The sequence below is a fragment of the Pholcus phalangioides genome, unplaced genomic scaffold (genome assembly GCF_987345545.1).
Source record: "Pholcus phalangioides strain wild (caught in Gottingen) unplaced genomic scaffold, Ppha-v1.0 ptg000010l_1, whole genome shotgun sequence".
Lineage (NCBI taxonomy): Eukaryota > Metazoa > Arthropoda > Arachnida > Araneae > Pholcidae > Pholcus > Pholcus phalangioides.
In genome coordinates, this window is record NW_028301603.1 from 14,621,542 (window position 1) to 14,765,720 (window position 144,179).

General features: G+C 37.8%; 4 protein-coding genes and 1 non-coding gene across 5 annotated transcripts; 2 read left to right on the forward strand and 3 right to left on the reverse strand.

The window, feature by feature from the left end:
* Window positions 1-3,489: 3,489 nt before the first annotated feature.
* TRNAM-CAU (transfer RNA methionine (anticodon CAU)) lies at window positions 3,490-3,577 on the forward strand. Its single transcript is given in 2 exon segments — window positions 3,490-3,526; window positions 3,542-3,577. It is a non-coding gene; the product is annotated as a tRNA-Met (tRNA).
* A 5,094-nt stretch (window positions 3,578-8,671) lies between these two features.
* LOC149080967 (uncharacterized) lies at window positions 8,672-18,539 on the reverse strand. Its single transcript, XM_089237690.1, has 4 exons — window positions 18,357-18,539; window positions 14,770-14,814; window positions 10,975-11,039; window positions 8,672-8,887 (listed from the first exon to the last, which is right to left on the reverse strand). The coding sequence occupies exons 2-4, from the start codon at window positions 14,804-14,806 to the stop codon at window positions 8,729-8,731; spliced, it is 261 nt and encodes an 86-aa protein (XP_089093816.1). The 5' UTR covers window positions 14,807-14,814; window positions 18,357-18,539; the 3' UTR covers window positions 8,672-8,728.
* LOC149080968 (putative methylmalonate-semialdehyde/malonate-semialdehyde dehydrogenase [acylating], mitochondrial) lies at window positions 18,487-20,889 on the forward strand. Its single transcript, XM_089237689.1, has one exon. The coding sequence runs from the start codon at window positions 19,190-19,192 to the stop codon at window positions 20,756-20,758; it is 1,569 nt and encodes a 522-aa protein (XP_089093815.1). The 5' UTR covers window positions 18,487-19,189; the 3' UTR covers window positions 20,759-20,889.
* Window positions 20,890-25,617: 4,728 nt separating this feature from the next.
* Window positions 25,618-63,888, reverse strand: LOC149080969 (uncharacterized). Its single transcript, XM_089237692.1, has 17 exons — window positions 63,753-63,888; window positions 49,339-49,435; window positions 48,860-48,972; window positions 47,058-47,253; window positions 46,641-46,737; window positions 45,261-45,507; window positions 44,903-44,975; window positions 43,725-43,885; window positions 42,590-42,803; window positions 42,346-42,462; window positions 40,319-40,482; window positions 37,966-38,067; window positions 36,705-36,775; window positions 34,442-34,482; window positions 33,397-33,493; window positions 32,863-32,962; window positions 25,618-30,886 (listed from the first exon to the last, which is right to left on the reverse strand). The coding sequence occupies exons 2-17, from the start codon at window positions 49,418-49,420 to the stop codon at window positions 30,815-30,817; spliced, it is 1,947 nt and encodes a 648-aa protein (XP_089093818.1). The 5' UTR covers window positions 49,421-49,435; window positions 63,753-63,888; the 3' UTR covers window positions 25,618-30,814.
* A 5,915-nt stretch (window positions 63,889-69,803) lies between these two features.
* Window positions 69,804-118,837, reverse strand: ptc (protein patched). The gene is made up of 26 exons (XM_089237693.1): window positions 118,271-118,837; window positions 114,884-115,076; window positions 93,770-93,959; window positions 92,639-92,708; window positions 92,365-92,462; window positions 88,635-88,758; window positions 86,192-86,284; window positions 85,948-86,069; window positions 85,676-85,823; window positions 84,170-84,310; window positions 83,751-83,909; window positions 81,508-81,603; window positions 80,795-81,048; window positions 80,469-80,680; window positions 80,100-80,290; window positions 79,025-79,337; window positions 78,745-78,890; window positions 78,201-78,653; window positions 77,884-78,021; window positions 77,591-77,733; window positions 76,063-76,162; window positions 75,167-75,448; window positions 74,662-74,868; window positions 71,877-72,054; window positions 70,203-70,322; window positions 69,804-70,047 (listed from the first exon to the last, which is right to left on the reverse strand). Exons 1-25 carry the CDS (start codon window positions 118,436-118,438, stop codon window positions 70,204-70,206), a joined length of 4,338 nt encoding a protein of 1,445 aa, XP_089093819.1. The 5' UTR covers window positions 118,439-118,837; the 3' UTR covers window positions 69,804-70,047; window position 70,203.
* Window positions 118,838-144,179: the final 25,342 nt, after the last annotated feature.

Here is a 144,179-nt window from a genome sequence, read left to right on the forward strand (position 1 = left end):
GCAAATGAATTTCTAAACACCAAAATGACGATAGGTTCTTTGTTTTGGACGTCTCCTTATGCCCTGAAGAAATAACTGAACTTGCTATTCAGTTCAATTTGTGGGCTGTGCTCATAGGGAACAGTACTGAAGGAAAATTTCTGCTGTCGTCTGCTTTATTCTAGGTTCTTTGTTTTGGACGTTTCCTTATGCCCCGAAAAACGAACTGAACTTGCCATTCAGTTCAGTTTCTGGGCTTCACTCGTAGGGAACAGTACTGAATGAAAATTTCTGCTTTTCGATCCTAATATTGTTATCACCGCTTGAGTCGTCTTTAATTTCTAACCTAGATGGCAGCACCTCCACTATGAATCAAACTGTGGAAATACTAGTTCAGGCAGCACGAGCTGGAGATAAAAATAGGGCACCCCCCCCCCACAGGGTTATTCAATCAGCGCCTTCACAAGGAAAGAGTGGACTCCGAAAAATTAGAAATACGTTTGAATTTTTTCGAGAATTTTCTACGCAGGGTCCTAAGACGGTCCTGTGGTCGACACAGGCTTTTTTTTTACATGTTAACCGATGGGATTTTGCCCCACTAGCCTTTCTTTTTGCCCCACCAGTGAAGGTAACCACTGGTGGGCCAAAGCTTCTTTCTTGTTTTCCTGAGGCCACTTAAGTGCTCTGGAACTGTGCCACTCATCACTCAAGTGATCCGTAATTATATGCCGCGGATTACTTATATAATCTGAGAATGTACCGCGGATAACTTGAGTGATGTAGAACGCACTGGGGGCCACTTAAGTGCTCTAAAACTACGTCACATGTCACTCAAGGGATCGGCACATTTACAGATCGCTTAAGTGTTCTGGAACTATGTCCCGGGTCATTTAAGTGATCTGACAATGTGCCACGGGATGCTTAAATGTTCTGGAATTGTACCACGGGACGCTTAAGTGATCTGTAAATGTGCCGCTTAGTTAATTTTTTTTTTACTAAATTAGGTTTGAGGAGGGCAGGCCGTATCAGATAAACCCTAGGACCATATTTGGTCCGCGGGCCAAGGGTCTTTGTGCGATTTATCATTATATTGGCTTAGAGGGTGGGTCGCCTTCAAATAAAAATCGTCGGGGGGGGCAGTAGTGCTTATGCCGCCGTTCCCCCCCCCCCCCCCCCGTATGCGTCTCTGATCCCAACAATATACGTTAGGATTAGGATTCAGAGGGGCAGAGCTGAGATGACGAAATTTTGCCGACCGGGGGGGGGGGTCAGAGTTTTCCTGACTTTTGCTGACAGGGGGGAGGGGTCAAAAATGGCTAAAAATTTGCTTACGGCAAACTTGAACGGCCCCTAAGATAAAATTTGGGATGATTATAACCGGGAATTTCATGTTGAGAATTTATTATTTGCAAATGCGGACTTTTGTGTGAAATTATTTTTCGTTCAGTTTTTTTTTATTGAATATATTGTTGTGTTCTTTCACTTGAATTGCTCAACCTTCGGGCCGTCAAAGTGCCATTACGAATGATATGCAGGTCCGTACGTCCGCCTATGCTGATTCCAACCCCATACCATCCAACCAGCTCGTCTGTATTGTGACCTTTCACGAACGAATGCGGATTATTTCGAGTGCCCCTGTCCTTCCATACCAGAACACGTCGGGTGTCACACTCCAGACTGAATCGGGACTCGTCTGTAAACAGCACTTGGCTCCAATCATGTTGCCAATCTCGATGTTCAGCAGCCCATCTTCTTCGGGCCGCACGGTGTCATGGGGTCAACGGAATGCCGACCATTGGCCTACGTGCATAGAGCCCTCCCTCATGAAGCCGATTACGTACTGTTTGGCTGGACACCCTTCGTCCTATTGCCAAGAGCAACCGTCTTTGCAGCTGCGTAGCATTCTCTTTTCTGTTTCGACGGGCTGTTAACCGTACATACCGGTCATCAGTTGCTGTAGTGGCGCGTCGCCGACCTTGCCCTGGTCGACGTCTAACATTTCCCGTTTCTTGGAATCGATTCCACAGCCTTGCAACAACACTTCTGGCGACTCCAACAGCGTCCGCGACACTACGTTGTGTTTGCCCGGATTCCAGTCTGCCTATGGAACACGCCATGCCATGGATTCCGGGAAATCACGTTGTTGAGACATCCTCAAGTCACCTTGTCTCAAAAAAAAATACTGCGCAATCGAATTTCACAGTTACGGCAGTAAAACAGACGTTTCTGCAACATCCCGATTTCTGCCCTTATCTCCTTTTTCTGGTTTTTGACGTCATGAACTTTGATTTGCATATGAAGTTTTCTTCTTCCGTTTCCTGCTAGGCTTTAAATTATGGATGATTCATTTTATGTTACTTATCGGTATATTTTGTTAAAACCATGTGCTCCCCTAATTGTTTTGAGCAGTGTATATGGATTGAGATGTAATTGGATAATATAAGACAATACGGAGACATTAATTTTCATTTTCGTGCTTGAGAAGATATAAATAAAAAAGCTGAAATTAATGTTATTGCATGGGGGATATCCACCTCAAAAGTGGGTCTGGCTCATTATTTTATACAGCAGAATCCCGTTATAACGAACTCCAAGAGACCGGAGAAATCACTCCGTAATAACGAAATTTCGTTATAAAGAAATTCCAGTTTTATACATTGTTCTTATGTTAACTTATCTTGGGGATTAGAAAAGTGTCCGTTAAAACGAGATTTTTGTTATAATAACGTTTTAATTTATAAACAAATTTAATAATTTGGTATTAATAACGTTTATACGATATTCTACTGCATTTAATTTTCTGGGCTTCGTATCTCTAAGCAAACTCAATATTTCGAAAATCAAAAATTCAATTCAAGTTTTAAAATTATTGATGTTGTGGAAAACCCAACAAAATTTCGGCATTTCTTATGACGTTCTATTCGAAAAGCCTGATTCCAAATACAGTCGCTTCCCGTTTCAACGAATACCGCTATAGAGGAAATCTCGTTAGCACGAAAACTTTGAAACCCTCAGATAAGTTTACATAGGAACAATGTACCGTGTAATAATGGAATTCGTTTTTACGAAATTTCGTTATAACGAAGTGATTTCTCCGGTCTCTTGGAGTTCGTTGTAATGGTTCATATAACGGGATTCGACTGTATACCTTGTTTTTTTCGTCGCCAAGTTTTCTACTATGCCAAAACAGCTACATGTCGCCAACGCTGTCATTCATCACTAGCACATTTTTTAAGGTTGTTGAGTGTAGAAAATAAAAAATTGAAAGCACATGGAAATGTCCCGGGAAAAAACACGGGTCATATGGTCACTCGAATAAAACCAGTTTGAAAAAAAATTATTTTTCTTTTGTGAGAAAATAATTTCGAAAAAATACCATGAATTATAAAAATAATTTGATATAATCCAATTATAAATTTTTAGTTAATTATTGGTTGTAATCACCGTCAAAAATTCTTTGAAGAGAAACGTTAACGTATTTATATAGTTAAGTACACTCAGTAGCAGCATGCCTCAGTAGCGCAGTAGGCAGCGCGTCAGTCTCATAATCGCTCATTGAGCAATCTGAAGGTCGTGAGTTCGATCCTCACCTGGGGCAGTGAAATTTTTTTTTTTTTTCCCCTGATAAACTTGGGTCACTCTGTACCTAGGCCTACTCAGTATGGTTTCAGTACCGGTTTAAAGCACGGGCCGGCCCGGGGGCTCAAGACGAGGACGAGAGGGTGGGGCCCTCACCAAAATGTCGAGAATTCGCCAGGTAGAGCTTCAAGGAAAAGCATGGGCGGAGATACGAGGGGGGGGGGTTCGACTGATCTAATGTATATATATATATATGAATTGACATCATCATCATCATCGTGCCGCCCCCCCCCCCCCAGCAATAATGACCGCGCACCCCCAGAATTCCAAGTCTATCACCGCCTATGAGGAAAAGCTATTTGGTCCGGGAGCCAATGATGCTCTAAAAATGGCCCTGCTTAAAATCTGTGGCTCCAGGTCGAAGCGATGTTCCGGGGGGGGGGGGGGGGCATTTACATTATTGCATTCTGCTTAAATTACCTGTAAGCATGTGAAGTTATCTGTGAATGTGCCGCGGGTCACTTGAGTGGTCTGGCAATGTGTTGCGGGTAAGAATGTGCCACGAGTCACTTAAGTGGTCTGGCAACCGGGGCCCCCGAGCAAAAAAGGGCCTCACAAAAAATGTGCACTGATATTGCATAATTTTTTCCTTTTTAAGGGGGGCCATCCCTCAAGATAATTTCTGCTCCGGGGCTCCAAGAAGGTACGCTACGGCCCTGTCTGGAAGTGTGCAATGGTTCACTCAGGGCTTCCGAGATGGGTCATTCAGATCAACTAACAGCTAGAGCTCTTGAGCTATGGGGCATGCAGGGCCGTAACCAGGATAGGGCAAACGGGGCACTGCCCCCGGGCCCGAGCCGAATAAGGGCCCAAAAAAATCATACTTGTTTTGTATAATAATAACCCTTTCAAGAGGGGCCCCGAAAAGGCAAATACGGTGGCCTTGGGGGCATGACTCAAACTCGGAAAGAGTCAGAAATTCTTAAACTGCGGGCAGAGCCGTCTTAAAACCATCATGGGTCGCCGGGCCAGGGGGTTTTTCTGTGGCCAAACCTGATAAATTCTATAAAATTTCAACCGGATCCCATTCTTGTGGGGGTCACGTACCAAACTTGATTCGCATGGACTTCGTAAAAAATCACTTGCAGCCAGGAATTCGTCAGCTATGGGTCACGTTTCAAACTGGATTCGCAGGGGCTTCCTAGACACACACACACGCGGGTCGTACAAATCTACTTATAGCCAGGGACTCTTGAGCTATGGGTCCCGTCTCAATCTAGATTAACGGGCCCTTCTCAGGGCTTGAGTTGTACAAACTCACAAAAATACAGTTAAGCAATCCCATGGGTCGCGAAGATGATGTTATTGTTGATTTTAGGTCGCTGCTGAAAAAAGCTAAGGTTACCCCTCCCGACTCAAGTGCTCTGGGAATGTGCCGTGGATCACTGAGGTGAATTAAGAATGTGCCGCGGGTCACAAGGAATCTGGTTATTAACCTCAAACTTAATTAAATTTTGTAAAAATGAATTATGCAGCAGTTTGAGGCCACGGACCACATCAGATGGCCATATTTGACCCATGGGCGGAGATACGGGGTGCGGGCGGGTGTGGGGGGAGTCGACTGATCTAATGTATAAATGTATATATGAATTGACATCATCATCATCATCGAGCCCCCCCCCCCAGCAATAATGACTGTGCCCCCCTCCAGACTTCCAAGTCTATCTCCGCCTATAATTTGACCCGCAGGTCATGGGTTGAATTATATATGTTCTAAGGCAACGGGGTGGGGGGGGGTGTGCTCAACCGTTTGGGGACTGAGGGCCAGTTCGGGTAGTGGGCAAATATCAGTTTTTGGGCCCTTGAGGTAGAGGGAGCGTGTGGGGGCTATGCCTATGATGCAAGAGGCAGCTGATTTTAGGGCCCTCTAAACTGTATGCACGTGCCCGTTTACCCAGGCTGGAAACAGGCCCTGTGTATATTCATAAGTGGGCCTCCGACCCTTCACAAACTTTATTAGAGCCTCCCGTGTATAACGATGCTGTGTATATAAGCACCTATAAACAAAAACTTTGATCTTCAATTGTTTTGGGAAGGGATGAGGGAACATGTGCTTCACATCCCCCCCTTCCCCCTGTTTATGGTGCTGCTACCTATGTCTCCAGTCGTTTCCCAAAATGGAAAGCCCCCCCCCCCCCTTTCGGGCAATGGAAAGTTTTGGAGGTAGCAGAGCAATGCGTATTTAGTATGTTAGTGTGTATCCACCCATAGGATCCTATATTGGGTGGGCTTGATTTTGGGGTGGGGCGATGGAACAATAAGTTTGGGAAACTAGACAGGACTGACAGGGCTCCAGCCCTGGGACAATTCTCATAATTTTTTTTTTTTTGTTTTTTCACGCTATAAATTAACTACAGATGGAGCCCCGTGAAAAGTCTGGCCTGGAGGCAAACCAAAGGTCTCAGGATATGGGGCCATATATTCATATGAATAGGCCCTGGGTCCAAGCAATAAGCATGGGCGGGGGCGTTGCCCGCTCCCTTACCCAGCGTATATTGTTTATATTGTTAAAAAACAGAAAAATATATCAGAATAGTCTGAAAGACCCCCTCCCCGGGCTATCCACCAAACCCAATAGGCCATTTTCCTTATTGGGTTTGGTGGATAGCCCGGGGAGGGGGGCGCCGCCTCTTGCCCATGCAGAGGTTAACAGATAAAGAGCCCCTAAAAACAGCACAGGGGCTCTCCTCGAAAGATTATCCCAGAAAATTCTCATCCAGTTATTCTGGCGCAGTATCCAGTACTGAATGCATAGTACAGATGGCAGCACCAATCACAATAAAAAAATATATATGTATGTAGCTACTAGCGTAGGGTTACGATGAAAACAGGTCGCCTGCGCGCGCTCTTAGTGATGTCATTTTCACCAACTTACACAACAGATGGCGTTACTTTTGTCAAAAAAAAAAACCACCACTACAATAATTTTTTCCAACTCAACTAAAACGGGGGGGGGGGGCATAATTAAAAAAAAATCAATTTTAAAGTAGCCTACAGGCGAAATAAAATTGTGAAATTTTGTGGGACGACTTCATGAAGTGACGGGAATTTTTTTTAAAGGTGGAAAAAAAATTAATTGCACGCAAGATAACCAGAGGGAGTTTTATTCAGAAATGAGACATTTAGGCAAACGTTTACAATTTCAGTAACTGTTAAGGAGCCGTTCAAGTATTTTTCGTCAACGTCTCTCTCAGCAATTTTTTACGACATTTTGACCGACATCCCCCCCGTCAGCGAAATTTCGTCATCTGCCCCACTACCTCCTATCACATATTGGTGGGATCAGAGACACTACACTAGGAGGGGAACATAGGGATCCTTCCCCAAATGATCAAAAAATCTTTTTAAATGCAAAAAATACATTTTTTAAATCAAAATTGCGAAAGAAAATACCATTACACTATTATAATCAATTTCTGTTAATTTCAATGCTATCCGAAGGCTAAGAACTCAATTTCTTTTTAAGAAATTTGTCGTGACCCACCCTCTAAGCCAGTGATTCCAACGTGGGCGTTAACGCCCGCCTGGGGGGGCCCCGGTAGAAACTACGGTCATAATATAGGATCCTACGGGGTAGATTGCGATGGGACAAAAAGGATGGGAAACTATGCTCTAAGCCATGGCCCAGCGTTATCTGATGTGGCCTGCCCCCTCAAACCTAATTTTGTAAAAATGAACTAAACGACACATTTACAGATCGTTTTGGTGGCACAATTCCACAATATTTAGGGGGCCCGTGGCACATTTTCAGATCACACAAGTAGGCCTGCGGCATTCACAGATCGTTTAAGAAATCCCTTGAGTGACACATTGCACAGAAGTTTTCACTTGTTCTGCCATATATTCTAAATTTACTCGTATTTTAGAGTACTCGTATGGTACCAGGTAACACCACCCTACACACAAAGCTTATGACATCAATGAAGGCAGCCATTTCTCCTTTTGCCATTGAATGCATTGCAAAAAAAGATATCGCATGTGTCGGTTTGCTGTATGGCAATAGGTGAAATGGTGATTTCTTGCAGTCTTATTTTTTTTGCACACATACCTTGACTGACCCGCAACACATTTAGAAATCTGAGTGACAGTTCGCACAGTTTTAGAGCACTTAAGCGACCCCCCAGTGCGGCTCTGCATCACTCAAGTTACACCCGGCACATTCCCAGATTACTCAAGTATATATATAATCCACGGCATAATTACGGATAATTTGAATGATGCGTGATACAGTTCGAGTGTACTTAAGCGGCCCAAACACATTTCTACATCACTTGAAGGAACCACGAAACATTTAGAGATCATGCAATTTCTTAAGTATGTTACTTATTGAAAGTGTTATAATTTTAAATTAATTCAAATTTAGTTTTGAATAATTCGAAGTTGTAATTAATTTTAACTTTCAATTAATTTTTTCAAAATTTTAATATTTTATGCATGCTTGGCATCTGTGGTTAGTAGGTTGAGTCTCACTGATCGAAACCTTCACTGTAAAAAAAAATCGCCATTTCACCTATTGCCATATAGCAGACCGATACATCCAATGGCAATAGGAGAAATGGCCGCCTTCATTGATGCCACAAGCTTCGTGTGGAGGGTGGTGTTGCCTGGGTCCGCACCTATACCATACGAGTACTCTAATATTTAGAATATATGGCAGAACAAGTGAAAACTTCTGTGCTGGTTCCGATGTTTGTTTTCGATGAATTATTTGCTAAAACAAGACAACTTGACATCCACAGTTCAGTTCGCAGGCTTTGCCACTAGGGAACTGAGCTGAATGAAAAATTCCAACTGTGGTGGGACACTTTGTAGATAAGGCATCCAACAGTATGGCGGGAGTCATGATTGACAAAAAAAAAAGTAATGTCACGGCCCAAGAGTGAAAATTTTTTCTATTTACTGGGGGGAGAAACTTATGTTATTTGGAATTGATAGCGAAGAACCCAAACTCAATAAACATGAACACAAAAAAACTGCACCTATGTTCAAACGTTCATCTTTCATACAAGGACTGTCAGCATATTAAGATTTTAACACACTGAAGGAAAAAAGGTTTAAAAATTTCACAAATACACTTTATTACTTCTTATGAAACATGAACGTCACAAAATCACTTCTTTGGTGACGGAGCTGCGACTACCCCAGTCTCTTGACTTGCTGCAGCAGCAGCTGCCGCTGCTGCTGCTCTTGCCTGTGCCTCTTTTTGCCGTCTTATCTTCAAGTTACACTTGCGAGAGTACCGCAGATTCCTCAGGTACTTCGGATCAACCTGAAACAAAATTCACATATTAAAACTAAAAGAATAACGAGCATATATTTTCCATTTTTTAAATTCTGTCACAATTTTTTTGTCCATGTTCAAGGGCCAGATTATAACTTGAGAGCCGCCTGGGACAGTTGCCTTCTCTAGCCAAGGCCCTGGCTTTAATTGATGCCGAGGCACACAAATGGATCTAATAGCAAATTAATGTTAATATTGCTGGTTCACCCAATTCCATTGCTTGTATGTATTAACGCTTACACCAGGGTTTAAGCTAGATAAAAAAATTCCTTTTGCAAAAAAGCGAAAATGGGGAGAAAAGCTTTAGCAAAATGCTACAATGCTAATGTAATAATTAATGGTTGGATGTCACATGTGCAAATATTGCGGTAGTATTGGGAGTGTACATCAGCTTGACGATTTTTTCCCTTCAAAAGGAAAGAAACGGAAAACAGTCATGGGTGAATATTCTTGAAGTAGGTTTTAAACCCACTTTTCTATTTCCCATGTGAACAGAGCTATAGAGACTATTTTTTCTTTTGTTTTGTCGAGCCTTGGCTCATGTTATCAGCATAGGTAAATAGATATAGCGGAAGCCTAAATTAAACAATTTATTTTGTAGGAGTTGACATTTAACTTCTGTAATCCATAGAAATGGAAGATTTGTTCACTGAAAATTTTTGGAGCTAAGCAGGGTTGGCACAGCACTGGGGGAAGAGGCACTACAACAGAGTTTAACTGCACAAACACATGATAAAATTAACTACATGCTTAATGCTCAGCTGCTTCTTGGAACAGCGACACAGAATGGTTAATTTTTAGGCAGAAGATACACATAGAGCCGGACATTAATTTTGTGTACAGCAGAAGACAGGCAGTGATGTCATGCCCCTTGCCAGATCTCGTAAAGAGATGCGACAACAGATGTTTATTCGATGTGTCTTAATTAAATCTGCCGTATGCCACCAGCTTGCCATACAACAAACGTAGCTTTTGAAAGCACAGTGAAGCATCTATATATTGACACTCTGCTGAAAGAAAAAATATTAATGTGAAAGGATTATATTGCGAGGCTGTAGTTTTTTTAGTGTAATTACAAGAGTTGGAAAAATATGTTACTGAGGTATTTATCATTGTATCACATATCGGTGTAGCTAGATTTCACAGTTTAGCATCTACATTGTAATTAATAGGATGCAACTTTGCTTTTATTTTATCAAGCCGGCACCCACGAGAAGTGCTTCGCCAACCCGCACATCATGACCCCTAAATATAAGTAAATTAAAAACTAATCAATTGTCATGAAAGCTCGCTGTGGGGAGACCCTCAGAGAAAGACTGGATGCTTAACATTAATATTAGCTTCCATTACAGGTGAAAAACAAAGAAAAATAAATCTGTAATCATCCGAAAAATCACAGATGTAAGCAAGAGAGAGGGAAAAAGTGTAATTTGAACCATCAACCTTTGTGTAATGCTAGTTCTACACAATACCAACAGGGATAACACGGGATGCTAGCTGGAGTACTAATTTAATTTATAAATCCGAACATCCACTTGTCATTACTGCGCTACCAGAATGGACACAAAGTGACATCACTCCTTGTTATGCCGTACACTGAATAAAAATGTCTGGCTCCATATAAGTATCCACAGAGTAATTTTTATCAGCAAGAGTCTGTAAAGACTTTTATGTCTAGGGTCCTATTTTTATGAAAAGGATTATTAATTTTGTGAGAAATAATTTGTGTGGGAAGCGAAATAATCTAGTTTATCACAAAAGAAATGAAATGCCAAATTTGTGATTTCATTAATATATAATTGTGCAAGGTCCATTTTTCAGATCCAGAATTTTGTGAAGAGCCCGGAAAACGAATTTAAATTTTGGCAGGACAGACCTCGCCCCCCCCCCTCCGGGATTAGTAAAACATTGAATGTTAGGAATTGCAGAGATTTTAAAAATTATTTTAAGACAATAATTCACTCTTCAAATCAAATTGGCTTCTTTTTTTGTGCTGATGTAGGCATCCCATAAAATAATGCTCCAATATGATGTCAAAAATACACAACGGGAAAATTTCTGGAAATAGAACTTACTCCTCTCATAGACTCCTGGCGATGCTTGCGAGGCCTCTTGATACCATTTCGGTGATCCTTCCTATCTAAAGAGGGAAGAAAAAATACCCGATTAGAAACGTATGCACATGAAAAAATAATAAAAATGACCCCAAATTGGGACATATAGTCCTATTAGATATGTCTTCTTATCGATTCAACGATTACGCTACCGAACAGCCAGCATCGGTTCCACCCTCTCGTAGAGATGTAAAGTGAGAATATTCTTGGAGAACGAGAATATTCTCCTGGATGTAAAAATTGGAGAATAAATTGAGAATATTCCTTTTTTCTTTTAAATAATTTAAATTTTTTTACTAATTTTGTTTATATTGTGAAATATAAATCAGTTTTCATTGTCTAAACAATTTTTGGTATAATCACTCTCAACGACAGCTTTTAATTCGAGAATATTCCCCAGGTCATGAGGTTTTAAAAGTTCGGTTATAAAGATTTTAGAAACCATTAGATTAAAACCTTAAAAAATTATTTTAAAACTGGATAAATTTTCAGAAATATGTTTAATACAAAAGAAATCAAACCAAAAGGTGATTGATAAAGGAAGCTATTCTTATACAATCACCTTCATTGTAAGATACAGAACTGTTATTTTCTTCAATGCACATACACTTAAATTTCTTTAAAAGTTGTTCAATTCAGCCCTGTTGGTCAAATTTTCTTGCTTTCAAACTTTAATACTGTGGTCTACAAACTTCAATATTCCCATCTTCTTGACGGGAAGAAAGACAGGGACAGAGAATATTCTCTGTCCCAGTCTCTCTTAGAATATTCTCTCAAAGGACTATCATAAATTACTAGAGAATAATCTTTTCAAAAATAATAATTCTCAAGTTATTTATAAAGATTATTATAATACATGTTATTATATATATTCTTGATAATACTCTCTGGAAAGATTTCGGTAACTGAAGAATATTCTCTGGAAGGACTATTGTTAATAACTTCAAAATAATTCTTATTATTTTCTATAAGAATATTCCCAGTAATTTATAATAGTAGTCCTACCAGAGAAATATTCTCCTCCGAGAAATCTCTCCTATTCCTGTCTCTTCTCGAGAATATTCTCCAAAAGATTATTCTTGAGAATTTTACATCTCTAACCTCTCGAACATTTATCCTGTCAAAACAAAATATTTCTTCATAATTTCAGGGGTGGGAAGTGACAAAGTCCACTTCGGAGCAGTAAAATACAGGATTCAGCTACCCCAGATATTTATAAATTGGAGGAGCGAAATTAACTTACAGGAATATTTTCGTTAAGCCCCATCCCTTTCCAAAATACAACTGCACTCCCTTTTGTTATCTAACATCTTTTCATCGGCTTGTTTTTTGTTTTTGGGGTTTCAGACTTTTGACCACAGCCAGAAAAAAGAGCGGCTGTTGTAAAAATTTTCACACCAGCCTATTTAAGACGACACACTTAGGGCGACTTACCAAGGGCACTATTTGCCATTTAGTACATCAGCAGTTTAAATGGGCTAAAAATTTTCTATAAGTTTTCAATTTTTTATACTTATATATATATATATATATATATTTTTTTTTTAATAAAAATATATTTTATTATACTGTTTTGAAATTGTTGCAAAATGGGAGAGAATTTCGGAATAATTAACATTATGTTTGGAGATTTAACATGTTATTTGGTGGCACTGGCGATTTAACACTTGTTATTTGACAAAGTTTCTAAATTAGCATTCATAATTTGGTGGAGTTGCTCTTTTACACCCGGAAGAAACTTTTTTTTTCACGAAACATCTGGATTTCTGGATTTGACGCAATGATGATAGACCATAGTAATTTCTGCTGCTTGAAGTGGAGACTTTTTTACTCTTTTTGTTAACGTGACTTGCATTTGCAGTTTAAAGCGAAGACCATTCCAACTATCTTCAGCTGCATGATCACAGATATTATCAGGGTTTTGTGATGAAAAGCCGATGAGGGGTCTGATAATTTAAATAAGGGGGCCGCAGTAATCCTAATCCAATTTTTGGGGGCAAAGTCAAGCATGGGAAACATGCCAGGAAAATTCGCAAATCTATTCTGAAAAAAATTCTACTTTCTCTCTAATATTGCAAACTTTTCTGGACTTCCAGCAACTCTTTCAATGCAAGACCAGATAGATTATCAGTTTGATGTTTGTTCAAACGTAAAAAATATCTCTGTAGTGCTCACAAAGTGTGAAAAGCACACATGGTTAGCCCACGAATTTTTTTCCCAACACTACTTTACAGTGTAGTCAAACTGCTTTCCAACGGAGACCACTATTTTTTCAAGGTCACGAGATAACACGACTACAGAAGATGGGAGGTGGTAGTGCTGAAAAGTACAGAGGAATAAAACTCTTCTAGGAAAGAATCATTTCGCAACAAGCAGAAACAAAAAAATTTTGCCTCTTTTACCCAACTTCTGGGCGTACAGGGACAAAATTTGCTATTTACTTTGCTATTTTACGTAGAAAAATACACTATTGGAACAGGATGGCGCAGAGTTCCCACCCCTGCAGATTGACACAATAACAATTTACATTACCCATATGACACCAATTTGAGAGAAACTAACGAGCAATGGACTTTCCCCTAGAGTAAACTGTTTGGGAACCTCCACCCAGTTTTTGATTTTTTACAATCACTAAATCTAAGAGAAAGAATTTTTCAGAAGCCCAGGAATGAAAATTGGGAAAGTTTTAGAGGCTGATAGGAATTCTCCCCCCCCCCAAAAAAAAACTATGAATTTTGCCCTGTTACTTCAGGGAAAATAACTAGGAATTATAATGGAACTGCAAAAGAAATAGTGAAAATTCGAAACGAAAAAAATCAGCCATAATCACTTGTAACTGGCCGAAAAAAAGTGTCATTGCACCAGCCCACCCACACACACCACCAGTAAGTAAATTAACTATCATTAACGAGGCTGGACAAACCCCAGGCACCAGGTCTACTAAGAAATTGATAATATGGCACCTAAAATAATCTATGTGCGGTTACTAAATGGAAATATGAGGATAACAATTTTTTTTTTTAATTTCACGGCTGCAACTTTGGAAAATTATAATTAGGGAGATTTTTACGTGGATCCAAATTCTGTACAAGACTAAAAGGGATTTTCGAAACACAACATAGGGATTTCTCATATATAAAAGTAAAATTATGTGGATGTTTCCCCCTGCCAATTAAGCAAGCTATCACTGATAAACGCTAAGTCACCAATCATCGCCGACCAGTAACGGATAGTAGGCAATTTTGCTTGGTTTATTTTTGGCTGAAAATAGACTCAAATCACCTTTCATAATTTTTTTTCGACTGTAAATGACTTTACTTTGTCTTTCACAAACTTGAAGGTTGTAAATGGCAACTTTACTTGCCACTGACCATTTTTGACTGTAACAACTTATAGATGGCTGTAACAACCATATGACCATTTAATCGGCAGTTAAGCAGCAACATTACTCGTCTTGATAACGTTTTTAGAGATATCCTGTAATTTAATAAATGAATAAGGTCAGCCTAGGTATTTCTATTTGCCCTCTTCATGGTTGAATTGGCCATTTAACGCAGTTGTTTTGGACTTCAAATTTTTCGACGCACCAATTTGGCATAGGTTATCTCCCATTAGGCTACAACTTTTTCCATCTGACTAGCCAAATTGCTACAATTGATAAAAAGGCAGGGGGAACCCTGCGGAGATTTATACAGGCATCCAATGCTATTAAAAGGACGCTAACAAAGTGTTTTCAAAGACATAGAAAAGACTTACTCTGGTTGTGATTAGTGTGATTCTTTGACTTGGCCATGCTCAGATCTGCAAAATAAAAAGGTTTAAATTGTTTCAGTGTCAATATTATTAACACAAAATATGGCATTAAAAAGATATCCATTCAAAAACAGCAAAATAGGACTCTCATTAACTTGATAATGCATCAAATACTTATGTCTATTCACAGACAAGAGTTTAACTATAATCACAGGTCAAAGTATTAGAGGTGGGCATGGATTGGTTTAAATCCCAGATTTAACCAATCCGTATCGATTTCTAATCCTTTAACCTGTGATTGCAGCTAAACACTGTCAGTGAACAAGACAGAAGTATATAAAATTAGGAAGGTATATTAAGCCCATCTCACAAACGAGATGGTATGTTTGTAATATAATGTGTACCACATTACAAAACACCAACAGGAATTGAATTTTTGTGTACTCTGGCAATATATCAAGCACTATAGCAAACCGATATCCTCTCAGGTGTGGATATCTCCACAGGATGATCACCCCTCCTAAGAATTAAATATAGGCCAACTAGCTATAATACCTGGCGCTGTTCGGGTTTTCTTCAATTACTGGAAAGATTGAAAAAAAAATGACAAACCTTTATAATAAAGTATTATGCATAATACTGGCAGCATTTAAAGAACTGACAAACCATTGCTAGGGAACCAGAGTAAGTATTCCGAGAGTGATGGTTGAGGTCCAGAAACCATTCTTGCTCAGCAGTTTGCTGCCTATTTCAGAACAGATGCAGTATGGTCAGCCACAACTCTGGTAACTGTTTCCTGATGATAAGTCGCCACAACTGTCATAACAGGGATATAGGTTGCCATATTTTTCAACATTTTTCCAGTTTTTCGCTGGGTGATACCAGGTGATGCTAGCTTTGCCCAACAGGATTTTTTGTTTGTTCACCGCATTTTTTAAAAAAAATTCAAAACAGCTGTTGTTCCATTTCCAACCCGTCACTTGGATTATCATTCCTTCCCTCTCCTGTAGCTCGCATCATTTCGATCATTATCTACTGGTCATGTTGTATCATACTGTTTTATTATTTCATTATATGTATTATACTCATCCATTGTTATGCCTTCTGTCTTATCGATTCATTATTTAAAATGAACCCAGAGAATTTTTCATGCCCGGAATTCCTTATGCTCCGATCCATTTGTAATTAAAAGAAGGGTCCGAGTTTTTTTAATACATAGAATATTTATTTATTCAACCACTGTTTTATTGACAGAACCCAGAGAAACTTTCATGCCCGGAATTCCTTATGCCCCAATCCGTTTATTTAAAAAAATGGTCAGGGTTTTATTTATTTATACTGATATTTTTGCTATTATTATACTTGGTGGTTTCTATTATCATGTTTTGCACGCTGATGTTTTTTTTCCGGCATATGTAGTGTCTGAAAGCCTGGGAACAATGGATCTAGACTTGTATAGAGAACATACAGAATATACACACAGAAAACCAATTTTATATACAGTCAAATCCTGTTTTAACGCAAATACCATTACAGCGAAATTCTCGTTTTAAAGAACACTTTTCTAATCCTCCAGATAAGTTTACATAGCAACAATGTAAAAACCTGGAATTCTTCTATAACGAAATTTTGGTACAACAAAGCGATTTCTTCTGTCTCTTGGAGTTCATTATAACGGGATTCTACTGTATATAGATTTATCTGTCCGTAAAATACTGAAGGATCCTATAAACCTATATAATAACTCGCTTCTCCAACACATCGGCTTCCTTTGTAGCTGAATGTCTGCCCTCCCCTGGTCACCCAAACCTGAATATATCTGCCTTCGATCCATTGGCAGCTGAAGATGTCTGCTTTCACTCTAATCCCAACTGAAGATATCTACTTCCGCACCATTTAAGCCAAGATTTCCTAGAAACAGGTTTTCTGTGTCGCGCGCACAGTGATCCTCCCAATGCGACACACCGTCCACTCACCAACAAAAATAGCAGTATGACTGTTTTCCTATAGAGCATAATACGGCTTAAGACAGCAACTTACGTCTGGCGTGATTGGCCAGCTGCTTCTGGAGGAGTCAAATATGTTGTGTGCAGCCTTTCGTCGATCTTCCCTTCAATTTTTTTCTCTTTCCCTTTAACCAGTCAACTGTCCAATTAATTTCTCCGAGCGTTACCCGCAGTGCCCACTTTTTTAAAAATGTGCACGCTTCCCCCCCCCCTTTTTTCCTTTCCTTGGAAGTTTGAAATATTAAAATATTTTTTTTTATAGCATGTTTTTTATAGCTCGAATGTGTCGAGACATAATATGACACCCTAAAAGTGGGGAGGGGCGGTCATAATGTCCTGTGACTAAAAGAAATGATGTTGATGGATTTATGTGGAACCATAGTAGTTGAACCTTTGCTAAAACATATATGAGTAATAAAACAGATGCATCTTCACAAGGCAGTTGGAAATTGGAACAAAAACGATGGGGATACAGCTTTGCAAAGCATGACAAAGATAATAGAAATAATAATGTCAGACCTTGAAATATAATTGTCAACTCCATCTAGTGATGAGATAATAAAGTAGAAGGATGGCAGCACATGTACGACAAATTATTTCGTCATACCTATGTGAAAAAGACAAAAAAGTCTGTGTGTCTGCAAATGCCGTCATAGGCAACACCTATACAGCACCTGTTCCCAACACCATTACATATATCAGCGACGGCAAATGCTGTCTTAACCACTTGACTGGTGAAAAAGGCCGAAAAAAGGTCTGCGCGTCGGCAAATGCTGTTGTAGGCACCAACATTACGTATGGCAGCGGGCTGATGCGGCAAGCTTGGAAAACAATTGCATAGCGTGATTATGCAACAAGTTTCTGCAGACGCGAAATGATCCAGTTCAGTTCAGGTGGCACCGAAAGCCTATTCCTAGGAAAACCCAGCTTAACAGCCACAGATTTTACCACTGCTCCATTCACAACTAAAGGTACCTGCCTCCTTCGGCTTCATTCGACAGCTGAAGATGTCTCTCTTCACTCAGGCGGGGATCCAGATGGGAACCCATGGGAATGACCACCCCTCTCAATAGCCGAATATGGGCAAATTTATCTATTCCCGTAGAACACACGACGATCCAACTAACCTACACAATATATCACCCCTCCCGACACATCGCTATGGATTAACGCCTGTATCCAGTGACGTCTTAACGCATGGGCCTGGGGGGCCTCTAAAAATTAGAAGAGTTTTAAGAATTTGCCAGGTACGGCCTCAGAAAAAACACTTGGCCCGTGCTGCTCTTAAGACGGCCCTGCCTGCATCCTCCCTTATTCGAACTGGACACATCAACCTCGAAATTTCGTACAAAAAAAAAAAAGGCGCAACAACAACGATAAACAAGGAAATGTGGGGGAAAACTTAGCCAGTAAAATTAATTTTTAATATAAACTAATAATAAACCACGTCATTGTGCAACGCAAGCATCGCACCATTAACGAAATTGACTGGGAAAGGGTAAAAGAAAGATCGCTTTTAAAACAATCTTAGAATAAACTTGCTTGCATTTGTGGACTGAAAAACAATCAAAACAGTTAACTTACATTAACGACGCCAACACTTTTCACGAAAATATGCTTTTAGCACTAGTTCCGCCACGAGGTCTTTACAGATGGAGACCGAAGTGTTCTCGATGGGTTTTAGCCTTTGTAACGACTCAGCTTCCGCAGTGGTTAGGCGTTAAATAAACAGAGTGGGCTGATCGTCCATCTTTGAACCAAAAAACTCCGAGTTTTCCTAGGAAAAGGTTTTCTACGATGCGTGCTGAGTGAAATCGCTGATTGTTAAAAACATGAAATTCACGTTTTTTAACCAATCAGCGTTTTTACACTGCACACGGAGCAGGTTTCCTGTGTCGCGCGCAACGTGATTCACCCAGCGTGACACGCCGTCCACTCACCAATAAGAAAATCAGTACGACTGTTTTCCTACAGAGGGTAATACGGCTCACGACGGTGCTTTACGTCGGGCGTGATTGGCGGAGTGCTCCTGGAGGAGTCAAATGCGTCGTGCGCCGCGCGTTTTGCCGATGTCTTTTCACTCTCGTATGTTTTCTTTCCCTTCCCTTCAAATCGGAGCATGCAGACGACAGAGTAGCTGATGCTAAGGCCATATACTATAATATAGCTGCCCTGATCTGATGCGCCACGCTAGGAAAACACAAACGCGTAGCGTGATTATGTAGCACGTTTCGGCCGGAGCGAAATGGTTTAATTTGGTTCACGAGGTGCAGAAAACATATTCCTAGGAAAACCCGGCTTTATGGACGTTCAATTTATTCAATTTTCAAATTACGTTTCACAATTTTGGCAACGACATATCGATGATGATCTGATCTTTGTTTATTTACATCTCGTCAGCTATCGGCGATAAAAATATGGCGAAAATACTGTTATCCCTGCCCGGGCGTGGCGGGTCGAGACTATTCAGGTTCTACTCCTCATCGTCTGCACCGACTACGAAACTATACATCAATGGCAATTTCGTCGAGTCTCAGACGAGTGAATGGATCGATGTCAAAAATCCGGCCACCAACCAGGTTGTTACGAGGGTGCCGAAATCTACGAAATCCGAGATGGAAGCCGCCGTTGCTTCGGCCAAAGAAGCTTTCAAGTCTTGGTCCAACACATCGATACTGACCCGCCAGCAATGCATGTTCAATTACCAACAACTCATCAAGGATAACATGAAACTGTTGGCGGATAACATAACGCTGGAGCAGGGCAAGACCACCCTGGACGCCGAGGGAGACGTCCACCGGGGACTGCAGGTCGTCGAACACGCTTGTAGCATAACGTCGCTCCAATTAGGTGAGACATTATCCTCGGTCAGCAAAGACATGGATGTCATCTCGTATAAACTCCCCATAGGAGTTTGTGCCGGAGTGGCGCCGTTCAACTTCCCAGCGATGATACCTCTATGGATGTACCCTCTAGCTCTGGTATGTGGCAACACGTTTGTCTTGAAACCCTCTGAGAGAAACCCAGGTGCTGCAATGATATTGGTTGATTTGCTCAAGAAATCTGGTGTCCCAGATGGCGTTGTTAATGTTATCCACGGTGCTCACGAAGCTGTGACTTTCATATGCGATAACCCGGACATAGCTGCTATATCCTTTGTCGGGTCGGACACAGCTGGGAAATACATATATGAGAGGGGATCTAAAAACGGGAAGAGAGTCCAATGCAATATGGGTGCGAAGAACCATGGTGTGATCATGGCGGACGCTAACAAAGAGCAAACTCTCAATCAGCTGGTCGGCGCAGCTTTTGGTGCCGCTGGTCAGCGGTGCATGGCACTTTCTACAGCTGTGTTTGTGGGTGAAGCAAGAAATTGGCTTCCTGATCTTATTGACAGAGCCAAGAGCTTGAAAGTTAATGCGGGTCACATTCCGGGTACAGATTTGGGTCCGGTGATATCACCCCAAGCGAAACAGCGTATCTGTGGTTTGGTCGAAAGTGGTGTCAAGGAAGGAGCGAAACTCATTCTGGATGGAAGATCTATAGTGGTACCTGGGTATGAGAATGGAAATTTTGTTGGTCCTACTATATTAACAGATGTTAAGCCACACATGAGATGCTACAGGGAAGAAATTTTTGGGCCAGTTCTCATAACACTGACTGTTGATACTATTGATGATGCAATTCAGCTTATCAATTCGAACCCGTATGGGAACGGTACTGCTGTTTTCACCACTAATGGAGCAACTGCAAGGAAATTCACTCAAGAGATAGATGTCGGGCAGGTCGGCGTGAATGTTCCTATACCTGTGCCGCTGCCAATGTTTTCTTTCACTGGGTCCAGGGGTTCGTTTTTGGGTGATGCCAACTTCTATGGAAAAGCTGGAGTTAAATTTTACCAACAGACTAAAACTGTGATTCAGTTATGGAGAGAACTTGATTCGACGTCGACGAAAGCAGCAACTAGCATGCCCGTCATGAAATAATTTGAGATTTTTTTTTGCAGCGAGAAAAAAAGTTAATTTGAAAATTTATAATTTTGAATAATTACCATTTTATTAATTAATATATGAATAATGTTATCATTCCAAAAAGTAAAGTCTTCCGATACTTTTCATTTTTCAGACACTAATTTTGTTCTGAAGTGTTTGCGAGTTCTAGTACTTCTCTATTATAGTGGCCTTGGTGTGTTTTGATCTTAATTAATTAAACACACAGATTCCTTCCTTTCTCACTAAGGCTGCTGTAACAGAGAAGTACTTGTTTTTTATTTGTTTACTTTCGTTTTGAAGTTGTCCCAAAATACCTTTGAAGAATCCTGTGGTCTTGACAATTATTATAAAACAACATCCTACCATTAAAAAAGTAAAGGACTTGAATTAGTTATGGGAGGTTAATAGTAAGGAGGTACTGGTATGACTGCCAATTGGCAATGAAAAAACAACCAAGCTTTGTAGGAGTGTACTGCGACAAAAGAGTCACTGTTTAAATCACAAGCACAAATACCAGGCTAACGTGAAAAGCAGTGATTGCATGACCCAGTAACTAATCAATACCATGTAGAACTTCTACATTGTACCGCTTAGCTGAGAGTGGCAGCTACAAGCTCCTGTGTAGAGCTTGTATGCTGCAGTACTTAGCTGAAATTGGCGCCATCAGGCTACAGTATCCAACTGAAAAACCACTTATTTATACTATGCCAGTAACCTACTAATTAGGGGCAAGCGGGACCTTGAATCCTGCAAACTACACAGCTGATCAATAAGATCAGATACATCCTGCTTTCATCTTTTAGATTTGAGGCATTTCAAAGGGATGGATGCATCTAGTGTTTATTTTTTATAAATCAAATTTTTATGCAACGACGATCATAATCACATCAAAATTTTGTAAATTAAAGATAAGTAATGATCGATAAATCTTGCAAGTTCACATTTGATATGATCTTGAATCTGCTTTTCCGGGTTATAATAATGATTTTAACAAAATACTGATTTTCCAACCACATTCCTTGGTATTGATTTATGGAGACCCTACAGTGATGGTTCTTCATTGAACTGGATTAGCTGAAAGCGGCACCTACAGGCTACCGTGGCTGCACTGCTTAGCTAAGCAGCTACAGTATCGAACTGGTCAACCACTTATTTATACTACGCCAATGGGTGATTCAGGCCATGAGCCCAACAATTGAACCTATATCTTAATAATTAGACAGCTGTATCACTAGATTCACCTCCACGAATTAAATAACATTTCCATGGATTTATACAGTTGCAGAAAGTGCCAACTGATGGGAGAGGGACTATTTTCCATATCAAAATGTTATTGGCTTGCACTTGAAAAATGTCTAGAACTGGCAGTGGGTTAGGACAAGGGGAGATCCTCAGTAATTGAAAAGTATTGACAAAATGTTGGATCAAATCTGAATTGAAAAAGCATTTGTGTTTATATCTTTATTTAATGAGCGTTCAAAAATAATCATAGTAAATAATGAAACTCTTACATAGCTATCAAGGGACCAGACAAAGGTATCATTATAAGGGATTTATATCATTGTAGATAAAATTTATTAATACTATCAAGGGGACCAAAGTGGTAGAATAATAGATTTGGCCATCTTTTTCTCACATTCAGGGGAGGGGACCAGACCAACACCTCCTAGAGATAGAAGACCTCTGCACTCTGCTGGTGACGTCAAGTAAGTAGTCCATTTTCCCTCAGAATATTCAGGGGAAAAAAATTCCCTGCTCGTGCTAGTGTCATCGTTGCGAGGAAAGGAATCGCCAATTCTGAGCCCGATCATTTCTTATGTCCCACATCCAATCACTATGCAGTATTTGTGAGCCAATCAGGAAGATTCTATGAAAAAACAAGCTTGCTAGGTAGTCTGAATGACGTTTATGGCAAACAGTGCAGAGGCCTTCTATTTCTAGGAGGTGTTGACCAGACCCCCTCGCTATGGGGGTGACTCTATCCAGCCAAAATTTGGGTCCATTTTCCAGACTCTTCACAAAATACAAATTAATGTTAACATGAGTTGGGCACTTAATTTCTTTTGTTGTAAATTAAATTGTTTCGCTTTTCACAAAATTAATGAACATTTCCACAAAAATAAGACCCTACAAAAAATTTTTGAACAGACCCCTGACTATGGAAAATGCACATATACCAATATCGTTACATGGGTGATTTTAATTTCAAAAAGAAAATTCTGTACTGTTCTTGCAAAAGAAGGGACTTGGCAAAATTTTTTTAATTAATATTAGCTGTAATCATTAACAGGGGGTCTGTTCAGATGTTTTGCATGCGTGATTCTCTATTTTTATGAAAATGATCATTAAGTTTGTGAAAAAAATATGTGAAACAATCTAGTTAATTCTACTGATTCATCTATACATATATGCATTAGAACAGTCGACTTCACCTTTGATGCTGGGGTATGCACCCCATATCTCCACCCATGACATATACTTATGATTTATAATCTTACTAGCTGTACTTCACTCGCATGAATTTGGTAATCTGAAAATTACTCGTCAATGATCCCCCCCCCCCCATACAACATGTGAAATTATGCTTCCCTTGCAGACTGAATTTTCAGAAATCCTGTCAGTCTATATTACAAATTATAATATTAACCAAATTCAAATTCAATATTTAGTTTCAGCTTAGCGCCATAACCCCCCCCCCTCCCCCCCAGGTTGCAATTCGAAAAGTCCCTTTTTAGTGAGCCTTCACATCATAAAATAAAACGACTGGCTAAATTTCATATTTATAGCTTCAGAGATGATCCCTCCATATAACCTTTGAACCCCCTTAGTAAAAAATAAAAAAAAAAACAATTTTTTTTAGCTAGTCTTTAGGTCACAAAATAAAACTACTGATCAAATTTCATAAATATATCTTCAGTGGTTTTGGCTCGGGGTGATTTCTCTACGTTATGTTTGAACCCCCTTAGGGTCGAATTTCAAAAACCCTTTCTTAGTAGGTCTTTACTTCATAAAATCAAACTACTGACCAAATATCATATCCATAACTTCAGCAGTTTTGGCTTGGCGATGATGAATCTGTGAGTCAGAACATGTCATTATATATAGATTGAAAGAAATCTTTGGATAGGAAACTAGATTCATCCAATTTTTAATATCTTAGTAAAATATTCTCAGTGTGTGCTCCGCAAAAATGAAAAATCCATTGCAGCCCTTGGCTGAATATGTTTCCTCGGAAAATTGGGATTTTAAATATAACAAAAGTTGCCAATTTATTTATTTAATATTGTTGGCCCTGGGTCCTAAACAAGAGGATGGGATTGAAAATGACAAAGATATTGTTTGATATTGGACAAAAAACTAGTGATAGTGGGGGATTCGACAATAGAGCTTGGGAGTGTTCCATCCACCAATGGTATGAGGAAAGAAGCTGTACTTAAAGCAGCCAGTGGAAGCAAAAATAGGTTTTATTTTAAGGGAATGGTCGAGTCTTCTGGTGATGTAGGATGGTTTGGCTAAGGTGCCAGAAGTATCTAAGTTGAATTGACCAAGGAAAATTTTATATAACAATGTCAATCGAGAAATGAGATGAAGAGTAGAGAGAGGGAGATGAAGTTTGTTTTTAAGTTTGGACATGGAAACGAAAGATGGCAGGCAGTCGTGAGCAAATCGGGTGGATTTATTTTGGATTGATTCAAGTTTGTCTATATTACTGGAGGTGAAGGAGTCTCAGATTTCTGCAGTGTAAAAAAGAACAGGGGAGATATAAGTTTGGTTACAGAGAAGTCTGATATCGCAAGTGGAGTGTTTAAGGTTGCGGCGGAGGAAGAAAAGTTTGTTAAGACACTTCTGGTAAACACAGTCAACATGTTTGTTCCAATGTAGGTTGGTTGAGATTATGACACCGAGGTATTTGATTTGAGAAACTTGGGAAATTACAATTACTGCTGAAATTGTAGAAAAATTTCTAACAGCAAGAATTGTAGCTGTACTGCTAATCAGTAAACAGAGGATTAAAATGAATTCTGTGTGAAAAAAACTGACAAATATGCGAGGAAAAAAAATCATTTATAGTCATAATTATGACAATTATATTCATAATTGTTGTGACATTTTTTGTTGGTAAAATAATTTTAAACATTGATTTCAGTGAAGAACAAATATTCAGAGCTGCTTCGTCGAAAAAAAGGAAGCAGGTGGACAAAATGACAGGAAAATTGTGATATGGTCACCCTATGCCAGTGATTCTCAACCTTTTCAAGCCCACAGTCTGGTTTCATTCATTTTTGTGAGTCGAAGGCCCGGTCAAACACACAATCAAAGGAAAATGAAACTGCTAATCACTCGCGGCCCGGTATGAATGATATCAGGACCCAGCGGTTGAGAAACACTGCCCTATGCAACCCAAAAATTTCCCTTTAATTTGACGTGTTTTCCTCTTCAGCTGGGAAATATTTCTTCACATGACAAACTACAGATTTTTCAAGTCTGGGAACCACCACCTAAATGTAAAATGGTTGGACTGGCAAACAGGTTCTATCTTGATGAGGTTAAATAGTCAAGTTTTCAAAAGATATCATTATCGGCATGTTTGCAAAGGTGGATTTCAGCCACCCTTTCCCCAAACCTTGTCACACTGTAAACAGGGCTGTAACTAGGATTTTTGCCACCCGGGGCAAAAATCACGTTGCTGCTGCCCCCCCCCCCACAACTGTAAAATTTAATAATTCTATAACGGCGTTCTTTGTTCCCACCTAATGCCTCCCCCCCCCCTAAATTTTGACGCTCTAGTTACAGCCCTGCTGTAAATACACCTCTGCCTGTTCATTAATAGATTCTACGGAAAAAAAGACAACTTTAAAGATTTTCACTTTTTATTCAAAATGTAAGAAGACATCAAATACTGTTTCCAACCAGCTGCATATAAGGTACACAGTGCTGCCTCGCAAATTCAACACTCAAATTCCTTGAGACTTCGCATGCATGAACGAGCAAGATATAGACCCATTATTTAAAAAAAATAATAAAATTCTGTTCTGTAAAATTCCACATCAGTTCAGCAACCAATCAGTGTTGAATTAAGTGGCACTACTGTATTGCTCCGTTACCAAACAGAATACACACATCTATATACAACAAGGATAAAAAAATCACAAAAAAACACTCTTCAAAAATCGGCAGAAAATATGCACCGGGTTATCTGAGTTATGGCCAGGGCTTGACAAATTGGGGAACAAAATTTAAATGCCATTCAAATTTCTTAGGCGCTAAGCATATTCTTTCAGAGGAAAACGGTACACGTTGTCATAAATCCTGAAAAACTTTTGTGTTGTCCTCAAACTTCAATAAATTAAGTGCTGAACAAAAATAATTGGTGGCAATATTATTTTCTTATTTGTAAATATATAATTTCAAATCGCGCCCGAGATTTGTCAAGCCCTGTTCACGACCATGACAAAACACACACATTACGAAAATTCTGGAGACACAATCGAGTGCAAACATCTGATGTTTTGACTATTTTTCACATAAACTGCAACATGACAATTATTCCAAGGAAACAAATTCTAAATTCTCGACAAAGTCTGTTTTTAGTTATCGATTCGCAAAACTCATGATGGCAATCATCATGAAATAGTATAATGACAATACTCTGCAGAGCCATCTTAATGCATGGGCAAACCCAGGAAGGGGGTGGGGGATACCAGGTGCATAGGAACCCCCTTCCCTATGATAGAATAGATATGATTTTTACACTATGTAAATTGGTAGGCTAGATCTTCCAGGTCAAAGAGGACAGTAGTAAGATGCTCGCCTACCACCGTGAAGGATACAGCCAGGTCAACAGGTTAATCCCAAGGATTGGCAAAGAAAAGTTCTTTACCCATCGAACCTGCAGCGACCAAAATTAATCAGTAGTAAATCGCTGTATGGTGATGTGACCAGAGTTGATGTTTCAAGACCAATACATATTCACTGAATACACAAACATCTTTGACCACAGAAGCCTCTAGTAAATGCTTCGTTAGGTCTTGCGCAGGAGGCCCACAATGTTGTTAAGACAGCCCTGTGTGACAGGTATTTTTTGCAAACAATAGATGACACAAGAAAAAGGAACAAAGCTATAAAGTGATTTTAATACTGTGCTCATATTTTATGCACAACCTAATGAAATGGGTTGTAAATGACGTAGTGGCAACACAGTTGAGAAAGCCCCAAAGCATCACACAAATGCAAAAAAAAATAAATGAGATCCGTTAAGCAGAGGCAAATCGATAGTGGGCTATAAAAATTTTGCTTCTCATTCCAATAATTTTTTTGACCACTCATTCCTCAGATTTGGCTATAGCCCACTAAGCTTCCTTGTAAATATGCCACTGCACACATCCACAGATGATCATCCTCGCAGATCGGAAACAGATGACGATGAACAGAACACGTTCATAATATTCTCCTGGAGAAATTGGAAAAAGTTTTTTGCATTATGGTGCCTCGATGGTTGTCAACTGATCAAAAGCGAATACAAAAGAAAATTTGTCTATATTAGCTCATAACCATGAAGAATTTCTGCGTTGAGTTTTGGCAGTGGGTGCACCAGAGTCAAAGGGGAACATGGATGCACCAGAGTCAAAGCAATGGATGGAGGGTGGTGAAATGGCACCAAACAAGCAAAGTCTGTTTTATCTCCTGGAAAAGTGATAACCAGATTTTCTTGGGATTCTCAAGACAGTCTATACATAGACTACTTCCAGAAAGGTCAGAGAATAATTGGAGAATATTATGCATTACTTCTGGGAAATTTGAAGGAACTGCTGTAGAGGAAATGAGGAATGCTGTAGGATTGACACACAAAAAAGCCTTAGTTCAATAAGCCAATGCACCATTGCCTCCACTCATAGTTCGAAAAATAGATGCCAGCACTATAATAAGCATTACACAGTTACACTCCACGTTAGGTTCACAACACGTACATTCCAACATGTACCAATTCGTTAGAAGTTCCACAGAGGAATATGGACGAGGTGCATCCATGGTTTAGTAGATACATCATCACACTTCGATATCTCACTGACACGTGGGTTTGTCTGGTCTTCAAAGGTGAAATAATCACCATCGTAATGGTCGAATTGGACTTTTCACCAATCTCTCAACACACCAAATCCTACGGATTAACGCAACTTCTTCCTGCTGCAATATTGAAAGTTTTACTTGATGGACAAAAATTGTTCATCAAATGAAGAGGCCGCCTTACTTTTCAAATGATCCTTGTAAGACTGTGGATTCACACTATCACTACAACCAATGGAAATTACTCCGCTGATGGCATTTAACGGAAATGTTGACGAAATGTATAGTTTCCCGTCCACATTTGGAAAAATAATTAAAGATTTTATTTGTAATTTTGATAAACCTTCCATACCACCCATGTTGCCACTACTTTACTTACAAACTTAATATTATTTAAATAAAAGTAAAAATGGATTTTGCAGGTTACGAGTCAGAAATCTAGGAATAAAATCGATGTTATTCAAAAAAAGCTGCTTACATTACCCCACACACCTTTTGGAATATAGATAACTTCCGATTATTAAAATGTACATATATAAAAAATCTAACCGTATAAAACATAACTAAACAAGGATACTCGAGCAGCCACCAAAAAAAAAAAGAAAATTTCATAAAAATAATAACAGCCAAAAACCGGCTAGATATTGCAAAATTATGTAAAAGTTATTCGGGAATGTATGTATATATAAGTCCGCCATTTGTATAAAACATAGATATTACACTGGAATCATATTTACAGATGAAATTCATAAAAAAAATTGAGGCTAAAACCTAATACGCTAAAAAAAACGACTAATATAATGAGATTCTCATTCCATTTAACATGGCACACTACCAAACCGAACTCATCGCTTCTCAGAATTTTGTTTTTCATGTATAAATATACAAGTTAAAAGACATCATAGAAACCTACTTAGATAAAACTAACGATACATGAATCGAGATACTCTGAATGGGTAGAAGACAAAAGGAGGGGGGGGAAGAAAAATTATGAATGTTATTAACTTCCAGTTTTCAGCAAGTGTAATGTACGAAGGATAGGAAAGAAAACGTTTCATTGAAAAAATCAGCTTTACAAAATATCTGGGCTTGTCATTACTAAAATTAGAGTCTTTCAAGGAGGAGAGATATCTCGTCAATACCAGTGAGAGGTTTAAGCTGCATTTGTACTGCATTGTAAGGTTAACAGAAAAAAAATAGACTAATATTACGCAGGATGTTTTGTAATTAAACCGACCTAACACTGCTCAGAGTGATCTGTCACTCTATCTAAACAACCGGAATGGCACGAAACTTAGTAGCTGAGACCACTGAAAAAGATGGAAAAGAAGATTCTGCGAAAAAGCATTGTAGTTCTAAACATCGCTGATGGTGGGGGATGTGGTGATGTTGGACAAAATTGCAAGGAAGCCTCACACTTTATTCAGCACTTTCAACTCCCAGGTGAGGGCATCAACCACTTAAAATAAGACCACACTTTGCATCCTCACTTAACATCCCCAGCCGCTGCTAGCACTAGCAATAATCCTCCGGTGTGCTGTCAACAATTGCAGATGAGCATCTGTAATTGTCTGTTACGACACAAGTTTTGGTCCTCTGCAAGTCTCGGAACTGTAAGACAGTCTGTTTGTGAAATTGTTAGAACGGCCTTCAAGTAAGGTCATGCCATTTCCAAACTGAAGAAGAGTGGCCACTAGTGAAGATAAAATAATTTTATAAGTAACATGCTGTAGTAACGTAAGATTCATGTTGAGCTGAGCTGGTCTGTAGAATGTCTTTTGAATCATTACCCATGTCTTTAGAGCCTACATTACTGTCAATGTTGTTGCCTAAGTAAGCGTGAGTTAACATTTTGAATTCTTACTGCTCGAAAATCCTCGGCCATATAGACCATAATTAATTTCCCAAACTTTTTATTTCATTGCCACCCTTTTTCAAACAAATTTTCTTCTCATCGCCTCGACTCAAGACAACCCATAGGATCCTATGTTATACCCATTGCTTCTACCACCTTCCCTTTGCCTCCAGGGGGTGATATCGCCCATACTGGGAAACACGGACTTAGACCAAAAGCAGCATCACATTTTCTCATGTCTACGATATCTGAACTACAATTTTTTTCACTGAACCCTTCTTCCCATGTCATCATTAGTTTCCCCCCCCCCCCACCATCTTACCTAGTTTTGGATCATTCCAGTTATCAGATTGAGCTACAAATGACTTAGAGTAGTGTCAGTTTAATTATGAACACCCTGTATACAACTAATAGCCATAACCAGCAATTAATTGAAAGATTATAATAATTCTGTATTTCAGAAAAACCAAACCCTAATTTTCTGGGGGGGGGGGAGGTGTTGGAAGTTTTGTCTGTGTAGTCAATTATAAATAAATGATGGTTGTGTCCAGCTCCTGGTATTTTCTCAAGAGACTTCGTTCACATTACTTTCATGAAGAGCAAAATTACCATTTTGATAACATTGGGAGAAACTCCATAACATTTGCCTATGACACTTCTAAAACCGTATCTACAGCCTAGCTATGCATAAAAATTTGTCAAAAAAATTGTAAACCTATAAATTTGCAGTATTTCGCTCAGAAATAGATTTATATAAGAGTTTAAAATATGATAGCGTTGTCATAAAAAAATTTTTGCCAGTCTTCGGCAGCATAGATTCGAAAAAATATATGAAGGTTCATTAATTCATAGATTGCATACCCTGCGTTTCGTCAACACACAAGAACTGAAAATTTTGATTTAAAAACTAAAACATAATCAGATGTTCATGTCTTTGGAAGAAAGTACATCAGATCAAAATCTTACCAAAAATTTGTGTCCATTACACGATCAATTCACAAGAAATCATCAAACCAATTTACAAATATACCGAAACTAATGTCTTGGTTGAATCAATTCACAAGTTGTTTTATGCAGGATATTTTTGAAGAAACTGATCCCATGGTGGTGGTACTCACTGTTTTAATGCTTTAGTCATCTTCGGCATTGGGATCAAATTTCTCATACTTTCCGTCTGCAAGTTCGGCCAAATTAACATGATCCTTTATGAAAACAGAGCCATATGAATATTTTAGAATCAGAGCAGTGTTGCACATAAAAATGTTTTACTATTAAGTGACAGAGTTAAGTAAAATAAGTAAAATAAAAATTCAGTTAATAGAATTTATGCGCTTGAAAAGTGCTACCACCTGTATTTCCATGAAACCGAATCTAGATTTTCTTTTTTCTGAGGCATGCCATTTCATCAAGTCATGTCACATTCATTTTTAACTCATTGATGTTAAGTGATGAGATCTGTGAGGTATACTCCTCTAAATGTTAGCTATTCAGAGCAGGTTAACTTGTCTTTCCTATTCTTGCCTCTGACACTACCACATCTTCCATAAATATACTGTACCCCCCCCCCCCCTCCACACTTTTCCCTGACTGGGTCATCTTTGGGCAATCAGTTTTCAACCAGTTTTAATACAGTAAAAATATAAAAAAGGGTGTACATAATTAAAGTTCCCTTGTTCTGAGCAGTGCCAGCTTAACACATGGGAGGCTTCAGGAAAACAAGATCTGACCAAAATTTAATGCTTTAGTCATCAAATTGGTAAAAAAACGTGTGAACTGGTGGGCATTTCTAACCAGGCAGAGGCCTCAGAAAAATCATGTTGCCCAAAATACATGATGCTCTTAATACAGTCACCCGCTTCAAGAATAGCCTGGACTATTGACATCCGCGTAACATCTGTGCGTAATAATACTTTTAAATAATGCCACAAGAACATTAGGAGGGCCTCAAACTTATAAGGAATGGGTCCTGGCCTAAATTTGTGCTTCCCTTGCTGAACAAGTATGTAGTTTCAGACTTGCTTAGCCCTACTTTCTTTATCTCTGGGCACATCAGTATATGGTCCAGGGATGAGCTTGTTACATATTTTGTATAACACTTGGCATAAATCATGTAGAATAGTAAAAGACACCTTGTTCCTGACACTGTTAAGTACATATGTGTCCCAATCTTAATGCATGAGTCCACCTGGAGGCCCTCAAGTGCATGGGAGGCATCATGGTAAATAGATTTGATACTAAGATTTTCAAGAGGGAGTAAATATGTGAATATGTAGGCAGGTACTTTCAGCTAGGTAGGAAACTTAACTAAAAAAGTACTATTAAGGCGGTTTGGTCCAGGTCTGTATGCAGCCATGAATACTCATTAAAAAAAAAGGCTACAAAACTTTGGGAATGTCTCAATGAAAAGAGGGGAAAGAAATTGAGAGCAACACCCATGCCACTCAGGCACTACATTCACCACTGGAGGATGCTTGCTATGCAAATTATAGTGTATAAGCTAACTTGATGACATGTGACCAAAATTTTTACATGGAAGGGTTTCTAAACATTTTCCAGCAAAACAATTGTATTGTCATTTCATTACTAAAGAGTATGACATTGAGTTTACAAGAACATGCTTTGGTGGCAAAACTATTTCACGAACATGAAGATTTTTGGCCTTCAAAGGGGCTTCGAAAATTTTCTCCTATACCTTGATTGAAGCGTTTCTAAAGTTTAATAATTTTCTAAAGGCTGTAGACTGCTCAGAATTAAATATATATTTATGTACACTATATAATCTATCACATAGAAAGAATAAACTTGTTTTACACATTCAACTAGCATTAAATTCTGATGACGTAATTGAACTCACTGACAAATGAAACACCCGACAAAGTAAACCAAATTTACTCACTAATCTTTAGCCCTTTCTTTTTTTTTTTTTTCTTTTTTTTTTTTTTGCACTTATTATTATATATGAATTCGAGTTAAGATTAAACAAATACACATAAATAAGGTTATTCCAAGTCTGCAAGTCACCACTCATACATGCATATTTTAACAGCCATTTAAAAATACAGAGATCTATGATGCACATAGCCTACATATTTCATAAAGCTCAAAGTTCGTAATTCATTCATACGTACAAATTTAAACAATATTCAGATCTATGACACATACATTTAAAAAAATTTACCTGAGAATTAGGTACCATATTCTGTAACATAGTTGACAATTCGACAAACGATGGCCTCTCGTCAGGATCTACTTCCCAACACTGTAGCATGATCTGGAACCTAAGATGGGAATTTTTATAAAAATTAGAATTTTTTTATAATAATCTAGGTCATGGGTACATAGAATGCGGCCAGTGAAACAATTTCAAACATATCATTGTTTTATCATATGGTAGGAGTTGTGATTTAAATGTAATATATGTAATAAATAGAATTATCTAATGCATTATTGATTTTGATGTGATTGATAATTATGTAAATGTACCTCAGCACCAAATAAACATGTTCTAATTAATTTTTTTTCGATGTCTTTCAGTATTTGGCAAGATAAGAATAATTTAGCTTTTATGTATTCGGCAAATAAAGCCTGAAAAATGAAAAGTTCCCCTGCCTATGGTTTATGAAATGAAATTGGATAAAGAAAATAGCCAAACAAAATGGAAGCAATTTAATTTAATTTTTCACTAACAATGAGGGAATAAATTTTTACTTACAAATCATCAGAAACTCCTTTGGGTCTAGGAAGACGCATTCCCTGCATGATTCTTGGTGAAAGATCTTTGACAGGCACATGAATGTACGGTGAGCCGCCTAGTGGAAAGATAATGTATACAGTCAATTATGGGGAAGTGAATTAATGGGGAAACTGTAGAACTAACGAAAAAAGTATACAAAAGTGCAATAGACTTTCAAAATTTGATGAGGTGAAGGGGTGACTGAATTAAAAAAAAAATCCACGAAATACCCGGAACCTTCTGAGCAACTTTTCTGAAGATTCATTTACATAGGCTCACTCATCCTGATCCCTGTGGTTTTGATTTGCTGTGCTCCCCTACAATCCTTCTTTTTTTCTTTTTCTTCTCTCTCCCCCTCCCCATGCACAACCCGGTTCCAACCGCAGCCTTAATTATGCAAAATCAACGAAAAGCATCATAAGTTCCTTTGTTGAATCATCATCGGCAGAGCCTCCCAAGTTTGGTTTTTCTACTGCATGTTGCTTGACTTGTGATGAAATATTTCATGACAGCCATATACATGGATGGGAAATACCAGCAAACTACTCAAGGACAAAGCATAGGGTTTGCATCTAGTTGATCTTTTAAGCATCCCATATAGAGACTACACTAAAATGCTGTGAGAGGATTTTCTGCAGTAGTCATGTGTTTATTTGTAGAAGTTTCTCAGAGAAAGAAATGTTTTTACAAAAAGCATAAGTAGTAATAAGAGTCATATGACTCTGACTGAGTGGGTTTCAGATTCACAAAACTTTTGAATGCCATTTGGTACATCAAGAGGATATTTTATCGACCAGGACCACTATGCCTTCTTGAGATAAGGGACAATGCATCTAAAAAAGAACAGCTGCCCTAGTTTATAACTGATGCGAGAAAAAAAACTGATAACAATATTTATCAAAATACTTATTTACTTAATTTTTATATGAAGTTATAGACAACTTATCACGCCTTTCTTTTATTAATCAACAGGTGATGCTTAAAAATGCACACATTTATAATGGCATCAATGAAATATGCTTACCTAAGGTAAAAACCTCATATAACAACACTCCAAAAGACCAACTGAAATATTAAAAAAAAGAAAAAAATTATAATAAAAATGTTAGACTAATGTAATTTTTTACATGCAGTTGGACTGACATAATGAAGTCAAAAGGATCCGTGAAAATTAATTTATTTCCTTGCGCTAGCCAGAATGAAAAAAATTGTGGTAAACCAAATTTACTCACTAATCTTTAGCCCGTTGTTTTTTTTTTCACTTATTATTATATGTGAATTTGAGTTAAGATTAAACAAATATACATAAATAAGGTTATTTCAAGTCTGTAAGTCACCACTCATACATGCATATTTTAACAGCCATTTAAAAATTGTGGGAACCCAAGCTTTTGAGTGTTGGAGTCTGGTCCATTCCTAGCATGTCAGGAAAAGCAAGGTTCAATAATGATCACAAAATACATACAGATACAAAGACAGATATCAATTTATGTTGAGCACCAAATAAATAGGCAAATCAGTAGTTAGAGAATTATGAAATGATAGTTTTTCAAGGTAGCAAACATTATGACTTTGCTTATTGCCTTAATTTAATTACGTTCAACTCAATACAAAATATGCAGATACTGTATTCTGCTTGTTTTCCTGCATGTTCATCGATTGAAGAAATAAGCTGTTAACTTTTGCATGTATTAGAACATCGTGTTTCGCTGTGCAATACTTTAGTTTTTCACTCTGCTCATTCCAATTTTACACTCTTCAATTATTACAAAAGTAATTGATAAAATAGTAATATAGTAATAGTAAAATAGTAATTAATAACAATCTACATATGTGTTTCCATTTAACTCATCTAATCTACACAAATGAATATGCTATGTATTAGACACATTTAATAAATCAAGATTTGTAGTAAAAATTGGATCAACGGAAAAATAAAGCAAACATAAAGCTAGAAATATTTGAAGGTAGTTTGTAAAACAGAAAGAATTCTAAAATGCAGTGAACAGACAAGATTCCAATCATCCCAAATTCATTTGTTTCTCAAGATTTTTTATATTTAAGAATTATCCAGAGTCTGTGACCAAAATTTTCTGGCATACCTGCTAATACGGTATATCTGTACCAGGTGGAAAAAAGACATACTAAGCCAAAATTTAATGTAATTTGCACTTGTGGTTTGCACTGCTATAATGAGTATGTCCAAACAAATGAAAATTGAAAACAGTTATAAAATACTTAAAAATGAAGGAATGAAAAGTTAAATGAAAATTAAAAGTTAAAATGAAATCTTACAAAACTGAAAATGTGTGTTTGGTATACTTTTTTTTTTTATGTTAAACTCATAACCAAAAAATTGTGGTCAAAATAACTCAAAAGTGTGCGTAACCTGCATAAATAAATTTCATGCTGGTATTAATGAATTTGGTTAATTTTTTCTTCTGACTGTCCTCAAGCAGATGATGAATGAACTGATTTTGTTAAGCATTGATCTTTTATCCTCTGAAAAGCATGGGATGATTAACTGATAACTTTTTTTAATGAAACATGTAGGATTCTGCTGATGGGCAACACATTCTTTGCTTTCTATAGAAACTTTAGTAGCAAAGCCAGAGAATTCTAATTATCCCTTGCAAGTATGACAATTTTCATCTTATGAGGATCATTTTCTTAGATTAAAATTATGATAGCGTTGTCAGTGTGTTACCAAAATAATGTTCATTGGTGAGCTCTGGGCAGTTAGATTTTATCATTTCATCTACATCTTATACATTATACTAATATTCAGTTTTTAATCTTATTTTCAGAATTAATTTCCAGGTATTGAAAAATTTCTCACATTAATTTTAAAAAATTGTGATATAGCAAAATAAAGAGAGGATCACCTGCAATAGCTTCAAGTTGTTTTGAATAGCTTAGTCATTCATTTAGTTTAAGTATTCGCAGACATGATTACAGCATGACAACTAACATCCAGATCTAATGAGTAGTAAAAATGTGATAAAGGTATTTTGATAGTCAGATTCTACCAAAATAACTTTGTCTATTCTTTGTTGAGAGAAGACTTAATATGTAGTGATAAAAATTTATGGCCACCTAAATCAATGAAAAATTTAAATTTATTTGTTACTCAACTATTGTAAAAAGAACAGTTATTTTGGACATTCTCTTATCAAGTGGGCCTTTTTTCCCCCTTCAAACAATTTTTATAAAAACAGAACAAGCACATTTTTCATCAAAGACTATTTTCAAATTTCAATTAAAACGTCTAAATATACAGAACTCACACATCGCTTTTGCTTGACATGGCGCCAGAGTTCAACACTTCTGGGGCTGCCCACCTTGTGTATAGTAATTTCTGCATTTAAAAAAAATATTTATATTCAATAAGAGAAAAGGAATCATCACAATGTGAAATAAACAGCTGTATATTGATATACAGTGTTCTTTACAAAGATTGAAAATGTTCACTTGATTGATACAAATGAATGCTAATCAAACATCATAATCTGAAATCTCATTACATACATCACAATTACTTTAAACAATTCTCAAAGTACGCAGTTGCAATGAGCTAGCAATGTACCTGTTCAGCGCTTTGAAATGGTTCTTCATTGGATTATTATTGGGGAGCTACATATAAATGTTGACTAGGGAAAGGGAGTCCCCAAAATGTTTGAGAACCACTGCTTTGGAAACTTGTGTGGCAAGAGTAGCAACTACTTTGTTGAAATTTTCATGACAAATGAAACTGAACATGAAAATATACTGTGAAAAGGTTTCAATTAACAAATACAACGCCACAACAGGCAAAATGCCCAACGAGGTGGCTGAATAAAAATAATAAAAAGAAAGTAATTCTCTAATGCTGATTCACATTATCAATATTCTTATATATGTGAGTATTTTTTTTTCTTAATAAATTGTTACTACGGCCACAACTCACATCCAGCTTGGTCCAAAAGTCATTGATTTCAATTTTTGTCTTCCCTTTCTGCAATGAAGCACCAGCTGCAGCTTGGCCCAATGTTCGTTGGCGAACATTTGCTTCCAACAGTCACAACACGTGTTTGTATGTTGTGACTGTTGGCATTCTTCGACCAATATGTGGGCCAGATGGATTGGAAGATCACGAAGGAAGGCAGCTCCTTTGACTTAGGGATGGGGCTGGAATTGAAGTTGAATTTTTAACATAGATGTGGTGATAGCTTCTCACCGTGAACCTGTGCTCACAAGAATCATGATTTCTATCTACCACAGCATTTGAGAACAATAATTAGAACATAAGGGCGAGGACATTTTCTTTCTGAAATCAACCAATAACTCTTTTCATTCAAATTTATGATAAAAACAAAGACTGAGGATGCTCCGGTTATCACATATATATCAGATTTTAAACTTCATATTCCATACTAGGCGTATAAGTATAGGTGGGGGGGGGGGAATTCTTACAATGTAACTAGATATCAATCAATAATCAGACAATAAAAACTATGGAGATACAGATTTACAGTCTTACATACAAAAACATATACAAGATCAAAATACCTTTCCAAGAGGGTAGTAATGGCCCATCCCAAAATGGGCAATTTTCGGAGTTGAGCCAGAGTCCATTAGCACATTTCTGGATGATAAGTGCCTATGAAGAATCTGAGGCAAATAAAAATCAGGAAATTGATTTATTTCATAAAAAACACAACTAATACTAAAATTCAAAAATAAATGCAGTACATGCCCTTATTAGAACGATGAATAATAATACCTCTCTCTCTCTCTCTTTCGGGTATGGTTTCCAAATTCCTGACATTTTAACCTTCTCGGAAATTGGGAAATTGTATTTTCCGAGAATCATATTTCTTATCTAGTTCTCATAACATATTGAGAATAAAGCAGTAACCCCTCCAAAACGGGCCCCTAGTTTGGAATGTTTGCCTATTCTGGAAAATTTATAGTGTAAAATGTTCACAAAATAGTCCAGAATAAAATTCTGTGTGTAAAATCTTTCTTTTGTGGTGGAGGGGGGGGGGGGAGAGAGAAAAAGAGGATATTAAGCGAATATTAATTAACAATGAAGCTATCATAGACTATCTGAAAAACTTGTTCAGTTGCTCAAGTATTTTGATGCAAAAAAAAAGGATGGTATTCAATTCCATAACTCATACACATTCCTCTCAAAGTACTTATTTTCGTTACTTTATTGAATATTCAATCTCATGCAATAATATTAGACTCTCTATTGCTCAAGGCTCGAAGTGTTATTCATGTGAGCAGTTCAACATGCCTCTAATAACAAGAATGAGATTTTTTCCTTCTTGGCAGAGACCAGCAGACGTTTCTTTCAGAGTTCACCTCGGCACAATATCCAGAAAAATGTCTTTCCTTCATGACTCTATAATTCTGTAGTTAACTTTTTTTGCCATAAGTGACCGAGTTTAGCTTTCATGAAATAATTTTAATTGGATTTATGATTGAGAGAGAATCTTTATATCCACAATAATTACTCTATATGAGTATATACATATGCAGCTGAGTCTTGATAATCTAAAGTAGACACTGAAAGTTTGAATTATCCGGAAAACAGTAACAAATACTTACAATATTAGTTTTAATTTAAAAAAGACAAGCAAAAACAATAAAAAATGGACTACATAGAGCACCGTGTGTACTTTTATTCTTGAATAAACTATGAATAGGAATTTTTATATAATTTGAAGAAACAATTTTTTCTCTGGTTTTAAATCATTATTTCAGAAGCATAACATCTGTAGGCAGGGCTCGAACTTGAACATGGCAAAGTGGTTTTAGTGTGTAGCATTTTCACTATCTTATTGAAAGATAGGGTATTTCAAAGGGTTAGAATGACTGATGATGAATGAAAAGCATTGATAGCCATCAACTGCCTTCCCAATAACTGTACACAAGCCATTAATGGACATCATTGCCATAAAAAAGGCCAAATCTGACCCTCCTAGGAACCCTGATAAGAAAAAGGGGGAGTGGAACATTTTATTACCATAGTTACTCATTATACGACTGGGGCTGCCTTTTCGCATGCAAACTGAAATTACTGTAAAATATATACTTGAATTCCTAGAAAAAAAATGAAAAAAACCAGATTCTTAGAGGGAAAGGAAAAAAAGAGAGATGGAAAGAGTCTGGAGAAGGAAATTCAAAAATTTTTCAGACAGAACATCTGCTAGCATTTTCTAATTTATTTCATACTGTGGATTGACAGAGTTGAAAAAACAATTTTCTCGATTTCCCAACTGAACTTTCAGGAATTTAAGAATGGAAATTGTCTAATATTCCAGAGAAATGGCAAGAAAAAATTCCTGCTCAAGGAACCCTACTTTTGTGTACTGTTATTACTTTTGGAAAGCACGCCATCACACGGGATAATAAACATTGCTTACAGTAAATGAATTTTCAGTATTTCTTCCTCGCATCCAAAGCAATGGGGAGGGAGAATGAGAGTGCATATCTCATTTGTGTGAACATTATTATTTTATCTTCATTTTAAAGGTAAAATTGTCATCCCTAATCCCAGAACTCTCGATTTTAAACTATGCAAGAAATATTTATTTCAATTCATCTCACTAATTAGACATACAGATGTAGATAATAATTTCAGATAAATAACTATGAAATATATACAGTGAAAACTCCATATGATGATTATATTCAAGAGACTGGAGAAACGTATCATTATAAAGGGGTTATCTCATTATAGATATATAACGATATATATATTCACATTATGGGGATCAAAGAGTAATATAGCATGGAGGGTATCGTTATATAGCGTTTTCACTGTATAATTCTATTAGACTACAAAATGAATTATTACACAGTTATACTATTTAAAAAAATTATAAGGTAATAAAAAAAAAATTATACACACCCCTCTGTTGGAAAGATGAGCCATTCCATGAGCTATATCGGCACATATCCTGAGCAAGCTAGATTCAGACAATGAATTGATTTTACCATTTTGCTGCTGCCTGCTACGTAAAAGCATACCTCTCAGTGAAGTTGAATGATGCTCTACAGTTACAAGGAGAATACCTACCAAAAGAATGGACAAAATTAAATGAGTAATTACACAATTTTTTCCAAAGCCAGACAAAAATAATTGACCAGATTTTAAATTTTTTCAAAATAAACAACACAGATAAAAAGTGATTGCAATTTCATACAGTTAACTACACTAATAAAACTCTTCCACTTAAAATAGGCTTGATATACAGAAATTTACAGTATATAGCAGTGCTTGACCAATAAAAAAAATATTTAGCAGCCCAATTGCTTAAGAGCCAAACATGTTATTTTGTTCAAGAAAAACGGTTCTAAATAATGTTTACTTTTACCATGTTAAAAGATGTAGTGTAATGAAATCAGAAAATTTTGAGTCACCCTTAGACTCCTGCAGATTAACTGCAATTCAGCAACCACATTTAGAAAATTTTAAACGCCAATACAGATTTTATAGTCGCCATGGCAACTTTGCACCTGGGATTTGTCCAGCCCTGATATATAGTGAGGTATAAGATGAGTAATTTTGTTTAGAAATTTGTTTTTATATTGGGAAAGGAAATTCTCTTACATATGCGTTGATTTTGAGGAGACAAAATTAAACTCAAGTTTTACAAGCACATCAATAGTGCAGGTATACCCCCTCTGAATGGTAGGCCAAATGTATCATGTAAGATATTTTCCTAAAAAATGAGGAATAAATCTACACATCACGATAAGTACACAAGCCTGTGATGGTAGCTATCTTGCATATCTAGCCAAGTCTCAAAAAGCTATGCACTCTTGCTTCCTTAACACCTACAGCAGCTACAGATTAGATTCACTAGAAAAATTTTGTTACTGTCTTGTAAAGTATCTGCTGAAAAAATATTTAGCTCTACAAAATTGACATTTCTCCCCCTCCCCCGAAATGTGTTCATTTTCCAAGTTAGCATGAACAGCGAAACCTGGCTACAACAACTCAATAAATTGAGTTGAGATTCGATGAAATGTCTTTTTTTCATGGATATGGCTTTTACTTACAGGACAAGAAGAGACCTGCGGCGGACTTTCATGTCTGCATATTCCTGGGCCACCACAGTGAGTAAATTCACTTGATATTTTCTAATGCTTTTGAAAACTGAGTCGTATGATATTTGTTGAAATTAATATCTGTTTTAATACAGCCATATAATCTGTATGTATAAATCCCAATAAAACATTTTTTCAAATCTTGTTTGGAATCCCTTATAGTATAATGTTAAACGGTTCTCGATACAACGATACCTTTACTAAAACAAATCTCCCTACCCACTACAACAATATGTTTTGACAATATTTTGAAACCATTACAATGGTATTATTTTCCACCCAAAATCACCTTCAATATATTTTAAAATTTCTCACTAGAGTTTGTTCTTTTGAGGATGTTTAATAAACATCAGTATTTTACACTATCTACCATCCGAAAGTGTAAATGAAGTTGCAGTGTGAAGATACTTTCTGTATAGTACACAAAAGTGCTGTGTGTACACCATTTTACAGTGTGAAATAACTGAATTTAATTAATCAATTGTTGTGAATAAATGCTTATGAATACATTGATAACAATAAGCAACAACAACAATACAACAAGGCCAATTCAGAAGAAATGCCAACAACAGCATAAAGTTGGTGGCAACTGATGATAATGCTAACTCTTGATATAATGATAACTCCTCTACAGTATTTTTTTCTTTGTCTGCAGAGTATAATTATATCAAGGTATCATTGTGCTTAAATTTTAAAATCTTTGCCATTTTGGGGTCCTCAAGTTGGTTCAGGAAAGTCAGCTTACACACAAGGAAAGATAAATGTAACAAATTTCACTGAAATAAAAAATGTGAGTGAAGGGTCAATCGATATGATTTCAATTACCTCTCTCGTCACATGCACCTAAAAACTCAACAACATTAGGATGAAATCCGATCCTCGCCATCTTATCAAGTTCCTGCAGAAGACTACGTTTTTCTTTCTCCACGACAATCGATGGTGCTGCAACATGAATCAGTGCATAATTTTAATACTATTTAATTTAATACTTGCATATACTACACTTTATAGTTAATCCCAGCATGTTAATGATCTTGTAAATCTCTTTAAGTTAAGCTATACTCATTACCTTGAGTGTGCTGAACCAGACAAGGTATACTTTCAGCCTGCCTCTGAACAACTCCTTCTCGAACTTCCCCAAACTGTCCGATTCCTAGAACTGCTTGATGAACTTCTATCTGCTTGCGAGGGATCTGGCTGTAGTGATCTTTCAACTGATCATAATACTCTGCAAGATCTGTGTCATTGTCCAGATGCAGTCCAGGCAGAAACCCATTTTCTTCCTGTGTTATAAGATTGCAAAAAAATATATTATTATAAAAACACTCGATACGTAAGCCCATGAATAGTCATAGGATAAAAATGTTTCTAAAGAATAATGCAGAACAAGCTTCCTAGAAAATTATACAAGAGCATAAAATTTGAAGCAAAAATTAAGATTCCACTGAAACAGAAAGGGGAAATTTTATCATTTTCATTTTATGTACCCAATGGCTAATTAAGACCAGGATCAACAATTTACTGCAAATTTAGAATGACTTTTTTCCTCATGTCTTTTGCCGCAAAATGCACCTAACCACTTAGCAATGCTCTAATTTCTTTTATTAGTGTAGATATTTTTCTGTGCCATATACCGGACTGGACAAATCCTGGGCACCACGTCACTAATAACAACTAAGAAACCTATAATTTTCTATGAATCAAAATCTTAGAATACAAAATTTTTAGAATTTATTTCAGAGTATCTATTAATAATGAAGACAGTCACTATGTCCTGGAAAAGTAGAAAGAAATACTATTTTTGACCTTTTAGAGGAAAAAAATGTTTGGTACCTAAAAATATTTTCTGGAACATAGATTTTTTTGCGATTTGTTCAAGCTCTCACATATGCATTAATGGTGCATTAAGTGATTTTGCTTGTGCTTAAGCATTTTCCTCACACCCTTGTGCAGCTCAGAGGAAACATAACATTGCTGAAATAATTATATCATTGAATTTATAAAACAATAACTATTTCAAACTTTGTCTAAATGTGATAAGTAATGAAATATAACTTACAAAATGCTGAAAAGGGGTTTATTTCATAACCCTTACACACAAAAAGATCCCCAGATTGTTGGGTAGTAATGAAAAAGAAAATATTAATCAAGATATTTTTAGTGATAATGAGAATAATTTTGATTTGAACAAAACAAAACCTCACCCCTTCAAAACCGTGAACACGCAGCACCAGTTGATCAGATGGTCTACGTTTTCCATACCTTTTCCGCAGCAAAATATAAACTATCACAGATATCACGAGCAAAAACCCAAACACGCCAATTGCTGCTGATAAAGCCACAGACAGCATGGAGCTAGTACGAACTAAAAAAAAGGTATGGATTATAAGATGAGAATCACAAAATATCCAATGCACACATGCATAAACAACCTATGTTAAAATTAGGGTAGATATCCCTATAAATCCCCCATTTAACAATTTTGTCTCTCCAAAATAAAGTTTCAGATTTTGATATTTGTACCTGCTGCCATTATGAAAAATTGCACATGCGCCATTGGGTTCTTAAAAAGCTGGGCATTACTAGCTTATACAACGTGATAAATTAGGTCAAATAGTCTGATTACTTATGGCATTTCTCTTATATTTTTTTGTTTTAGATTTTCAACTGATGTCTCATGAAACTGGGGGGGGGGGAGTCCATGAAAGCTTCTATAGAGTTACAGAGTATCAAAAGCAGCAGAATTTTTCAATGGTGGTGCAATAAAAAAAATCAATATTGTAGAAATATTCAAGTTTGTTTTCCTCCCCTATAATGAAATGTTTTTGGTAAAATATTTATCATAACGTCGATGATATGAACAATGTGGCGAATTCCACAAAAGACAGTATCTCAGTAGTAAAAAAATCAAATTAGAAAGCTATATTACAATCAGCTAAATTCATTGTTTAAACAAAATAAAAATATCTAAATTTACATCATAAAACAAACTTATTCTCAGATCTCTCAATATTCTGCCTTATATAATGTTCTTCCTTTTTTTATTTTGGAACACAATAACTATGTATAAATGCCGTAGGTTGTTGCATTGTAATAACTTCAAATTAGGTAACTCCGCTGATGGAAAGATTAAAATAATCCCTACAGGTCAGAGTGCATGTTAAATTTTCTTTGTCTTTTTATTGTTGTGTTCTTACTTGTAGATTTTTGTATTTTGTCTTTCACTATATCTTTGTATTTTTGTCCAATTGTGTGAATGTATAATAAAAATAAATAAATAACTATATTTCTACTAGATCAAATAAAATCAGTTATTCAACTCCATTATCTGAAGAAAAAAAATGAAGATTAAAGGGAGCATAATTACTAAAACAAATATTACCCTGGTCACTATTCTGTGCCATTGTATGACTACTTTCAGTGGACTTCAGGGATGAATAGGTAACTTTTGTCACCTGCAAATTAAATACACACAATTGTTATTATTTTGCCAAAAATATTTTGGTTTCTCAATAAGAGTTTCAACATCAATAATAAAATAGATGTGAAATTACTCAAATTCTTTAACTGGGAAAGGAAAACACAATGCAGTATTTTAAACAGAACCAACCAATAAAACACAACTGAAAATATATTGGTAAAACTACGCTGGATAAAATAGTATGCTAACAATTAAGTTATATGAAACATGAGGCCACTTAAAATTGAAAAGAGTATGAATAGGATTTTCTCTAACTCACCCCATTTAAGGTGCTCACAACGCCAACAAGAATTTCATATTTCTTGTCTTCGATTAGCGGAGCATTATAATAATTGCCATAAGTTCTTGCATTACCAACCACAAAAGTTTCATTCGCTTCTTCGGGTGTCAAATCAGCTGCTATGTAAAATGGCAAGCCTGTGCTCTGTGATGTGGCAAAATCACCAAGTTCTTCAGGAGTCAGGTACATTATGGGACTTTTCTCCAGTACTACAACTTGGTAGCTCCTATGAAAGATAAATAGAATAGAAAATTAGAAATATCTTAATTACTTGCATCTAGCTTATGTGCATATATAGGCTGTTCAATAAAAAGAAAAACATATTTCTTTCATTGGAAAATATTTTATTCTAGATCAATGTTTCCCGATACCACTGGAGGTATTTAACTGGCCATTCTCTCAGGGATACCCAAATAATAAGCAGCAATGACAGAAAAAAATAAGAAGTAATAAAAAGATTGCAAAACATTGGCTATGAAACAATATAAAAAAAGGTACATAAGCTTCCTACACATCTCTAGAAGGTAAGCAGCAAGCATCCTATGCATGTCTATGAGTATGCAAGAATCCTATGCATGCCTGGAGGGGGGGGGGTATGTGAACATCCTACTAATTTCTAAGGATAGACCTATGCAGTCCCCTACACATTTTTAAGAGAAAGCTCCAAGCTCCTATTATATGTATACTGTAAAGGGCACATATGCCTCCTATGCATTTCTGGGGGGGGGGGGGGGAACACAAGCTCTTGTGCATTTCGGGGGTTACTTGAAGCATGAAAGGTTGGAGAACCATCATTGTTAATAACTATGATATTGTTTAGTGTGTACAACATATGTTGTGATGCTTTTCAGTAAGCACTGATTCTGCTCTTTTTCGAACACATGTGTTAGAACACAATTTCAGTGATGTGTCCTTTAGAATCACTGATTGTTTTGCTACTAGATGCAGAACCAAAAAAACATCTGTTTCTTAATCGTTGCTGTTACACTTAAGCAAAAACAGAATTCAACTGTTGCATATTGCTTATCACAAATATAATTTCTTTAAATAGAAGAACAAGACTGGCATCTCTAATTGCTGTTTTCACTAGAGAACAACTATATTGTACTTCCATCTATTGGATGAAAGATAGGTCTATTACGCAGAATTTTGGAATTTCAGATGTTAGGAGTTAGCTTTTGTTTATAAACTGCTATTATAGACCATTTTTACTGTACATAACCCCCCCCCCCATACCATGTATTTTACAATGAGTGAGAGAGAAGTAACAGATAACATTCATAACAAAAGGATTTCAGGTTCAAATCTGCAAAGAGATGAAAATCAAAGTATGTAATATGAGATTTCAGTACAACTTACGTTATTGGCCCCTTTGAATTTGAACCAACAGGTAAATTCACAGACAATGTTTTTCCTTTGCGCTCTACAACATCAACGGCTGGTGGAACATCTGGTGCTAGAATATAACATGAGTCAATAACTGAAACTATCTTTGTTTAAAATATGAGTTTTAATTCAAGACGTACTATGTAAAACGTCTTGAACCATTAGAATCTTAGAAACCATTTGAGGAAAATATTTCTATACAGCACAATTACTCAATGCTTTTGCTATGTATATGAAATGAAAAAACATACCAAAAGATTATCTTGATAACAGTTAAATTAAAACAAAGGATGTTATAAAAAAAGTAATATGGTTTAGGGCATGCATTTTTGTATATGTTTATGGTATGCATTTCTCAAGCTTAATGTACCTCTAGTGCTAGTTACTTACCACCGATTTCAGTCCATATTTTCTGACTGGACACATCTGTTAAACCTTTATCGGTGAAGGCCCAAAGGCTCAAGTTATACAAAGTACCGGGATACAGTCCCAACAACTCAGATTTAGTTGTAGTGTTGTAGAATGTCCATTGGTTTCTATTGATCATATTAATATCACCGTGAGACTCAATCGGAAAAGCTGAAATCTGTAATGGACACACGTTTTATATAATTTTCCTTTTTTTATATATACACACATAAGCTACTCAATCGCAAGAGTTTAGATTTAAATTGAATAATAAAAGTTTTTCATTAAAAAACTGAAAACTAATACAGTGGTGCAGTGCAATTTGGCACTGATCCATTGCTGAATTAATATTGAATCGCAAAACTAGTCAATAGTGAAACAATATCGTTTACATGTCTATGGGAAATAGATTAATTTGTTGTTAAACCACAGTCTCGCTTCTCTATTGGAGAAGAAAAAAGAAATAGAACTATACACAGCAACTCTCCGACTTAAACTCTATTCCGGTCCTAAGCCAAAACTTTATTGTTCTCTATGAACCCTAAGTTTGCCTATAAATCACTAGCAATATAACATCTAGATGGGATAGTATGATTGAACTGGCCATTTCTGGGATGATGACGACATTTGTTTGACAGGGCTACCTTGTTTCTGGTTTTAAATTGGTGACTTCATTTTGAATAATGAGTGATTCAGCTTAAGGATATGCTCAGAATGGATTCTCTTCATAAGTCAGGAGAAGTAACTACACATATATACATGTTGCAGTCCAAGTCTTGCATCTTTACAAAGTATCCAGCCACTTTACACAGCTGCTGTGATTGTCGGGTGGCCATAGTGATGGACTAGCATCACGAGCACCCAGGTTCAAACCTCACTATCGCCACAGTGGTGGTCAGTCAAAGTTGGTTTTCTGTGGTTCCCAACTTTCAGGCATGAATGGGAGTAGACCTCCCGGTTAAAAAGTCTCACCACAGAGAGGAACAAACCTACAACGTAAGTTTGTTACTTTTAAACCTACTACTACTATGGAACTTCACTCACAGTTCAAAAAATAGATGGCAGATGGTAGGAAGTACACATAATAAGCATCACACAGAAACACACCTTATATTAGGTTCACAACATGTACCAATTCGTTAGAAGTTCCGCAGAGGAATATGGCAGAGGAGCATGTGTGGTTAAGTAGTAGTAGCTACTTTACACATTACCCAGACGTCAGATACTATGCAAAATGATTCCCCAGATTGCTAACTCCCTGTTTTCTGCAGTTTTCCCATTTTTATACATGAATGCAAGCCGATCTCCCATTCAGTACCTGCCATTCTAACCTTAGAATATGGAAGACAGGTGGAAGTACCACTGGATCAAGGAAACACATATAAATACATTAGGGGTGCACACGTTTACTCAGAAAAATATGTTCAGGCATCTACCAACTCAACAAATTAGAAATTCCTCAGGGTGTTGGGTGAGATGCATGAATAGTTAAGTAGTGGTCACAGGCATACACAGGGGAACACCCCCTCTTTCGGAAGGAAAAAATGAATTCCCCTTTGAAAAAATCCTGTAATGGTAGCTAGTTACTGTGAAAATGTGATAACCTACTTCTGACATGGACTGTATATTAAGTATAGCACAAATAAACACCAATGAAAAATGACTAATAACAAACAACAAATCTGTAATCCCATGCACACTTTTGCACTGTCTCTTCATAATTTAGGACAGAATTGTGAGGCACTACGTCACAACATTTTAACAATGGTTATTTAATAATATACCTGATATTTTTCGACATGAAGAGATGAATCTGCTACTGGAGACCAATGCACATGCATTTCGGTTTCAGTCACATTAACTACATTGAATCTAACACCAGCTAAACCGAACGATTCTGTTACGAGAGAAAAAAAAAGACGAAAGAGAAAACTGTATTGAAACAAATTTTAAGCAACATTAATAAAAAAATTACTTATGATGTCAGGGGTTCTAAAACTTTTTTCACCAGAGACGCCCTCTTTCTCTAATAAACACTTATCCGTTGCTCACCAGAGAAGTGCAATAAAGAATCGCTTCAAAAAACCTTTGTCAGAACCATCACTCCGTGAGGCCTCTGACAAAGGTTGGTCGTACACCAGGGAACTGCTAGGCAGAGTTTTGAGAACTCCTGACTTATACGATGAATCAAACATAAATCGTTGTCTCACTTTCGCTATACAACATTACACTTCACAAAAATAATGAGAGAAAAAAATCTTACTTCCATGCAAACTGATAATAACATTCAGAACGATCAAGGACTTGCATATCTTCAACAAATTTCTTGATAGCAGTACATCCATGATTGATCTGAGCGTCTAGAAAAAATTAAAGAAAGTTAGTCTTAGTTACGCATGTATCACACAAAGACAACAGCGATTTTCAATTTTTCCACATTTCACTGATCTGAAATATTTCTATTCAATCAATTCATCAATTAAGTATGGAGTTGGATTTCAAGGCACCTATTTAGATGAGTTATTATTTCCATTTAGATCAATCAGTATTGAAACAGTCCAACCTTTACAGGGTGTTTCAGCTAAGCATGTCTAGGAAGGGGAGGGGGGGGGGTAGTCCCCTTCCTAGTACATAGTAGTACTAGTAGTCCTCCCCTCTAGGGGGGTAGTCATCCTTGTCCTAGGTTGGACAAGGATGAATTGAAATCATATACCGTAGCCTAGTGAGCGGCATGAAGTTAAGATACCCTTCAGAAAGTTGACAAATGTGACACCTTGACTATGATTGTTCATTTTCTCGGTGCTTACTTGCTCAAACTGGTTTTTATACTGTCTCGGTTGTCTACTACGGCTTGATAGTTACTTAATGAAATAATAATAATAAAGATAGGAATTTAAAAAATTGTGGGTGATATAAAAATGAAATACATTGTTTACATTTTGTTTTTCAAACTTTTTTTTTCCTTAGTCAATGTTTACTGTAAAATTTCACTATATTCATCTTTAGTAACCATACACTGTATGAAACATTATATTAGTTTAACATTATATATTTTTCTTACTGGCATCATGAAACATGGATTCTTGAAAAGGTTAAAATGTTTGAAGCATACACTGTTGTGTCTTAAAACGGTAAAATTACAAAGACAGAAAAATACAAATATCACTAGGAAAAACAACGAGAGAGAATAATGAGAATTTTTCATATAAATCAGATATTCAGACCTGCTAACCTTGAAAACACAAAAGTCCTGCAATTTCCTGTAAAAATCTCGCAATTTCCTGCAAAAGTCCTGCAAGCATACCATAATCTCCTGTGCATAATTCGCGGAGTACAAGTCAGATAAAAAGAATTAAATGTAAAATTAGCAAAATATGTGTATATTTTTATAAGGTAACAGACTGTGAACGGAGGTAACATTTTTTCTGAAAATCACAAACACTTTCCTTAAATTTCTAAGATCTCTCTCTCACTTCTGTTATGTATCTGGCAACACCAGAAAATACAGTATTATGTTTTACGAAGGTGGCAACACTTGAAGGGAATGACAACATGGCGGGAACGAGATGTAAATATTGTTCCGTAATAAATTAGTTAAGAATTATCGTTCATCTCATGATTCACTACCGAAACGGCTCATAAAGTACAATAAAGTTGGCGACGAGTGAAAACAAAAAAAAAGAATCGGAAATGGCAGACATCGACGATCTAGTAACCGTTTTAAGTAATTTCGTCTCGAAACTAAACAAAACTCATCCAGCATCTTCAACCGGCGTCAATGTGAAAACGCTTCTCCAGTCACAATCGATCTCGTTTGAATGCTACGACGAAGCTAACGAAAGTTTCGGTGAATATGTACAAAGACTCGAAAACTACTTCCAGCTCAAAGGACTCACGGATTCAACAGCCGACGTCGCCGAAGCCAAGAAAATGGTGCTAATCAACTGTCTCGGATCCAAGTAATATCACCTGCTTTCCAGTCTAACTTCACCGGATCTCCCTTCATCGAAGACGTACGACGACCTGCTGAAAATCTTGAAAGATCATCTCTGCAAAAGGGTAAACATCCTGACGGAACAACACAAGTTTCTTTGCCGCACACAACACCCAGGTGAGCCGATTTCGAATTATATCGCTACATTAAAAGAACTTTCGAAAACCGCCGAATTCAAATCTAGTTGTGAAAATGCTGAATGCTCAAAATCTGTCATCAACCTCATGCTACGTGCTCAATTTATACGAGGATTACAGGATGCCGAAATCCGCGAAAGAATTCTACAACAAGCTGAACTGACATTCGACGAAACACTCGAAGTCGCATTAGTGATTGAAGCTTCGAAAATCGAAAATAAAGAACTCTACAAGAGTAATTACGGTTCCAGCGTGAATAAAATTGCGCAATGTAATAACAGCGGGAGTTCGCGACGGAAATCGACTCCGCATCGACGCGACAGATCGGCAAGTCGGAAGCGAAACCTCAATTTGAGAGACATCGGGTTAGAAAACGTGTGTCTCCATTGCGGAAAAAACAACCACCAGACTCAAAACTGTCGAGTGAAACACAAGCTCTCATGCCAGATTTGCTTCAAAAAAGGTCATATCAGTAGAGTATGTATTACAGAGCTTCTGAAACGGAAAAATAAAAGCGGATCTGAAGGAAATACTGTTCAATATGTCGAAAATCCAGATCACTTTCAAGTGAGCCAAATTGTTGATATATGCACTAACACTGCTGAAAAAGACGATAGAATATTTGCAGTCATTCAATTAAATGGGAAAAATTGTCATTTCGAATGTGACTCTGGTAGTCGTGTGAGCATCATGAACATAAGTGACTACAGGCGCTTAAACCTAAATCTTCCGATCCTGAAAACAAATATATTTTTCCGAAGTTATACAGGTGAAATTTTCAAACCTATCGGATACGTCAAAGTGACTGTATGCTACAATGCTAAATCCAGTGAAGAAGAATTATACCTTGTCAATTTGAAGAGAGAACCTATCCTTGGTCGAAATTGGATGCGTAAATTGGATATCAACATAAATGACATTCATGATTCCTCAAGTGTCAAGCATATACCTGTGTGTGCCGTAAAAAGATCTGTTCCTAGTATTGTCAATGAATACTCTGATGTTTTTGAACAAACAGTGGGCAAGATTCCAGATTATACATGCTCCCTGAAATTGCGGAAAGATGCCAAACCAGTGTTTGTTAAACCTCGTCCAGTACCATATGCTTTGCGTGAAAAAGTTGAAAAAGAACTGGATAACTTGTGTGATCAAGGGATCATAGAAAAAGTGGATCATTCAGAATGGGGAACTCCACTTGTCATCGTGCCAAAATCTGATGGTTCTGTAAGACTTTGTGCTGATTATAAGGTGACTGTAAACAATCAACTTCATGATGCCAGACACCCAATACCCAAGATTGAAGATATATTCAACAAGCTACGAGGTGGATCATATTTCTGCACCTTGGACATCCATAAAGCATATTTGCATTTAGCAGTCGATGAAGACAGTGCAAAAGTTCAAACGATCTCTACACATCGAGGTACCTATTTGGCAAAAAGATTGTTTTTTGGTATTAAAACTGCACCGAACGAATTTCATTCTTTCATGGATCAGTTTGTTCAAGATTTAGATGGAGTAACTGCATATTTTGATGATTTAATTATACAAGGCAAGACTTATGAGGAATGCACAACACACTTGCTGAATGTTCTAAATAAATTATGAAAATATCATTTGCATGTAAATATCAACAAATGTAAATTTTTTGAAAAAAGTGTAGAATACCTTGGACATGTTATAACTTCCAAAGGACTGAACAAATCTCCAGCTAAGATTCAAGCTATTCAAGAAGCACCCAGACCAAAAAACGTTGACGAATTGAGAGAATTTTTGGGCTTAGTTATGTATTACTCGAAATTCATCAAGAGTGCATCAAGGTTACTTCACCCACTAAATATTCTTCTCAAGAAAAGTATTCCGTTCAACTGGACAGCTGATTGTGAAGCAGCATGGATAAAAATCAAGTCTGAAATTGCTAGTGACCAAGTCCTCATACCATTTACTCCAGAACTTCCAGTGACTTTGGCTACTGATGCTAGTCCACATGGTCTATCCGGAATATTATCGCATATTATGCCTGATGGAAGTGAACGTCCTATTGCATTCGCTTCATGATCACTAACAGCTGCTGAGAAAAATTACAGCCAGCTCGATCGAGAAGCTACAGCTGTGTATTGGGCATGCAGAAAGTTCTATGATTACATCTTTGGTCGAAAATTCACATTGGTTGTGGACAATAAACCAATGATGACTCTCTTGCATCCAGAGAAAAAACTTCCAGAATTGTCAGCTACAAGAATGTTGCGGTATGCACATTTCCTTTCCAACTTCGACTATGACATCAGACATCGAAAATCATCCGAACATGCAAATGTAGACTATTTGTCGAGAAGTCCCTTACCACTGACAGATGTACAAGTCAATACTGTTGATGATGAATACATCCTGCAAGCATCAGTGATTAGACACATATCCACAGACACAATTACTTCTGAAGAAATCCGAAAATATACAGAATTGGATGATGATCTACGTGAACTAAAGAAAAATGTGATGGAAGGAACTTTATATGACCCAGAAATAACATTACAAGAAGGAATTCTACTTCGTGGACAGCGTGTAATAATACCTAAGACACTTCAACCAACCATCCTTCAAGAACTACACTCAACTCATTGTGGAATAGTGAAGATGAAAGCACTTGCTCGAAATTACTGCTATTGGAAGAATATTGACTCTGACATAGAAAGTCTAGTGAAAAGTTGCAAGAACTGTTGTGACGTCAAGAAAAACCCCCAGAAAGCTCCAGTGCACAATTGGGAAAGTCCAACAAGAAATTGGCAACGTGTTCACATGGACTATGCGGGACCCTTCATGGGACATTTTTTCTTACTTGTCATCGATGCAAAGTCTAAATGGCCAGAAATCTACTACATGAAGAAAGCTCCAGATTCTGCTATTACAATTCATTTCCTGCGAGAAATATTCAGTCGACATGGACTGCCAGAAATTCTCGTTAGTGATAATGCTTCAATTTTCAAATCACAAGAATTCATGGACTTCTGCAAACGAAATGGTATTCGACAACGAATGATAGCTCCTGGTCATCCCTCAACAAATGGACAAGCAGAACGTTATTGCCAAACCCTGAAGACAAAACTGAAATGCATGGAATTCGAACGAGGAACACTTCACGAAAAATTATGTAAACTATTGTTTCGGTACAGAGCTACACCTCTTTCATGTGGAAAGACACCAGCAGAATTATTGTTGGGAGAGAATCTCAGAACAAAGCTAGATCTCCTCAAACCTACAACTCCTAAGTCATACAAGAACAATGCAACACAGCCAGTCTTTGACAAATTTTTCAAGGAAGGAGATAGAGTACAGTCAAGAAATTACACTCATTCAAGCCTATGGAAGTATGGAACTGTTGTTCAACGATTGGGTCGTGTTCATTACCTAGTTGAACTAGATGATGGATACATTATCAAGAGACATTTTGAACAGCTTCGACGGTGTGAAGTCAATCGACCGTCTTCTCCAACTCCTATTCGACTATCAGTTCCTATGAGACACTTCCCTCAAAAGAAATCTGTCACTTTTAGTGATCATGTATGTCAACGAGAGATTCCTGCAGTTTGCCAACACAAGACTTCATCTATGGTAGATGCTTCTACTGAAACAGAGCAAACTTCAAATGCAACTCCTCGATCAACAAGAACTATTTTTCCTCCAGCTCAGACTACTCAACTGAGACGCTCAACTCGCTCTAGAAAACCAGTTCAAAGATTGAACTTGTGACTGTTCAAGTGTTGATTCTTGTGTATAACTTTTGATTGTATCATTAATCATCTCTTAATTTAGTGTGGGAGAATTGTTATGTATCTGGCAACACCAGAAAATACAGTATTATGTTTTACGAAGGTGGCAACACTTGAAGGGAATGACAACATGGCGGGAACAAGATGTAAATATTGTTCCGTAATAAATTAGTTAAGAATTATCGTTCATCTCATGATTCACTACCGAAACGGCTCATAAAGTACAATAAAACTTCCCTCAGATTTCATTAAAGGGAGTTCTTTCTTTATTCTAATGAAATTTATTCATGCACTTGCTTAATTAGGATGGAACTTCTCCTAGTTAAGTAGAGGTCATAGGTATATTTTACAGGACATCTTTTTGTTTTCAAAGTAGTGCAATGCCAATGTGCAACTTATTGCACTAAAATATACACTTTTGCATGTTTGAAATATTCATTTGTATAAAATATTTATTCTAGAGCTCATTACATTAGATACTGAACTAGATTACATGAACTAGAATTACATTAAATTTGATCAGACGTGCCACCTTTTGGAATCCAGAAATACAGAGATTCGCCCGGGGGCACTTCCTCGCAGACCCGATCAAAAACAATTGTGTTTTTTAAGCGATTGAGAAAAAGTGAGTGTCCTCTTCCTTCCTAGGTAGGTCCTGCGTAGCCCTTGAGCAGAATATATTCATCTTGGATGCTATTAGTGATGGATAATCTTGGGCATACGAAGTCATTGATGTCATGACCTCCTGAAAGCTTGGAGGAAATCTAAAAAAATTCCGATCTAAATGAAATCTAAAAAAATTTTCTTCCAAATCTGATTTTCTGCTAAAATCTGGAGAAACTTTAAAAAATTAGGAGAGCCGGAGGAAGGGCAAAAAATCTGGAGTTTCCGGCCTAAATCGGGAGAGTTGGAAGGTCTGCATATTGAAACAAAACATTTCCCCATTGGGTATAACTAGATTTCTTCATTCTTTCACACAACCCCCTCCCCATTCCCCCTAAGAAAGTTTCCACTTGGTAAAATTTTTTGTTGGATGCATCAAAAAACATTGTTTCGTCCATAAATTTGACAAGGAAATAACCAAATGGGAATGGAAGAGAAGAAATGGGGGGTAGCTGAAGTATTTTTACAGGAAAGTATAGAACTAATGTTTAAAATATAAATTGTATTTAAAAGCAAAAAAAGCAATATTATAAATTAGTATAAATTGATTATTCCAAGGTAAACTAGTTGTAAGGCATACAATGTTTTTTTGTTTCAAAGTATACAATGTTCAACTATTTGTAAAAAACATTAATAACTTTTATACAAATACAAGGCCAAAACAGGCAAAATGCCTAATAAGGTGGCTGAGAAATAGATGCCCATAATAAATATGGATTTCATATATTTGTTATGAGCATCTATTTCTCAGCCACCTCATTGGGTTTTCTCACAGAGCTCCCCAAAGCAGAATGTTTTGCATTGTTCTGCAACGAGCCCTCAGCTGACTGGAAATGTTCTGTGGTAAAAATTCCCATAATAATGTTTTCTTCTACACTTTTTCCTAAAATTCTTCCAGATTTTTCTGCAGTAGCATTGATTGTTCTGCAGCATATGCAGCAAATTTTGGCTTATTCTGCTTTGGGGACAGAGCTTAGTATGAATGAGCAGCACTTGGTATGGTTTATCGGCTGATTGTGTAGATTGTAATTACTAAATGTAGTTTAACTAAATTTGCAATGTTAAGAAGAAACACTGCAAAAAGAAGCACACAATTTTTTTTGCTAAAATGTGCCACTTGCAAAATCTCTGTCAAGGTCACAGACAAAGAGCTGAAAACACGTTCAGCTGTAAGGTTATGTATTTCTAATGTATTGCACTCGAAAAACATCAGCTAGGATGCAATATTATTTCAAGTGTTTCATGTTGTTTGATATGGTCAAGGTACAACAGTTTCCCTTACACTGCAATCGTAGATTAATTTGAAGGAGTAGTGAGGGTAAATGCACCAATAGTAAGCATCTCAATTCCGGGAGGATCACAGGGGCGTAATGAGCTGGGGTGGCAGAACTAGCCTGCCATTCTATAATGGAATATGGAACTATTTTTAATATTTGATTTTTTTTATGGATATGAGCATATTTGGAGTTGAATAACGTGTTACATTATTGCAAAGAGCAATATTCATTGGATCATTCTCCAATATAACCAGGATTATTGTTCGCAATTGAGGAAAGACGATGAAAAAATATAAAAAACAGGCAAGTAGAAAAATATTTTTCTTCTAATGTTACACACTGAGTTGCAACCTTTGAGTCTTAATGTCAAGTAGAACTGAGGGCCATTTGCTGAGGTTAAGGGAGGCTACTAACAACCCTATTTCAGCACTTCAAACCAAAGAGAGTGAAATAAGGAAGGAGGGGGTGGTATCTCAAGTGGTGTATATAGTAGCGCATTTGCCTGCTTTCAAAGACCTGGATTTGATCCCCAGCAGAGACCAGATTACTTTTCTTTCTGAGTTAACCTCTGCATAATATCCAGAAAAGGTTTATTTTCCTTTGATGTATTGTTGAGCTGAGAAAAAAAGCTGTATCACTCCCTCTATCAAAAAATGTTTTTAAATCAAAAACTTTTCCATGATTTTGTGACTCTTCCCACATTGACACAATTTCCCAAAATCCTGTCTTGTCTTCAGACTTCAATAACATATTTTTAATAGCCGCAGATAGATAGAGAAAAACTGGGATTCATCAAGCCTTGTACTGGGTCATCAATCAATCGTCAACATTATAGGAAACCACTGTTCAAAACAAATTTGAGAGAAAAAAATTTCTACAACAACGATAAATTTTTAGTTTTTTCTTAAATAACTTCTCCTCTTGAACCGTTCCAAAACAAGCTGGGAAAAAAAAACCTTTTAAATAAAACACGATGAAGGAAAATGCCTTAAAAAATTATTAATTTCACCAAAACCTAATGTAATAGCCATCATCAAATGATTTCATAAAAACTTTCTTATTGACATAGAAATTCAAACCACCAACCCCCCCCCCCCTCCCGTTTTCCCTATAATGCAGTAAGGCAAAGACAGTTGTCATCCCATGACCTGAAAAATATATATATTGGATAAGCTTTCAAAAACCATTTTTTCCCCTTCTTCCTGTCTGTCCCCAATCTCTCTAGCTCTATAGCATCACTAATCCTGCACTGCTGACATCATAGGAAAAGAATAGACGCGACCATCTACATATTTTATCTTGTGTCCTACATTCTTCTTTACACCCACAATTCATTTCACTTGCTGCGAGAGATAATACCACGCACATGCACACACACACACTTGCTATATCATAATCACTGAACCACGACTTGTTTGAAGAGAGGCTCATAATTTCACCAGGACAGCCACGGGCACTGAACCAGAAAGACTAGTTTTACACCATGCTTGATATATCCTCTCACCAGTTTTCTTTTTTGCAATTATCCTTCAAAATTGAAAAAACACTAGAACAGACAAATATTTTCCATCATCTTCTGCTAAACCACACGAAAAAAAATTTCTTCTTTTCCGATAGCCAAACCGATCATATTTCATAACAGAAATGTGAATAGCAGTTTTATTTCTGTCCTGAAAAAATTACCAAAATTCATAAAGAACTATTTTAGCATAAATAGCGTAGATAATTTGAAAACTCTGGATTTTTTCCAATAAAATATCAGAGACGTTCAGGGATGCAGTGATTTCAATCAACAAATTTTTAAATAATTTATTTCAGGTTTGAAAAATTATCTGTTTTAATCGAATAAATTTACACAGCTTTAAAAAGCAATTTAATTTTTCTGTTAAATTATTTTAAATAATTATTACATTTTTAAATATTATTATTTAACTAACTCATACTTATTTAGCTGATTAATGGTAACCCAAGATCAACAAGGATGAAGTTAAGGGATGTAAAGCCGAGTTAGAAAATTATGCTGTTTGCATGGCAATGGATGGATGTATGAATATTCATAATGAACCAATTGTGTGTGTGTTATCAAACAGTGTGTGGTACATAAAATCATTCTCGTTGATACTATTGATATATCTGGTTCATCATATACTACTTCACTGTACATGAACTGAATGTTTTGTATTGTTGTGGTAAACATTCCCATAATAGTGTTTTCTACACTGTTCTTAAAATTCTTCCAGACTGTTCTGCAGTAGCACCGATTGTTCTGTGACGTACGTCACAGATTTCAGCATATTCTGCTTTGGGGACCAACTCCAGTCATATATTGCCATACTGCAATTTTTCCATCCAGTGAAGATGGGTGGGAAATGAAAGCACCATTATGGTGTCTTCTTCTTCATGGTGTCTAGGGTGACCACCTAGGGTAGATATACATAACTTTTTTTTACGTTCTTCCCTAGACTTGAACCCGTGGACTTTGACATCAACCTTCATGATGGAAGACAAGCATCTTACCACTGCACAGACGCTGGCTCATCACATACCAGAAATTATTTAGTAAATTTGGTGTTTTGTTCAGTGAAGTCAACAGAAGAAAACTTCAAATATAAAATGTCAAATTCCGTTACAGAGAATACTGCAAATATAGTTTCTGGTTCAGGTGGATTGGTACTTCCTTTAGAGGTACAATAGAATACTTGCAATTCTCTTGAATCTTATGTTGAGAAAATTGGTTAATCCTTACAAAAGTTTGTTAAGACCGCACAGATCTCAGATGGATAGTGACATCTCCAATAAAATCTTAACCCTACGATGCATAATTTTTTATTTTGAGCTGATAATTTCCTCCATAATTAGTGAAGCCTATAGAACGCCGGGAAAAATATTTAAAAAACCTACTCTGAATTGCATTCCTTATACAGGTCTTAAAAATGACGTAAAATTACATATAAAATAAATATATTGAAGTATTATTACTTTCCAAATATATAGCTACCATTTTTGTGATTCAAGTTGTAGAAAAGAAAAAAAAAAATGGGGAGCAAACTTCAATGTAAAAAAATAGAGAGAGGTGTGTGTGTGATTTACTGCCATCTATAAATGGCTTTCAAACAACCAGGCCCCCAAGTACCTACCCTCGCTACGGCCTTGATACAATATCTGATTTTGAATGGTAGAATAGTTTTTATACTGTTTTAGGTAAAGATATAATTATGGAGAGTTTGATACGCATTCTTTGTGAACATGCTAACTACAGCCACAGCATCGACTGCCTGTGTTGAAAGGATTTTTTTTTCTCTATTCGATGTAGTTCATTCCAAATTGCAAAACAGATTAGGAGTACACAAAGCATCAAAACTAGTGTTTGTAATGGAGCAAATGAACAATTATTGAAGGTAAAATTATTCAATACTGCTGTAAGGTATCTATTCAAGAAATTGGAGTTATTTCGTCTTTTCTCCCAATAAAATGTTCCGATATATTCTACAAGTATTGATTTTATCTTTAGTTTGCAAGTATTTTTCAACCCTATGACTACTAATGGGCGTATGCACGTCCTCCACTAACATTTCTAAAAATTACTACTGGGACAAAAGTTGTTCGGAAACTAACTGTACTATATCACAATCTTAGAGCCAGACCAGTTGCTCATATTTTATCTTCAGTTACTCAGATGGCACTGCAGTTACCTTGCTCAAAACCATATATGTACGTACACTGTTCCTTCATATGTATAATGTCATTGACTATGACTGGGACGTATGCATCTTATCACTGACTACGACTGGGACGTATGCATCTTATCACTGACTACGACTGGGACGTATGCATCTTATCACTGACTACGACTGGGATGTATGCATCTTATCACTGACTACGACTGGGACGTATGCATCTTATCACTGACTACGACTGGGACGTATGCATCTTATCACGTACTACGACTGGGACGTATGCATCTTATCACTGACTACGACTGGGACGTATGCATCTTATCACTGACTACGACTGGGACGTATGCATCTTATCACTGACTACGACTGGGACGTATGCATCTTATCACTGACTATGACTGGGACACGTGTCCCAGCTTTTGTTCGAATACTACATGGTGAAAAAATCCAAACACTGAATTTCTTATATTTGTGGCCTATCTTGTCCATTTTCATAGTAAATGAGATAAAAATAAAAAAAGACAGTCAAACATTGCTAGCATGAACCTGCTTAATGTGAAACTCTGGTTAACATGAAAAGAATTCTTTGTCGTGTCATCCTCTATGGCGATATGTTAAAAAATATGCTTAACATGAACTTTTTAAATGGAAGATCATTTAACGTGAAAGGATTTGCCAACCTGAATTTTAATAAATGCTTTGTAAAAAATTCTGGGACGGTAAAGGGTGGGATGAATGTTGTTAATGTGCACTACCGAAGAGGAATCATGCAGAAAATGAATTCTGTGTTTTGACAGCAGAACCAGTTTTTCAGTGAATTTGTTAGAAGCGATGACATTGCTTAGAAGTGCATGGAATTTTGTCTCTTCTGCAAAAGTTATGGAACTGCTTTCAGCATGGTAGATTCACGAAGTGAAAACAAATGCTGTCGAAAATGAAACCAAACCTTCGTTGATTTAAGAAGCTGAATATCATGGAATTCTGACAGCAGATCAATTTGAAGAACACGTTGAAGTCGATGAAAATATTCCAACTGTTGGTGGGATTATTTCCAGACAGACAATGACATTATCGCTGCATGTAACCAAGATCTGAGTGAATCAAATGATGAACCAGAAGCCAACGTTCTACCAAAAGGTGATTGAATGCTGCTGCTGGTACGCAAATTTTGTGTTTTACAAATTTAGGGAAAGAGCAAGCCTTTTAAAAGAGAACTTGATGATTAATTCAGTGTATTATATTTGTATAAATCTACACTGTATCAAATTTCAGACTAACGGAAATAGAATGTGAAATTTTTTTTCTGTCATACTTATCGAATAACATGAAATTCACGGTTAATATGAAAAATTTCGGTAGAACCTTGAGTTTCCCATTAAACAGATTGGACTGTATGCAGCCAAGCGGTTATATAGTCATTATGTTTGTGCTTTATATTTGTATTGTTTTATATTCTTTAAAAAGAAAATATAAATTAATGAATATAGTGCAATAATAATATATATACAGGGTGAATCATACCTATTTCGCTAAATGAAAAAGGGGGTGATAGACAAGTGGGTAATGAAACACTCTACCAATCCTGTTTTATCTCAAACTGTTTTTGAGTTATGGTAGATAATCGATTATGGAAAAAAATGTGTGAAGTCTGAAAAAAAACTCGGATTTGTAAAGTTTCTGAGAAACCTGCACTCAAACTAAACGCATATTTACAGAGCGCAAAGAAAATCCTATAAGGTTGCACCAATTTCATCGGAATATCTGAATTTAATGGCAAACTACAGCCACTGAAAGATTGGCAAAGCTACAAAATCGAATTGTCACCAAATTTTTTAATCGCAAATTCTGCAAACACCCTTCTAGCTACAATCAGTTGAATTTACCAAAAACTTGTCCATTCCACTAACTTTCAAAAGAGCTTACAATAAACCCTATCGGTTTTCCAGTTCAGGAGAAATTTAGTCTTTTGTTTACAATACATCATAGAAATCAGCGTTTCCAAAGTAGACATTTGATGAAAACTTGTAACTGGCATCTACAAATTTTGGTGACAATTTGATTTTGCACAAAAAAATCCTACAGGGTGACACTACCTCTATCTACAGAATATCCATATTCAATGGCAAGCTACAAGTGCTAAGAGATCTCTGAAGTGATATATATCGCAGGGTGAAATTCGTGCCCTCTCTGGTTCAGCGCCCTAAACACCAGACCAACCCCTTCAGTTGTGGCCATGGTAGGGGATATTATGACCAGGGCCGCAACTACAGGAGAGCAGGCGGGTCTTGTGCCTCGGGCGCTGGACCCGAGAGGGAGCAAATTTCATTCTGAAACCTCTCCTTCAACATTACAAGGGGAAGTCAAAATGTGTGCTTGCCCTGAGTGACCAAATATCTAGTTGCTGCCCTGGATATGATCCAGTGAAAAGGAAGAACACTGATCTAAATCAATGGTTTTTTTTTGCCCGCGGGACTATACATTTTTTGTGCTCGCCCCTCCCCCGCAACGAGTGTCCCAATCTTCAGGAGTGAGAGTAATATCTCTGTGGTCCCAATTTATCTGTTACCCTTTAACTCGGAATTTCACCTGTGGACCCTCTTGAAGGATGGCATGAGCTTTAGCCTGGAATTAATTAATGCTTTCCTATTCTATTGAACCATAAATTGACTAGAAGATCGGGAGGTACCAGGGTTTAAGCTACGGTCGCATTTTTCGCAAAATGTGAAAGAAGTAGCAACCACTTTCGCAAAAATGCATACAGGAGGCACGAAACGAGAAGACATCCAACTATAAATCACTAGCATTGTAGCATTTTGCTAAAGCTTCCCTCCTCCTCCCCCCCCCCCTTTCGCTTTTTTGCTAAAGGAATTTTTTATCTAGCTTAAACCCTGGGGGGGGGGGGGAACCATGTGAAAAATCTTTGCCTTGTGGGGGGCACTTCTAGAGGTCGAGGCTATGTGGTGACTCATATTATCCCTACAAGAAAATTAAATCAATATGCAATTACATAAATAAACTCACGATGTCATTTCAGTAACAAATCAATACTTATATGTTTGTTTAAACATTTTAACTGATAAATATGGACATTTTATACCAAGAGAAAAAGAAAAAATTTCATGGGTTAAAAAAATGGAATTTACAAAACACGTGCTCACTCACTTGAATTGTGCAATCACTGCTTTCCCATATGTTACAATAATTAGTATTGAAAAGTTTAATAAGCGAAACTTCAAATGCCAACCCCACCCCGAATGTTTTCAGTAAACAAAAACAACAAAGAAGTGCGGCGATGTTGATGATGATCTCGTCCGTTTCTGATTTAATTATACAGTGAAACTGTGACAAAGTCATTTTTTTGCTCTACCAGAGGCAGTTCGGATAGTGTGGTGCTGCCATCTACTCGTGAAATTAAAAATGATCCATGCGGTGATCAGTCATTCTCATTCAGGTCAACTCCCTACGACCAACATCGAAAATTGACCTTTTATTGAAGTTCAGTTCTTTTCTTTGGCAAGAACATCGGAAGAAGCAGACGACAAGAAATTTCCGTGGTTGTGCCTGTGCTGTCATCTAATTTTGAAATTAAAAATGATTCAAGAACATCGGAAGAAGCAGACGACAAGAAATTTCCGTGGTTGTGCCTGTGCTGTCATCTAATTTTGAAATTAAAAATGATTCAAGAACATCAAAAGAAGCAGACGATACGAAATTTCCGTAGTTGTGTCTGTGCTGCAAAGTCCACAAATTGAACTTGGATGTACCGTCAATTGTTTTTCAGCAAACAAATTTGTTTCTGTTGTTCGATTCATAATATTGATGCTGTCATCTAACATCAAGATTAGGAACGATTCGCATGCAGTGATCCATAGATGGAGATAGAATTGGACGTCTGGGGAAGCACGTTTATTATTGCTGGGGGGCACGATGATGATGATGGCAATTCATATATACATATATACATTACATCAGTCGACTCCACCTTTGACGTTCGTATTTCCGTCCATGCAGCGATCAAAATGTCCCTGACAAATGTTTTTCATCTATAGCAATGATTCCCAATGTGGGCGTTAACGACCCCTGGGGGGGGGGAGCAATGGCATGCTCCAGGGGGCGGTAGAAGTTACGGGTATAACATAGGATCCTATGGGTTAGATTGCGTTGGGGGGTGATAGGAGAAAAAAATTTCTGAAGAAGGAGGCGGTGGGACAAAATAGGTTGGGAAACTATGATCTATAGTGTGTGTGTGTCTAGAGCAGTCTCAAACTTAAGTATGGTCTTTTCCAACCTCTAGATCAAACTTGGCTACAGCATGTCAAGTCACCTCGGATGATTCTATTTCTTATTAGAAGGACAAGCCAATCATGAAAGCTCAGTTACTGATAAGCTATTCTCAGTACTCAATCATGCAATCGTTTTTACTTGAAAGGATTGAATAAAATCCGTGACATGACGTAGCCGAGTCTCATCTTGTGCTTAGAAGGCAGGGATCTTAATTGTATTTAAGTTGTTACATCTATAAAGAGATGCCACACAAAGGAGTGAATTGCTCTTATAGATTGTAGGACACCAGAGTCATAACCAAGTTTTTTTTGTGGGGTGCACACACCGATCCCAGAAAAACTTATAAGTTTGCAAGCAGGGTTGCGACTGGAAGCAAAAATTTACTCAGTCACTGAGGGAAAGTTACCATTTTATTGTTCCCTTTTCCAGAATTTTCAACAAACAAAGGGCATAGGTGCTAGTACGCCTGATTTACCCAAAAAGCTTTGTGATTTTTTCCAGCCTTATCAAAATCTCCCTGTTATAAGACCAGATTTTTCCGTTTTGCCCATTTATTTAAAAATCCCTAAAAATCCTCAAGTTGTATTCGCAACAGAAGACCTTAGTCCTGGCGCACAATATCGGGCTCACTGCTTCGAGAAAAATCAAGAGAAATTGGGATTTCCGTATATAAAATATTGCCAAGTATAAGTTTCCCAATTATTTGCTAAAACTGCTAAATGAGGGAAATGAAGTGCTGCTGAAAATTATAGCGGACTGAAATGAACTTTACGAAATAATTCAACACATGACAAATATGTTGGACAAATATAAAAATTCATTATTATCTTAACCCTTTAAACGGCCCAGCAGAAATCACTAAACGACCTTCAATATATTTTTTAATAAGGTAGGCTTTCTTCCGATTTTCAGCAATTGAAAACTAAGTACTGGGAAAAGTGTCCCATTGAAAAATCAACTTTGCAAAATGTTTGACCTTGTTAATGCTAAAATAAGAGGCTTTTTAAGGAGGCGAAATACCTTGTCAATACCCCTAAAACAGTAGGGGTTCTCAAATTTTTTTACTCTGGCAGCAGCCTTTTTCTTAATCATTGCTTTTCTGCGGTTCTTCAGAGCAGTGTAACAAAGAATCACTTCAAAGAACCTTTGTCATCATTCTGCGGCACCCCTGACAAATGTTGGCGGCACACAGTTTAAGAACCCCTGGCCCAAAGGGTTAATATAATTTATAAGTTGGCGAAATAATTTTTGTCCTTGATTTCAGTGATGCACGAAAATTCAAGTAGTAGGCTTCATCAAAAATACTGGTGGGGGGGGGGGGGTGATTATATACATATTATCATTAAAAAATTGTCAGGATGGCCAAAATATATCTGGAAAAACAGATCTTATAGTCCTTTTACAAAATTGCCAAAAAAATGAATCCTCAATTTTCTCTTTTATTTGAGTGACATGTTTTCTTCAGCAACGAAATATTTTGTCATATGGCAAACTAGAGTTTTGAAGTATAGGAATCTGTACCTATGAAAGAGTGAGCTCAGCGCCCTTCCTGGTCCAGCATTTTGAGCACCAGACCCTCCCTGCTGTTCCCCTAGTTACATCCCTGAACTCAAGATACTACTACAGTGAAACCTGTCTAAGACGGACACTGTATGAGATGGAAACCTGTCTTAAACGGGACAAATAGGCCTATATAGTATTGTGAATAATTAATGCTTTTTCAATAATAGGAAACCTCTTTTAGATGGAAACTGTCTGTCGTGGAAACAGAAGGAATATCTAGGTTATATTTGTAGATACAAAACCTGCTAAAACTGAAAGAATTTTTTACCAACTGCAAGTTTTTGTTGTTTGAACGGGAAAAAAGTTTAAGTTGTTCTGATTCCCCATTCTTTTAGGCGAACTCTTTCACTTCTTGGAAAAACGATGAATGCTTATTATCTATCTTTTTTCAAAAAGATATCCAATTTCTCAAATATACAGTGAAACTTTGCTACAATATACCCTTTACTGTGATAAATCCCTCTATAACAATATTTTTAAAACATTTCTGAAACCACTATAAAAAACTGTATTTTTTTTATGTTTTGTTCAAAATCGTTTTGAATTTAATTTTAACTTCGTCACTTGTTTTCCTTCTTCTGAAGGCATCTGACAACTTCAATATTTTGCACTAAAAAGTCACAGAAAGCTAAAGGAATTTATCGGTATTGCTACTTTCTGTGTAAGACACACGAGTGCAGTGCGGGAAATGTTTTTACAATGCATCTTAGTGAATTTTTATAATAAATTAATCAGTTAAAAAATTTTTGCGGCAAATAAATACATAAAAGCACATTTTCTGATGCTATTAACAGTGGGGATGTAGAAAAGATGATAACAAACACAGCATAAATTTGATCACACCCAAGGAAAAATGTTTCTTCTCGATATAACGATAATCCCTCTACAACGATATTTTTTCTCGATCCACTAAATATCGAGGTTTCACTGCATTAAAAAAAATTTCATTTTCAACAAAAGTAAATTTTTATTCTATTGCTATTCAGGTGAACGTTTCGATGTTTAACTATTAACAAAATTAAATATGAAATTTCAAATGTGTAGTTATTTCAATCAGCAAACATGAAAAAATGCAAAATAATAATACGCATGTCTTTGTTTAACACTCGTTGGGTTATAGAAGTTAGGGTGATCTCAAAACTTAAGTTTCGTAAATGATAGAAATAAATCACTGCATATATATTTTCATGTGCACTTCTACGAAACAGAAACCTGTCTGGAACTGAAAATAATTTGTCTCTTGACCTTCCGTTTTATACAGGTTTCACTGTATATCCAAAATAAAATTGCAAATTTCTCTTCGGAATAAAACGAAGCGGAAACAGTCATTAAATAAAAACAAATATTTATTTTTAATTTATAATTTCAATAACACACACACACACATATATATAACATAACAAACAAAATATCGACACGAAATAACAAACAATATGCAGTTCAATACATAATTTGTTCTTTTTCTTTAGAAAAAATTTACAACTTTCATTTTGTTTTCCAATTCACATAGGGCAGTGATAATCTGGCTTTGATTACGGGAGGAAACAATACAATACGAGGGGGAAAAAAATGAGCCCAGTGAGGAGTAAGGCATAAACCCATAAAAAAAATTTACATGGAAATAAATAATATATTATATCAATATACTTCTGTGTATATATATATAAATATGCAAATATATATATATATCTTTCCTGAAATTGAAAAATAACATTGTTATCCCAAACAATGACGAAATCGAAGAACTGCCTGTTATGTACATCATTCAAACATATATGTATACGGTGAACATCACGAACAAACACATAGAAAAAAAGAAATGGAACTTTTATTTGTACTCTTGGTTTCATGGAACTCCCCCCCCTCTTTTTTTTGTCATCAGATGGCAACGATTTACTTTTCTTTTTTGTCGAAAAATTTTAAACTAGCAATCTTAAGTTTTTTTAAATAACTAGATGTTTTCTAAGCTGTTTCTTTTACACATTTGAGGCTTCTCATTCAAGATTTTAGTTATCGAGTGCACATGATATTTATGGGAAAATTCACTGACAAGCAATTCACAGTTCATCACCAGTGAGTGATTAAGCACTGACTGAATGTGTGAGTGAGTTGGTGGATGAGCTAGCAAATGAACGAACGAGTGACCACATAAGTGGCCAAGTAAGTGACTTTAAGAGTGAGCAACAGTATGAACGACTGAGAAAGTAAGCAATTGAGTGAGTTACTAAGTATGTGAACAACTGACTTGAGTTATTGACTGAGTTGAGTGCACTTATGACTCCCTTCGCTCACCTGCTCATTTTCTAACATGCTCATTCACTCACTCGGCTCATTTTTCATTTTCTCACTCATTTGCTCACCAACTCATTCACTTCCTCATTAGGTCGCCTGCTCACTCATTGACTCAGTCACTTGCTCATTCACTCCCTTGCTCATCTGCTCACTCACTCATTTGCTCACAGACTCATTCACTTGCTCAGCTGCTCACTCACTCATTTTTTAACCTGCTGACTCATTCATTTGCTCACAGACTCATTGGTTCACTCACCTGCTCATCCACTCACTCACTATGTCACTTTGTCAACGAATTGTTTGTCTGTGAATTTTCCTTCCGGTGAATAGCGCAAGTACAGATTATATTCTTAAAAATGTACATAAGGATTATTTTCGAAGAATTTTTGATGATTCTGTACATGCTGGAAAATGCTGTGTGTGTCACATGCCTTGTGTGTTATGTGCTGCCATCTAAGTGAGAATTTAAAATTTTATGTAATATACCATAAATAGTTTGATGTCTATGTCTGGGCCGCTGTTTTTTTAGTCATAATGAAAACCAAAAAAATATATTTCATTTTACCATCACTTGGTGAAGTCTAATTGATCCATCTATGTGTATATATATATAGCCTATATTTGTATCTGATGTATATTTGCGTGTATATATAACATAATTACAAGATTCTGTACAGACTAGGAAGCATTATCGTCTTCATTTTTTGATTTAGATACATTAAAAAAAAACAGTATTTCTTCTTCTACGAGATTCAAATTTTTGGTTTGCGAGTGAATCACCTTATAAAAAAAACCCATAAATATTCTATAAACGTTTATGTTTTCAAAAGTGTGTGTATTCAATGTGTACGTACTACAGCTGTCCGATTTTGATTTCCCGTTAATTCTTTTCAAGAGTGTTTACAGATTGAAATTTACTCAAACCTGGTAGATAATAAATAATAGAAGGAATTTTACAAAGTGAATTTTTTTTGGCACAAACGGTGAATGCCTTTGATGAAATGATGCCACCATCCTTGAGGGTTTCTGATACTTTGTACCATGATCAAAGGTTTTTTTTCTTTTATTCTTTTTGTATAACGCATGACTTTTGTATCTTTACACACCGGAAAACATGTGAAAGAAAATTATCGAGGTGAAGAGGAACGGAACAATATGTTCCAAAAATAATGGATGCTCAGCCTTCACAATCATGAAATACAGTCTTTTGTCAAAGGAAAATCCTACATTTTTCGATGGCAGTTCTCTCAGTGCTTGAGGAGTTCATCGAAAGTTTCATTTTGAACTTCCTGGAAACATCACATACAGGCGAACAATGCTGCAAAAGAGAAAGAGGTTATTTTATATTGATGGTTATTGGTATTTAAGATATAATCAAAACTGAAATTGAAAATACATATTATAAGAGAAAGTAGTTCTTATATGTTATAAATACATATTATATAAGAAGTAGGGGATGGAATAATTACTCACTTCAAGAGTTAGGACTTGGAGTTCGAGTCCCTGCTCGAGTGTATGAGCAATTACAAGCTGAGCAACAACTATCCCTTCTTCGTCTGTGCCTGCCGATATCCATACATCTATCTAATGATCCTTTTGAAAGAGAAGTCGTACCAAAACAATTATCAACAGGAACAAAATAATGTTATTGCATTATGGAGCAAAAGAAATATTTTTGTATCAGTTAAGCCTAAACACAGCGGACAAAAAGAAAACTAGACCTTATGCGAAATTCCACTTAATAGGCAGTTATTCTGCCCTTTGAACATTGATACAACCTAGTTCTAACCACTCTTCCTAATGTTTGATCTCAAATTCATGAATGGGAGATCCTACATTGAAAATTTGCAGTGATTATTGCAGGTTTGTGAAGCGATCGTATTTGCTACATGCAATGATATCTGTCTATGACAATTTTTTTATTTTTTTCAATCAAAATCTTCACGCTCATCTGATGACCTATACATTTGCTGTCATTTCAGATTAATGCTCTTGATGGTGTTATGTAAACTACCTCTCAGCGAGATATACAGAAGAAACACAAAATGTCAAACTCTGCAGGTCAAATTTGGCAAACTGCAGGTACCGGTCTAATTAGCCCTCATGTGCATAAAATGACTATGGTGCAACAAAAAATAATTAAATGGTGCTGTATAACACACCTCCTTGGAGGGGTGGGGGGGGGGGGTAGCAGGCAGTAAATTAAGTAGTGATAGCCCAATTGTTGTCGGTTATTCCACATCCCTGTATAACATACTAGCAAATTCATGCTGTGTTCTTTTGAAAGTCCAAAAACAATCACTCCTTTTTGCAAGTCATTTCATGCCATATTTTCGACCCATACTGGGCACGGCAAACCTTTGCATGAATTTCTGGTTCAACTGCTTAAACAGTACCTAGAACGGGATTTCACTGAGCGCGTGTGCCTTTCCTTCCAACTCAGAACCAATTAACCCAGAAGAGTAGTGATACACTGTACGTATGTGCAGTTGTCCCCCCCCCCCCCCCAATGAAAACAAATAGATGCCAGCCAAATTTCTTACAAGCCAAGTATATCTTATTTTTCCAATTTTCTTAGTTTAATCCATTTTTTTTCATTATTCACATAGGCCTACATATGAAATTTTAAGGCGCCAATGAAGATTTTTTGCTCACCATGGCAACCTGAGATTTTTTAGCTCTGTCTTTCACTACCTTGAGTAAGACAAAGAGAAGGAAAAACAAATCAATTTCAAACATGGTCCTCTTTCTCCCCGTTAACAAGTTGACCTGACAAAATGGGGGAGGGGTTGGAGAACATGTTTGATTGAGAAGTGTGCTTTAGAAAATCTGTGGGCCTGTTATTGCCAAAGTAAAAGGCTTTTAAGTAAGCGAGATATCTCTGGATTGCAGATGAAAGAGTTAAGATACTCTGTGCATGAAAAAAGATTCATGGGATCTATGCATTTCATCAACTTATTTGCATATAGCCGACTATTCATACTTCTGATTGAGTCTAATTTTTTTTCCCTAGGAGTGTATGACATTAGTTGCATTGATATAAAACTGACACCAAAAATTTTTCCCATTAGGGTTCGAGACTTTAACCATCAATAATGTATGATTGCAAGACAAAAGTATGAAACAAGTAATTAAATTCTTATTTACCTGACAAAGGTGCATGGACTTTGACCTTGGCAGTAGCAGTGACCCTCGTGGTGACTGCCGTCTGTGTGGTCGCTGGAGGCTGGTTCATGAAAGCACCTAGATTGCAGAAAACTGGAGAATAACTGGGGTGGTAAGGGGAGCTGCGAGCACCTGATTCATCTGATGAACTGTTTATTCCCTGCGAATTGGAATAAAAGAGTCAAAATATCAGTTATGATTATCTAAAATGAAGAGAGTTTTTTTTTACAAAAAAATATTGGCATAGCATTTGCTATTAGATTTCACTGCCAAATATTAAAAAAATTTTTATTGTCAATTGTTTCATCTATGGATAGATACCTTCACATCAAAGTCACCTTCAAATAATGTAGCTTATGGAAAACTCAGAAGTTTTTGGAAAAAAATGCATGGAAAGCAAAACCTCAGTTCAACATAATTAAAACAAGTCTAGGCCTGTAAATTTCCAAGTAATCTAATATGCCTCTCTCAATTTAATTAAAATTAACATACAGTAGTGTCCCGATAATTTGAATTTCAAAACTTTAAGGTTCTGATTAATCAGATGTGCTAAAATGTTTCGAAATTCCTTCTCAAGATATTTTTTTTTTTTTGCCAAGAACAAGTTCATTTCCTTTTATGTTATTTTTCCGACAAATGAGAGTAATTTCAGTTTTAACACTAGAAAGACAGGTCAGCGGACTATACCTAGAATGATGGCAGGGGTCTGTGTAATTTTGAACACTTTGATGTTTTAACCCAGGTACAATATTTTTCAAGAAAGAATATAGTTATAACACAAATAATATTAGTTTTTAAAGCGTTGTGTGTAAACCATCTCTCTTGATGTGCATGAGTGTGGAGTGAACTCGGGACTGGAACATTTTTATTTTTCCCCCAATAGGATTACATTGCTCCTAGGTATATTGAATAGTATTAATGAGTGGGATGTTGCTGCATTATTATTTATTTATTTTTTGGCAGTTGGAAGAACCTACCGATGATCTTTCTGAAGGATTTCAACCAAGCTTGCCCATTTTGGTTTGAAAAACAAAATCAGATATTTCCATTGGTGTGAAATCAGTATCTGTAAACAAACACTTCCTCATAAAAATATTTTAGAATCCTTGACCTCCTACTGACGAGAAAAATTTCATCTGCAGCAGTTTCTTTTTCAACCAATACACAGGATATTATTGAGATCTCAAATATTTACGAAAATGAGTTGATGTTTTGGTGTAGTTCTAGGTTGTTTTTGTGACTTCAGTGTGGTTTGTGTTTATTGTTTCTAGCAGAGTTTTATTTGGCATCAGCTGACGCACCGCTTCCCATTCTCCTATGAATTCTCATCAGCACCACTGCCTTCTGGGTTTTATCTCCTGCAATCATTACAAACTTTTGAAAAAATTTCCTCTTCAGTGTCTTCTAGCTATTTTTACAGCAATCATAAGCACATGGATATTCCTATTTCGCAAAATAAACAATTTATCTGACGACATCTACAGATATGAATGAAGGTGAAGAAAAGTTATAAGAATTAGGGATTTACACCATTTTAGATGCACAAAGAGACTATCAGAAGAGTTTTTATCACACAAAATCCAATTGTGACTGATGGTTGTAGTATATGGTGAATATGTTTTAAAATACATGGTAGGGTCAGTGTGACCCCCCCTACCGTCTTTCTAGGTATATTAAGTCATACATTCATTATACACTAATGAATTCTTGTGTCACAAATCAGAGCTGTGTTTACAGGGGGCTTAGCAGGAAGCGGGCTATAACCCACGATGGCAAGTTTGGAGGGGCGGAAAATTTGAGAAATTAGTGGTCAAGAAAAATAAAACAGGAGAAGAGTGACAAAACTTGTTTAGCCCACACAAAGCGGTAAAACCATAAATTCACCTACGCCTAGAGAGCGAAGGACTAGGTCAATGAGTAACCTTGAGAGTTTGCAAGCATGTGTGATCAAAACAGTGTGAAAGCATGTGAATGACAGAGAGAGCCAGTGACCAGGTCAGTGGGCACCCAAAAGAAAGACCAAGAAAGTGTGCAAGCATGCGAGTGACCTATAGAGTGTGCAAGCAGGTGAATGTCTAAAAGAGTGACCTAGAAAATGAAACTTGATCAGTGAGCAACAAAAGAGTGACCAAGAAAATGTGCAAGCATGTGAGTGACCAAAAGAGTTACAAGTTACTTAGAGACAGGCGTATTTACAGGGATGGTGAAAAAGTTGACTATAGCCCAGGGTGGCAAATTTGGGGAATGAGTAGCCAAGAAAATTAGACTATAATGGGAGAAGGGCAGCAAAATTTGTACAGCCCACTGTCTGTAAAACCGTGAAACCACCTGCAGATTCCCAAAGGGTTTGCCAACAGTGCCATCTCAATGCATGGCCCTGGGCCTCACCAAAATGTGATTGGATCGAAATATTAGAGAAAGTGTCTGGTAGGACCTCATAGAAAAATCACTTGGCCTGGGGGACCCAGCCGATGCAGTAATGATGCTTTAAAGACGGCCCTGTGTGTCAAGGCACCCTGGGATACCATGAGATCTGTCAGGATTGCCAAATTCAATTTTTGAAAATATAATCATACTGAAAGTATTAATAGAGCTGTTATTCTTTCCTGTACAATGTGTCATGGCAATGTAGGGTACCGCTAAAATGTCCTATGCTGAAAATGAGATCGGGCAGAGGAGGCACACAAAATCTGCAGAAAACCCTACTCTAATTCAGCACTTTTTAACAAGCATTTGTATGTTTATATATGAGTGTGTGCCAGCTTACATCTTGCATTCCAGCAGATGGTCCTGATGTTGTGTTGGTGGTAGTTGTCGTTTCCACAACGATCTCTGGTTGACAGGAAGTTTGAGTAGTTGCTGAACCTTGATTGTTCAACTTCGCACTGGTGTTTGTCGTGGTGCTAGTAGAAGAGTTGCTATCACCACCAGGAGATTTCCTTGAAGAGGTTTCATCGGAATGGTCATCATTGATCTGTAATGATAAAGAAATACAAAAATATTGACTCAATTTCAAAAAATCTTATACAGTCAAGGCCGTTTATAACGTTCTCACTTATAACGTTTTCCTGCTTAATACGACTAATTTTTGTGGTCTCAACTACAAGTAATTCTCATTAAGATTTCCCATTTAAAGCCTTTTCCCGTTTAGAAAGTTTCTCCATGACATTTTTTTGAAAAATGTTATAAGCGGGATCCACTATATTAAACAGAATCTGAAAAATAATTTTAAGTAAAAGAAAACTCTTCATGTGCAAAGCACCACAACTTACCTCTTTACCATTAGAAGTAGTGCTCGTGCTCACCACTGGTGGACCACCCGCAGTAGTATTTGTAACTGTTGTGGTCTCGACGACTAGTTCTGGCTGGACTACAATCTCATGCGAAGAGTGACATGAGCTGGACTCTTCAGAGATCGTAGACAGCGAATACTCTGAGTTAACCCTCGGACAGCTACGCCTGTTGAATGGCCTCGGATGATGCATCCTGTGCCTTACTGGGGAAGGTTCTGGTGATGGCGTTGGTATCCTGTCCGGATTATCATGAGGTATGACCTATTTTACAATGTAAAAAAAATGTCATTAGCAATTTACAAAAGATAAAAAAATAATGAGGAACATTTCCCTTCAGCACAAGAAAACATTGTAAGGACTGAAATATTCTTATGCAAAATGCTATATTATCTCAAAATCAAAAAGAAAAATATTATTAAAAAGTTAAAATTGCATTATGGTTATAACTAGCAAAAATACTTGCCGCTTCCCAGGTTTTCTTCAATTATTGGAAGGATTGGAAAAGTGACAAACCATTATAAAGGAATAAACTGTTATAATGACAGCATTAAAGATGTGACAAATCATTGTAAAGGCATATATACATGTCTCAAATGCATTCATTGTTAGGAAACCACGGTAACTGATGCAAACATTCTGAATGTGACTGTTGGGGGCCCAGGAACCATTGTTGCCTGACGTTTTTCGCCCAGCTCTGACAAACTTTTAAAGGAGCCTGCGGTTCAATCCCGGTCTTGTTTGGTATATATGCAAAATTTGGCGACGATCGGTCTAAAACTGTACATTTGTATAAAGAACAGACAGACAGACATACTTGTACATTTATATATAAGATATTGATGTAATTTTGTAAGAATAATTACAATGCAACTCACTTCTCCTGGTGGTCCTATTATTGAGAGAAGCACAGGAAATAGCACAAGCCCGTTGAGTACACCGATAATGACCAGAGCAAACAGTACATAGAAGAAGTACCTAATAATCGAAAGAGAAATAAAATGGGTTGAAGCAATTTTGTTTCATGGTCTATATTTTCGAGATAATGTCTCGATACAAGGCCTGTTCAATAAAGAATGGGATCAGTGGTTTTTATTGTATTTGTCCTGTAACAACTGGCAAAACATTTTAATGGACCTATTTTAAACTTTTTATCTTATAAATTTAAGCATGACACAGATATTACCAAGCAGAAACTGCTCTCAATCCTGAAAGCATTGTTCGTTTGAGAGCATGTTCTGCAATGAGCCCCTCTATTGACTGAAAATGTTATGCTGTAAAAATTCCCATAATAGTGTTATTCACACACAGAAGAGTCCTTTTCTCACAATTCTTACCAAAGATTGTTCTGCGATGTACATCACAGTTTTTTGGCATATTCTGCTTTGGGGCTGCCATTTTGCCTCCAACCGAACTGGATGATATTCATTCTCAGCAGGGCCCTAACTAGGATTTTTGTCGCACCACAACTTTAAAGTTCAATGATTTTATAACAGTGTTCTTTGTTCTCATCTAAAATTGCCCCCCCCCCCCAGTTCTGAGCAACATGATTCCTAATGTATGAAATTTTGCTTTCGCTTAAGTAAAATGACAACAGAAACACAAAATGATCAAGTGAGTGTTTGATGATGATGCACTGCCCAGTGCAACAAATTCTTGATGGTTCAATAAATTTTTGAAATGGTGAAAACCAACTGAAAAGAGAGCGGTCTCAATGGGCTTCCACTTTTCGTACAGAAACCATTATTGATGGATTCATAATGGTCATTTTTCAATTAAGACCTTCATGTATAAGTTTGATAATCATATGATGCTTTAAAAATTACAGTAGACAGTGTTTTCATGAGTATCACTGACAAACATTGTGCATCTTGCAGCATCATAACCAAGAAAAAAATGACCAAAACTTCATCCCTCTTGTTGGACATCGTCAACCTCATGTGACAAATGAATCTGGCACAGTTTTCTTTTTCCAAAAGTGACATCAAATATGTATCTCATTCCTAATACGGCTCTGATATAGCCTCCTCGTGACCTCTTTGGAAGTCGCAAAAATAGCTTTCTGATTATACAGCCTTAATGAGAGAAGTAGAGGCGATTGTAATAGATATTATCAAAAATAGCCTCCAGCACTCATTTGGAAGAAATGATTATGGAAGTGCATGACAGCAAATGGAATACTTTGAAAACGAAAACGATGATTGCATCAAAGACTTCAAATGAAAATTTTAAATTAAATCTTGTTTCATTCTTTATTGAACAGCCTATGTATAAAGTCATTTTATGCAAATACAAGGCCACAACAGACAAAATGCCCAACGAGAAAGCTGAGAAAAAGAAGCTCATAATAAATATGGGCCATATATTTCTAAAAATACTTTTATTATTGGTCCTTTAAAACTATACCTGATAATGAAGTCAAACTCTGAAAATGCGAGCAACACAACACCAATCAATGTTGACATGGCACCATGGAGAACTGGGTTGAACATCTGCTCCAGAGTCATAACCATGCGTCTATCTTTCATTCCAATGCTGGTTAGGAAACCCTAGAAATTTTTGGGAAAATAAGAAATTGAGCTATGCATCAGGAAAATGACAGAGCGATTTGAAAATGAATATGCATAGCACTCATACAAACATGGGGAAATGTATTCGGACTGAACTCATGAACGATTTAAACCAATAATTCCACCTACCATCATGATATGTGTGGCGAACTCCACTCCAAATCCTACGGAAGCAATCAGTATGACAGCAGGAACAGCGCTCAACTTGATACCCAGAATGCCCATCACACCGAATAGTTCGATGACTATCACAGCCAGTAGAAATACCTGTAAAATTAGTACATTGCCGACCATAAGTATAAATCATCCCACACACGCACAATATCCACCTCCCACTGATATATTTTAAACTTTTATCCACATCGAAAAAATGCTTGAAATTTTCAGAAGGGATAAAACTTATCCCAAAAATTGACAACAAAAATGAAAGAAGAAAACATGCTTACCACAATGAGAGCAGCCCAAGGGTTCATCAGCACAATAGCCATCACAATGAATATCACTGCAAAAATGCACAACAATGAAAGTAAGAGGTAGTATCGAAGGCCAATGTATTGCTCCCAGTATGTGAATGGGATACCCGTTGGGAAATTTAATAGTCCTTTTTCTTCAAATTTCTTGCAGACTGCTCTAATCGATTCGATTGTCCCTGTGATTTCTTCAGTAGAACTAAGCTTATTCAAGTAGAAAGGTATTTGAGCATAGGCAAGAGGCTGTGACTTTGGTATTTTCAACTCAACCTCTTGAGGATCGTGAATCCACTTTCTCGGCTCTGGGCGGAAATTTGCTTGCGAGGCTGAGTAAGCAAGGGCGTCGTTAGAGACCCAAGCTGTCAGGTAGTTATAGAAAGCCTTTGTAGTGATGATGCCGTTCTTGTCCACCAGTCTTCCTTTGGAAATCTAAATTAAGAATTAAAACACTGATTTTTATTTGATGCGTGATAAAATCTATAAAACACACAATGTTCAAGTTACAACATGCTTCACGCACCAGTGACTTGTCAATAGGGTTATCTATGCGACCAGTCTGAACAAGAAGCTTGTAGGCAAGTATACCATCATCAGTTGCATTTGAGAACCACCCTTCTTCAGTTATGCATCCATCCTGCCAGTCACTGTCAAAAGCTTTCTGTAAAACTGTTAAATATAAAATCAGTGGTTTGGGATCATTACGCTTGACTGCATGACAATTTACTCACAACACAGGATACTAGTTGTCATGCCATATGCACCACAATACCAAAAGCGTTTGTGGAAGTAAGTCAACTTACCAAGAAGCCAGTCCCTAAACATGGTCAACCAGAATTCAGGAAGCCCTCCATCATCATTCTTTATGATCTTGTCGATGGTCATGAATGCATCGTGATACTCGTACAGAAGCCTTTGGTTACTGGGATATTCGAAATTCCCTTGAGTGACGGCAAACATGTTGAAGAATCCGAAGTACTTTCCCTGCTTATCTAGAAACTCATATTCGTTGGTGTTCCTTGGAACGATGTCTGTCAGGTCCAAACCATCTTTAACCCTGAATGTTCCCCATACGCTGATGCACATGATTATCACAAAAGATATTACCGTCATCACCTAGAAGAAGAATTAAGTTTTAGAAAAAAAACTATTATCACCATTTAAAAAAAAAGACAATGACAGAGGAAAGGACAAATACACTGGTACTCTGCTTATCCAAAGAATAAGAAAAGGAATGGGGGAGAGAGGACCCCCACCAACTTACATATTTCTGGCAACCTTAGACTACTGGGTCACACACAAGCTTGCAAAACCCAAGGTAGGCTCTTGGGTCACTCTAGCAGGCAAAAAATGCTTTGTTGGCCAAGAAAAACGTGGTCAGGAGGGGGTGGGGCAAAAATATTTTCCAGTGTGGGTAGAGATTTTTTCTCGAACTATTCCTGGCCAAAACTAAGTTTAATTTAAGTTAAATTAAGCTATTTTATCAAGGGATCCTGGGACGTGCCCTTTGTGCCCTAGCATACTTTTCAAAACATGCATGTAGTGCATTTCTGAAGAAGAAAGATAATCACAGGGTTCTATCAGATCTTGATCATTGTCAACCATTAATACCATCTTAAAAGGCACATAATAGGGCCAGATTCCAAAGAGGACCCCTCAAAATCGACAAGGAATTTCTATTTATTATGTTTTTTCCCCTTTAACTTCAATGTTTCATTATTTTTTCATTTGCAATTAGATTTGTTGACATTTTTTACAGAAGTTCAAGGAGGCCCCCTCCCAAACATTGTAAGGGGCTCTGAGCCATCAGAACAGCCCATGTTGAGCAGAACTATTAGGTTTGTCTGTTGTATGGTCTGTTGTATATTGTATAGATACCTTTACTGATGTCTTCAGCAGTGTAGGTGCTAACTGCTCTGTCACAAACCAAGCCAAAGACCACTGGACACATTCTGACTTTGTCTGTTCGCAGACTTTGATGCAACGCTCTTTCATATTAGACGATTTTGATATAAGCTCTTTTGTTGACGATACTGTACTGGCTGATGATAAGCTCTCAACTGATGAATCTGCATGAAGAAAGTTGAGATTTTACACAAAATTTAGTAAGCAGTCAAATAAATTTACTATATATATCAAATTAATAGAGAAATTAAATTCGTCTGGACATGTAAGCATCTTTACTGCATAGGAATACGGAAAAACTGTAACTTAATCAATAGATCAGAGTATGATTTTTTTTTGTACCTGGTGACTTGGAATCCTGCCAGCAGTTTGAGTGTTGTTGAGAGCCAGGTGGTGCAAGAACTGTGACAACATGACTGCCATCTGGTGGTAATGCATGTGTCACAGCCTGGCGCATGGGCACTGTGATTGGATGTACATCATAGAGTCGAGACGATTTCGATTTACAGTGATGTCTGTGACTTTCTCTGTAGTGTGGCACTTCTGAATCGCTACTGATGAGATGAAAATAAAAAAAAGTTCAATATATGAGGGGGTAATCCAATTTTATACTACACACATAAATGATAGGCCGACAATCAAACAGAATGAATTTGCTGCCTTTTTACCTGCCAAAACAGCAGAAAATGTCTATCTTGTTGGCTCTCCTTCTCTTCAAATCGATGCTAACCACCGCAGGGAAAATAAGCAAGATGATACCAGTATTAAAAATCATGAGTATTGCGGCTTGGAGAACGAAAGTCCTTAATGCAGGGATTGGAATAATAGCTGCCACGCAGAACGCACACACGTTACTCACAGATGTCAGCATGACATTGACACCTGTCCTTTTCAAGCACTCTCCAGTCTGTTGATGACAAGACTATAACGAAAACGTATTTAAATAAATATTAATTAGCAACATGACACATTCAGTTTACTTGTCAAAAGATATCATGAACTTAAATAATCAAAAGCAGCGCCAGAATTGGGGGAAGGAGGGCAGCTGCCCAAAGCAGAAAAATTTAGGAGGCGGCAGTTTAAGGTAAGACCGAAGAACGCTTGCAAAATTATAAAATTTTAAAGTTGTGGGGGGGTGGCAAAAATCTTAATTATGGTTCTGATGGAAAGTATGCAATAAACATGAGTTATTTAAGCTCTGAATTTACATCTTTATGCTGTTATCAATGTCATGAACATACATGAACACCATATAAATCTTTAATTTTTTTTAGAGAAATTTCATATGCACTCAGACATTGAAATTAATAACATGGGTTTCCCCTAACTAATAGCTAACACTGAAGAAAAATGTGATAAAACAATAATAAGAAAACCTCACCTCTCGAGATGAATCAGACTTTGCTAGATCAGCATATTGATGCGCTATCAAGAACATGTCATCCATACCCAGACCAAGGGCAAGAAATGGCAAAACCTAGGCAAAATAAATGATTGGATCACAAAATGTTTGCAAGTATGAGATTTTCAGTGCACTCAAATACAAGTTTTTAATACATTAAAAAAAGTAATTTTTACGCATATTCAAAATAATAGGCACTGGAACCTGTTGAGCATCTCACCAAAAAAAATTGTGCGACGGGGGGGGGGGGGGCCCTTCGAACCTCTCCCCCTAATAATTCATAAATATATGCCATCATGTGTTCCGTCCACAAATGCTTTGGAGAATCTACAGGGTGATTATAAAAAAACTATCCCGACATATGGGCCCCTTACTATCATACCATTCACAGAAACTGAATGAAATTTTGGCATAAGGTATTTTGAGGTATGCTCTCAAGAATGATATGGAAAACAACAGGGTCCCTCTAACAGTTACGGTTACAGTGAGAAAATTTCGAAAATATCAAATGGCAACACCAAGTTTTTTGTATTGGAATGTGATCTCCATTGTGAAAAACCCTAAATAGCGTTCGAACGGCAACTGTAGCATGAAAATCACCGGCGGTAGATAGGCTAAAAGTGAGGACAACCAATAAGGACAGAGAAGCAGCATAAAATAAAGCATTTTATTGTGTTTCACAAATTTTCCACATGACCTTGTGGAGGACTAATCAGGCTGGGATCGAAGAAACGGTGTGACGAATGAAACGAACATTAATGCTCTGGTGCACGGCAAAGTCCTTTTTGTTTTTTCCTTGCCTAGCTCCGGGGATTTTCGTGCTACAGGTGCCATTCCAACGCTATTTAGTGTTTTTCAGTATGGAGATCACATTCCAATACAAAAAACTTGGTGTTGTCATTTGATATTTTCGAAATGTTCTCACTTTAACTGTAACTGTTAGAGTGACACTGTTGTTTTCCATATCATTCTTGAGCGCATACATCAAAATACCTTATGCCAAAATTTCATTCAGTTTCTGTGAATGGTATGATAGTTAGGGGCCCATATGTCGGGATAGTTTTTTTATAATCACCCCGTATTATATATATATACTACTACTAAACTACCATTTGAGCACCTTGAAATTCTTCTGGGGAATTTTTAGCAAATTAATGCATGTCTGAAAGTGGCTTCAAGGTACTGAAGTGCTGCCATCAGTCTCCCATAGTGGAATTGGTGGATGCCTGCCACAGGGCACCGGAGCCACAGATGCTGTTGTTGCTCAAGCACTCACAATATTTTGTAGCCGGAGCATCCCTAGAATCAACTAAGAAATCAAAATTTCCTACACAAAGCCCAAGTCAAGCACCTACAGGTTTACGCCATTCCCGACACCTGGGGATGCCTCAATTTTTGTGTTTAACTCTATAATGCCCAGATCGGCCGAGTAGGTTAATGCCCATAACCGCCTCAAGTCGGCCCAGCTAGGGGGTATGGGTATGTTTTGGTGGGCTTTTGTCACCAACGGGGAAGAAGATGAAAGCTCTTGTCAGAGGCGGGAACGGAAAAGACAACTGCAACGCCCTATCAATGGGATTTTAAAAGCTGATGTACTAGAATGTTCCTTGAGAATGGACTAAGGGTACTCAATGCATTTTACAAAGAGATAATACTGTGAGGAAAGGGGTGTTTTCAGTAGACAAATTATCTCCCGAAAATCCATTGAAATGAAAGGGTGAACGTCAATGCAAAGGGTGGCTTGAATAGAAACTCATGGAGAAAGGGTGGGGAGAGGGAAAGTGGCCGAAATTTGGACGAGTCCACTTCGAACACAAAAAACTTGGTATTTTCATGACCCTTCCAGGTTTTCTATCTGGGCGTTAAAGAGTTAATGCAAGTATTGTGCTGAAGGTCATTCAATACATAGTACCCCCCCCCCCACGTGTTTTTTTCATATCGGTGCCTACGTTATCAGAACCTGACTTTTGAATGAATGAGTGAGGCATTTACAAAGGATCCTATAATTTTAGGAGCCAAAAAAATCTAAACAACATGTATTTACTGACTAACCAAACATCTTTAACTCGTTTTAGGGGTCTCTGATTTCTGCTTTTTCCCAGTCCCCACTTATGTCCGATTTAGGCCCTAGTCTGTGAATCAAAATTTTCATTTCCAATGAGCACTGGTTTTTAAGAATTAAATGGTTTTATTCAGCGGGCATTTAACAAGAGTATACATACCTGAGTAGAAGAAGCATTGAAAACTATTCCTAGTATCGAACAAAATCCCAGACCAGCTGCGCAGGACAATGTTATGAGTAAGACACCAGCGATGCCGATACCACTTTGCGAATACACCGGTTCGTTCCATTTCATCAATGACAGACATGCATACACCAACTATGAACAGTAAAAAAAAAAGTGAAAATTAAGTCATTAATTACGCTTTTGGACGATTTTTACTTCCATCACAAATATTATTATCTGATGCAGTGTTTCTCAACCTTTTCGCTCTACCAGAACCCTTGCAGTAATTTTTTTTCAAACACTGAGCAATGTGGTGGGGGAACCCCGGTTGAGAAACACTGGTCTAGTACACACACACAGGAAAATATTATTTTTTCATTTATTTTGTATTGACTTCAAATTGCAGTACTCACCATGGCCACGTAACCAGCAACGATCCGTGTCACGTCGATTTCAGAGAAATCCTTCATGATGTCATTCAACGAAGTTGTGGAGAAAACGTTTATCGAATGGTGCTTAGTGATGTTTGGCGACGTGCTTTCTTTCAGCACAACCTGAGGGGAAAAAGGAAATATGTGTGTCAGCGATTCTCAGAATGCATGAGTTTAAGCTTGGAAAATTTCTGTGGTATATACTCATCAAGAGTATGGTAAAAATTTATATTCCCTCTCTATTAACAGGATCGTCAATGTATCCAAATCATAATTAAAACATGAACAGTCAAACCTTGTTAGTGCGTCACCCGGTTAACATGTCACTCCGCTTACCGAGTCATTTTTTGGAAGTCCCAATTGTCCTCAGGCATGAATTGGCACGGCTATGGCTTACTCCGTTTAACGAGTCACTCCGCTTGATAAGTCATATTTTTGCTCTCCCAAGAGTGGCTCATTAACGAGGTTTGACTGTATACCTTATATACCCATATATAAGTCCACACTACATTTGAGGATAGCCAATATGGCAAAAAAGTTAAAACCAGTGTATAACTTGACCCCCAAAAACTAGGTACATAAGGGTCATCTTTATGTATAGGGCATACCTGGGTACTGACCACATGGGGAAGACGAATTTGGGAAATGGGTATTGGTGAACATAGACACTGGAACCCAAGGGCTGAGTCCATTTGAGCTCCCCAATAAATTTTGTATGGGAGCTGAGTCCCCCCCCCCCCATGTTTTCTTCATGTCAGTGCCTCTGTTGGTGAAGCTTACACTGGAATGGGAGCAGAAGCAGATTTATAGCAGAACTATAAATCTGTCTCTGGATCCAGGTGATCAGGATGGGGGATTATCCCCCCCCCCTTTCTATAATAAGTTGTGACTTATCCAATATGTACAGGGTGCATAGCCCCCAGCAAGCGCCATATTTTACTGGAGAACTGTTGAATTAAAAAACCAATAAGAAAAACTATCAAAAATAATGTATAGAATTCAGATAAGTCATTCATGTTGCGAGAGGTTGCATAGGTATTAAAATATAGAAAAATTAACTATTTACATGGACACCCTGTGCTCAAAATCCCAAAGTTGTTGCTCTATCTCCCCTGATGGCAACAATGGAAATTTCCATGATGACTGACCAATTTTTCTTCGTTTTTTTAATTTAAATATCTCAGCGAATATTGCACTTAGAAACATAGAATTTTCTTTGTTGGCCTCAAGACAGACAGTGCAACAACTTTCTAATTGGGTTATTGAGCACAGGGTGTCCATATAAAATGCAACCTCGTGCAACATGAATGATAGATCTGAGTTCTACAGGTTGTTTCAATAGTTTTTCTAATTGGAACTGTTAGGATCAACGGTTTGCCAGTAAAATGCTATGCACCCTGTATATCCAAGTTATTATTCCATGAGTGTCTGTTGTCCAAAGTTTTCACTGATGGTAGGCTGGGGGGAAAAAATGGGAAGGAAACGAACCTCTGTGAATTTCCTCTGCCAGGCTTCTAGAACGAGCTTTGCTTTTTCCATCGTCCAATCCAAGTTATGAACTTTGAAGGTATCCTGCCAAAATTCATAGACTTCTTTCTCAGCCATGAGCTGCACGATAGTTTGTAAAGCTTCGGCCCTGAATGACGACAAACCATAAATTCATAAGTTGAACGACTTTGAAAAAAAAGCAACAATATATTTCTAAGAATCATATGTTAAAACTATGTATTTACAAAGGCAAATAAAATCCTAAATCATACTTTATTATGCGACCCATCTTGTTCTTTGTAGTACCTCCCACCAAGACATCTTCTGGCCAATGCATATATTTGGTAGCGAACCCCCGGCAGCCGCCAGTTAGAACTGCACCGATATCAGGAGGCTATATTATTAAAGAAAAACGACAGCAAATCAATATAGATTCGGGGTAATTAGACATTTTTCTACATTGATGATGATTCCAATCGCAGGCGCTAAGATTTATTAATAGTAGACTTTCCATACCTGTTGACTTTCTTTGTTTGGAGCTGTTGGAGGACACTGTTCATCTGAAGGTTGAAGACAAGGCTTCTCTTGATAAGCAGTGGTGATACCAGCCTATGATAGAGACGACGGCCAAAATTACACATTGTATACAGATATCCAAATGAGCTAAATCAAGTCTGATAATTTCATTAGTGGGTGAGTTATTGTTCCCAGGGCCACAACTAGATGGTCAGCCAGGGCGAGCACACACTTTGGCGCCCCCTTGTAGTGCTAAAGGAGAGGTTGAACTTTCCTGGAGTCATTCTTCCGGTCCTGAGATATTCTGGGAGGAGGAGGTTCACAGATGGGAAATTGAATGAAGGGGAGCATAACAGGTAGTTTAAAGGGAGTTTTCTACATAGAGCTGTGGCAGAAAACAAATTTGGATAACAAATTCTAAATCAGTACATGCCAACCTATGGCCCGTGGCCTCAAACCTAATTTTGTAAAAATGAACTAAGTCTCACATAGGTGACCCGAAATGCAGTTCCGCATCATTTGGGTGGTATGTGACATATTGCAGATCACTTGGGTGGCTTATTTGCAGATGACTCAAGCTTCCCGCGGCACATTTCCGATCATTTAACTGTCCCATGGCACATTCCCAGATCATTTTAGTGCATATTTAAAGATCTCCACAGCACAGTTCCAGCGCACTTAAGCGATCCGCGGCACATTTTTCAATCACTTAAGTCCCCCACGGCAATTTTCAAATCAGTCAAATGTCCTACAGCGCATTCGCAAATCACTCAATCAAGTGACCCGCGGCACATTTACAAATCACTTAAGTGTGCCACGGCACAATCCCAGGTCACTCATTTACCTGTCTAAAAATGCCTGCCTATCTATTTGCATGTATTACTCTGTAAAATTTTAACCAGATCTCATTTTCATGAGGCTCCTTCTGTACTTACAACCTCCGGGCCGGATCAGGGACGGGCTTAAGTATTTTGCGGCCCGGTGGAAAGAAGAGCTTTGCTTGCCAATACCCCAGTGACCGTGGGGTACCCTGGTGCCCGCTATGTTCACATAGGTTCCGGAAAATGACTCTCAAACTACTATCTCATCGTCATAAAGAAAACCATTAGGCAACAAATATGGACAATAGTGTCCGTTGCCCAACGAAAAAATTGGAAGTGTGCCCCCCCCCCCCATCAAGCATTTAAAGGTCAGGGCTAGAAAATCGGTTATTCACCCTGGGCCTCAACTGGAAACTCTTTTTCAGCTGGGTAGGCATGCATTATGCCTACTTGATGTAATTTTGAATAAGTGAACGCTCTGGCCCAGCGTTCCCCAGAACAGCAGATTAATCTGCACCACCCCACTTTTTTTTTTGGCTTGGAAGAACGGGCCACTGTCAAAAACCCTAGGCAAGATGGTTCAATGTCTTGGACTGTGAATTTCAAGCTATTGGTTTGTTGAAGTCAAAATGTGATCAAAATATTATTATTTTTTATCTCCTTTAGCGGCCCCAGTGCTGCCGCAACCCTGCATAAGTCCGGCCGTGGCCCAAGTGGATCCATGCGTTAAGAAGGTGGTACTGATAGTTTCCTTGGTGAACAAGAAAATTCTCCCCCCCCCCCCCTGAAGAAATCACGAAATCTAGTAAGAAGAGATAGAGAGCAATGCCAAAGAAGGAAAAAAAGACGAGGAAGCCACACATTTTTATATATTCTCTTCAATGGTGGTAGCAATTCCAAAGTGTGGGACGCAGTGGATATATAGTAGGAAAATATATTCTGGAAAAGAAAAAAAAAGTAAAAAAAAAGAAGGTATAAAAATTCTCATCGGGTGGTAAAAGAGAAGGAAGATTTCTTCTCTTTTTTCCACAATGAAAAGAAAGGTCCCCGCGCGCCACACACACACCCATACCACTCTCCTCTCTCTCAAAAAAAAAAAAAAACCAAGAGGATGACGTAGTAAACAGCAACGGGCTCACGACCACCCTGTAGTAAGGCGGGTGGTCACTGCCATTTATTTAAACCCACTGGGCTTGGGGTCGGGTATTTAATGAGAGAGGAAGGGGAGTGGGAGAAGAAGAAAAAAAGAAAAAGACGCACGCACGCACATACGTCTCACTCTACTCAGTTTCCTCTCCATTCATCCCTTTCCCTTGGGGGACCGACCGACCGGCCGTCAATGAATTTCTTTCAAGAGTTTGAGGGAAGCTTGGAAGTTGGGAACACACGCACAAAAAAAAAAAACAACAACAACCACCTTTCCTTACATCTTAGAACGTACGCATGCGCTATGTGTGTGCGCCAGATATGGACACTCCTATAGATTTTACTTAGCATGATTCTGAGATGAGATTACGGAGGAGGAAGACTGTGACACCGAAATCGGACTTTAAAATTATCAATTTCTGAAATATTCAATGCATGATGAATAAGTGAAATATAAGAATGGACAATTTACTTACCCTTTTCATGAAAGATTCGATTGTATGAAACCCGTATGACGATCCGAAGCTTCCGAAATTCTTCATAGTATTCAAAAGCCACTGAGGATTCAAATTGGTCCACTGTACAAAAAAATTTATACCCCTGGGGGAAAAAATAAATTGAACGTTAATTTGCGATGTCGGTTTTAAAACATTTATAGATTAGATTAACAATAAATATTTGGTATTGATGTGAATATGTTTTACAGTTTTTTTTAAACGCATTTCGAGATACGTTTAATATTCAATGTTTTGTCTTTAAAACAAATCATATTTAGGTTTTTTTTCCTGGAGGCGGAGGTTGTTATTTTCAGACATTACAGAAAACACCTGCAACGGGTGCTCAATAAAGCACCCAAGAGTGTCAGGTGCTAGAGGATTATTCTGCACTCAAGTATTATGCTGATTCGAGATTGATTGAATTTGTATTAGATGATAGTATTAAGGGAATGAGAAGGATTTATTTTGATAGTATTAGATGTAGAGAGCGGGAGCTCTTCTGATGACAGCCACAGACCATGTTCAAAACTCCTCCTACTTTACAAGCACGGGAAAGCACAACTCTGGCCCCACTCCGAAATTTTATTCGGCTGGCAAAGCTGTTTCGAAATGTGCCTGCTTTTAGTTCAGGATTTGATTGCATTAAAAAATTCCACGCTTTCTACGAGCAAGGAAATCGGTTAATAAGAACAAATTTTTTGGACCAAGATTTTCCACGCTTACGTGGAAATTTCTAGAGCCAGCCGAAGGTCCCAGCCTATGCGCATGGGCCCAGGATATGTGGGGGAGCATCGAATGCACCAGTTTTCCCCTAAGCTTTTTTTGTTCATGCCGCCCCTTCCCTTTTGGACCACATTTTCTTCTCAAGGCCCCGGTCCTATTCAGAACAACCCCTCATCCAGAAGCGAAACCCTTTCTAGTTATTGAATTGATTTTTTTAGCAAATTTATAGTGAGCGAAAAATTTTGTAAATAACGTCGATCTCTGGACTTCCGGGCTGTGAACTTCAGTGAACTTCTCTTTACAGGGGGATTCTATGCAGGGCCGCGTCTCAACATCATTGACCCACGGGGCCACCCACATCCTGCACCAGGAATCCCAGGCTTGAATCTTTACCGAGTCACTAGCCAAAGTCTTCACGGGCCTCTTCATAGTAAATTTACAGCGTGTGAAAAAGAGAAGAATCGTCCGGGCTGGAACACTGTCAGCAGGGCCGCAACTACATTTTGACAGCACCCTCCCCCCCCCCCCGATCCAAGGCACCGGACCCGTAAGCTGAAAGTAACAGCTTACTTTATAACCAGATCCGCCTAAACGAAGAAAACAGCATTGGGGGGGGGGGCTGAAAATCACCATTCGTCCTATATTTACGGGGCTAAAGCACGAACGCAGGACAGGAATGCTGCGTTGCATTGTATATTTATTGATTATTAAAGGGGCTCAGTCTCCTCCCAAAATTTATTGGGGGTTCAAATAGCTTCAGCCTCCTCCCCCAAGTTCCTGTGCCTATGAACACATCGCCATACTTAATCTCTAAAGCCATTGCGCAAGATTACGTCGTGTAGGCCTACTTTGAACATAAGGCTTCCCCCCCCCCCAACCCGCGCCATGCATGAAGGAGTCCCATACGTTGAGATAGGTCCTGGTTTTCATGGCCGTTGTTGCTGGAAAGTAAAAGTATCACAATTTTCCCATCATGATTTCTCATAAAAGCATTCTTCACGTGTGATTTTTTTTTTTCATAGAGCTCTGCGCACCCCCCCCCCCTCCTCCCAGCCACCTCTCATGGCTCCCCTTCCATTTGATTTCTATCCTTGCTCCCCAGTTAGGACCCAGGACCTTAAGGAAGGCATATGGCCCCAGGCTGACAAACTGATATAGATTATAATCGTTGAAATTCTTGCAAAAAAAAAAAAAAAAAAAAAATCGAAGTGGTCTAGACGTGTTTTCGATTTTTTGGTAGAAGCACGCACTGTTTTTGTAGTTGATGTATAGTGAGAAGGAAAAACAACAGGTGAGATCACTCACTCAAAAAAAAAAAAAAAATATATATATATATATATATATAAATATACACACACATATTTTTGTAAGAAGTCTATGGTGAAACTGCTCGAGAATTCCTCCTTACGGTAGGTAAACAAAAACACTTGAAAAAAAATTCATCTTCCAGGAAGAAACTAAGCACACACACATCGAGTTTTATCCAGTTTGAAAAGAAGTGAGGAAACACGAAGGGAAAAAAAAACTATTTCCCCCTCCTTCAATACACTTCATATGACGTTTAAAAAATATCCCAAAATTACACCTGTTTGCCTTATATACTCTTCCCTCCATCTCTTATAAGAGATAACACATATATACATATAAGAGGCTGAAGAGGAGGGAGAGGGAAAAAATGGCATCTCTCATTCAACATTTCAATTCTACCAGTCCTGGTTGCTGCCAGATCTTCAACCTTTCTTCTTGGGAGGTCCTTCTAAGAAGTTAAGATAGAGAGAGAGGAGAAAGGGGGAAAAAAAATTATACAACTACTAAAAGATAGAGGTTATCGATTCAGGTATACCATACATTACCCGCTGATCCACATTAATTCCGAGGAACATAGAAAGAAAGAAAGAAGAAAAATTGATGCCACCCTTGAATTTTCTTAATTCTATTTCTCTCTTCCCTCTCTCTTTTTTCTTTTCTTTTTACTATTAGAAGGAAGTCGTGTAATTGGAGATTAAAGACCTGCTTTGATTTTCTCACTACTTTTTTCTTTCCTTTTTTTTTTTTTCTTGACAAACGATTGAAGTGACTTTCAGCTTCAATCAAACAGTTGTTGGAATTTGATCAGTGATTTTGAGCGTCAATCTCATGGTGATTTTGAGCTTCCATTCTACTAATTACGAGCTTCAATCAAAGTGTGATTTCAAACGTAAATGTGAAGGTGATTTTTTGAGTTTCAGTTGAGGTGCGATTTTTTTAGCTTCAGTTGAAGTGTGAATGATTCTCCAATCAGAATCACTCTGAACTTCCATTCAACTGAGTTTGAGCAATAATCAAAGTGTGATTTTACGCTTCGATCGGGGTGATTTTGAGTTATAATCAAAGTGTGATTTTACACTTCGATCAGGGTGATTTTGAGTTTCAATTAAAGTTGATTTTGAGTTTCAATTAAAGTTGATTTTGAGTTTCAATCAAAGTGAGGCTTCGATCAGGGTGATTTTGAGCTATAATCAATGTGATTTTGCGTTTCAATCAGGGTGATTTTGAGCTTTAATCCAGGTGATATTGCGGATTATCCCGGATGATTTTGATCTTTAATCAAGGTGACTTTGGATCCAAATATCCAGAATCATCATCAGTTTCTGTTCCCTTGATATCTTGGGCTGAGAAAAAAAGCCATCTATCTTTCTCTCTCACTCAACCAGAACTTCGGTCATTGTGAAAGCTACTACTACTCAACCCATATTGGTGCAGTATGGCAGCAGATGAACAGAAAGACATTGTAAAGGGAAAGGGGGTTTCATTTTTGAAAAGAAAAGAAAAATCCTTTCTTAGAAAGTTAGTTTTGTGGGGGGGGGGGGCGCCCAACAATTTCCATATTAAAAAACAATTGTTTCTACTTAATCTCAACCACAAATTCAATAAATTTTCAAAAATAACCCCTCCATACATGCTGTATACACATACGAAAAGAAAAAAAGTTGCTCTAAATACTTACGGTATATTTACAGGCATTTCTGGGCCTAAGAGTTTCGAACCCTCCCAGAAACAATCTAAAGGAGTAACTATAGCACACGGAAATAGATTCTCTAAAGTCTGGAACAATAAGAAAAAAAAAAGGAAGCTATATTTCAGAAAAATTTGATGATAATTATTACAATTATTACACTATTCACATAACTTAAATTTTCTCCGTATAAATAAGTATTTTTCATTCATCTTTTATAAATATCTATCAACGTCATTTCTTATGATATAATAACTGCACTCACCATATCTATATAATGTTTATCAAACACAGGAAAATTTGGGGAATAACACAGATCTTTGAGACTCCACGGGCTATAAAAAAAATTTACAATATTTAAATACAATTTCAACCAGGTTTATATCGGTAATTATGGAATATAAACTGGCTATTTTGGGAGAGTCTGTCATTGAATACAATGCATTTTTTTTCTGGGTCTAATTTCTGCAATTTTAATTTTGGGGGCACTAAAGTTACCATCTTTGACTCTAGTCGTAGGTACCTTCTATCTCAATACCTTATTCGCTCAGAGCCACCTATATGTCTAACACCACGATTCCCGACCTTTTCGACTAGCGGAGCCCATTTTAGAGTCTATTTCTTTGTGGAAACCCCCCACCGGGCCTTTAAAAGAATTATTTACAAAATTTACTGCCTTTAACTTTCAGGAGCAGTCTCGGAGCCCCTAGGGTGAGGATGCTCAACCTTTAGGAAAGAATGTGGGTCAGTTACTTCACCTGTTTGAAAACGTGTCGCGCATCAATTAAGTGATCTGGGAATGTGTCGCGGGTCACTCAAGTGATTTGGTAATGTGCCGCGGGCTACTTAAGTCATGTAGAAATGTGGCGTGGGCCGTTGGAGTGATGTTGAACAGCGAACTGCTTAAGTGCTCTGGAACTCTCACTTGAATTATCTATAAATATGCCGCCTAGTTCATTTTTGCAAAATAAGGTCGTGGGCCATATCAGATGACTTCGAGGGCCACATTTGAACCATGGGTTGATCATGTATGCCCTAGGACGTGCACAGGAAGCTCTAAAGGTTCTGCGGAGCACAGGTTGGGACATAGGCGGAGATAGAAATGGAAGTCTGGAGGGGAGAGCAAGGTCTTTATTGCTGAGGGGAGCACGATGATGATGATGTCAATTATTATTACACATATAAATTAGATCTACATTATTAAATTACACATTAAATTACACTTTGGATGCGCGGGGTATCTCCGCCCATGGGTTGGGAACCACTAATCTGACAATTTGAGGGTTATTTTGGCCTTGGATGTGATAATAATATTCTGGTCGGGATTTCTGCGTAGGGGGCGGAGGGCAGTTGAGAAAGCCCCGAAAGCCATCAAACATTGATCAGTGGTACTCACATGTCGAACACGTCAACCGAGACTTGGACTGCGGCCCTCACCACTTGGAGGTGGGCGAGGAGGGTGTCAGGGTGTAGGACGTTGACTCCCGTCTTCTTAGGCGTTTGGATGAGTATTTGGTTGGTGCTACCGGTGCCTTCTCCGAGAGTTGAGCTGATGTACCTGAGCTCTTTCTCTAGGCGACCACCTTCTGCAAATGACAATAAAAAAAATACCAATCAGAAATGAATCATTAACAATAAATGCATACAACGACGAAGAATCGTTATTACGGTTGGTCAGTTTGAGACCAATAAGCAAAGAAAGATTATTTTGAGAAATGAGAGAAAGTTCTGCCATCAACTATAAATTGCCATAAATCACAGAAAGGGGACACGCATCACCATCTAAATAGGGTGAACGGTCATTATGAAGACGTTCGAATGGGAGTCAGTCAATTGACCATCCTAGTCAAGAGACCGGAAAGAGGAGCGTGTGTGTGTGTGTTAATGGACATCCGGAGTTCATGAAGTCTCCACGGGGAGTCCCGAGAAAACGGGAGATTGAATCTGAGCTATTAACAGATAGGAGCACTGTGAAAGAGTACCCGCAGTTAATCTATATAACTGCCCCGATGGGGAAAACTCCATTTAATGACCAGGGAAAAGACAGTTTGGTTAGTTTTTAGGGCAGATCTGATTGACATTATTCCATCAATTCTCAAAAAAGTGATACCAGGATTTGTGCGTGCGTGCGTGTGTGTGTGTGGTATATACATTATTTCAACCAGTATCCTGTAAATATTCAGTACCTACAACAGATTTTAAAAGAAATCTTTTTGTCTATAGTAGGGTCATCTAAACGCACTTGCCCACAGGATAACATAGATGGCATCATAAAAAGCTGGATAATATTTTCGAGGGGTCATACAAAAGTCGGAAAACTCCTTAGAGGATCGTATATAATAGCTGATAGAGATCCAACTCCTTCAAAGGTCGTATAAAAGATGGACTTTTCAGGGTGGTATAAAAAGCTGGATATATATATATAAACTTCTGAGAGGGTGGAATAAAAGCTGGATAACTTCTGAGAGGGTGGTATAAAAGCTGGATAACTTTTTTGAGGGTAGTAAAAGCTGGATAACTCCCTCAAAGGTCCATAGTCATAGACGATGGATATCTTTTACGGTTGGCGTATAAAAGCTGGATAACTCATTCGCAGGTGCCATAGAGTTATAGATGATGTATATATTTTTCGGGGGCCGTACAAAAGCTGGGCAGTTATTTTTTTTCTGGGGGGGGGGTTGAATAAAAGCCGGATAACTCTTTCGAGGATCCATACCTATTATATCCGAGCAAAACATGTTACATCACCATCATCAGAATTTCCACGCATCCCAACCCAATAACAATGAAGAATATAATAATGAATTCATTACGAAGGAACTGACAGATACTTCCCGAAGTTCAACAACCCAAGATAATATTAATTCAACGATTATTTCATTATATCCCCGGCAACCCATCAGTTTTCCATCCTAGAGGATGGAATTTAGAATGTTTCCAGTTAAGGATGAAATAAACCTTAGGGGGGGTTCGACGATTCGTATCAATCACCAGAGGGAAAAAAAAGGCGATTTACAATCAAATTACAAATACACGAAAAAAAACCCAAGAAAACAAGTTAATGATTCAGAGATAATCAAATAATTTTAAAAAGAGATTTAAAAAAAATAATTTATCTCCTTTAAACAAAACAAAAAAAAAAACTAGAAGATATTTGTGACTATTTCTACTTCGTAGACAGAATGTAGAGACATTATCATTATATACGAGACATAGACATCAATGTTATGCAAGCCCAACCAACATATAACCCTTCCTTGCTTAAGGCTGTTTTTGAAATCAAGTACAGGATACATGAATCTCTTTCTTTATACATTTTTTTTTTGGACTAAAATAATAATAAAATAATTAAGAATTGCTCTTCTCGAAAATGAATTATATCAACTACTTATTTAATTCGTATAATGGCAATTTGACAGTTAAATTGCAGGGTTAGGAACTAGATCTTTTTCTCCTTAAATACTAATAATAATAAAGAAAAAAAAAAGGGCAATAAGGAAGAAAATGGACGGTAGATGGCCCTGAAGGTAAAATATCAAGTTCATAGTTCTCTCTCTCTCTCTCTCTCTCCATAAATGAACCCCTACCCTCCACGGAATCGACATGCGACCAATAGGAATGATAGGGCCGTTCTCTCCACCCCATGTCCACATTCTGGGGAATGGCTCGGTTAATTATGAATGGCGCTTCTTGCGTTCATTCAGAGTTATTTACCGGGAAGACAATCTCGATTGTGTCTTCCCTGAATGTGATGTCCCCGATAGGAATGCTTCCTGGAACATAAATTTCAAAACAGCAGCTCTGATACTGGTACTGCTGCAATATATCCCAGTCTGACCATCATTTGCCTGATTACGACAGAGGATTAAATATTCAAATTTCCTCAAGATTAACTTTTATTATAAGTGCATATTTCGATAGGGAAAATGATCAGACTTTTCTGATAGGAGATTCTCTCACATTTTCGCTTCTCATTGACCGCCCGTTATCATTTCGGAGCGAGACCTTAAGAGAGAGGGGAGATATATTATATTATACCTTCTCTAAGAGCGGGACCTACTCTTAAATATTTCATACAGTTAAATTAGGGATGTGACAAATAGCGATTTGACCGAATACCGAATTTCTTAAAATTCATCACAATTATACAGTAAAATCCCTTTTAACGGACACATTTATAGCAAAACCTCTCTTTTGCGGACAAAAAATTTCGCCCGTAAAAGAGGGGGGTGACCGTTACTCGGGGGTTGGAAAAGCATAGGTTTATTATATACAAGGGGAAATTAATGTTTGGCCGTAAAATAGGGGTGACTGCATCCCTTGTATAATAAAACTATACTTTTCAAACCCCCGAGTAACGGTCACCTCCTCTTTTACAGGTGGATTTTCTTGTCCCACCTGTGTCCGCAAAAGAGGTTTCACTATAAATAAAATTGGCGTTTTTAATTGAAAATAAAAAAAATATTGGTAACTTCAAATGATTGATACTGAATTTTAATTATTTTGCCATGAGATGCTGACAATCAAATTCAATGATGGTACAGTATATTGTATTTTAATGTAAATTACAGAATAATTTTTTTTTCCTTAGACACTCGTTACCAATTATGCATCTAATCAAGAAAATGTCAACCATTATATTTACTCTCAACTAGCAATGCATCATAAAATCAGGGCTCCCACTCAAAAAATTAGAAAAAGTAGGACGGAGGAGGGTCCTCTCTCCACTTAGACGGAGCATAATCATAGCAAAATAAAAAAAAATCCCTAAAATTTTTGTTTTTATTTTCAAAAAATTTTAAATTTAATTTTTTTTATAGCAATATTTCAGTATCCTGTAAGATTGACTCGAGCCAAAGCAAAATGACAAAAATGACGGCAACAAAAACAATTTTTGGCCAAAATAGTGTACTAGCAACCATAAATATTTTTTCTCTCTCTCCTCACAATTCCCTCAGGTCGATAAGATACTTGCCTAAAGTACCAAAGGATGTTTAGAGGTGTCGCGAGTTTGATGCCAGATTCATCCTCGTCAGAAACTTTCCTGACACAGGAGTACAACAGAAACGGCGACATGACCACAGCAAAAGATTGCTACCGCAGAGAGTCCCCTACATTGAGAGGTTAGCGCACCAACCTCTCGATGAATACAAAAAAGGCTGCCATTCGGAATCGGCAGTAAATTTTAGATCGCGGTCTAATTAGCCCTCGTGTGCAGAAAATGACGACAAAAATGAGATCAAATATAAATTACATTCTTTTTTGGAGTCTTCCACAGTCCAATCTGTCAACTGTCTTCGATAATTCACAGCAGATTAGGAAGACATGTAAGTTTTTTAAGAATGACGCTCTTCCAAGACCACTTCCAGAAGCACAGTGCAAAATGTGCGAATTACAAGATCCAACGTAAATAAGTCAAGGTCAACCGGAGGGCTTTACTGCGTTGTCCATCCCTTTCTTTGAAGGGATTTGTTTATATTTTACTGTTCAATGTAATCGTTTTGGATGAATGAAGCACTTTGAGCACTTCTAGCTCTTTGCTGAGAATTGCAAATACTGTTTATGCCTCTGCATATCCTAAAAATACAAAAGTAAATTGAATGTTACAAACCTAGAATAAGCCTATGTATCCAACTGCTTTGTAATGCAAACTGTTGTTTTTGCCCCTTCTGTACACGAAATGTGGATTATAATTTTGAATGATTGTGTGTGTGTGTCAATTACTGTCCAAGACCATGAAGTAGTAAATACAAAATTATTTTTTCCATCGAGACAGAAATTTTTAATGACTACTCTATTTGTTGAACCCGCAAATCAAGTAAATGAAGAATTGATAAACCAAATAATCCACGTACACCCCCTACCAAATAACCTTAAAAATGATATAATTTCTGCTTCGGCAGAATATTTAATTGCAATCTACAACATTTTAAATATTTGGCAATATATCGATTCAATTAAAATCAATTACATGAATATTGTTGACAGGATTTAGTAAAAAAAAAGTAGGACAAAAACCTAGAAAGTGGGGCAAAAGTAAGAAAAGTTGTGGGCTCATGAGTGGGAGCCCTGAAAAATTTATGTCATTTTCTTATGTCCTTTGCTTCTTTTGCTCAATGTGTATCTTTTCTAGGTACATCCTTCAATTAGTGAACTTGTGTACAATTCACGTTCACTTCCACCTTATTGCTGCAGTAGGATTCTATTTCCAGTTTTATGTCTTCCTTACCCCAGAATTTCAACCTGACACATAACCTCTTTTACAGGAAGGGATACGCGCACCCACGCAATAAAATGTAATCTGTAAATTTTTAATTTTAGGGAGAGAGAGACAAACACAAACGTTTGTTATGAATGGTTAGCGTTTGAAAGTCGTTCTTTTCCGAATAGTATAGGAATAAGAGTACATAATAAGTAGTAGAAGGTTTAGTGATTTCCTCTGTGGGCTATTAAATGTGTAATGCGGATCGGGAAAATTAAAAAAAGAAACCTTAAAGGGTTAAGACCATGGCCCTCACATCCTGGAGCGAGGCCCCTAGGCTGGGATCTTTTGGACCCCCCCGGTCAGACTTTTCACGGGCCCCCCTTCTGTAGTTAATTTATAGCGTGAAAAAGTTAAAAATGGTGAGAACTGTCCCGGGCCCCAGGGCTAGAGCCCTGTCAGCCCCCTCTTTGTGGGGGTCATGATTAAGACTAGATATAATGAACTAAATTTTCGATATCTTGAAGTCACACGAAATGCATTGGGGATGCAGTGCCTCGGTAATGCGGAACTCTGGGAACTTTATTTGCCAAGGAAGTAACAATTTGAAAGCACCGAATAAGCTTTTTGAATTCATTATAATTGCTACACTAATTCGTAGTTAAATGAAGTCCCGTCACAAACCACATCAAATGGATTATATCTTGGATCCTGACCACCAAAAGTGATTATGGATCCGAGTTTATGTTCGGTGTTGCATGTGTCAAGAAAAGTGCATAGCGGATGCAATATCACCGGAACCTCGGTGAATCCCGTTTTGTTTATAACGTTCCCTGTTAGAACGTTTTCTCGCTTTGAAAGCATTTTTGTGGTCCCAACTTTCCCTAACCTCTTTCACTGTGTACCTCATTTGTAACGGTTTTCTAAATGGTTTTTATATAATGATTCTATTTCCGAGTTAAGACCGAACTCAAATGGTCATAGTAAAGACATCGAGCCTAATTGATTATTATTATTATTAATTATTATTAATCAATTAGGTGAGCTCAGGTGCGAAGAGGCTAGTACTCATCTGTTTTTTTGAAAAATGTTGTACTGTATTTGTCACGCAAAGTCAACGAATGGAGTAACTGTTACACTAAATACGGTGGATCACGTTTTTGTAACGTTTTCCAAAAAAAAACACAATCATGGAAGACGTTATAAGCGGGGAAAACACTTTAAACGAGAAATCTCAATGAGTATTAGTAAAAATCGAGCTCACGGAAATAAGTCTCACTAAGCGGAAGAACATTCTGAGAAGGAGCGTTATAAGCGAATCCACTGTACATTGCAAATGCGTTGTCTCAGTAACTATCCGTCGCGTAAAAATGTACAGCGAGCACTGTCAAAGTCTCCTAGAAGTACTAGAAGGCTTTGACACTGTACGGTATCGCAGGAATTATCAATCACGTGTAATGTGAGTATTGCAATTTTACATATACATAATCTTGCCCTCAATCCTGTTTTTTCTTTTAACCTTTTCGTTCAATTTTATTCAAATAAGGGTAGCAGTAAATAATTCACTTTGTTTTGCTATCACGTAAATATTCCAAGCAGGGCACGTGACTCTAGTGCCATAAAGGCCAATGGGGGTCATTCAAGTATTACGCCAGCAGATTTTTAGCCATTTTTGACCCCCCCCCCTCCACCGTCAACACTATTTCGTCAGCACTGCCCCTACCTCCTAATGCATACTGCATTTTTTCCTTTTTGACAAAAAATAAAGTGTTCCAGCTTCTGCCGCGAAGCTGGGCTGGAAGTGATCTCGGCAACGGGATAAGTCCAGTGTCAAAGTTATGGCGTTCATTCATTCAGCCCTGTCTGTTGACAGCCCCGACCATTGTTCCCAGTCGGAACAGACAAAAATATAGAAATGTCCCGTAAAATACTGGACACATGTATCACAAATTAATGCTGTAAGTTAGAGGTCCGTCGAATCATCTTAGATATTCTATTGGTCCTTGGGTTCAGAAAGGTTGAGGAAACACTGAACAACGGAATATTCAATGGCAATTTTTTTTTTCCATGAGAAGAATCCATGTAAACACTTCTCTCAAATACATCAGAAAGGCAAAAGGCAAAAAGTTGAGTGAAACGTAAGAAAAAAACATACAAATGAAATATATAAAAAACAGGTCATGAAGCACATGTTAAGTGTTGCGCGTACACCATTGAGATGTTTCCGATCAGAGCCTGTAAATTGAGATACATGCAGGAAAAAAAAAAAACCGCCCGGAGGCTTCCCTCCCTCTTTCGGTAATAATAATAATATATAAGGGAGAAAGAAAGTAAAAGAAGAACTAAATGGGGGACCTTCCCACCCGCAGGGGATCCATCCTCCGCAAGGGTGGTCTCCATGTTAATTGCCTTCCATTCGTTCCCCCTATGTGGCCGTAGGAATAATATACATATAGGGAAAAAAGTATATATAAGAGAATGGCCTCTTTATCTAGTAGGGCAGAGGATTTTTTTTTTCCTCTTTTTTTTCGTGGGTTACGCCTACTGCTAGGAGACCATGAACTCATCTTTCGCACACGTGGAGTTAATGTTTGAACACACCGTTATGGCACCAAAAGAAAGATAATATTCACACACACACACTCTGCCATAAATTACATGATAGGGGTAAGAAAACTTAGGAACCGTTTTTACGAAACTCTTATATAACGGCACATTTTTTTGAAGTCATGCCTAATATCTCCGGTTCCCGACCGGCTGAATTTCACGGCTGAATCTAGATGTGTTTCATAATCTAAGGATTGATCCGGGATGCTATGATTAAGCAGAACCATGGTTCTCAAACTTTTTTTTACTAGTGGTTTCCTTGACCTGGGGCAGTGTTTCTCAAAACGTGCGTCGCGGCGAACTGGAGATTGCCTATATATTCTTTGGTGATTCTTTTATAAGTGAAAATAACTGCTAAACTAGTCTGGGGAGCCGCAGACGAACCGTGAATTGGGCAAGGGAGCCGTGGGTGAGAATCCGTGAACTAGGACCCTATCTATAGTTTATCTGCGGCACCGTAGAATAGCTAACAGATATTATGCATGCACAAAAAAAATTAATTTCAATGCGCGAACAGGCACAACTCATCAGTATCTCCAGATTGCCATAGGAGTCACGACGCACACTTTGAGAAACACTGCCGCAGAGGATTCGTTCGAAAATCGTATCCCAAGTGGTTTTTTTGAGATTCGTGGAATGGAAATGGTCATTTCGAGCTGGAATTTCCAGCACCAAAGGTGCCGCGTCCTCCAATAAGCAGTAATGTCATTTTCCAAGTTGTGGATAAGTACGAGGAGATTGGACAAAAAAACCTAGATTCTGGTCGAGGACTAGAAGAGGCGTAATACACAAGCACACCACACACACACACACTCTCTCTCTCTTTCTTTCTTTTTCGAAGAACATAATCTATTCTTTAATCCGCACTTGATGAGTTTCTGCCACTAATTAAGATGGTAGGGCGCTCAGGGTGGTCTTCCTCCTCAGATAATGAACTCACAAAGCAGCAGCTCTCTCTCTGTCTTCTCTTCTTTTTCTTTTTACTCATTCTCTCGTAAAAAAAAAGAGAAAAGAAAAACCAACGCCCCGTTTTCTTTACTTCTTTCTTCTCGGTTGAAGCAAAAAAAAAAGAAGAATGGGAAACGAAAAAAAAAAAGGGCCATAGAAGAAAATACACACGCACAAGCCACTTGCTTGAATCTTTTTGGACAGAATGATAATAGTAATAATAGCAATAAAAAGAATGCTTGTCCTGTTCGCAACGAAAAAAATAAAAATATCCTCGACTTACATAGAAATTTATGGGAGATACCAGCACGACAGCAGTGACCAACCAGTCACTCAAATTCCTTGCTCCATGTTGTCTTCTCACTACAGTCGAATCCCGTTATAACAAGCTCCAAGAGACCGGAGAAATCACTTCGTTATAAAGGAATTCCAGGTTTTTGCGTTGTTCCTATGTAAACTTATGTGGAGGATTAGGAAAAGTGTTCGTTAAGACGAGATTTTTCGCTGTAATGGTATTCGTTAAAACGAGATTCGACTGTATTCAGGATTTACAGAAAAAAAAAGACAGCTTCGGCCACCACTTAATCCAGCTAGGATTATTTCAGGAATGACATAATACAGTAGGCCCCACTTAATCGGATAAACCGGATACCCGCTGAAACGGATAAAATCCTCTGGCACCAAAATTTCTCCCATAGAGACAATGTTGAAGTTCCCCCGCTTGATATATATGATCATTTCAACGATTTTTCTCCCAGCTTAATCGAATATTACGCTTTACAAATCAACTGTTAATACACATCAACCACTACACACATAGTGTCTTTATTGAATGAAACATGCGGAATTAATGGGGAAATATGTTACTAAGACTTAAAAAAAAATTGAGAGAGGTATCGGCCTCCCAAGTATTCAAGTTGCCTTCAATATGGGCATTTAATTATTTTTGTTCGCTGTTGAACCCATAGAGGGCGCTAACTTTCTTAATGAAAAGTAAAAATCTTAGGTATTGCGATCAACGTTGTAATTGAATGTAATTTTCATTTCATTTTCTATGTCTGATTTATTCGAGAAGCTTTAATATTGATATCCTTGATCAGTTTTCAAAACACACAAACTATATTGACGTCGTAAAATGGAAATCGAATTGTTCCCCGCGTAATCAAATACTGAGTGTTGGAATGCCGTACAGGAGGTGGTTCTCAACATGCGTTCCGCGAAGCGTGGAGCTTTGCTTGTACTGTGCATTCTGTTTTTTAGTTGCTACCATCAGGGCCGTCTTAAGAATATCATGGGGTCCCCCGGGCCAAATGATTTTTCTGAGGTCCTACCTGGCAAATTTTCGAAAATTTTAACCGGTTCTAATTTCTGTGAGGGCCCTCTTCCTTTGAGGCCCCGGGCCGTGCCCGGGTGGACCCATGCGTTAAGACGGAGCTAGCTACCATACATTTTACACGCGTGAATACCTTGCCTTGACGATCACATACACACGACACGACACCCATATTGTAACAACCATTGTGCTTCTAGAGCAGAGGTTTACAACGATATACAATCGAATCCCGTTTTAACAAATACCGTTATAGCGAAAAAATCAATCACGTTTTAGCGAACAGTTATTTATCTAATACCCCAGAGAAGTGCACATAGGAAAAATGCTAAAACCGGGAATTCTTTTGTAACGAAATGGCGTTATAACGAAGTGATTTATCCGTTGGAGTTCTTCGTTATAACGGGATTCGACTGTACCATACCGCGGAACCCCCTCCACAAAAAATAGAATGGAATATTTATGCAATGTAAATATTTTTAATGAACCATCCGTGGAACCCAAGTGGGCAGACGGAAGTTCCCGACTTTGACATGGGGGAGGAGCCCATGTATGGGGGAGAGAAATAATTAAGGAATTCCCCCCTCCCCGTGACTAGTGTCCAAGATCTTTATTTCAGGAGACCAGGAGCAGAAATCTTTTTGGGAGACTTGTGGCAGCTATTGAGAATACAAAAACTCCTTATATCGGGATCTGATTCTTTTCAGTTCGCGGGCCGGATATGCAGTATTTCTGATGCTCGCGGGCCAGAAACTTGTACGCTGCTCAAAACAATTAGGGGGGGGGGGGGATATGTATTATTTATTTAAATTAAGTTGATGATTGGGACACAGCTCTTTGTGAATATGTACTTTATAATGTTCTTTGTAAATATTTTATCAATTAAAATGTTTAAAAATCACAATTGAAATCACAACTACATTTTCCCTAATTGTTTTGAGCAGTGTATATAAAGTATTTTACGGGACGTATTTATGGGATGTATTTTACGGAATATACCCGTAATATTGGCCATTCCAACTTCTTTAGAACGTCCCGTTTTTTCCCCCCTTCCTTTCGAAATAAGCTTAGTTTAATTTTTGAAATCAAGAAATAAGACTATTTTCATGATTTAGATTATATTTTTTATGATAATTATATGACTAATTATTATAATTAATTATATCCATCTAAATGTATTCATCTCACGTGTTTGTCAAACATACAACGTATTTTGGTGAATAACATTTTGACTTGCAGTACTACGTACATCTTTTTCCACCGATAAGCAATGTTTCAGAAATTTTAATGTGACAGTCGGCACCTTAACAATTTTTTCGCTGTAACTGGCGACTTTACTCGCCGTCGACAACTTTTTTCTCAGCTGTAATTTGACATATCTACTTGCCTTGACAATATTTTTTTTTTGTCAATGTCAGGCATTTTTATAAAAAGAAATATGGTCAGTCAAGAGGTATTTATCGTGTCGTGTGTAATTGATACTTTTTCTACCGGATCATCACTTGCGGGCCGGGTGGAACCCCCTTCGACGAGCCGCATTTGGGCCCCCGGGGCCAAAGATTGTGCACCCCCCTGCCTTATGAGATAAAGAGAGGACGAGAACTACAAGCAACGAAACTGGAGCACTGGATACGACCCCCCTTCTTCCATCTGCCTTTAACCTCAGAATGAAGTTAGGAACGCCTACATCTCGCCAAGTGCATATTTAGGTGGCGGTGGAGAAGGAATTGAGACATTTTCTCTCTTGCAGGTTTGTCTTCATCCATCCATCCCTTCCCTCCCTCCTCACGCTTCTTGACAACACAAAAGAAAACCTTAAACAGAGCAGCGAAGATTGAGACATTGAACTGATGATCTCTCTCTCTCTCTTTCTCTGTTTATAATTCGTAGTAAAAAAAAAAAAAGTTCTGTCCACATAGACACCAACAGGAGCGGGAAAAAAAAGAATTGGACAATCCGATTGTTTTCTTCCCTTTTTTGGAGTTCGAGGGAAGATTCGATATACGGGGTTGCTCGAAAAAATTCTAATTTGACACCCGCACAAAATTTTTATATTAGCTTATTGGCAAGATTGACATCGTGGCTCCCCCACATCTTGTAGCAGAGCTCCTGGGACAAACGCATGCTTAACCCACGGGCCGAATGTGGCCCTCAACGTCATCTCTGATGTGGTCCGCATCTTCAAACATAATTTTGTAAAAATTAACTAAGCGGCATTTACAGATCACGTATGTGGCCCGCAGCACATTTAAAAATAACGGCTTAGTTTCAGATCACTCAAGCGACCCGCGGCACATTTACAGATCGCTCAAGAGGCTAGGGAGCATTTTGAGATCACTTAAGTGCGACGCTAGTGCCACGCTGTTCCAAACCCACTCAAGTGGCCCGTGACACGTCTTCAAACTAATGAAGTGGCCCGCGCTCTCCTAAAGGTCGAGCAGCTTTGTCCAAGGTTGGGATCTTTGGTGGGTCCCCGGGGACTTTTTTACGGGCCCACTCAAGTGTTGGGATGGAATCCCGTTAGCACCTGGGGGGTGAAAGTTCTTATATGCATTGATTTTCAAGTTAAAAATTTTTAAAAAAGTAAAATACTGTCCCAAGGGTCATGACGCGGTCATTGACTTCTCCAACGCGGGAGGGGGGGAGGACTGACAGCTTGCCACGGTGAAGCAGGACCAGCCCAGTGGACCGGGCAGTACTTGAATATTTTTTTTTTGTTTTTCCACACTATAAATTCACTATACAGGGACCTTGCTGCAGGACGTGAGAGTCATGCCCAGGGCCTCTATGCATCGGTCGTTAAAATGAGTCGCAGCTTCCGAGAATGTTGGGGGGGGGGGGGGTTTGTCGTCCTTCAAGAATGAGTGTTAAAAATCTCTGTGTAACCCCACAGGCCCAAACCATCAATCCACCTTAGTCCAGTGGCCGCACAGGGAGGGCTGCACCAAATCAGAGTTTGCAGGGCAAAAAAAAAAAAAAACATTCTCAAGGGGCTTCATAAATTGGTCCTGCAAGAGTAGACATTTTTTTCTCGAGCCGCCCCTTTCTCGGTCCCAATGTATACATAATTAGACGTTTCGTTTCCAACTATGACGCAATAACGTTTTTTAGGAGCTCTCAATCGAATTCATAGAAAGGGTGTCTCCATAACATTTAGGAGAACGTCGGGGGAGGGGGGGGGACCAAAGAATTGGAGGGAAAAGCGGCCAGAATATGACATGAACCCACCATGTCGGGGGGGGGGGAATTCCTTTTCCGTCAGAGAATGTGATAGGTTTTGAGAAGGTGGGCGGGGAGACGCGAATGGTTCTCACATTTCATACCGACAGTGTAGGAGAAATGACATAAAAGAATGTCATGCGCACATATCAATAGAGATGTCACAAGCTCAAAAATCGCTCGGCCCCCCCCCATTTTTTTTAACATATAAATCTCCAAAACCACCGACGAATAATCCCCATCCCACGAGGAACCCATCCACCCTCCTCAACTTGAGACAGTTTTCTCAAAAAAAAAAAAAAAATGAAGGATGACGGGCCACCCTTCTGAAAAGCAAAAAACATACTTTTCCGAATACACTGCATGAAAAAAAAAAGTGCCGCTATTTCCTCTCCCTTCACCCAACGATTTCTAGGAAAGATGGCGGCACATACATGCCTCCTTTACAAAGCCCCAAGCCCACCCCGGGTGGAAAATAAGCCATGACCCACACACTCTAATGCCCCATTATACAAAAATACATACGTACGTTTTACTGCTAGTAGTCACGTGGTCGGACTGTTTTTTGTTCTTGGATCGGACCCCCCCCCCCCCCCATATAATGATACCAGATTGAATTTTGTGGCAATGCCCGTAACCAAACTTGGCGATACCACAGGTAAGGTAATGTCTCCTATCCGAGACATCCAATGCCTTCCAGAAATCCACGAGGGAGAGCCGTCATTCTTCAGAGCCATCCTATACTGTCGTATACATGTCACAAACGCTCTGTCTCCTCCCTCACGAGAACAATAGTCCTAGTGTCAGAACTGGAACAACAACGATGACAATAGACTCCAGAGACTTTGTGCGTGGCAACAATGTCTCGAGCGGAGACAATATGATGGACGACTTGGTTGTCGAAAATGAGAGACTCATCCAGCCCACCGGAACAATGAGATAGTCTTTATTTTTTTTACACTCTATTTAAGATACTACTTACCCGTATTGCCACAGCCAAATCCTCCTATATAGACGAGCCGCCCCCCCCCCTCCAAGAATAATCCAGAAATTCTCTACGTGGCGAAATGACAAGACAACGAATGCAACTTCACGTAGCTGTCAATAGACCAATGATGTATACCGGACCCCAAAATCCCTGCAACAGGGCCTCCCAGAGCTGGGATCTTAGGTGGACCCACCAGGCTTAATTTTTATACAGTGAATTTATAGTGTGAAAGAATGAAAAAAAAAAAGGAGATAAAAGAATCGTCTCGGGCCCCCTCGTCAGCCCCCCAGCCCTTGTGGAGGGCCCCGGTGGGTACTGATTTCAGTGAAACAAGACCACCGCCAGAAATATCTTTTGGGAAAGGGACAACTAGTATTTCAGTATTGGGGAAGGGAGGGGCTAAGTAAAATCCCACCATAGGGAGGGCTGAAAGGGATCCATCCCGAGGATAACATGGTGAAAAATCCATCATGTTTTTTTGTATATTTATGCTATAAACTTACTGGGGCCGTGAAAATTCCTGGCGTCGAGCCTACGAAAATTCACAGCCTATGGACTCCGTCTATAGAATTTGATGGGGGGGGGGGGAATGGTGGCATTAACATCGCCCAAATCCATCTCTAGCAAATGCCAAAACCTTTTGTTTATGGATAATAAACAAATTCATCAAAAAGGTTCCAGTCATCCATCGTAATTGTTTATAACGAGGTAGTTTTTACCCATTCGGCATTGAATTGATATCACTGAATTGGACCCCCCCCCCACCCCCACCAACCAAGTGAAATTATGTTTTTTTCCCCAATGACGCTCGTTTAAGATCTTGTCTTGAGATCCCAAGATAAGAGGACGGTTTCATGGAGCGTAGTGGGCCGGGTCTGATCCTAGGCAAAAATATACATCTTCGAGAATGACCGAGGTGTCAACAAAAAGTGTGAAGCGCTCCATTGAGCAATCCCGCCAAGGATGAAATATCGAAAACAAAAAAAATCGAAATAAACAACCACCGCGACATTCCTATGCCGTCACTTCCCGACTTACGAACTTTCCGAGTTATGAATCGAGATATAGGCCAACTTGGCGCTGTTGGCGAGTTCCAGATCGATATCGATGACATTCGGCAAAGATGTTCTACAATTAGCTCTCTTCTGGGCCGCAACCGGGGTTGGGGCTCGTGCCCCGGGCGCTGAACCAGAAGAGGCACAATTTTTATTCTTAAACCTCTCCTTTAACATTACAAGGGGGCGCCAAAATGCTCACGTGCCCCGGGTGACCAAGCATCTACTAGTTGCGGTCCTGGCCGCAACTATACATGTAGTCAACGGGGCAAGCATGAATTTTTGCGCCCCCGTGTGCTGACAGGGGGGCCCAAAAATTCATGCCTGAAGGGGCGATTAAAGGGCGAATTATACCCCCTTCCCGGTCTATCACATAGGTCATCAGACCCGCCTGCTTTTCCCTTAGTTGCGGCAATGGCTCTCCTCATCTGCTTATAAAATTGCATATTTCAAGAAATACGTGCTGCATAAAATTTACTTAAAAGGAGGACTTTACTCGAAGGAGGAGAGTTACACTTTACTTAAAAGGAGGACCCCCCCCCCCCCCCGCACAAGGTGAGGCTTACGGGGCTCCAGCCCGGAACGATTCTTATAATTTTTTTGTTTTAAATTCACAATACTGGGACGCGTGAAAAATCTGTAAAAGTGAGGGTCCTTTTGTATGGGGGGGGGGCGGGAACCACTACAGGGCCCTACTTTGAAATGAGGGAGCTATGCACAAAGCAAAAATTAGGAACCCCTTCCCTACTGGTGAATGGTGGAAGATATTTGGTTAATCGGGGGTGGGAAAAAAATATTCAAATTTTGTAAGCCCAGCTATATTAACATAATATCTAGAGGAAACAAAGCAAGTTCAACCCCCCCCCCCCACCTCCCAAGCAAGACCGAGATCTTTTTGGCGGACTTCCCACTTCCTCCAATGCATGAAAAAAAAGTAAATACTCACAAATATCGGTAAACGATTTCGGAGGCCTTGGGCGAAGGACAATGAATTCTCTCCAAAACAGCGTTATTTCGACTTACGGACGATGCTCGGAATTCGTAAGTCGGGATATGCTACATTTGTATACGATCCCCCTCCGCTTCTCTGCATAAAATGAACTTCTAGGAGGAGGTGAAGATCTTATAATAATAACATCGTGGCCGCCGGTCCCCCACATAGATTAGTGGGCAGGGGCAAGTCCATTGTCCAGACATAGCTTGCCCTCCCTTGCAAGATCTCTTTCCGTCAGTCCACAACTCCTTGATGTCTTTATTATCATCGCCACCAACCACGGACGGAGCGCACACATGCTACCCGCAAAACACGCTTCCCCCCCCCCCCCGCTGCTAATGTTTCTGAGAAATATAGTGGATTGCAGTACACTAAAATATGGAGTTTGTGGGGGGTAGGGGAGTAGACAGGGCACGCCTCCCTTTACCTAAGCGCCCCTGGACAAGTAGTCGAAAAAATATTCCCTAGATTTTTTTGGGGTAACTGTACATCCTTCGCTGGTGAGAAAGATGAGTTATAAGCTCATAATCTAGAACTTCAAGATCAAAAGGGAGGGGAAAAATGATCTTTTTTAGATCTTTACGACGTTATTTCTGATGGTCTTTCATAATAGAAAAATGGCTCCCGTGTCGGACATTTTTTTTTTTATCGTATTCTACATGCCCTCTATCATCCTTCAGCTGAGTCAACAACCTCCCATTGTTGACGGTTAAAAGTTAACATTTTGGTTCTATTTGCTCTTATACAATATATATAACATCCTTTTTTTCCCCCCTCGCAGTGCTTTTAATACTTTATACCGAGATCGCGGACATGGAGAATAACACACACACAATAACCATCGAATGACCCTTTGAAATATCCCGCCTGAACACCTGAATTGAATCGGGTCATAGTCCGGACTGGCCTCCTCCTCGGTGGCGGTGAATGGTGCTTTTTTTTCCAACGTTATAAAATGACAGAACTCTTCGATGATTCAATTTGCTTACACTGCTCAGGACCGTCAAGGAGAACGAGGTGCCCGCGGTTCAAAAAAAATTTCGTAATTGTTAGAGTAAAATGTTTTTAAAGAAAGAAATGAATCGAATCGCCATTCAATTCAGTTTTAAAAAACAAATTCTCACGAGATGAAGGGGTAAAAATATTTTTTGTAGGCAACACTTATTTGACTTTAGGAACCTCCCCAGTAGGGCACCGATTAATGATTATTTTCCATTATTATTATTGGTTTTCATCAAATAATATTGTTGAAAAGCCATTGTGGACTTGAACACAATTGGAAAAAGACATCGTTGACCAAGTAATTGTTGGAAAAAGACATCGTTGACGAGGGAATTTCTGTTAGAGGGCAGTGGTTAATACGATATTATTGGAAAATATAGCACATTGTTGGAAAAAGACATTGTTGTCAAGGTCATTATGGGAAATACATTGTTGGCTAGAACATTATTGGGGAAAAGATATTGTTGACAAGTGAATTTCAGGTATCGTTATATAAGTTGTGATACTGTGTAATTACTGGAAAATACCATGGTGTTGACTAGGGCATTGTTGCAAACAGACATTACATTACTGATTATAAGATTATTGTAAAGAAACATTGTCAACTAGAACATTATTTGAAAGAGATATTGCAGACAAGGGAGGGCAGTGTTAATTTAATACTGTTAAATACGGTATAATTGGAAAATATAGTGTTGACTTGGACCGCATATATGCTGACGAGTACACAAATCGCGTATTCGGATGATAAGGCAACAACATTCGGTAACACGCTTTCCTAGACAAAGTTTGCTAACGTCCCTGGATGCCGCAAATCACGCTATATAAACGGTTTTAACACGGGTGCGGTGCCCGGAATGAACTTTTTTTCTCCTTTCTTAAGATCATGAATTTACCACAGAGAGGAAAGTGATACACTCTATTATCTCAAACCATTGGTTGCAACCACTGTCCCGACTTAAGTCCTAATTTAGGGAGTTCGGAGGTCTTCAAATTTTCTCTCGAGTCTTAAAGTTGTTAACTCAAGTTTTTCTGGAGGAAATTCTTTGAGACCTCCCCCTTAGTACAAGAAGGTCGATCTTGCGTACGCCACTGTCTGCCTGCGCGACTTTTGGGGAGAGATTTCGAAGTGTTTTCATCAGATTTATTTGATGAGAAATAGAAAATCAGCGTGGGATAGAAAATTCACATGAAAAAAAAAAATCGACTTGCCACGATACCACACAATAAGTGGCACGATGCCACGTGGGTACCGTTAAATGGAACCTTGCAAAGGAAAACATGGTCCTGATCTTAACTTCACTAACGAAGGGGAAGAAGCTTCTGACACATAAACGAGAAGAAAAAGAAAAAAAAAAATCTTCAAAAAGTTTTCTTTTTTCTTCCTTCAAAAAGTCGCAGTCTGAATTCCAGTAGCTGCGCGAAAAATGACATCCACAATTAGATGCGGATTTTTTAGATTTAAAGGTGGTGGGGGGTGAGAAAAAGACGAAACCGGAGAAAAAAGAAAGTGGTTGTTGAACTTAACGAGATTCTTTATTACGTCATATCAAACACAATAGGGCAAAACGCCAAGACACAAGAAAGCGGGAAAAATGAATGCGGGAATACGTCGCCAAGGAAGGGAGTAAAGCCGAGAGAGCTCCCTTTCAATCTAGAGAGAATTTTTTTTTTTTCATCCGAAATTCAATGGTTTTTGAAAATTATCGATAATAGATCCTAGACCGTACAGATAAACGGGAGCTTAATCCTCGTTCGGAGTTTCCTTTACCGTCTAGGGATTACAGTCGAATCCATTTATAACGAACTCCAAGAGACCAGAGAAATCTTCATTATAACGAAATTTCGTTATAAATGAATTCCAGGTTTTTGCATAGTTTCTATGTAAACTTATCTGGAGGATTACAAAAGGGTTCGTTAAAACAAGATTTTTCGCTATAACGGTTTTCGTTAAAACGCGATTCGACTGTATTATCATCTAGTGCTGGGTCCTTCAGAAGATATAGAAAAGGAGGAATTCATTTCATCATCAGTTAGACTTTCAAGTCTATCTCCGCCTATGACCCGATGGTTTGTTACAAAATCATAAATAAACGAGATCCTAGATCATTGAGGTACTCGTAATGTCAATTCTCATTCAAAGTTTCTTTACTGTCTAGGATTAATATCATGAGTACGTAGTCCTCAATGACGTAGGAAAACTTCATATTCACGTTTTTGCTGATTATTAAATGCGAAATCAACAATTTTCAACTGAGAAACTCGAAAAAGGGGCTTCACAGTTAAAAAAAAATGACCTATAAAATATTGATCCTAGATCGTAGAGATGCACGAGATGTTAATTCCTCTTTCTAAAGCTCCTCTACAGTCTAGGATAGATATCACAACTATGTAAGCACTTCTCAAAGATGCAGAAAATTTTTATAATTGTTATAATTTCTTCTCTTTGCTGTTTATGAATGTAATATACGAACTATTATATCCATGGGTGGAGATACGGGGGTGGGGGGGGGGGGGGCATTGTCCCCCCCCCCCCCCAGCGTCACAGGTGGAGTCGACTGATCTAATGTATATATGTGCTGACATCATCATCATCGTGCCCCCCCCCAGCAATAATGACCTTGCCCCCCCCCCAGACTTCCAAGTCAATATCCGCCTATGATTATATCAAGTCGTTAAACTGCTTAGGCTTGAAAACAGTATTGTGAATGTGGAATATAGATTGGGATTAAGTGTATGACCCATGTTTCCCCACCCTCAACATTTTCGAGGCCCCTGGGCAAAACTTCTAGTGTTCTTTTGTATTGATTATCTGGTGAATTTATAGCATAGTTTTTTTTTAAATACATGTATCTGATCTATAGGAGAGAGGGATAGTGTCAAGAGCCCTGCCAGTCCCCTCCACTTTTGTGGGGACCATTATGTGCTCAATCATTAATCAAATTACTGATTTATTTTCATAATAAAATAGGTATATTTGTGAGAATTTACAAACGAAAAATTTATATATGTAACAAAAGAATTACATTGATAAATATTTGAATTGTACTATGTGAAAAAAACACTGAAAAAATTAACAACAACAATGTTTGTAAATATTGTTGAATAATTCTTTGAACTACAGTAGAATTTGCTCCTCTGCAAAAATGGGGGGGGGGGCATGCAATTCCCTCTTCCCCCCACTTTATATGACTGATTTTTTCTGGTACAAAAATGTTTCCTCTACATATAAGTCCACCTTTTATTAGGAGTCAATTGTGAAAGAAACAGAAAAAAAACCTTTATTTTCTAGCGCGAAATATGTATAGGAATGGACAATCATTCAAAAACGAAACTTTATGACTTCATTCTCTCAAATAAACAATGATAAATAAATGGAAAATATCACTGGGGAATAGTTTCTAATGTAAATGTGAACAATCATTCATGTACGGATTTCATGCAGTGTTTCCAGAGATGAATTAAGGTCAGTTGATGCCCTCGTTCACAGAAGAAAGTATTGGTCCCGTTAAATTAAAAAAAATTAAGGCTGCAAGTTTTATAGGGCCCTTCAGAAGTCGGGGCTCACAGAGCACACTTGGTGCACCTGCCATTAAATCCACCTCTGAGTATTTCTTAACCAGGAGCACTGGCTGGTAAATATTACAGGATGTAACAATTCGAGAGGGGGGTAATAGAATGTAAATTGACCCCCCCCCCCAATATTGGAAGCATGAAAGTGTGTGTGTTAATAGCAGTTCCACAACTATTACAGTTGCATCAAAACAAGAGGCGCTCATGTATTTTTAAAACTAAGTTAATCACTCCCACTATCAATCCACAAAGCAGAATTTCCAGCAATGAAGCTCAAGCTGAGCTATACAATATGTGTAATCGAAAAGACTTTCATTTAGATGCCACTCAAACTGATACTTCAAAGTATCAAATTAACAAAGTATTGATTAGACTACATAATTTTCCATATCTGCTCCGATATTCCCCCATTTGGTATTCATGTCCCTAATGCTAAGATATTGAGGTCTCAAGGCTGTACATTTAAGCACATCAGTATTGACAAAGCCCCTTTCATTATTTACACTCATCGTAGTACCTAATATGCATGAAAATATTTCAATGATCCCATAGCAAATTTTATTGACAAAATGAGAAGAAATTCTGTACTTACCTTCTACCCATAGTTTTTCTACGTCCGTTTGCATGGTTGCGGATTTTAGTCCTACACAAAAACACGACAAAACTAGAAGTCCTACAAACAGTATTTTTCCTGGATTCCTTTGTATAAAACATCCCAGGAGAAATAAATGTCCTTGTAACCACATTCGTAGACATAATGCTGCTTTGTTTCCTGAGGCTTTACCCTGAAATGATGAGATAATGTATTTTAGTGTTTCCAATAAATCTAAAAATTTCATACTAAAACATTCTAGAGAGTATAACTCATACATTGAGCCAAACAGGACATATTACAAAGAAATATACATTGAAACTACATGTTGTTTTTACTAAAGTGAATGAGGGTTCATTGGGTTTCTTGAAAAGAAATGATGAGCAGTTATGAACATTTATTTTCTCTTAATTTTCCATCTGCGAAAATTTTTTGTGAATTAGCATGAAATATTAAGAATGCTCTCATTCAAGCCAAATATTTTTTTTTAATATGGACATTTGTTAATTGGATCAACCAGAAAAGTAATCAATATACTTTCACAACAACTATTGTTAATAACATCAAAAATTATTTAAAAAAATTTCCACTCAAAAAATATTTTTGGTATCATTCACAGAGAAGTATCTGATACCTACAATATTTTTTAAGAAAACTTTTCCCATGACATCATTGTAGTCTTATGTCATTGTTTATAATTTTATTGTTGTTTATATCATAGTTTATTAATTTATTGTTGTTTACAGCATTGTTTATTGATTTATTGTTTACATATAACATAGTATATAATCTTAGACAACACACACACAAATTTTGTCAACAATATTCAGTATTTTAATTTTATATATAAAAGTTATTACATAGCATAATATTGATTATAAAAGTTATCATGGAACTATTGATAAAAATTATTATCATATATATTTCAATTTCAATTATTTATCATAACATTTTATGGTGCTCAAAACATTGTTCATAAAAGTTATTGAGTCTATATAATCATATTATTATACACACAATTATTTATACAAATTGTTGTTGCCAATAACATTCTGTTAAAATATTAGTTGTTGCATTTTGACATTGTTTTTCATGTAACTTAAGTGAACTATATTATAGTTAACTTCCAAAAATATATTGTTTCAATATAACAATGTTTATGCAAAAAAAATTCTTGTTTTGAAAAATTTTTTTCAAGGAACATTTTTTCTACAAAAATTATTTGATAACATTGTTTATAAAAAAATTGCTAATGATTACATTGTTCATTTTAGTTATTGTCATCATAACACTGTTTAGAATACTTCTTTTTGTTCCAAACATGGTTCATAAAAAAATTATTCTTTCTATGACATAGTTGACACTGTTTCTTCAACAATATTTATGCAAAAAAGTTTTCATGATATTATTTATGCACGTTTACGTTGCCAATAGCATTTTGTTGATAAATCAAAATTGTTTCTACAATAGTTGTTTCCATAAAATATTAATAAAAGTTATGATCATAAAATTATTTATATAACTGTGTTGCTTGAATCATTTCAAAGTTGTTGTTTCTGTAATGATATTTATACAAAAAAGTTCTTTTTCCCAGAATACTATTTATACAAATTGTTGTTGCCAATAACATTCTGTTAAAATATTAGTTGTTGCATTTTGACATTATTTTTGTGTGTGCGTTTGTAACACAACATTATTTATTAAACTTTGTGCTGCTTAAGTCATTGTTTAAAAACATTATTGATTCTTCAACATTTTTTACACAAAAAAAGTTCTTGTTTTCATGATATCATTTAATTAATTGTTGTTGCAAATAAAATTTTGCGCATGTGAATGAAGTTGTTTAATGTGATGTTTTCTGCAAAAGTTGTTTCTTAAAACATTGTTTATGAAAGTTTTGTTTCTACAACAGTGTTTATACAAAAAAAGTTATTATACTTCCATGATATCAATACACTAATTGTTGCTGCACATAACATTTTACTATATTCATAAACTGAAATTGTTTCATGGATGTTTTTCACAAAAGTTGTTTTCATAAAATTGTTTATAATGAATATTTTCAAAACTTGGTGCTGCTTCAAACAGTTTTCAAAAAATTATTGCTTTATATACAACAATTTTTTAGGCCTACAAAAAAATCTTGTTTCTCCTTGCCCAAATTTTTTTTTGTAAATTGAAGTAGTTTCATGTAAAATTTTCCACAAAAATTCAAATTAACTGTTGCTGCAAAATGTTATTTGCAACAACAGTTAATTAAATGATATCATGAAAACAAGACCTTTTATCCATAACATTGTTATATAGTTGTTTCCATAACATTGTTTATAGAAGTTCAAAAATTGTCATTGCTCACAACATTTTATTTGTAAATTAAAGTTGCTTCATGTAAAATTTACCACTAAAGTTGTTTCTATAACATTGTTTATAGAAGTTGAAACTGTTGTTGCCCATAACATTTCATTGCAAAGTCACAATTAAAGTAGTTCCATGTAACTTTTCCCACAAAAGCCTATTCCATAACATTTATAAAAGTTTAAATTTTGTTGCCCATGACATTGTTCATAAAAGTTCAAATTGTTGTTGTTCATAACATTCTATTTTTAAATTAGTTGTTTCATGTAACATTCTCCACAAAATGTTTCATGTAGTTTGATTTGTAACATTGTTTACAAAAGTTATTTACACCCATAAAAGTTCAAAAAAATAAGAATACTCATAAAAGCTGTTTGAACCCTGTAGTGAAAATTTAAACCCTATCCTGGCCACAATCAGAATAAATAAATCAAACAATTTAGTTAACCGCTGTCAATAAAATAATATCAAGAGACAAAAACTTGTCTTTTGACGATTAACTATATTCTTTAAATCAAAACTTATCTCCAAAATTCACCCAAGAATGACTTGGAAAAATAAAAAGAAGCCAATATCTGAAATCCCTAAACAATCAAATCATAAAAAAAATTCTCAAAAATTTAACAATTAATGACAGAATTGTGACGTCAAGAAAAATAACTCAAATGTTAATTTCAAGGACAATATTTACAAGCCAAGAAAATTTCAATAATCAATTGGAAGAGTTTTGAAATTAATGGAAGAAATTGATAACTTGATTAATCAACAACAATAACTGTTGTTTTCGAAATTTGGTCTTGAAAAAAAAAATGGATTTCCACACAATGAAAACAAAGTGTAGGTCAAAGAAAAGAAGAAAGAAGAGGGAGAGATGCCAGAGCGCAAGGCCACCCAGAAAGCGACCGCAAGTTCCCGCGGGGGATACGAATCCTTGGCGGATCCCATTGGATTTTTTTTTTCGGAGATTCTCTCGCTGGATCGACCATTCGAAGTTTTTTTCGGATTATATCATCAAATGAAAGAAACGCTCACCTTATTAATTTGCGCAAGTGCCAAAGTAGCGTCGGCCCAGCTTGTCCTGGTGAGTAGATCGTGAACGGGTCGTAGAGATGATGATGATGTCCCTTTAGTGGAGGAAGCAGCAGCAGCAGCCCTGTTGGTACCCTGTTGAGACGATGTTACTTTTTGCAGAGGAATCATTTTGTCAAAAGAGCCATCTTTGAGAAATGCCGCGTCGTCCAGCCAACCCGAGTATTAGATGGGATATGCTGGACCGAACCGTTCGTGGTCTTCTCGAGAGGCGTCCTGCCAAGTCATATATATACACACACACACTCTCGCTGATATTAAAGAAGAAAACCGTGGCCCACGATGATGTCTTCTGTATCATCGGAGTGACCAGCGTCCGACACTCCTTGATGGCTGACTTATCCGAGTGTCATTCACGTCTCGTTGCCAAGGTGACGCGTCTCGTAATATGACGGAAACAACACATGATTTTGGACTGAACCTGCATCTTTTTCACATCCTTTTCTAAATGCTCTGACAATAATAATAATAGTGAAAAGTTCTTGATCCATACACGATGCGAACGTTTGTGAGGGTTGCTACGATCGGGTGTGCGAAAAATAGTAATAATAATAAGAGGATGATTCTAAAAACCCGCCAACATTCGCCAGTGATGGTTGTTGCAAATCTAGCCAAGAACAGACATTTTCGTCGCCAAAAAATAGGGAAAAAAAGATGGTTTTGTTTTTTTAAATTTCAATAATTTTTTTTTTCGACTAATCAAATTTTTTTCTTTAAAATAATGACAATAATAACAATAATTTTTGTTATTTATCTAACGAGTTTCACTATTACTTACAATAATTAATAATAACACAATTAATAACAATAATGTTTTTTATTAACAATAATCATGGGGCGGTTGTATTAATTTTAAGCATTTTTTTAAACGACTGTTACTCCAATAGGCGAAACTTATATCCGGCCCGAAATATAAATAATACGTAAATAATTGCTGCCTGATCGTTTTTCGTATCCTTTTTTGCAAGAAGCCATTGTTAGTCTAAGCTCGGTTTGCAATAGTGCCATCTTAGCCATCTTAACGCATGGACTCACCCGGCCGCGGGCCGGAGGCCTCAAGAGAAGAGGAGCCTCACAAAAATGATATCCGGTTGAAAGTTTCTGGAATTTTCAAGGTAGAACCTCAGAAAAGCCACGGCCCTGGTTTGCAAACCATTGTTTTCCCAAGCTGTGTTTGCAAATCTGTGTTTTCTCTAGCTTTGTTTGCAAATCATTGTTTTCCCAAGCTTTGTTTGCAAACCATTGTTTTCCCAAGCTGTGTTTGCAAATCTGTGTTTTCTCTAGCTTTGTTTGCAAATCATTGTTTTCCCAAGCTTTGTTTGCAATTGTTAGTTGAAGCTTTGTTTGCAATTGTTAGTTGAAGCTTTGTTTGCAATTGTTAGTTGAAGCTTTGTTTGCAATTGTTAGTTGAAGCTTTGTTTGCAATTGTTAGTTCAAGCTTTGTTTGCAATTGTTAGTTCAAGCTTTGTTTTGAAACCATTGTTCGCCCAAACTCCGTTCAAAGACCGTTGTTAGTTCAAGCTTTGTTTGCAGATCACTGTTTTAGTTCAAGCTTTGTTTGCAGATCACTGTTTTAGTTCAAGCTTTGTTTGCAGATCACTGTTTTAGTTCAAGCTTTGTTTGCAGATCACTGTTTTAGTTCAAGCTTTGTTTGCAGATCACTGTTTTAGTTCAAGCTTTGTTTGCAGATCACTGTTTTAGTTCAAGCTTTGTTTGCAGATCACTGTTTTAGTTCAAGCTTTGTTTATTCTTCCCCCGAGCTTTTTTTTGTCCTCATGTTTGCAAACCCTTGTCATCCCAAGTTTTAAAAAAAACTCATGAGCACGGGAATTTCGTACGCAAGTCATAGTTGCCTATCATTCAAAAAAATAATCATATTGTCGTAAAGTATTAAAAAAGAATTGTTATTCGATTAATGTTTCACCAATTTATTGCTGTTCGAGCATTTTTGATAGCTACAAAATATTATCATCGATAACAATCAATAATAATTATTATCAATATACATTTAATTACAGCTGTTAAAATTACAGTGTTTTACTTTAAACCGTTTCCTATTGAAAACAATTGAATTTTTCAAATTTTTACATCAAAAATTGATTTTTATTTTTGTTTAATTTTTTGTGTTTGTTAAATTTTTTTATGTTAATTAAACATAACAAAATATCATACTGCATTTTAAAGGGGAGACATAGGGAAAAAAAACTCGCCAATTCATTCACGGAATCATGATCAAAAACTCGCCAACAATCTGATACTAATCGCCATACACATAACAAGTAGCCAATATGAGTCAGCTCAGGACCAGTGTTTATAAGTGAAGCCCTACCCACTGTCAGTGACGTCACGTGATGGATGACGGGAGATAGGACTTTTGTGATTGGTCGAGGGCTTCGGCTTCCCGGCGGAAACTTCAGCAATTGTGAGGCAAGGCATATAGAGACCCCAACGTAGAGGCGGACCACACACGATGGGCCTTCTTCTTCTTTGGGATAATAAAGAAAGGCAAGAAAAGAAAAAGAAGCTTCTCTCTCTCTCTCTCTCTCTAACTTTTCTTCTTATTATGTGTCCCACATACGTGGCATGGAGCCGCTGTTGAAAATGTTCTTTTTTTAGGAACATTAGTCTTCTATAAGATCAATTTTTTTTCGAAAGGTGTTTTGATATGACTCCCTGATACTATATCATGTAAATTACCTAACAATGACAAAAACAATTCCACGAAAAATTATTAACCATTCGGCTGTCAGGGAACGAAAAAATCACAGTAAAAAAAAAAGAAAATTGAAAACGATTGTTGTTTACCGTTTCGGGCAACAAGTGCATGAAATGTCGGATTGTTGCAGTTAATGAATGAATCGAATACTGGAGTACTTGTGCATTTCTTTAAATGATAAGATGATAACGTAAAAATAATTCAAGGATAATTTTTTTACCGGAAAAAAAAAAAGATTCATTTTAAAAAACTATAAAATATATCAACAATTGGAATTATCAACAATTTCAATTTTGGCGGGGAAGCAAACTAAAGTTTAGTGCAGTAAAAAAAAATTCTCTCACTGTTGAAAATCATTGTTGTTCACCCTCCCGTGATAGCAGAATCAAAAAGTATCAAAAGTTTGTACGAAATTTTTTTCACAATTCGATTGTTAGGGATCGAGAATACTTACACAGCAAAAAAAAACAACTTTTCTCTATTGAAAGTGTTTACAGATTTGGGCAACAATCGAATTATATATTGGATTGTTGATTGCTGTTAATGTCAATGAATGGGTCAAATACTAGAGCAGGGGTTCTTAACCTATGGGTCGCGACCCAAAGTTGGGTCACAGGCAGTGCCGTCTTAAGGCATGGGCCCACCCGGGCCTCAAGAGAAAAGGGGGCCTCACAAAAATGGGTTCTAGTTGAGATTTTAGAAAATTTGCCTGGTAGGGCCTCAGAAAAATCATTTGGCCCGGGGTCCTCAAGAGAAAGGGGGGCCTCACAAAAATGGGTTCTAGTTGAGATTTTAGAAAATTTGCCTGGTAGGGCCTCAGAAAAATCATTTGGTCCGGGGGCCCATGATGCTCTTAAGACGGCCCTGGTCACAGGACTCTTCCGAGATGGGTCGTTCAATTCAATTAACAGCTCTCTTGAGCTATGGGTCCCGACCAAAACTTGATTCGAAGGGGCTTCGAGAAGGGTCGCACAAATCCTCTTACACAGCTAGGGATTCTTGAGCTGTGGGCTGTGGGTCACAGTCCAAACTTCATTCGCAAGGACCTCCTAGATGGGTCTTTCAAATCCACTTACAGTACTGTTATAAATGCCCTTATTGAGTCACTCGTTTCTCTAATTTCGCAAAACAACAAACAGTTAGTTCCATGGGTTTGCGAAGCTCATCGTCTTGTTCATTTTGGGTCGCTGCTAAAAAGGTCAAGAATCCCTGTATTAGAGTGTGCGTGTACTGCTTCGACAATAAAGTTATAGAAAATTTATTTTTAAAAATTATCAACAATTCGGCTGGTGGAGAAGCAAAATCCCTTGTTATATTGTGAAGTAAAAAAAAAATATTCTTTCGCCGTTGAAAATTATTGTTCATAATAATTATTAACAATTGGCCGTCGCGCGGGGGACCTCTGCACAACTATACACCGGAGAAAAAAAAATTCTCTGTTGAAAATTTCTGTTGTTTACCTCTAGCAACCGAATCAGATATTGGATTGTTGTTTATTGTTTCGCTCAATATTTGGATTAAATACAAAGAGGTATTTGTGCATTTCTTGAAGATCACAAGACAATATAGAAAATTTATTTTAAAAAAAACTATAAACAGAATGACTAGGGATGATTACTTCACAGAGTGCGGTAAAAAAAAACAAAAAACAAAAAAACAATTTCTGGTTATTGAAAATCATTGTTGTTTACCGTTTCTGACATAAAACTAGAAAGTACGAAAAGTTTTTGTACAATTTTTACAATCAAAATTTTTACAGAAAATTAAAATACGACTATATATATCAAAGAATTTTTTTTTTTGTTTACAATTTCGTGCAACAAAATTTGATTCCACCAACGTAAGGAAGGGGACGTAAGCATTATTGAAGCCCCCCCCCCCGCCTCCGCCATCAAAAATCTGCAAACCCGAAACCTCCTCCATCGATGCTAATGTAATACTTGAATGACCCCTTTAACGGATGAACCCAACAGGACCCAGGGCTCTCTCTTCTAGTTTTTCTTTCAATATCTTTCCAACAATAAATAATAAAATAAGCATCTTCGCACGACATCCAGTTTTCTGTACATCTTGAATTATTTCTTCATTAAATACAGATTTTCTTAAATTCTGAGAAATTATTTTTTCATTAAATACAGATTTTCTTTAATTCCGAGAAATTATTTTTTCATTAAATACAGATTTTCTTTAATTCCGAGAAATTATTTTTTCATTAAATACAGATTTTCTTTAATTCCGAGAAATTATTTTTTCATTAAATACAGATTTTCTTTAATTCCGAGAAAGTATTTTTTCATTAAATACAGATTTTCTTTAATTCCGAGAAATTATTTTTTCATTAAATACAGATTTTCTTTAATTCCGAGAAATTATTTTTTCATTAAATACAGATTTTCTTTAATTCCGAGAAATTATTTTTTCATTAAATACAGATTTTCTTTCTGAGAAATTACTTTTTCATTAAATACAGATTTTCTTTAATTCTGAGAAATTACTTTTGTAAGGTATGGCTCATCCACATCGGAAATCACTGCTATATAGAGTGTTTTCGAAGTTTTTCACTAATAACAGCAGAATAAAGTTAAAAAAATTGAAATAATTTTTTTCATTTTCTGCAATTTGATTAATTGAGAAACAAAATCACATTTTAATACGGTAAAATAATTTCTCTCATTGTTGAAAATCGATGTGGTTTAGAGGTTGTTCAATGTCGCGAGGCAATAGAAACACATACAGTAGAACCCCCCCCCCCTTTATTACTATTATCAAACAATAATTGTTCCTTGTATGTATAATAAAGGTATGCATTTGAAACCCCTCGTTAACGGTCACCCTTCCTTTAGGGATGAAATTTTTTATCCCCGCCGTTATCCGCAAATGGGAAGTTTCTTTTTTACTGCAAATTTGTGCGGAAGGTTATTGAAAATTTTACTGATGGGTAGGCAAGAATGCTTTTATCATTGAAAATACGTCAAAAAAATATACGACGTTATAACAAATGGTTGTCAGAGAATCTGACATACAGCAGCACAGAAAAGAAAAGAGATTTCTCTGTTGAAAAAAAAAAATATTGTTGTTTGCCGTTTCGGGTGAGAAATTGATCAGATATTGGATTGTTGCGTAATCCCAAAAATCTTAAACAGATCTCATTATCGTGAGGTGCCCGGGTGGGCCCATGCATTAAGATGGCACTGCCCACATCTTTCAGCAAGGTTCCTGGGCTGATATGTTTGACGAGTGCTTGACTGAATTTTTCTAAGGGTCCCGTCATAGTGAATTTTCAGTGTGCGAAAACAGAAAATTATAAGAATCGTGGCGGGGGGGGGGGGGGGGGGGGGCTGCAGCACCGTCAACCCCATCATTGTCGGGGGAACAACGAACAAGAGAGACGGGAAAAAATTCTCAATGAAGGGATCATGTTGGTGTAGTGCGCATGTTGTGCGTTAAGTATGCCAAGCAAAAAAAAAGAAAAAAGAAAACCTCTTCCCACTCATGATTTTAGCGCCATCTATCAGACGTCGTGAGAGATGAAAGTTTTTTATTTTATTATTATTGTTATTGCCCGCGAAAAAGAAGATGATTTTCCCTGTTGTTTTTTTTATTCGTTATCGCGCTTTTCGCCCTTGGGCCATGTACGGCACGCGGCCATGTGAGCAACATGGGTGGTCGTTGCTTGTTGTTGTTGGTGCTGCTTCCCCCCCCCCTTTTCTGAATCCCCCCACATATGTATCACTACGGATCCCCCCCCCCATCTATCCCTAATCTAGATTCAGTCCATAACCGCTTGCGGGGTCCTAGTTTGATAGCATACATATTTTTCTTATGTATATCTGTTACCCATGGGCCCCTCCTTCCCTTCACCCTCGTCCATGATGGATTCATATAGGCACTACACACCATTCACCATGCTAAATTATCTCGCACGTAATAAAAAACACGTCTTTAACGAACGCAAATACGAATGGACTAGCGATAAATTTTGAATATAATTCCGTAGATAAGTTAGGATCGGAATTGGGAGAAGGGGGGGGGGCCCAGGGAGTCTCGAATGCATCAAGGGCTCTTTCTTTTCCCCTCCCGGGAGAAATTATGATCTGAAGCGTCCTAGCACAGTTTCAATATTCTTGAAAATTACTTCGCTAGCATAGGCGGAGATAGACTTGGAAGTCTGGGGGGGGGCACGATGATGATGATGTCAATGCATATATACATTTATACATTAGATTAGTCGACTCCACCTTTGACTCTGGGCCCCGCCCCAACGCGCCCCCCCCCCTCCGTATCTCAACCCATGTTCACTAGATGTTATCGTCATGGGCTCATTGTGAAATTTGGGCCCCGGACCGTGCCTAGTGGGTTTGTGTCATATATGCTCAATCCGAAGTCATCTAATGTGACCCGCGACCATGGCCGCAACTAGATGCTTGGTCAGGCGGGGCAAGCTCGAATTTTAGCGCCCTTTTGTAATGTTGAAGAAGTTAAACGGTGAAATTTTTCCATCTCACCAATATAGCCTTTGGACATAGCAGGCCGACGCATGCGCCATCTTAATATTAAATAACCCTTTCTGTAGCATATCCACACACACACACGCACACACAATGGATATAGGTAAGATGGTCTACCTCAGTGAGGTAACAAGCTTTGTGCGGAGGCCTTGTTCTCCTGGTGGTGTTGTCCTCCTATCTGAGATACCTTTTTAAGAGGAAAGGGGAGAGCTCCTGGGAATATGACCAGAAACTCTCATCATGAAGTTATCGAAAAATAACGCACGGAAGTTTGAAAAATGAAATCAAAATGAAAGAAATAATTTCGAAATTTGTAAATTAGTGAGACTGGCGGTGGGGGTTGGGGGGGGGAGGGGGGCTAGTTTGCCTGAAGTCCCAATATATATGTTTTATTTTTGTAAACTATAAATCTTATATATAAATGTGAAAGTATGTATGTTTGCTCCTTATATAAATCTACAATTTTAGACCGATCGTCGCCAAATTTTGCATATAGTATACCATACAGCAGGGTTTTCCAACGTGAAAGCTCTCGCGGAACCCTTGATGATTATGAGGCTATTCCGCGGAACCCTTAACAAATTTTGAATTTTTTTTCAGTATACAGGGTGTCCCAAAAGTCCACATTCCGTCGGCGGAACAAGAAGACTTGCAGTAAATAAGAGTGTCAAAAAAATATATTTGTGAGTTACACATACTGTAGTGTGACCATAATTATGACCCATATTTTACGGGACAGATTAATTTTTTTATAATATTCGGCTATTTCATCGTTTTAACAAAAATGTTTTTGCCAAGCTTGCTAACTTAAAAACCCACTTTGAAGTTTTTAAATTGTGAATTCGTTATCTCTTAACATCAATGAAAATGTCCATTTTTGCTTTTTTGTTCAATTGACCATCCTAGTTATACACATAGCTTCCGGATAGCGAGAAACACACTCATTTTTCTCCGCCACCTTCATTTTCTGCACAATAGAACTAATTAGACCAGTGGTTCTCAACCGGTGCTCCGTACGCACTCCCCAGGGGCTCCGCGGCCGCTCGAGAAAAAAAACTGTTAATTAAAAAAAAAAAAAAATTATGAATACTTTCAAATAATAAAAATAAATCAGTAACTTTGGTGAATAAGTAAAACATATGCCTATGGGGCTCCGCCAAGAAATTATATGCCAAAAAGGGATCCCCGAGTCAAAAAGGGTTGAGAACCCCTGAATTAGACCGTTACTTATACAGTTCACAGCCGATTTCGAACGGTTTTTTTATGTTTGTCACCGAGAGGTTCGTAAGCCAAATGTTTGGTGTGCAGACATTCTTCAATAGCAATAGTGCTGTTTGATCATCATGCAGTGCCGTCTTAACGCATGAGGCCTACCCGGGCACGGCTCGGGGGCCTCAAGAGAAAAGGGGCCTCACAAAAATAAGATCCCGTAAAAAATTTCTAGAATTTACCAGTTAGGGCCTCAGAAAAACCACTTGGCCCGGGGGCCCCCCGATGCTCTTAAGACGGCCCTGTCATCATGCGCTGTTTTTGCAATTGTTCTTTGGATCAGAAAAAGCACCGGCAAGGACGAAAGAGCGGCATAGAACACACGACATCTCTAAACATCTTGAGGCACATTTCGCGAGTATCTTGTCGACTTGGGATACCGTATTCCACTGCTGTGTAAGTAGCAATCCGCAAATACCCACGGTTTTTTAATCATGACAACTGATACACAAGTTTGCAGCAATTCATCATATAGGAGAGGGGGGGGGGTTCCCTGGAGCATGCTAAATGTTTGCTTGTCGCGTGATGCTATATGACAGGTACTGATTGGACATTGAGAGCGATTATGTGTTACTGGAGTGCGCGGAATCTTGAAATTTTCGGTAACTCACCAACATACAATGACGGTCACTCGTGGGAAATTTCCCTTACGCTTTTTCTTTCAACATTAAACAAAAGAATGATTGGCATAAAAAAGAATGTCAATGCCTTTTTATCTCGATCTAATTATTAGGAAGAAAGAAAGAAAGAAAGGAACCAACACGAATATTGTTTGTCTCCTACAGATCAAATTACCACATATATTATTATTATATTATAGTACATGTTCTCAACAAAAATCAAAATAAAAGAAATTGCTTCAGGTGAAATAGTAATAAGAAAAATTTTGAAGCTATCAGGGTTCCGTCACTTTTGATTCCGCGGAACCCCAAAAATGCTATCACGGAACCCTAGGGTTCCGCGGAACACCGGTTGGAAAACCCTGCCATACAGGACAGGGATTGAACGATAGGCTACTTTAAAAGTTCGTCAGAGCTAGCTATGAACGGGAGGTTATAGACAAGTTTGTGCGTGTTTGTGCATATGCGAAGTTCCTGTAAACGCGAACATATACAGTACGATGAATGCTACCATCAGAATAGTACAATCCACGAAGATCAGCCACATCATGTAAACTTCATCAAAATGTTACTCTATGCAATAGAGTTGATCAGCAAAATCAATAGTAAGAAAAGAAATATTATGCAATAAATGCGAGTATTATAATGAGTACAAAAATGAAATCACTTATGTACAAATTCACCAAAACGCTACATAATGAATTAATGAGAAAATAATAATAATATTTCCCGTATTGCACCATATTTTCCAATATTGCACCCATTATTTCTTTACAAAAAAATATATATATTAGGATTTTGGCAAGTAATTACAACACTCCAACAAAAATGAACTTTTTCTTCAATTAAACATCCTTCCTTTAAGACATCTTATACTTTTACCGATCCATACTTATAATTGAAAAAAAACCAATTCTTTTTACCTCTGAATTCGTCAAGAACATCTAATAGACACTATTTTATTTACTCTCAATGCCTTTAGTTCATAAAACTATCCAAAAACACTTGCTACAAATTTTCAATATTGAAAATTATTTTTGATTTCATCCACGGAATCTCAATCACTCCCTGTTGTGTGTGTATTACAGTCTTTCGGTCGAATTATTCATTAAAATACCCTTGCTCTTTCAACTGCTCTCTGCCGCCAGTCCAATTCATACGTAATTGTATGTTGATTTATAGTTTTTTTATAATCACTAAAGCACCCCCCTGTGACCGTTGCATTATTGCATTATTTATATATATATTTGTATTTTTTTTGTATTATATGTGTTTGTGTAATCGCATTCCCCCACCTCTTTCTATTTTGATGTTTTTTCATAATTTTTTGTTTTCAATCTCAAAAATCACTTCATAGTGACTCTTTATTTTACACTGTATGATAATTAAATGTTATTGAATTAACTTCATTGTAACAACAAGTATGGGACTTTGGTGTCTCCTTGGTGGTTTTCACTAACCTAATGTATTGTTATCATCCGTCTAACATATTAATAAAATTGAAATAAATTGAACATGCAAAAGAAGCAATAGAAAAACAAGTGTGTTAGCAAGTGTGTTATACAAATTGGTGCAGTGCAAGATCAGTCATGCACATTTAACCACAATATTACTCTATGCAATAGAGTTGGTCAATAATTTCGATTGCAAAAGATAGCAAAGTACAAAAATATTATGATAGATAGACGAAGATTACACAGCTCAGTAATTCAGACCCCTAACGCACCGACCACGGCACGTGCAGCACGTTTTGGGACACTGAGAAATTTTAGTCCTTGACGTGGGTTGTAGTCGACCAGCTCCCTGAGATGCTCGTATTCTGAGTTCCTCATCCTTTCAAAGTGATCCTCTGAGATTTGTTGGATGTAGCTGAGGATGGTTGGAATATTCGGATCTTTTGCTGATGTCAGCCCACCCTGACGTACTTTGGGGCGCGCACAAGGGTTCTCGGTATTTTACTCTGTTGGCTTTGCAGACGCTGCATCTTGGTCTTTGAAACATGAGCCCATACTGGGGCCGCGTAGGCCATGATAGGTCTAATGATCGACAATATGACTGTTTTTAAGATTGGAAATGTAATGCGTCGTAACATCATTCCCATGGTTTGGATAGTCTCAGTTCTTACGTGATTTATTTGAGAAGCAAAGGATAATGTATGCTTTCTTTAATTTATACTATGCTTTTGCATCAAAGCCAAGGCCGGGGATAGTGAAACGGGGTTCCAATGGGTAGTAATTAACCCATCAAACCCCTTTCATCATATCGATATCAGCAGCGATTCCTGGTTCATCAAAAATATGATAATAGCAATGACAGTAATAGTATAGCTTTTTGAAATATCAACTTTTATAAAAGTCATCGTTTGACAACTGCGAGAGCTAATAATAAATTTTAAATTAGTTATATTAATTATATATTTTAGGTATATTTTTGTTATTTTTTTCACAAAACTCAATCGGTAACTGTGATTAAATTTTTGAATTTTCTAAGAGATGGCGCTTTCCTGCATGAAATAACTTGAATACGGTTTGTTTCTTCTGTTGCCGTTTTGAAGTTAACAACAACACTGGAATAATTAATTATGAGGCTTTTTTTTGGATCACGTGATATTTCCCTCTTTTAGTGAAGAGTTTGAGGGACATACAAAAGCGTGTCCAAGGTAACCAACATGCACGTTTCCAGATCACTTGAGTGATCTGCGACACATTCTCGTTCACTTAAATGGACTACGACACGCTTCCAGATGACGTAAAGCGACTGCCACACATTTCTAAATCATTCAAGTGACCCGCGGCACGTTTACAGATCACATAAGTGCACCGCAGTAAATTTACAGATCAAATAAGTGCACCGCAGTAAATTTACAGATCACATAAGTGCACCGCAGCAAATTTACAGATCACATAAGTGCACCGCAGTAAATTTACAGATCCACTTAAGTGACCCGGAGCACATTCATAGATCACTTAAGTGACCTGCAGTGCAGTTCCCACATCACTTAAATCATAGTTTCCCAAACTTTTTGTTCCATCGCCCCCTTCTTCAGAATTTTTTTTCTCTCATCGCCCCCGACTCAAGTGAACCCATAGCATTCTATGTTATACTCGTAGCTTTTATCACCCCCCCCCCGAGCCAATCCATCGCCCACCAAGGGGTGATATTGCCCACTTTGGGAAACAGTGACTTGAATGGTCCGCGGCACATTCCCCTCTTAATCCGATCACTTAACCCTTTGAGACCGGCAAATTTTTGAAGACATGAATGTTTGCTAAGTATTTCCACCCGCACGATTGATTGAGCTCGGACTTAAAAGAATAAATGACCCATGGCACATTTACAGATCACTCAAGTGACCTTGGGCGCTGTTCCAGATCATCACTTAATTGGGCACAGTGACACATTCTCACGTCAATTAGGTAGTCCGCGACACATATCCAGTTCCCTTGAAATGACCCGCGGCACATTCACAGAACACTCAAGTAATCCGGAGCATTGTTCCGGATCACTAAAGAGGTCCCCGGCACACTTACAGATCACTTAAGTTGCGCGCGGCGTATTTACAGATCACTTTAATGGCCCGCGACACATCCTCACTTCAATAGAAGCATCCCGCGGCACATTCCCAGATCAAGCAAAGTGGCCCGTGACACGTTTTCAAACCGATGAAGTATCGCCCTCACCTCTCTAAATACAGGTTGAGCACCCTTGGTTTAAAACAATGTTATTGCATGGATATCCAGATGGAAAGTAGGTCCGGCTAATCTCTCATTTCATATTTTATATGCTTCGTATCCCTAAGCGAACTCAATTTGTCAGAATCAAGAATTCGAGATTCTCACTTTGTCAGAATCAAGAATTCGAGATTCTCAATTTCTCAGAATAAAGAATTCAAGATTCTCAATTTGTGTGATAATCAAGAATTCAAGATTCTCAATTTGTGTGAGAATCAAGAATTCGATTCTGTTCCTGAAATTATTGACGGTGGCGGAAAACTCCACTGAGAATATTTCCGCATTTCTAACGGTAAAAATCGGCAAATTTTAGCATTGATTTCTATGGGGATCATCCCGTGCCTGGCCCTCAAAGCGATGCTGATAATTACGCCTATGCTGTAAAGCCTCATCGTACTGTATTAATAAGATATGACACACACGCGGATTTCAGATTCAGGCCACGTAAAACCGTGTTTTCGTGGGCTTAGAAACAACTTATTTACGGTTGTCAATCAAGGAATGTTTTCGGGTCTTGAACCTTTCACCTTTTGCATTTCCATTCCGCGTGGTCTATTCCTTGTTATTTCACGGGGATGTGTTATTGCTGTGTTAATTGTTTTCAAGCAAATGCTGCTTCTTCTTTCCGTGATCAGGGCCGTCTTCAGAGATGAATTTGTGATTTTGCCGTTCCATCAAATTATAGCCCTCCTGATCTATAGCCCGATTTTTACCTGTGCCCCCCCCCCTCGTCATTACGCCTATGTTTCTATAAGTCCCTCTTTTGGTTGCGTCGGCATGTGTCACTCACATGTTTTTTGCACATTTTCTCGGTTACTCTTCAAGTCACTCGCTGGCATGATCCCGCCCCCCCCCCCATCTGTAGGTCACTATTTTGTGTCATTAACGTGCTTGCACGCTGTTTTTATCACTCACGTGCTTCGACATGCTCTAGGTCTAGGCCACTCGTTTGGTCACTCACATGCTTGCAAACTCTTTAGTTCACTCACTGGCCTGGTCCCTTGCCCTCTAAGTCACTCTTTTTATCCCTGACATGATTTCGAATTCTGTATGGCATTTGTTTATCCTTTGCATACTTGCAAACCACAGAGTAATAATACTATAGAGTGCGCGCGAGGGGTTACAATGTGAAGCAAAGATCCGGAGTCACGTGACTCCGGTCGAAAGGCTGGTCAGGGAATCTCGCTGGCAATGCTTTCCTTATGGCTACTCGTATGACGATCTACACGCGCTGTCTTATTTTTGATTAGAATGGCCAACACTTGCGCAGCTTTCGGATGTTCTGAGCGGTTTAGGAAAGGGGGACCAGTATCCTTTCACAAGGGAATACTTTTTTGCTTATTCCTCTTCTTATAAATTAAAAATTGGAATATTAAATTGACGATGCAATGGATTTCTGACGTAATCTCAGTTTTTAACGACTCCATTTTGGATTTAATTCAATTAAAGTTCCAAGTTTTAGTAAAATTCAAATGTCATGAATCATTATTAAATGTTTTAATAGAATTTTGGCAATAAATGATTGAAATTGTGAGTTTTATGAAGTTTTAACTGAAATATACGTCTCCGCAAGATTTGGCGAGATTTGGCGAGCTAGTGAGTTCATTCGAGTTTTACTCAACTTGGAAGAAAATATGCTTTTCTTTTCAGAAGGAGAAATTTATGAAAAATATTCTATTTAAATAGAATGTGAGGAAAACTTCCCCCCCCCCTCTCTAGACAATTGCAGTTTTGCATAAAAATGCATAACAACCTCTAAAAATAATAGTATTTTTACCCCTCTTCACACCTGAGATAAAACTATTACAGAAAAGAAATTTTTTTATTCATTAATTTATGTTTGTTGTATGTGAAATTGCCGCTTCAAACAAGAAAATTAATTATTCAATTGATTTTTTGAGTCAATATCTGTACTAAGACCTGAAGTCATATATTGTGTACCTCAGATGTTATCTTGAAAAAGAATCATTCTAAAAACGATTTAATACCTTAAATTAAGATTAACATATGCATACTTTTGGAGCGAAGAGATTACATATGTCACATATATATATATATATATATATATATATATATGTGACATGTGTAAATATTATGTTATATATATGAAATATTATATCCTAAAATATCATATATATATATATATATATATATATATACACACTTTAAATTATTACATATATACTCTACATGGAATTTTAATTCTTATAATTTAGAGAAATTGATGATGAGATTCTGTAATTTTCTTGAGTAAAATCTATTTTAATCCTGAAATATTATGTAAGTGTTTACCGTTTTGTGTGATGAGGTTATAAAAGGTTTTTCAGGAATGTTAGAAATGAAACTTTTTCTTATTGTTTGAATATTATTTCATGACTGAATATGGTATGAGTGTGAATGTGTTACATTACATAACATAATATGATGCATTATAATTAATTATACATTAATTATGAGTATATAGAGTAATTGTAATGTTCTGGAAAGATATATTTTTGTTTTAATAACCCCTAGTATAAATAAATTTTCGAAATTAAAAGCGACAAAGTGAATGAAGAGAATATTTAAAAATATAAATGAATTAGGCTTTACAACATATACGTTGTTCCGTTTTCCAATATTTGTTTATTTTATAGAATTTATTTTTTCAAATCTGATACTCCCTAAATATTTCACATAAAAATGAGTGAAATTCATTGAAAAAATGAAGGAAAGTTTTCATCAACTTGATCGAATTGAGTCAAATTTCGTTACAGCAACATCCTAGCTTCTGCGAAAACGCGCCAAATGTAATAGCGCAGAACCTGTTCTTTCCCCGACAATACTGCTCATCTTTTCTTCACGTTCGACAAGTTTTATGAATAGCGTGCGCGGTCTATTTATATCTTAAGTCTATGTTGCAAACACTCTGTAGGTCACTATTTTGGCGATTCACCTACACGGTCTATAGCTCTGTAGATCGCTCTTCCCCCCCCCCCCTCTAGATCCGCGCATGTGCCGAGGCAAACATCTTCAGCTGCGAATAAAGCCCAGGTAGATATTTTCAGTTGCGAATAGACCCGGGCAGACACCATCAGCTGCAAATAAAACCAAGGCGATATCTCCAGATAACAAATGAGACAGAAAAACGAACATCATCAGGAGTGATTGGAGTAGAGGCAGACATACCTCCAGCTGCTAATGAAGTGAAGGCAGGAACCATCAGCTGCGAATAAAGCTGATGTAACAGAGGCAGACATCAGCAGCGAAAACATCTCCAGCTTCGAATGTTGCCGAGGCAAACATATTCAACATTGAATGGAGCGAAAGTTGGCATCTTCAGCTGCAAATGAAGATCACAAGTTACGAAGCAGGTGATGATCCCTGGGCGATGTGTTATATAAGAGGGCTTATTTATTGTTTAGACTCGTTTAATCGTCCCGTATTTTACTGGACAGATAAATTTTTCCCTCATATTTTGGTTATTGTTGTTCCCATCGTTCGACCCCCCCCCCCCGGATCCGCGCATTCTGCACAAATCCCCTAAGCAAACTCTTGCAGCTTTCCCGAAATTCCATGGCCTAGGGTCCAGGACATCGCTGCTCCTTAATGGGGGAATCCGACTATTACAAGAATACATTTAAGGTCGTTCAAAACGGGACTCCCCCCATCCCAAACAATTTACTCTCATAGAATTGTATGGAAATTTTTCTTATGGTCCCTTCAGATCAGCATTAGATGGAGGGTGTGTGTAGTGGTCCCCTCGCGAACTTTAACCACCGGCTCTTAAAAATTAAGATATATAGCAGTCCCGGCTTGACATGAGGACTTTTAATGCGCGACGGTAGCCCATAAAACCTCACCACTGGTCACTGTTCCTCTTTGGGGAGTCCTTGGGAAATATTTCACGTTTCTTTTGTATTGGACGCGCCCATAAATTACCAAACGCTTGTTCCTTGTCACTTTCAGTCCGTTGTTTGGGGGGTCCTTGGGACATTATAACGAAGTCCTTTTCTTTTCTTCAATAAGTGTAGTACGTTTCATAACCATTCGTTCAGAAACCACTTAATATCCGCCATTTCCGTTCCGCTGTTGTATAGCATGATATGTTACGAGGGTGCAACAGCTTTTTCGGGTCCGAAACTACTTTTTATGGGGGGACTTTGTAGGGCCCCGTTTTTCTTATATTTTTAATTGCCGTTTTTCCCAGTCACATATTTCTTTAGCTTCCGTGACTATAGATATGTTGGCGTGTTTTTTTTCGGATTTTTATGGAAAAGACACGAGAAGTCGTTATTCATTATTCATTCATTCCAGGGACGCCTTTAATAGGCGCGGGGCACGGTGCGAAGATAATAGCGGGCGTATTGACCGTTGTTGGGACATCAAGAATGTTTCGGGGGGGGGGGGGCTTTTTTTGTCCCGATATTACATATTTCACGGGGAAGGGGAATCATCTTCCAAAAATTCACATACTGTACAGAATATAAAGGAATACTCAAATGTATTCATACAAAAAATATAAACACACGTATTTAAGTGTAAATTAACGCAAAAATTAATGAAAATTCAGGGAACTGATAAAAAATAATAATTCCGTAATCAATTAAAATTTACAATTGATGAAAGAAATAAGTCCAGAATTGATGAAACAAGTAACTCTAGAATTAATGAAATAATTCTAGAATAGAAAGAATAGAATAGAACTAATGGAAGAGAGACGTAATTCTAGAACAAATGGAAATTTCTTCATAACTGATGAAAGAGAGAGAGAGAGAGAAATAATTCCAAAATTAATGGAAATTCAGAATTAATGGAGAATCAGAATTAATATATGTTCATAATTAATGAAAGCAATAATTCAAGAGTCGATGAAAATTCAGAATTGATGAAAGAGATAATTACAGAATTGATGAAGAATCATAAATAATTCCAGAATCATCGAAAGTTCAAAATTAGTAAAAGTTTCAGAATCAACGAAAATTCAAAATTAGTAAAAGAAATAATTCTAGAATCAATAAAAATTCAGAATTGACAGAAGAAACAATTCCAGAACCAATGAAAAACACAAAATCGATCGATGTGTCCGCTGGTGTCCTGTCAGCATTTCCCTCACCACTATATTGACGGTCTTCCATCGTTAGTTAGTAATTAATATACAGTTGGCATATTTACGAGAGGGTCTTGTCTGTATGCTCTTCCGCAATTTATTACGTCCCTCCCGCAATTTGAAATGTTGCCGTTGCTACTACGAGCACGGTCTTCTTAGTCTTGGTTTCACTACTTTGGTAGAGGTATTAATCAGTCAATGGCAAAATGGTTGATTAAAAACAACCATCGGTGATTTTTTTTAAAAATATTATATGAAACCTTCTTCAGGTATGAATAGTGTTGAGCATTTGACAATTATATTACACAAAATTAAACTATGGTTTACACACGCCTTTTTTCAATACTTTACAATAATCAATTCAGTCAGTATAATGATTTACATTGTCACAACTTGCAGAAGTTATAACATCTTTTACAACATTAGTTTACACATATTTTTAATACGTACATCTTGGAAATTACAAAGTTAAAAAAATAATAGATTTTCATTTATTTCGTCGTTTCCCAGCCCAATGAGGCTGTCTGACGACTTACAAATAGTCTTTCTGAGGCGTTGTGAAGGGGAAAGACAAGTTTGTACATGTATGTGTAAAGCATGAGTGCGTGTTTGTGTAGAGTAAACAAAAATCAAGTTCGACTTCATGTCCAAAGTACAAATGCAGTAAGTATGGGCTCCGAAAGATCACAGTTAGGGGAAAAATTAAAGTATTCAATGTATCAAAAATCGATGGTAGACAAAAACCATGTATCACATATAAGATATAGAGATGGATAGAAGAATGAGTACATTGCAACCAGTGGCAAAGTAGATAAAGTGGGATATAATAGGATTACTTATACACACACAGAACAATAAAAATAGAAATGCACAATATAAATATATATATTTTTCCAATTTATTCATTTTTTCCCCCATTTTTTTCTCGAAAACAATTATAACCAAAATAATAATGGAATACATAATTTTCTTTATAAGATAGTAGAGTGTAGTATAATATAGTATAATATCAATAGTGTCCAGTCAGAGTGCAATACCCTTTTTGGCCTACGGTATATTATTCTCTGTGCAATGGGTCGTAATCCAATATCTCATTGAAATGGTCATATTCAGAGTTCTGCAGTTTGTCATAGTGGGTTGTAGACAGCTCCTTGATGAAGTCCAGTATAAGAGGTATACCCAGGTCTTTCCTGATGTCAGTTCCCCGTATAAATTTAGGTGCCCTCACCTTAGGATCTTGTTTTGCTGAGATTGTAGTTTTTGCATGTTGCTATGACTTGCGTAGGTCCAGACCTGGGCTGCATATGTCATAATTGGTAGAAGCATAGATTTATATAGTATGAATTCATTCTTTGACGATCTTGAGGAAATGTCATTTTGGAGAGCGTGTCTAGGGCTTGGGTTGCCTTATTCCTGACAGTCAATCTGCGGACCAAAAGTCATTGGCTGGTCCAGAATACAGCCTAGGTATTTTACTTTCTGGTTCCACGGCCGCGCCACCGATGTAGATGGGAGTGTTTCCTGGGTTCGTTTTCTCGTGAACCAAATAAATTGGCACTTGCTGTGGTTCACCTCAATGGCGTTGATGCCACACCAATTCTCAATGGTCTCGACGATTTCTTGAGGATTTTCACGGCATTCATTACATTTCCTATGACTGGTGAGTGTGATGGCATCGTCAGCATAAAGCGCTATGATTCGTACCAGAGGTGCAAGAATGTCATTAATATAAAGTAGGAAGAGCTGCGGGCCCAAACAGGATCCTTGCGGAACTGAGGCTCTCACTGGGTGCATGTTTGATAATGGTTTTTCCCATTTTTGACTCTGAACGTTCTTCCTATGGAAGAATAATATATAAAATGCTCCGGGAAGCCCATGTCGATAAGTGTGACCAGCAGTGTGTCATGTTTAACCTTGTCGAACTCTTTACTTATGTCAACACATGCTGCATAGACGTAATCTTTGTAGTTAAATGAGCCAATTATGAATTCTGCCACTCTGTGCAGTTGGTTTACACAGGAGTGCCCTCGGCGGAAACCATGTGTTGCTCAGGTCAGATAATGTTATGTTGATTGAAGTACTTATCAAGTCAAGTTATATATGTACGCACAAATAATTTAGAGATGCTAAAGAGAAGCCTGATGGGCCTAAACCTTTTTACAGACAGACAGAATTTCATTTTTCTCGTCACTGCCCAGATTTTTTTAAAAATCGTGTAAAATTCAGTTTTTAAATTATTATGAATATAATTTTGAATATGAAAGATCTTTCGCCATTTATTCGGTAGATGACGCTATACTTAGTCATCTCTTTTTTTTTTTAAATGTTGCAAAAATGTTTCATCGACGCCTAACTATAGAAATTGTAAATACTGTGAAACTTCGGTTACAAAACGAGCAAAAAACTTTGAACAAATTTTGATTCGATTACCGAGAAATGATTCGAATTTTCACAAAAATTTGCATTTTGTTTATTTAGTTTTTTTTTTTTTCGCGTAATCACGAGTGAGCCGATGGTTTGACGTTTTCGTCCACACACGTTCTGTGGAACTGTGGGTAATATTGTCCCCTACAGAGACCGGCCAGCGTGCCTCACTCGCAAAATGAACACACGTGCGAGCGTGACTATTTACAACACAAAACTAGATGTATCGCATTGTAACCACGCGTATGTGCGCTTGAAGCATTTTTCTTTAAATTCTGCCTCCAAATGCAAGGGCGTAGCGAGGGGACTTCGGGTTTGGTTCCCCCCCCCCCCCGAAATGTGAGGAAATTACAGAGAAAAGGGGAAAAGATGGCCAAATGTATTGTTCTGTCACTTCGGTCTCCCCCCCAGCCGAAATAAAAGTGGTCCCCCCCCCCCGAACAAAATTTCTGGCTACGCCCCTGTTCAAATGTAGCGACTCAGTTGTTTTAGTACCTGTTCTTCAACCATAGACACGGAATATCAGCAAAAATGAGTCGTCATCTGGTGACAAATGTCAGCAAATGTCAGAATGACATTTAACCACTTTACGATCAAGTACGCAATATTGCGTCCAAACGCCACTGGAATAAATTCAAACAGGGTTCTCCCTGTTTTCATTTCTCTCTCTTATTCATCGCGAAGCTTTGTTGTAACCATATAACTTTTTTCCTTTTTTTTTATTCCCTGATAGTGATTTTTTTCCACACACTATGTATCTTTCTACTATACGGGGGAATCCGACCTATTCTGCCAAACTGAAGGGTGGTGATAGACGAGCTCAAGGTGGATCATGGAACACTCCACGAACCCTGTCCTATGTCAAACCGTTTCCAAATTATGGTGGATAATCGTTTATGGAAAATAATTCTCACGTCTGAAAAAAAACCAGAATTTATAAAGTTTCTGAAAGACCTTTTCTTTCTTTCTTTCAAACCTATCACAACTCTGGTCTATCACCATCTATGGGCGATTTACTACCTAGTGAATTGTGCCGGAAGTGTAACTGTGTGTGTACTTTGCAGTCTGAGTGCGTATGTAGTGTTGTGCTTGATTTTTCCGCCATCTATATTTCAGAAGTGAAGTGAGTGATGTGTTATGATTGAATTACATTTGTACTGTTTGTAGGTCTGTTGCTCTCTGTGGCGAGACTTTTGTAAAGGGGAGATCGGCTCACATTCGCGCCTTGAAGTTGGGAACCACAGGAAAACCAACTTCAGCCGACCACCACTGTGGTGACGGTGGGGTTCGACGCGAGTCCGTCACTATGACCACTCGACCACCACAGCGGCTTTGAAAAACCTATACGAAAAACTAAGCACACATTTGAAAAGCGCAGAAAACATGCTATTAAGGTGACGCCAATTTCATCGAAATTTTTGGTTTTAATGCCGAGCTAGAAGCGCTGAAAGATTGGCAAAGTTCAAAATAGAATAAAAAATTTTTAATCGCCAATTCTGCAAACACCCTTCTAGCCACAATCAATAAAATTTGCCAAAAACTTGTCCATTCCACCGGCTTTCGAAAGCGCCTACAACAAACCAAATCCAGTTCAGGAGAAATTTAATCGTTTGTTTGCAATACGTCACTGAAATCTGCGTTCGTCGAAGTAATTTAAGTAGGTTTTGGTGACAATTTATGTGATTTTTCCCTTCACCGATGTCTCACCAATATATACGAATATCCTGTAGATAGAGGTAGTGTCACCTTGTAGGATTTTTTGTGCAGAATCAAATTGTCGCCAAAATCAGTAACCGCTGCCAATTCCGAATTTTCGTCGAATATCTACTTCGACAAACGCTGATTTCAGTGACGTGTTGCGAACAAAAGGCTAAATTTCTCCTGAACCAGAAAACCGAGATGGTCTATTGTGAGCTCGTTCAGGAGCTGGTGGAACAGACAAGTTTTTGGCCAATTTGACCGATTGTAGCTCAATATAATACATCCGTTACTGTATAGTTGTTTTCTGAAAGGTATGTTTTGGCTGCTAAAATTTTATTTTTACTCCTTTGTTGGTTGTAGACAAAAGTAACCAAGAATATCACCATTTTTAAATGGTCAATAAGTTTACAAAATACAGACGTTTAGCGCAGGGCCGTCATTTCAACTTTTTCCGGGGAAAAGAACATGCCTGACGTTTAGAGTCTGAGAATCACCAAGCATGAGAATGCTTCCGTGTACACAGAGTTTTTGCTGCGCTGAAAAAAAAAAATAATTACTTATATTGTATAAGGTAGCATGTTATTTTGTCATTTGCACTGATATCGAAATTCTATACATAGAGAAACAGGTGAGTGCAGAAGAAAATATTGGGACCCTTAAATATATATTTTAGAAAAATTTGTAAAGTTGGAGTTTTTCGAGGCCCTTCAGAGATGGCTCTGCATAAATCCAGGGCCATCTTAACGCATGGGCCCATCCAGGCATAATTCGTTGTCTATTTATTAATAGTATGACACTATGCAGGACCCCCATGTTCACTGGGGTCCTGCATGATGATACCTAGTATTATATGATTTTCGGGAGAAAGTGAACAAGCTGTTACTTCTTTTAAAGCACGGAGCCCAGACTATCATTTTGGTTTAGAGCCAAGTATCATTTGATCGGGATTTCATTGTATTTCTATTACACCATAGTTTCCCAAAATTTTTTGTCCCATCGCCCCCTTCTTCAGAATTTTTTTTTCTCTCATCGGCCCCAGCTCAAACGAACCCATAGGATTCTATGTTACACCCGTAGCTTCTATCGCTCCCTAGTGGGCGATGGAATAGTCCACCGGGGGCGATATTGCCCATTTTGGGAAACATTGGTTTAGAGCAGCGGCTCTCAACCAGTACAGAGCACCGGTTGAGAACCCCTGGTTTAGAGTAAGTTAATATGTAAACATGATTGTATTTCTGTATTGTATGCTTACTTTATGGCGTTTCCTTATTGTATTATCATTATTGTGATGTTTTTGATTAAATGCCGCTTTTATGTCAATGAATAGTTGCGGAACGAATCATCCGAGTTTACATAATTTCCTATCGAGAAGTTTGATTCGATACACGAGTGATTCGGGTAACGAGCACGTTCACAGAACGAATCATGCGGATTAACCGAGGTTCCACTGTTTCGGTTATTTTTGTCGCACACAGTCATTAAGAGATTCGTAACAAACACGTGTGACACGCTCCCCCCCAAAAACAAAAATTTATGAAATCATGACTCAATAGGGCCTTAAAAAAAATGATGTCGGGGGGTCCAAGCCCACCCTGCCGAAATCATCAAGATGTCCCTGAAACCAGTGGCGCAACAAAAGGATTTATATCAGGATTGTAAGTGAACTTGTACACGACCCATGTTAGCGGCCCCTGCGACCCATAGAGACCCCCTTCTCTCTACGGGAAACAGCCGTGACCGCCAATTATCGACGTTATAGCCAAAAAGTGTAAGTGTCGTTACAACCAAGCATTGGCGTACGCAAACGGGGGTTTTTAAGGTTCTAACCCCCCCAAGCCAATATTATAATGTTATTTTGCAGGAAAAAATGTAAACCCTCGCCACCCCCCAGAAGGGAAAAATACTGAAACCCCCCCTTTCCTCGAGAAAATTCTGCGTACGCCTATGCAACCAAGGTTGTTATAATCGAGTTTGACTAGAACACATTTCAGTCATATTTTACGCCCACCGCCTGCTATTTATTCATGTAACGGGGGGAAGCAAAAGAAAACTCCGCACCAATATTTCATGCAAATACATACAATGCGCAATGGCGTAAAGCCAAAGACAAATAAAATTAAGAGCAATCTTGTAACAACATTTGTGGAAAGCAACTTCCTCTTGCTTTTTTTTACCCTTTCTTTCCTTCAAAAATTTTTTCGAAGTGTTTAAGAAGAAATCTAAGAAAAAAATATTCTTAAGTCAACATGGATTTCTTTCTCCCCTAAAGGTGTGGGGGGGGGGGGTTTCCCAAAAAACGACAACAGTAACCAAACCGCACTTTAAGCTTGTTTCCCGTGATGTGTTGTTGTAGTTGCAACTTATCAAAGCCTCCTAGATCAGCACCTCCTAAAGATAGAAGGCCTCCTCACGCTGCTTGTGACGTCAGTAAGCAGTCCATTTTTCCCTCAGAAATATTCAGGGGGGGGGGGGAATCCCTGCAGTATCATCGTTGTGCGGGGGAAAAAAAAGATCGGGCTGAGAATTGGCGATTTCTATGCCCCCACATCCAATCACTATGCGGTATTCGTGAGCCAATCAATAAGATTCTCTACGGTAAAATAAGAAGAAACGAAATAAGATGCTGTGTTTCAATATGAGGCAAACTTGCTAAGTAGTCTAAGTAGTCTCTAGGAGGTGCTGCCTAGGTACTAGGATGTCTCTCTCTAGGAGTCTTTGAACTTATACGGAATGTGAAGAAGGCAGCGCTAAGGAAACACTGACCTGCTCAAGTTGCTCGTGATATATTCCCAGATCACTTGAGTGACAGTTCCAAAACACCTAAGGGGCGTGGCACATATTCAGACCACTCATGTATTCCGCGATCAGTTTGACATCACTGATGCAGTGGCTCGCGGCACATCCCTAGATCTCTTGAGTGGACTGACTCCCCCCCCCCCTTCCAGCACTTAATATGGGCGGAGATACGGGGCAGGTGAAGGTGCAGGCAGGTGCCCCCCAGCATCAAAGGTGAAGTCGACAGATCTAATGCATATATGTATAGATGAATCGGCATCATAATCATCTTGTGCCCCCCCCCCCCAGACTTCCAAGTCTATCTCTGCCTATGGCACTTACATGACCCACAACACATTTTCAGATCACTCAAGTAACCGACGGTGTACTTCCACATCACTCAAGTGTGCCGCAGCATATTTACAGATCACTTGAGTGACAAGCAGCATATTTACAGATAACTCAAGTAACCACCCCCACGCGGCGCTTTATTTCTTTTCTTTCTTTGAAACAGAGCACAACTTCGGTCTATTGCCATGGGCAATTTACTACCGAGTGAGTTGTGCCGGAAGTGTGAGTGTGTGTATATAACAGTATGAGTGCGTATCTAGTGCCGTGTCTGATTTTCCCGTGCCGCCATCTATATCTCAGAAGTGAAGTGAGTGAAGTATAATTATTGAATATTTGTACCATTGTGTAGGCCTCTTGCTCTCGTGGCGAGAGTTTTTGACGGCGAGATCAGCTCTCTCATTCGCGCCTCGGAGTTTGGAACCATGGAAAACCCAACCCCAGCCGACCACCACTCTGGCGAAGTGGCGACAGTGGGATTCGATACCGCAATCTGCGACATTGTTACACATCACTTAATTAAGTGGCCCCGCGAGACGTTTCAAACAAAACCCACACAAATCAGTGAAGTGGCCCGCAATCACTTGGAAGTTCGCATCTTGAACGCCCTTAGTTTACGCCCATGGCCCCCACATGGGGGGGGGGGCTGACAAGGTTCTAGCCCTAGGGCC

Bases quoted from the DNA above. Each gene is read 5' to 3' on its own strand.
- LOC149080967 (XM_089237690.1), bottom strand. From the start codon at position 14,806: ATGGCCAAGTCAAAGAATCACACTAATCACAACCAGA. The intron at 11,040-14,769 runs GTAAGTCTTTTC...TTCCCTCTTTAG, and splicing joins TCACACTAATCACAACCAGA to ATAGGAAGGATCACCGAAAT. The intron at 8,888-10,974 runs GTAAGTTCTATT...ATTTTGTTTCAG, and splicing joins GCCAGGAGTCTATGAGAGGA to GTTGATCCGAAGTACCTGAG.
- ptc (XM_089237693.1), bottom strand. From the start codon at position 118,438: ATGATTCCTCTGCAAAAAGTAACATCGTCTCAACAGGGTACCAACAGG. The intron at 92,463-92,638 runs GTGAGTGCAGTT...TTATTGTTCCAG, and splicing joins ATAAACATTATATAGATATG to ACTTTAGAGAATCTATTTCC. The intron at 72,055-74,661 runs GTAAGCTGGCAC...TCCAATTCGCAG, and splicing joins CATCTGCTGGAATGCAAGAT to GGAATAAACAGTTCATCAGA.
- LOC149080968 (XM_089237689.1), top strand. From the start codon at position 19,190: ATGGCGAAAATACTGTTATCCCTGCCCGGGCGTGGCGGGTCGAGACTA.
- LOC149080969 (XM_089237692.1), bottom strand. From the start codon at position 49,420: ATGGATGTACTGCTATCAAGAAATTTGTTGAAGATATGCAAGTCCTTG. The intron at 40,483-42,345 runs GTAATTGAAATC...TTCTTTTGGTAG, and splicing joins AGGTGCATGTGACGAGAGAG to GTATTCTCCTTGTAACTGTA. The intron at 36,776-37,965 runs GTATTTTGATCT...TTTTAAATGCAG, and splicing joins ATTACTACCCTCTTGGAAAG to AAATTACTATACACAAGGTG.